This window comes from Clinocottus analis, unplaced genomic scaffold (assembly GCF_023055335.1).
Source record: "Clinocottus analis isolate CAN_PGR_092001 unplaced genomic scaffold, fCliAna1.0.p SCAF_6, whole genome shotgun sequence".
Taxonomy (NCBI): domain Eukaryota; kingdom Metazoa; phylum Chordata; class Actinopteri; order Perciformes; family Cottidae; genus Clinocottus; species Clinocottus analis.
Genome location: NW_027176218.1, coordinates 21,754,424 through 21,898,602, shown reverse-complemented (window position 1 = coordinate 21,898,602; position 144,179 = coordinate 21,754,424). Strand labels below are relative to the sequence as shown.

At 44.0% G+C, this 144,179-nt stretch overlaps 1 protein-coding gene across 1 annotated transcript; it reads right to left on the bottom strand.

Moving 5' to 3' along the window:
• Positions 1–37,986: 37,986 nt before the first annotated feature.
• Positions 37,987–138,366, bottom strand: LOC137803772 (cytosolic carboxypeptidase 4). Its single transcript, XM_068602493.1, has 27 exons — positions 138,285–138,366; positions 127,284–127,357; positions 120,409–120,472; positions 119,097–119,243; positions 117,830–117,961; positions 115,243–115,336; positions 110,429–110,466; positions 103,523–103,731; positions 102,545–102,710; positions 102,174–102,232; positions 98,582–98,698; positions 92,070–92,223; positions 90,189–90,279; positions 87,382–87,657; positions 80,863–80,946; positions 80,651–80,731; positions 80,320–80,468; positions 75,520–75,607; positions 75,032–75,164; positions 73,079–73,232; positions 66,690–66,870; positions 55,957–56,086; positions 49,336–49,467; positions 49,159–49,221; positions 48,906–49,019; positions 45,995–46,149; positions 37,987–38,401 (listed from the first exon to the last, which is right to left on the bottom strand). Exons 1-27 carry the CDS (start codon positions 138,364–138,366, stop codon positions 37,987–37,989), a joined length of 3,582 nt encoding a protein of 1,193 aa, XP_068458594.1.
• Between the last annotated feature and the right edge of the window lie 5,813 nt (positions 138,367–144,179).

Here is a 144,179-nt window from a genome sequence, read left to right as displayed (position 1 = left end):
TCAGCCTTTTTTGGGCTGTTGGGGGGGTCTGGTTGTCAATTTATGGAAGTATGTGTATTCCTGTTCTGTCTGTTCAGTTATATTTGTTTTATTCATCTTCAGGGCTGAACTGAGGAGATAACAGTGTTTAGTTGTGTCTCCCTGTAAAGGAGAAATAAACCGACTTTAAAAACCAAATCTCTCCTCTCTTCTCCTCTCCACCTTCCTGTTTCTCTCTCTCTCTCTCACCAAGAGAACGAACGGGCTTTAGTTGTTTAGACAAGTGCAAGAGAGGATTGAGCCTCAGAAAATGAGAATCGCAGGACAGTGCCAGCTTTTTATGTGTGTGCATGCTGAAAGCTAGACAACAGAGAGGAGAGTTGACCTCTGGGAAATGAGTCTCTGTCGGGGCAGGTTGGCCAATTTGCTCAGGAAAGAACTGTGTGTGTGTGTGTGTGTGTGTGTGTGTGTGTGTGTGTTTGAGTGTGTGTGTGTGTGTGTGTGTGTGTGTGTGTGTGTGTGTATGAGAGAGAGAAAGAAATGAACAATGAAGGAAAGCGGAAGAAGAGGCGAGAAGAGAGAATGAGGAAGTTGAAATGAAAAGGGAGGAGAGAAAGAAAAGGTGAAGGTGTTGTCGGTCTGGAGAGGAGAGAGGACAGAGGACAGAGGACACAGGAGAGAGGAGGCATCCGAGTGTCACATGGCGGGTCTGAGGCGAAGAGAGTGACGATGATGACGACGGGGAGATATGGAATATAATAACAAACGTGGCGAGTGCAGTTGAGGTCACAGTTAGGGAGGAAAGCATCAAGTGGAATAACTTCCCTGTGTTGCATCGTATCTTTTTGTGTAGCGTTTATTAGAGTGTGTGTTGCTGAAGCTAAACTACTCCAATGAAGAGTGTCGAGACCCCGACGCTGTGTGTGCTTGTGCTCTTGGCCAGATGTCAGAGAGAGAGGTGACTTCTGGGAAATGAGCAGGCGGGCCAATTTGCAATGTGTGTGTGTGTGTGTGTGTGTGTGTGTACACACACCACTGTCATCAAGTGATTTTATAAAATAAAAAGGGAGTTGATCAAGTTTCTAATCCTTTAGCAAAGTGTTCATTTGTTATTCAAACTGTACATTTACCTCAGTCTATCCATCGGATTGTCTCCATCATAATTTAATGTATTTTTGTCATTATTATTTTGTATATACTTTGCATTTGAGCCCCACACATTGCTGCCCTCTCACTTTCTTTCCTTCCGTTTTTCTCTCCTCCCATCGTCTCTTATTACTCTGTCTTCTTGACATCTGAGGATTACACAATCAGAGTCGCACCTGCACATTGTTACCACACACACTGCACATTCAGATCAATGCATTTACACACATACCCGACGAGGTGCGAGGATGCAGTTTTTCAAACACAAGTGCATAGAGACACACACACACACACACTCGACTGCACACGGCAGCAGTGCAATGGATCCCACTAATCAGAATTCAGATCTCTCCTCTATCAGTAATTAAAAGAAAGCGTCGCTCCAGAGGGAGGCGCTTTCATCCTGATATCCTCCTGAGAGGGGAGAGGACCGACGAGAGCTCGTCAGACTGTGACCCAGAAATATGGATGCATTGTGCTGCATTGTGGCTGCATTGTACTGCATTGTGTTGCATTGTGCTGCATTGTGTTGCATTGTACTGCATTGTGTTGCATTGTGCTGCATTGTGTTGCATTGTACTGCATTGTGTTGCATTGTGCTGCATTGTGTTGCATTGTACTGCATTGTGTTGCATTGTGCTGCATTGTGTTGCATTGTACTGCATTGTGTTGCATTGTGCTGCATTGTGTTGCATTGTACTGCATTGTGTTGCATTGTGCTGCATTGTGTTGCATTGTACTGCATTGTGTTGCATTGTGCTGCATTGTGTTGCATTGTACTGCATTGTGTTGCATTGTGCTGCATTGTGTTGCATTGTACTGCATTGTGTTGCATTGTGCTGCATTGTGTTGCATTGTACTGCATTGTGTTGCATTGTAGCTGCATTGTGGCTGCATTGTGCATTGTGGCTGCATTGTGCTGCATTGTGGCTGCATTGTGCATTGTGGCTGCATTGTGCTGCATTGTGGCTGCATTGTGCATTGTGGCTGCATTGTGCTGCATTGTGGCTGCATTGTGCATTGTGGCTGCATTGTGCTGCATTGTGACTGTGACCCAGAAATATGGATGCATTGTGCTGCATTGTGGCTGCATTGTGTTGCATTGTACTGCATTGTGGCTGCATTGTGGCTGCATTGTGGCTGCATTGTGCATTGTGGCGGCATTTTGTTGCATTGTGGCTGCATTGTGCTGCATTGTAGCTGCATTGTGCATTGCAGCTGCATTGTGCATTGTGGTTCCATTGTGCTGCATTGTGACTGTGACCCAGAAATATGGATGCATTGTGCTGCATTGTGGCTGCATTGTGTTGCATTGTACTGCATTGTGGCTGCATTGTGGCTGCATTGTGGCTGCATTGTGCATTGTGGCGGCATTTTGTTGCATTGTGGCTGCATTGTGCTGCATTGTAGCTGCATTGTGGCTGCATTGTAGCTGCATTGTGGCTGCATTGTGCATTGTGGCGGCATTGTGCATTGTGGCGGCATTGTGTTGCATTGTGGCTGCATTGTGCATTGCAGCTGCATTGTGCATTGTGGTTCCATTGTGGCTGCATTGTGACTGCATTTTGGCTGCATTGTGGTTGCATTGTGGCTGCATTGTGTTGCATTGTGGTTGCATTGTGGCGGCAAGTTGTTCACCTTGCCTTGCTTTAGGCCCACACTGTCATTTTTATGTTTTATGTAAATAAACTAATTATTTTCACAGTATTTACTGTTGTGCTATTCCTTTATAAATGCATTGCTTCAAAGCAAGCATCCAGTCACACGGTGTTACTCGTCCTGCACAACATCCCAGAGCATGTGACAGCATCACGACGAGTCCTTCCTTCTTTAGCCAGCATGTGATGGAACCAGGCGCGATGTGTCATCTTTGTAGGCTTGAATCCTGAAGTTTTCCAATCAGCTGCTATTTCCTGTGTTAAGAGTAAACAGCTGATTGGACTGTCCTTCACTTCACTTGTTCAAGACAACACAGACTGGACTTTTCTCCCCGAGTAAGAAAAACTGACCTGGAAAACATCAAAAACACTTATTGCTGTTGTATAAAGTGAATCAACTGCTGGTCCTTAACATGCATATTTAACCTTTTGGAAATTGTGCGCGAAAATCCTTCCGCATCCATTTAAAGTCCCAGCATGCCCCATTCAGACAAAGCTTTGACATAAAATTCATAATTTTTCCATTTTTGAACCGAACGACACAGTTTCTTGACTGAAACTCCTTCCTAACAGGACAAGACTTTGTTTTATTGTCATTTTTGTTGTAGGTTCTGATTCTTTAGGTCCTAATCTTTCCAAAAAGGTGTCTTATTGACGCTCCAGGAGGCTTTTTTGGGGAATCTGGCTCATATCATGTTCACGTTCATAGTTACAATCATTTTTTTTTGCAGATGTACATTTTTTTCCCTAGACATTGCTGAACAGATACATCCAATAATACATTGACTCAAACACACGGAAAACGACTCAAATGCAGGGGAAAGGACGTCTGGAGCCAACATTGCTTCCACTGTTGTCAATGGGTTAAGGTAAGGTTTAAAGGTATCTTAAAAAAATGTAATTACATTTTCATAGCCTTATTGTAACATGTATTCTGACCAGTAGCAACTCAAAACCATATAATGTACAGGTCTTAATATAAAGTAATAACATTAATATTGAATTAATTGAAACAAATTGGTTTGGCGGTCCCATTGTCTCTCGTGGCCCCTGGGAAACCCTGTGTAGAGTTACCGAGCGCACACACTGCTCTCTGTGACCCGCTAGTTTAGAGTTGCACGGTAAATGCCTGACTATCGATGGAACATGTGGCTTTATCAGCAGCAGTGAGGGAGGAGTCCTCAGGTTCAGTTTCATTAATATTTAAAGGGAGACGGCAGACAATTGACTGACCACGAAGAGCAGAGGGCCGGCGAGTTCGTCATATCGTTTACTGTGCTCCCCAAATATATGGTTTTAAAACCACTGCTGGTGCTTCTGTAGTGACATGGAGCTCTTATGCTCCCTCAAAGGATGTGTGTGTGTGTGTGTGTGTGTGTGTGTGTGTGTGTGTGTGTGTTTCGCGGTGGAGACTTCAGCTCGTGTCTCTGCCTTGACTCGAGTCCAGCGGTCCACAACCTTTTTCGCGTCATGGACAGGTTTCCTGTCAGACAATATTTTCGCGGCCCGGCCTTCACGACGTGAGCGATTAAATGAGACGAAATAAAATTATACGACCGGAATAAAGACAATAATGAAGTGCTTGAAATACAATTTACCATTACGTCGAATACTGGAGCCCCGAGCTGGTCTCTCTGCTACGAGCCGGGTCAGGATGATGGGAGACACCCAACGAGTGTCCTCTATGTCCAGTCTACTCTTAAGTTAAACCTTTATGTCCAGTCTACTCTTAAGTTAAACCTTTAGTCCAGTCTACTCTTAAGTTAAACCTTTATGTCCAGTCTACTCTTAAGTTAAACCTTTATGTCCAGTCTACTCTTAAGTTAAACCTTTAGTCCAGTCTACTCTTAAGTTAAACCTTTATGTCCAGTCTACTCTTAAGTTAAACCTTTATGTCCAGTCTACTCTTAAGTTAAACCTTTATGTCCAGTCTACTCTTAAGTTAAACCTTTAGTCCAGTCTACTCTTAAGTTAAACCTTTATGTCCAGTCTACTCTTAAGTTAAACCTTTAGTCCAGTCTACTCTTAAGTTAAACCTTTAGTCCAGTCTACTCTTAAGTTAAACCTTTAGTCCAGTCTACTCTTAAGTTAAACCTTTATGTCCAGTCTACTCTTAAGTTAAACCTTTAGTCCAGTCTACTCTTAAGTTAAACCTTTATGTCCAGTCTACTCTTAAGTTAAACCTTTATGTCCAGTCTACTCTTAAGTTAAACCTTTAGTCCAGTCTACTCTTAAGTTAAACCTTTATGTCCAGTCTACTCTTAAGTTAAACCTTTATGTCCAGTCTACTCTTAAGTTAAACCTTTATGTCCAGTCTACTCTTAAGTTAAACCTTTAGTCCAGTCTACTCTTAAGTTAAACCTTTATGTCCAGTCTACTCTTAAGTTAAACCTTTATGTCCAGTCTAATCTTAAGTTAAACCTTTATGTCCAGTCTACTCTTAAGTTAAACCTTTATGTTTAGTCTACTCTTAAGTTGAACCTTTCGTCCAGTCTACTCTTAACTTAAACATTTAGTCCAGTCTACTCTTAACTTATACCTTTATGTCCAGTCTAATCTTAACTTAAACATTTAGTCCAGTCTTCTCTTAACTTAAACCTTTATGTCCAGTCTACTCTTAACTTAAACCTTTATGTCCAGTCTACTCTTAAGTTAAACCTTTAGTTCAGTCTACTCTTAAGTTAAACCTTTAAGTCCAGTCTGCTCTTAACTTAAACCTTTATGTCCAGTCTGCTCTTAACTTAAACCTTTATGTCCAGTCTAATCTTAACTTAAACCTTTAGTCCAGTCTACTCTTAACTTAAACCTTTATTCCAGTCTACTCTTAACTTAAACCTTTAGTCCAGTTTACTCTTAACTTAAACCTTTAGTCCAGTCTAATCTTAACTTAAACCTTTAGTCCAGTCTACTACTTTACTTATAATCCGCTTCACAAACAGACTTTTAAGTTTCAATTTTGGGGATACGTATCACGTGACCTCTTGCCATGTGGCAGGATGCTCAGAAGCAGATGGATGTATCCGGTCATTTTTCAAAATAAAACATCTTTTAAACTTTTTTTTGGTGTTAACCTTTGATTCGCTCTTTCCGCGGCCCCTGTGGTTGGGGACTACACTTCTAGTGATACAAGTAAATTCTTTAAAAAGCTTGTTGGTCATTTGTTAAAATGCTAATCTGTTAGAATGTCATCTTCAATTATCCACCAAAGATAAATTCTACAGCATATTTGAGAATAGATTGTCATGTAGAGCTTTGTTGAATACTTTTAAGAAGGAGCTGCTGTTCGAGGCTGTGATGTGTTGAAGTGGACGTCTGGTCAATTAAAATCGACAGCAGTTCGGACAACTATTATAATTGATATAAGGTATCAAACATACAATTAAAATGCTCTCCTCAAAGCTTCCAGACTTAAGTCAGACTGTTTTCTCATTTTGGGCATTTTTTTTCTCAATCAATTATTTCTTTGTCTCCCCGTGTCTCCATCTCTCTCTCCTCCCATCTTGTGGTAATTAACTCCATTTACCACATTTATCTTCTCATCTAGCACCATCCCCTCTCTTTCTACTCAACGTCTGTGAGCTGGTTCAGTGTGTGTGTGTGTGTGTGTGTGTGTGTGTGTGTGTGTGTGTGTGTGTGTGTGTGTGTGTGTGTATGTGTGTGGGTGTGTGTGTGTGTGTGTGCGCACACGCTTCTTGTCAGTGTTTTTAATCTCTACCTTTCTCTCTCTTTCATCACATCATCCCATGGGAGTCTCTTTGTATCAATGACACACAATCTGCCGTCAATATGGACCACTTATTCTGCGCACACACACACACACACACACACACACACACACACACACACACACTGGCCTCTTCTTTGCCATTGTGTAAATGTGATACAGATCAGACTAAATAAGACGCCACAGACATTTCCAGACAGCCATGATCCATGGTCCTATGAAAAGTCCTATATTTTTTTAAACCTATGTATTTATGCATTCATGCAATGTTATTCATTCAAAATATATGTATGTGGACAACACCAATGCATTTAGTTCTGCCTAATCCTAACTCTTGACACAACTTGAGGAAGTGCAATCTGCTGTTCAGAGGAATCTCTGCGTACTTCAGTCGAAGAAGAGAATCAACCTCGTGATGTGAATCAGGTTGTTACTTTGGATAATAAGGTTATTGAACTGTGGAATGAAATTCTGTTCAAGGCCATATGACACAAACTGCCTCCTCATCTTAGTTCTCTACTGACGCCGCGGCTGCAACCTTCAGTCGTGCGTACACAACAGGTAAACCTTTTTACCTGTTTGAACCTTCTGAACCGGCTTCTTCCAGTGAGCTACTGACACATTTTAAACCAGAAGTCATCAGCATGCAGAGTTTTAAAAAGATCATTTGATGACTGAATGTACTAAACACAATCACAAAGTTATAGCTATTTTGAAATAGAAATGTTTTTCACAAATGCACTAGATGTATTATAATGATCTGGATGGTCTGATCCTCAGCTCAGGCCAGCAGCTCGGCCTGGCAGCTGGTTAGGTGGAGCTCGTCCAATCAGACGTCAGCTTTTGTTCCTCGACGCTAGAGGAGTGCGTTAAACAACATGCTAACGGCCAGCTAGCTAGCATTACTATCCGTTAGCATTATGGATGTTGTGATTGGTCACAGGGCCCGTGTGACCAATCACATGCGCTGTGATTGGTCAATGAAGCTAAAACATAGAATCTAGAATCTCAGGACTTATTGATGACCCTTTTCCACAGAGGGTCATGTGCTTCAGGTGTAACTCACGGGACACTTTCAGAGCATTTCAGACCACATTCAAACATCGAAACTGGCCATACAGAAATGTTGTAAAACTGCACTAGATGGAGTTCATCACCCACTTTGGGCTGCGTTCCCAAACAACCCGGGATCAAGTTCTTCACGGAGGCGTCGGGTTAGATTCTACTTCGCCGTCCACAAAATGGCTGTCGTGTATCAGGAGGGGATTATTCACCACGATGCAGCTGTGACTCAACTTTATGTCAAATGCCTGTTAAGGATGTTGTGGTGCAAAGAAGAAAGTCACCCTCAGAGTGTTAAACCTCCCCAAAAGTTCTTGTTGGTGCAACCCGATTGATTCTGTTAAGCCAGTAAGAACAATGTGGTGTCGAGGCAAAGACACAGGACCTTCAGGTTGTGTGTTTGTTGTGTACTGTGTCCTTGGTCCCATCTTCCCCTCTGGATCATCAAAGTTTCATCTGGTCCCATTCATTTTATTGCAGTTGTGTGTGTGAACCTGCTCCAGCACTTCCAGCCTGAACCAAGGTGCATTGCACCGGTCATGGGAAGGGAAGTGGCGCTCTCAGACACACACACACACACACACACACACACACACACCGGCATACAAAGGAACACACACTTTGGCGCACAAACACTTAATGCGCTGCGGTACAGGAATGTATTCAGAGAGCCAGCTTGCCAGCCATAGACATCAATAACTCTGGACAAGCATTTTAATTATTAATGCTCTGAATTATAGATCACACTAGTGTGTGTGTGTGTGTGTGTGTGTGCAGTGGCGTACTTGAACATGTGCAGTGTCTGTGAGTTATGTGCATGCACATGAGTGATGGTACAGCAAAGCTCAATGAAGAACAATGAGCTTTTGTGTGTGTGTGTGTGTGTGTGTGTGTGTGTGTGTGTGTGTGTGTGTGTGTGTGTGTGTGTGTGCACGACAATGGCAAAACACTGTACCTCGCTGCAGAAAGCAGCACATTCAGCAAAAGCTCTCATCTTGTATTCACACTTGTTTCTCTTGTTCATTTTATTGAAGCTACTACGATAAACTTTAATCTCTATGTTGATTTGCATCCCTGCAGAGAAAGCGCTTTATAAAATGTGGAGTGCAAATAAAAGTGAGTCGGTAGAATAATTAGAGGTTTGCATAGCAGAAGAGCAGAAGTGAAACAAATTTTGAAATGCATTTCATTTCATGAGCTGGATCTTTTCCAAAGCGACTCACAGCACATTCATACACACAGGAACGATCTTTTCTGATCGAGGACAATATTTCCCGTGCTGTTTATGTCATTATGAACTCTGGGATTCAGTTCAGGGACTCTTTTTATTTATCAGCATGATGCTCATATGTGTTGTGCAGAGCCTTCTCGTCCTTAAAAACATTTCATCTTTTCAACATGGACATTACAACCAACTGAGCTTCATAAAATCTTTGTTTCTTGCTTCTAATACAGCCACCCTGGCTGTGTAAAGGGAGTCGTGTGCATGCTGCTGTCATTACATTGTGTTAAACATTGGGCCACAGGTGTTGCGCTGGGAAACCTGATTTGAAGTCCCATGTCCATATTTAAGTAATTGCTCATGAGCTGCAGAACTAAAATGGCATATCCCCAACCACTCCTAAACCCTGTAATTATACATCCACTATAAAGTGGATGCAGCACATAATCCCTGTGTAGTTCCTGGCACGGAGCTTCACGACGTGCCGCTTGAGAATCTTTAGCATATTTCAAGAGACATTTTAGAACTTGGTGATGCTTTGATGGATTGGCGCTGTAAACTCATGACTCTGCAAACCTCAACATTTAATTCAGTTTATGTTGTACAGCGCGAAATTAAAATTAAAATTTAGGGAAGAACCTTCACAGAGCAACGGAGGAGGATCTTCTCCAGAAGGACAGAAGCAGTGGATATCATGTCATGGAGAAAACTCTGCTGAGAAGTTTTGGGATGACACCACAACGGCGCCATGAGCCGGATCACAAACAGTGGAGATTTGTTCTGGAAGGAAATGAAGAATCTACTGCTCGACTTCAGCAAAGCCAATGAGACGATTGCAGATTTTTAGGGAAAAGGAGGCGTCAACTTTTACTGGGGAGCAAGAGAAGAAATCATGGCTGATTCCAAACGGACCTGGGACGTCCAGGACAGGACGGTTCTGAGCCTCAGTGGCGTTGGTGAAGGGATTCGCAGAGCCCAAAGGATATTAAAAGCTCTTAATATGCCAACAATATGTTCATCCCTGTGACCGTTGACTGTTCAAGCTGTGGCAGGAGATGCATACCGACCATTTATCCACCATTTTACTGCATTTGTCAAAAATATAAGACAAAGAAGTTGTCATCATAACTTTTTACCCGACCATCACCGGATTTCATATACATTTTCTTACTGCTCTGCAATGTAAAACACGTATGTATATATGTGATTAGTTATCTGCATCCTTTGTCAATATCATTATTGTTGGTGTTTGTGGTGCTGGGCATGTTGTCTGGCATGGGCTTGGTGTTTGAATCAGAGTCCTTGAAGTGATACTGATACCAGTAGAGCTTCTTTTTAAACGCATCATGTGAATGCAAAGTATGATTCAGTCCCACAATGCACGGTGCTCATACGGTGGTCCACACCAATAATAAGATGTCCAACCCCTCCGGTTTCCCTTAGTTGGGCATTCCTGGCTGTGTGGCTTGTAGCCGCTGCGGTTGTGGTCCAATCACACCTCACTGTCAGATGAAGACGGCCTGCTGTGGCTGCCAGTGTATAAATTACCAATCGCCATTTCTGTCTCGATATGGGCACCAAAAGATTGATTGTCTGGAAAAGATTCAATAGAACTTTGTTCGATACCTCAAAATATATCAAGTATGGGTATCATTTAATTAGTTGTGTTCATACAAATGTGATTTGAAATGAGATTTTGTTAACTTTTAATACAGAAGTTGAACATTTCACTCTACGTAGCTAAAGGACCGTGGCGGCCACTCTCCACTCCACACTGCAAACGCGTTTTGACAATGGATTCATTGGTTGAAGTGATTTTATGGGTAAGAAACATTCTGTGGTGTGCTTCAGAGTCCAAGGTAGTTTAGGGAATGAAGGATTTAACGAGTGTCAGGATAAATTGTGGTGGCACTACGTAAGTAAGTAAGATCAGCGGCTCACCAAAACCATTAGGGTTCCTCTTGGGACGCATCAAGTTTCATAGCAATCTGGCTCGGAGTCTGGTTCTGGAGCAAAGTGCTGAAGAAAGAGAAAGGCGGACCGGCGGCCAACATCCCATCACCACCTGGACTCTGCTGCCAGTCAGACAAAAAAAGGGCTGGAAAACAATTCAGTACATCCCCAATAAATCCCTGAGTGACCACAGTGATCCAGCATTGTTTCTGCAGAGAGCAGAAAACACAGCGGCGGAAAGAGCTGCAGTCCTGAACCCTATAATCATAAAACCAATAGAGAGGGGATGCTGAAGATTAGATGCTGCGTGTGTGTTGATGAAAGAGTAAAGCCTTTGAAACTCAGGTCATCCCAGTGTGGAGGGTGTAGGACTGGAAAAGACACGCTGAGAGAGACGGGCGAGAGCCCAGCACATTTCACACTGACATCGCCAAATACAGACAAAATAAATGACAGAGTGGGAAAAGCAGAGGCCAATAGAGAGAAAAACCTGAAAGACAGATTGTCAGACAGCAGAAAAACCCATCATCTGATACCGCCGCTGACCCGCCGACCCTGCCAATCTGTCCCCTGATTGGTTCAATCAATTCTAAGGAGACCAATCAGCTCCAATGCTGACCTTCATATATTTCGAGCTATGGCACAGATGGAGGGAGAGATGTAGGAAAATCATGATGGAAGCGATGGCTGATAGGACAGAAGGGGAATCCCAGCTCTCCGGTCGCCCCTTTCTCTTTTGTTACTGTCTCACTGGGGAACTGGTCCCATATAAGTAACATTTTTTTCCTCAAAGGTACTCTTAATAAGAGCTTTAAGCGTTGAGTATGACAGACTGTCCCAGAACACAAGTGTACCTGTGTACCTATTGATAATACATCATCTATGCACTGTTCCAATCAGGTTGGGCAGCCCTGGTATTGTGCATGCCGGCTCAATAGAATAAATAATGACTAATTTGATAAATAGCTGTTGGGAGAAGGGCCTATAGTCTGTGTTTGTAGTCCACTGGCGACGGCACGCTCTAAAAATCGTCTATGTCTGGTTTGGTTGGTGTCCATTGGATCCATTCTCGGCATCAAGCATTTCAACAGAAGGAAATTTGCCCCAACTGGCCCCTTTTCTTCATGCACAACATGGAGCTTTGCTGTGCATTGTTGAAGTTGTAGTGTTATTAATATCCTGCACTGCAGGCACTGTTGTAGATGAAAGTAGTATTCGTTGCAACAACGTTGTCCCAATTGTACAAAGTACAGCCGAAGCAGATGTAAAGTAGATTCAGGAAGATGTCACTGGGTGGGTCGATGGTTCAAGCCGGTTAATGTCTTTGCAGAAGCTTGTTGCTCGTGAACTGTGGGCCCAGATATCCAGAACTCTGCTGGTGTACTGAGAACCATGCAACCCTTGTATCCTCTCTCACAACACATCCCAGCTGTCCACTTAACTGCACAGTAAACATGCAGCTCTCCCGTTACAGTAGCAGTTAATTAGGTTGCTCAGGAGGGAGTTTTATTGATCTGCTCAGTTAATTGGTCGTTAAACTGTCCGATCCCACAGGCCCGCTCGCCGACACAGCTACTGTTTCAGGCTGTGTGAGTGTTTGCAAATGTGTGAGAGAGTAAGGGCATGCACGAAAACCGCAGCGCCCACAATGCACTGCAATGCCTGAGACTCACAAGCCTTAATAGTCTGTTTACTTCTGCGGGCAGTGGGATCATTAAAACCTGTTTTAGTCCTGAAGCCCTTCTCTTCTCAGACCCATGAACCCCCCACAGCGTGTTTTAGGAAAATTAATATTATGAGCATTCTTCTGTTATTTCACAACCTTATTAAACTCCATTCAATTTCTTCCAGTTTTTAAATTAATAATTAGATATAAAACTAAATATAATGCATACAGTAACATTATTGTGATAGCTGCCTTTACAAGTATGTTCTAAATACTTTTTCTGAATTCTCAGTTAAAAGTAAAAGACAACACAAAATAAAAAGTATGGGAACGACGTGTTAACAAAGAAACTTGCAAATGCAAAATGTTCAACGACCTATTTGTAGTTTGCAGACACGTTGGATGCCTGAAACTTTTTTTCCGCGACGAAAGACTTCCTGAATTCTGTTTAATTCTTGTGACAAAACCAGTTTCTCAAAAGTAATTTCACTGGTGACGTGATCGTTAGCAGGCCAGTCAGCCAAAGACTACTTGATGACAGTTTGATTAACTCGTTTATCAAGTAGAAATACCCAATCATCTTCTGGTGATGTGAGGATTTACTGCTTTCTGAGTCATTGTTTCTCTCGAAAGCGATTCATTTTGGCTCTCGATTTATTCCTTTTGAGCCCGTGCTATGAGCACAGTCAATAGATGCATCCATTTAAAATGTTGGCTGGTTGCAGCTCTAATCACGTTGCTCTGTCCAATCACACGCACATTGGTGTTTGACAGCTCATCGATGAAAATTGACCACAACACCAACATTTGACAATTCACTCAGAATTTGGACACGAGTCTCTTAATTGCAGCATCATTAAGAGAAAGTGTCCGGACATTTGACAGTGAGCGCTTATGCATTCGGCGGAAGTGTCCAAAAGGTCAGAGAAGTGTCGGGCGGCGCATGAGAAGATGTTTCAAGGGGGCGGGGGATCGTTTGGTGTGGGTGGTGGGTCGGGAGACGGACACACAATCTGCAAAACAACACGCCGTGCTACTCTGGCGTCACGTTACCGTGACCAACGGGTCTGCAGGGAAAGAGGAAAGGCAGAACAGGGAGAAAGATGGGCAGCATGGAGGGGCACAAAGAAGGTGAGACAGGGGGAGGCGGCCCCTCGGAGGCCCAATATCACCGATATCAGGTTTTTAACAAATCAAAATATGAAACTGGAGCATGCAATATGAAATCTGTACGATGATTTGTGACGAGTGAATTATTTAGTAGTCTGAAAGCCCTTCTGCCTACGGTAAGGCCTATTGCCAAGGGGCGTAGTGAGTCATGTAAATGTAATACGGCCTGACCCCAGGGACCGAGACACTGTTATGAAGTCATGCTCAGCGTCGTTATCAAGTCCAGTCTCGCTGCTTTGAAATCGAGAAGTTCTGGATTTTATTCTTTTCTCCGAAGCTCGTCAACTCTGTGTTCATCTCGGGGAACCAGACGAGTTTGAAAATTGTTCGATGAGATCCGTATGACTCCGTTGTGAGCACTCAGAATGCCTCCGAGACAAACCCTGTCCTGATTTAGAAGAACCTGAAAGCTACTTGAGGCAAAACATGAGTGAGCGGATGATTTGGCCGCGATATGAATGGGTTTAACCGTCGACTGCGTGGACAGGTGGACGTAGGCAGTTGGTGGACAAGCCTTGAATTTCGCATTTTGGCCGTCGCCAACTTTCATTTCTCAGAAACAGAAGTGACCATATCTGTACGAGGCTGGCGCTGGGAAGCAACAGGGTAGGTACCATTAAAAGCTAACGCTAGCTAGCTTTAGCAAGGTGTGTATTAATTGGGATGCTAATTTTGGCGAGGCAGAACATTTAAATTAGTTTTAATGAGTTGTGTAAAAAGTCACAGTTCAAGGAACTTATAGAGGCCAAACCATGTTTGGTACCAGGCTGTGAAGATGTTTATTCTACTGTAAATGTGGGAATTTAAACATGGAGGTCTGAGGGGAATCGAATTTTAGGAACTGCAGTTTTTGGCACTTTGGGTTGGATTAATCTTAACCACTTGGAGGTAGTCAGAGCCTCCAGTGGTGAATGAGTAAGTGTGCTATAGCGAGGCTAGCTGTTTCAAGTCTTTATGCTAAGCTAGGCTAATCATCTCCCAGCTTCATATACAACACACGCAATTAAACATTTTGTGAAAAAAAAGGATGAAAAAAGGCTACGGGGCAAATGATCAGACACTTACAACGGCCTGAAAGCTGCTGATGGAACAGAGGATTGACTTTGTAGAAGCTGTTGCCTGATTCAACACTTGGAACTGAGGTGGGTTTCCCATCATTGAAATACAGGAATATCTATGGGAACTTGTGGGGGAACTATTCTCTAAAGCACTTACACAAATAGAGCGGCAAATAACGTGCAGTTGACGAGCTCCAGCACTTTGTGTTTGAGGACAAAACTCACAATCCTCGATCCGTTTAGTCGTAGTTTATGTAACTCTCAGATGTGGCTCAAAAGAGTTAAACCAAGTAACACCTCCCAGATACAACCTTTTTGTATAAAAACAGGTGAATTCTGTACTAGAAAGACGGACTTTAAAGACACTGAAGCTGCCCTTTGCACAGCACCTTGATGGATGTCACTGAAGGTGCATCATCACGCAAAGGGAGAGAGACGAAGAGACTGAATGGTTCTCTCCCTCGTGGATGATACGTATGCTACAGAGTACCAGCACTGTTCACCCTCAGATACCTGCAAACACACACACACACACACACACACACACACACACACACACACACACACACACACACACACACACACCATCTTTACAGCTGGTTTAACACCAACTGAGCAGCAATCCCAGAATAATGTGCTTTGGAAGGTGTGTGTGTGTGTGTGAGTGTGTGTGTGTGTGTGTGTGTGTGAGTGTGTGTGTGTGTGTGTGTGTGTGTGTGAGAATGAGAGAGAGAGAGAGAGAGAGAGAGAGAGAGAGAGAGAAAGAGGTGTGAGTGTGTGTGTGTGTGTGTGAGAGAGAGTGTGAGAGAGAGAGAAAGAGGTGTTAGTGTGTGTGTGTGTGTGTGTTTGTGAGTGTGTGCGTGTGTTAGAGTAAGTGTTAGAGTGTGTGTGTGTGTGTGTGAGAGAGAGAAAGAGAGTGTGTGCGTGCGAGAGTGTGCGAGAGAGTGTGTGTGTTTGTGTGTGCGAGAGAGTGCGTGTGTGTGTGTGTGCGAGCGGGTGTGAGTGTGTGTGTGTGTGTGTGTGTGAGAGAGAGAAAGAGAGTGTGTGCGTGCGAGAGTGTGCGAGAGAGTGTGTGTGTTTGTGTGTGCGAGAGAGTGTGTGTGTGTGTGTGTGTGTGTGTGTGTGTGTGAGAGAGAGAAAGAGAGTGTGTGCGTGCGAGAGTGTGCGAGAGAGTGTGTGTGTTTGTGTGTGCGAGAGAGTGTGTGTGTGTGTGTGTGTGTGTGCGAGCGGGTGTGAGTGTGTGTGTGTGTGTGCGTGTGTGAGTGTGCGTGTGTGTGTGAGTGTGTGTGTGTGTGAGAGAGAGAGCAGTATGGTGTGTGTCGATGGCGTGAAGCTTTTCTTTCCCATCACTGGTTGGAACGTGGATAAGATAATTAATTAATACCCTTCAACATTGCTTTCAAACTAATTTGTTGTAATGTGACTCAAGGAAATAATTCTGTCTCAGGGATCATTAATCACAAATTGTTGCATCGGGATAAAATCAGTACGCTCGACTGATCGAGATCATGTATTGATAATAATTAAGATTATGCTTTTTCATGATGTTTTAGTGATGCTATGGTAAAATGTGCTGTCACGTCTTCTGATGTTCTTTTGATATATTCGATGCCCTTTGCACAAAGCAAAGGCAATAAAATATCCATTCATTTATCCGCGTTCCATTACTGTTTGGCCTCCACACGGCTAACACGGCTAACACGGCTAACGCGGCTAACGGTCAGAGAGTTACATTGTGTTTACATACGTGTGATTTCAACCCCCTCAAACATGATGTCTCTCCAGAATCACACACACAGAGAAAGCGCTCCAGGCTGCTCTTGTTGCTCTTGTTGCTCTGGTTGCTCTGGTTGCTGCTGGGTCTTGGGGATGAGGGGAGTACTTGTTATGTCTTCTCTAAGCCTGGTCTCGTCTGGTTTGCCGCAGTGAGGCTTGTTTGCAATGCTCGTACACATTTGGCTGATTCCTTGAAGGCTTGTCCAACGGATTGAAGCAAAGAGTATGTGTCATGGCATGTGATAAAAGCCCAACAGGTCCGTAAGGGGGTGCAAATGTGAAGACTAAAAACATTGGCAAAGAGCCATCCATCAACCCTGGATACATGGGAGCATTAGGGATCTCTTCTCTTAGATCGCAATTGGCAAACTGTCCAAATGTCTGAAGGCAGACGAAGCAAAGTGCTCAGAAACACACGTCATGGGAGGATTTCTGAATGATTAACATCTCCACGCATGTTTCCGCGATGTTTCTTTGTCTGAAAAAGGACAGATTAAAAATCCTCCTTATGATCATTACATAGATTATAACTACGAACCCCTGTGAGTGGCAGAAAAGGGTTCCAGTGAAACGCATGTTGTGCCTTGACTCAAGATGGATGGCGGCATGGAAAGAGTAGCGTGTGCGACAAATTCAAAATAATGTGCATGTAGATTGGGTGATGTGCAGTAAAACCCTCAGAGACGATGTCGTGAGTGGAGTGACTCAGCTGGATCTGAGGATAATCTCATGGTCAGGCCCGAGTCGAGAGGATTTTCCACAAATACAGGGAATGATCATTGGAAAAGGATCCACACCCCCAGAGAAATCAGTGGCTGAATATGCTGAGAAAGCAGAAGCTACAAGCAAACTAACCTTCATCAATAATTCCCACAGTTTACCAAGATGAAAAATAAAATAAGTCATTTCTGCTGGAGATTGAAGAGTAGATACTGTACATGAGAAGCTTGCAGAATTAAACAAGAATCAGTAGGTTAAATGTACTTAGTTATCTCTTGAGCAAATGTCCTTTTAGATCAATAATAAACAGTTGACAGGACATAACGTTGGGGTTTTGTGGCCATCTGATGCGACTGCCTTGTAAAGCTTTTTCTGATATGTTCAGAATAATTTAACTCAATGGTTTTATCAAACCATTTTACATGCTATTCATGCAATATGTTAGATATTGCATGAATAGATGGATGATGGGGATTGCGAGATGAGACAGCGCGGAGCCGTCACCATCTGTAGGCGTATCCTTTAAGTCTGGAGGCAGGCCGATGCAAGCTTCCAATAGGAATACGTAATTATGAAGATTTTATTCACTGAATATCTTCTCGATTGATGGGAATCACAGGATTAGAGGTTAAGGCTGTGAGAAGAGTCACTGCACAATTGTAATTCGTAAAGAACTGCCGATAGAAGTTGGTGAAGCTCGCAAGGGACTGCAGCTCCTTTTGGGGAGGAAGGAGGCCCGTCCAAAACTGCCTTCACCTTGAGCTGGTCCATCTGGATGCTTCCCTCCTGGAAGACCAACGCAAGAAAACGACTCCTCTGAGACAGGGAATTCACACTTCTTGACCTTGACAAAGAGTTGGTTTTCCAGAAACCTCAAGAGAACACAATGCATGTGTTGCACGTGCCCCTGCAAGGTCAAATATTCATAATGTCCATGGTGAGTGTTAAAAAACAGTTTACACTAATCCCACTCTTTCATACCCACAGAGTGAATAATGGGTCACCAGGCGGATGTCCGCTCCTCTTTTTCGGAGAATTCTGATATGCCATATGGCCATGTGGCCTTCTTAGTACAGGTGTGTACAGAGATATTGCACCTTAGAAGTGTCAGTCATCAGCATTGCGTCCTGCTCAGTTCGGTGAAGAACCAGCGACAAGTAAGACAGCAGACCTTTGGTCTGGCTGATAGACCATGAATACAATTCATCCATTAGTGTGTTCATCTCGGGATAGTTTCCTGCCGTGGTTAATGTCACAATGAAACCAAACAAAAGAAAAGCCCTGCTTTCTCTTTCAGAGTCATCTAAGGACTTGCCAGAACTTTCATGAGGCTAACGAAAAGTCCTTTCACATGGGTTCCCTCAAACTCCGCCCAGATTTGGCGTCTGCTTTTTCCAGAGCTCCCTTGGCAAAGATTGTAAGGCAACGATTCTTCTGCTCCTTCATTATTTGCTGCCACAAAACAACCTTGAGCCCAAGTCCAGCCCCTATCCAAAGGTTTGGTTGAGCCCAACTATATCTAGTTGATAGCATTGCATCTTCTGCACCAGTTCTCTATTAGTTTCTGTGCCAGAGAGGTGACTTTCTACATCCACAGAGCCGATATGTCTTTACCTGCAGCCCAGCTCACAATGCACATGACCCCGAGGCCTATCCTTGCATTTGTCAGACAGGGATAAGCATTAAAGGGGGAACTCTTCCGAAATTGGAGCTCTGAAATTGATGGTGAACAATTCAGAGCTCCTTGGCTCTGGAAGAGGGCCCGGGTTTTGATTTTCGGGGTGAGCTGCAAAGATTGCTTTCAGGCCAAATCATGTCGGGTCGGTGAATCACCCTTGGTCCGCCCCCTCCTCTGGGACCTCTGAGCCTTGGCAGACCCTCCCAGGAGATATGGCTTCCAACAACACAGCTCCCAGGGTCACACAAATCACTTCAGCACATTAAGGTGGCGATTCAATGGCGGAGGCAAAGAACGTGTTCGTGACAGGCGAACTGTCGTTGCATGCAATGTGTTGTGTATCCGAGGCGTGAAGATAAAAGAGCATATGTAGGCCTGAAATGTGAATAATAATCCCTCATGGCACAGGAAAAAGCATTGCACCATGTACACAACGACAGTACATACAGTGCAGAAGAAGGAAGTTGTCCCTGTGGACTGTGATAATAAGTGTCTTACTGGGAGGTTTGTTTCCTGCCTGTTTGATTATTTGCTCTTCTTTTCCTGACTTATTGGATGGATGTTAGCAATGTTGCTGTGGCTAAACTACAAAAGTAAAACGCACGCTTTAAGGAAACATAGTTTTCCTTGAAGTGAAGAAGAAATTGATGTTTTTTGGAAATGTGTTCTTTGTTACGCAACCGAAACCAGTGGTTCTCAACTGGTCTGGCTCCTGACCCACATGGAGGAACATTCTCAACTTCTCATGTTTTTAACGGAAAGATGGTGCACTCAATTAGCAGAATTTTGATTAAAAACCAAAAAGCATCTTCAGGAAACAAGGTATTACAACATGCATAACAATTTAGAATATTCAGCCATTTTTAAACAGACTCTTTAGAGCTTTCATCACAAACTAAAAGTCCAACAAGTAAGAAGTTTCAAAAAGACTGAAATGAGCTAACTTTAACTAAGAATAAACACTCACTGAATCTATGACAAACACTTTACTAAAGTCTCTGTCTTCAGGAGCGGCTTCTCCACAAATTCAAGATAAATTAAACAAAAAGTGCAATTCAAAAGGATTAGAACTAAGCAGCACTCACTTCTCCTCACATCCCCGAAGTGTTTCCTGTCCTGCAGCAGCGCCATCAGTTGTGCATTTTATATTCAGTAGCTGTTTAATTGAATTATCCTAAACCCCCAGAGTCTCCCCCGTATCAGGATGGTGTAACCAGGTAGATAATTTGAGTTCCTAATATTTTATTTATTTTCATTTTTATGTTATAAATGTGTGTAATCAGACTGAAAGTGTAGGTATTTAATCTCAGTTTAGTCTAATGTAGTTCGGGTTGTCAGGCAAAGAGTGAATTGTAGCTTTTTGCCCGGATACGGTTCTTATTGGTTACTCCTGAAATGCAGACTTCTGATTGGCTAAAGGAAAAAAGGTCCCACCCTCCAACCGGAAGGAGCTTTTGACGTTGCCGAGCGAGAGATCGTCAGAGCGAGCGAGAGCTAAATTGTTTTAAGAAAATTGTTCAGTCGACATAACGGGTAAAATTGTTAGAGACGGCTGTGTAGATTGTGTGACGGCATTTCTACGAAGGGAACGACAACTCGGAGAACTTTTTGAGAGAAGTAACAAGTTTTGTCGGCTGAGTCTTGGCTAAGTTTTTGAGATTCCTTGATTCTCTCGGATTCGGATATGGAAAAGAACGCTTCCTGACGAGGGAGATGGCGAGCCACCATTGATGAAGATCGTCTCTGTCGGACACGGATAGTCTCTGTAGCTGAGAAGGAGGACAACCCATTCTTTAGTTTCCATCACCTGAGTGCACCAGTGTGGTCGAAGTAAGGAAGCAACAGAGGACACGAATGACTTATTCTTCTGATTTTTGAACTGAAAACTGACTATGAATGTACTGTGAACGAAAAGAAGGAACAACGAACTGAAAACACAAGGAACTGCATCTGAAAGGAACAATGAGAAATTAGGGATATGTTTAACAATTCGATGAAATTGTGTTCATACTGTTTAGATTAGGAGCTTAGTTTAGGTTGTGCGGGATCTAAAATGAAAGTATGTTGTATTTTTAGTTTCATGCAGTAATACATATTTTTAATCAAAACCTTCAGTGCCTCTATCCACTCCTAACGAACCGAGACCTTGGCCTAAAGATTGAATTTGAATGTCCCGCTGACGCTAAGCTGGTTACAATGGTTTGACCCAACCTGCTGAAAACATGGAGGAACAAAACAAGTTAAAAACCAGAGCCGCAAAAATACGACACTCCATTGCATAAAAAAGTCCCTTCAAAATAAAACCACAGGATGAAAAAAAAATGGGATTTAGGTTTTAAATATAAATCACTTTAAAGGTGGGAATCATTTAATGAGGGCATCTTGTTATGCCCCCTCAGCATTTTTAATGTGGATTAAAGAACATGAAGAGCACGATGCTAGTGTTTAGCTAATCTTAAGCTGCTGGAAATGAAGTTGAAATAAACATTTTTTTTTTGCTCCAGCAGATCTGGAGGTGCTATATTACACTGTGGTAATGTGACAGGTGTACAGGCAGAGTTCATGAATAGTTTAACATACAGGGGCCGTATCCAGGAGGGTGAATGCATTACAATATCCCTCACTGCGATTAAATCCAACTACACACACGATTCAGAGCGAGGAAAGATGGGGAAAGTGGGGAAAAAGCAACAACATGGAAACAGAGAAAGGACTCCATTAGCTTGTTCTCCATATTTGGCAGAAAGCACAACAAGGTGGAAAGAGCATGCTGGGAGAGGAAATTGAACGTGTGAGGAAAGAGATGCGTCAGTCCACACGTGAGCTACCGGAGGGGGAGGAATTCAAGCTCATGGGTTTCACGGCAGTGATAATAATGGCCGTGCTTTATGAAGGGGAAGAAGATAAGGGATACTATTATTCCCTTTGTAATCCATATCACAGCCAGTGTTATATCTTTACAAATGATACACAGCATTTTGCATAATTACGTGAAATCGGAATACTAAAAATGACATGATATGCAAATCATTGAATACTCTTCTATGAACAATGGATATAATCTCAAAGGTTGCTCGTAGTAATAATCCAAGGAGAAAGATCAGCTGTTACCCTGAGAACGCATAGTTTTTTGTACTATACGAACAGCTGTATGACGATAAGCTGACTTCTTTTTTGACTCATTTTTTGGGGGGTTTTACAGCACATTTACTGTTTTGGTTAAGTCTCGTAGTATCAGTAGTTTCCTGTAAAGAAGATCTTATAACTCTAGATGACAATACCTGCTCACAGCACACAGCTATCGACACAGTTAAGGCACTAGCTGGTGAACACTGAGGAGCATTTAGAGGCTAATGAGACAGATAGGTCTACCAGGAGTTGATAGAGAGCTACTTTAACTGACGTACTTTTTAATTATCCAAGCAGATAAGTACTTTCAACCTTGACTTGAGACAAGCTTGGCTTTCTGATCAGTAATTTAAAAAGTTGGAGCCACCTTTTGTGGTAGAAGACACATCCTTCAAGTATCCTATTTTTCATTTTCTCTATTCTTGCTTGAACCGGAAGTCGTTCTTTGAAGGTCGTCTTTAAGTTCTTATGTTTGCTCTGAGGAGGAGGAGGATCATTTACATTCAGAAAGAAGGAGAAGAAGCTACAGATATGGACTTGTTGGTGGATTAACTGACGACGCCTTTCGCATAGAGGCAGTATGTTAGATATTATTGCGAAATATTTAGTCAGAACTGTGAAGACAGCAGTGCAAAACATAAATATGACATATGGACTGCTGACTCACGGTAAACTCATCAGAACCTTGCTGAACGTCCAAGAGATCATCTCAGCTGTGGTTTTTCATAAACACTGTGACCCTTGAACCAAACTTTGCATATTTGAATAGGTGGCATTTTACATCAATTTATCAAAGTTGTACAGGGGGAAAAGGTAATCCAGAAACGGCAATTTTCAGCAACAGGAAAGTTCATGCAGCACAGACTGATAGTGAGGACCGCAGAACTTGAAGAAGAAGAAAATTGGAAGTTGAGCTGGAAAAAAGAGACTGACTGTGACAGACAGAGAGAGAGAGAGAGAGAGAGAGAGAGAGAGAGACTCCTGAGGCAGCTGGATGCCACAGCTTATTTTCAACTGTCTGTCGGCTGAGCCAATGGAACATGAAATTGAATTATCTTCTCTATAAGTTACAAAGTCAACGGAGCTTAGAGGGGCTTCAGGATGGGGTGGAGGGGAGGGGAAGGGATGGAGAGGGTGAAGAGGAAGGGATGGAGAGAGTGAAGGGGGGGTGGCAAGAGTGAAGAGGAGGGAAGAGGAACAGAAAATTATGGCTGCCGTTTTCCCTTAAACTCGGTTCTAAGTAATATGTGTCAAGTGTAATCGGGATCTTCAGAGCCATGTGTCATGTGGACACAAAATCAGGGCTAACAGACAGAGCTTGAAATTACATTATTACCAAGGAGGCAGATCAGATGGAGGGAGGGAAGCCACCATGGGGCTGTGAAGCAGAAAAAGTGAAAATCTTGAAACATGGAAAACTGTCTGAGTGTTCAATAGGTGCTGATAATCTGCTAAAATCATCAGCGTGCAAACAGCGCAGTTCAAGCATTTCTTTTCTGAATGTTGAACGTGTTTTTTCCTCTCCAGCTTTCCCTTCACCTTGTAGTTAACTTGTTGGATTGTGTTGATGCATTGATCACTCGTATTTGCCCTCAAACAAAACAAAAGCAGAAGTGCATTCCTTTGGTCCAATTCTTTTAAACAAAAATCAGGAGGAACGCAAACAAAAAGCAATATGGCACACCAGGGAAACGGAGCCCATCCTGATCTGGGATGTCGCGATGGAGCTCGGTCTGTAAAGCAGTGGTGACCCACCTCCTGTTGCTGGGTCTGACTGAATTGGCCGCTCCCAATGAATTAATCCCAATTCCCACACCTCCTTCCCTGATGTTGATGAGTGTACTCTGTAGTCTGCATGGGTAGCTGTGGTAAGTTGTTGGTACGTTGTCTTCATTTCTCTAGCTTTCAGAGAGGGTGGATCCCGTTGGGATGCTTCTAGTCAGTAGTCCTCACGATGTCATAAAAACGTGTCTGTGTGTGTGTGTTAGTTGGGTAAACTGTGTCGACGGGGATGCAAACGTTCAACACAATTACCATGCAGGCATAAAGACCTGTGCTCTGAGTCTTTTGCAAGTGCACTCCCAAAGACTTCAGAGTCCAGAAAGAAAAACATGGCGTCCGTGCCTTCCAGAGTCAATCCAGTTTATTTTGTATAGCCCAAAATCACAAATACAACATTTTTATGGACAGAAGCAACAGATGTCATGTGACCAGAATGATCAATAACAGAGTTACAACACATTACATGAATATGACAGAATCTATTCATATAATGAGTAGTATATGCATGGTACACCATCCAAATAACCACAGTCCATGAAACTGAAATCAGTTTGAATATAAAGCTTGTAAGTGGGGCCAACACCTTTTTTCTTGGCAATGTATCAGAAAGTTAAGACACCAATGTGTTGTCCGGTGTTCTGGCGGCTGGCCTCGGCACGGCGGTCACAGATGAAAGTATGAAGGTAGATTTGAGTCTTTTTTACCCAAGCAAATTTCTAGTTTGTAAGTAAATTATCACCAAATCTTTGCTCTCAATTAAAAAAATTGCTAAAAAAAAGCTCTCAAAACTAAAATTTTCTCTCAAAAAAGACATTTTCTCTCCTTTGAAAAAACCCTCTCAAAACTAAAATTTGCTCTCTAAAAAAAAAGCTTTCTCAAAAAAAAATATACGCTCTCAAAAAAAAAACTCTCAAAACTAAAATTTGCTCTAAAAAAAAAAAAGATTGCTCTTTTAAAAAAAAAATGCTCTTAATTTTGAGAGCATTTTTTTAGAGTGTTTTTTTTTTAATTGAAAGCAAAGATTTGAAGATAATTTACTTACGAACTAGAAATTTGCTTGGGTAAAAAAGACACTACCTTCCTAAAAGAGCTCCTCTTTGCATTCGCTGCTCTGCTGCAGAGGACTGGGAGCCCGATGGGCGTCTGAGGCCAGATGTTTGTGATCTTCAGCACGGTGTCTGATCCTCAGTCATCCACCTGGGGCCCGAGATTAACTCAGTTTGCAGTGGCGCTGCCGGTCCATCGTCTCATGCCAGTGAATCCGCAGCCAAGGCCCTGTCGTGACAAAGATGTCATCAGATGGTAGAGGAGCTGAAGAAACTGGATCTGACCCAAGAGACGGCTCCTTGAAAGGAACTCGGGCAGTGTGTCTGCCATGTCAAAGGGCTGAGGAAATACATTAAAATGACTAAACTTCACCCAGTTTCTCCAAGAGTAGGATGATGGGCTTCTAATGGTTGCATTAAAAAAAGTCTGGAGACGGATCTGTCTATTGTTTCTTTCTGCAACCATTATGGTTCAGTCCGTTTCGGTGCTGAAGCCTCAAGGGCTCTCCTGGATCTGATGAAGACCAGGAAATCGAGTTTTGAGAGCAGAAAATGAATTACCTGATGAGACAAACATGAGGGGAATCATCTATATGTAGCATACTGTGTGTGTGTGTGTATATGTGTGTGTTTATACATGTAGGCAGAACATTGAACACTTTAATATCGTTTTCCAAGTGAAACAACGTTATTGCATGTACCGTGCAGCCCAAGTGAACAGTTATTATGCAGCTCGACGCACTTTAACAAGACTCATTTGTTCACTTTTGAAAACCCATAAAGCTTTAAAAACAACTTAAAAACAATTTAAAACAATAATAACCATGTGTGCAATATTACCATTTTCAACTACGTGCAATAATACATTTCAATTTCGTGTGCAAAATCTTTTTAAAGTTTTGTTTTCATGCTTTGGAAATATTATCTCTGATAAACAGGTGTGCCAGTGAAGTGAGTGAAGATAACAGAAAGGGACAGACAATCCCACAGAGGAGCAACAGACACACAGCAGACATAACAGACACACAACAGACATAACAGACACACAACAGACATGAGTCCGAACCAGAGAAAAGAAGACAAAGACAGACGCTTTCAGATTAAAAGTCAATTCACTGAAAAACAAGTCGTTCTTGTTGTTCCCCCTCCCCCCGAGCATCCTGCTCTCCTGATAAAGCTCAAGCCGGGCTGCTGTCATTAAAACACTGAGGCCCAGCCTCGTAATTATATGGCTTAATGATTAGGCTGCAACATTTTCATCTTGCTTATTTAGCTGATAAAGGAATTGGAATGAACACTTCACCTCCCATATCTATACCACACACACAAACACACACACACACACACACAAGCAACGCGGACGCACACTTAATAATATTACATGTGCACGTAAATGTGATATCAAAGTATCAAAGTGCAGTTGCCACATTATAAAGCTCTTCTTGTGAGTCCTTTAGACTGCTGGACTACCTGGATCCTACCTGAGTACATTCTTTAAAGAGGTTTCTCCGCTATATTACTATTGTATCTGCTGTATTAGGTCTACTAGATTGTTACTCTGTGCTGTCTTTGTTATCTGAACTTTGGAGCTGGGACTCTGCGTTCCCTCAAGTGACTGAAACGCCAGGAAATCAGCTACTGGTTAAGTACCTGTTCTGTAATCCAGTTCTACTCGGGACTAAGCTCTATTCCACTTTCTACCTTTGTGGTCAACAGACCTTTGTCCAGAATCAGTTTTGGCAAGAATTCCCCTTTTCTTGTATATTTCAAACTTCTCTGATGAGAGGGAAGATCTGTTATTGTCTTCAGCTAGAGTAGTTTTGATTGGTGGCCATTCCACTAATTCCCATCCATACCTGTGGAACCAGCTCCTCAATGGTGGAACGAGCTCTTCGATGGTGGAACGAGCTCCTCAATGGTGAAACGAGCTCCTCGATGGTGAAACGAGTTCCTCGATGGTGAAACGAGCTCCTTAATGCTCCTCAATGGTGGAACGAGCTCCTCGATGGTGGAACAAGCTCCTCGATGGTGAAACGAGTTCCTCGATGGTGGAACGAGCTCCTCGATGGTGAAACGAGCTCCTCGATGGTGGAACGAGCTCCTCGATGGTGGAACGAGCTCCTCGATGGTGAAACGAGCTCCTCGATGGTGGAACGAGTTCCTCGATGGTGGAACGAGCTCCTCGATGGTGGAACGAGCTCTTCTATGGTCGAACGAGGTCCTCGATGGTGGAACGAGTTCCTCGATGGTGGAACGGGCTCCTCGATGGTGGAACGGGTTCCCCGATGGTGAAATGAGCTCCCCGATGGTGGAACGAACTCCTCGTTGGTGGAACGAGCTCCTTGATGGTGGAACGAACTCCTCATTGGTGGAACGGGCTCCTCGACGGTAGAACGAGCTCCTCATTGGTGGAACGGGCCCCTCGATGGTGGAACGGGTTCCCCGATGGTGAAACGAGCTCCCCGATGGTGGAACGAGCTCCTCGATGGTGGAACGGGCCCCTCGATGGTGGAACGGGTTCCCCGATGGTGGAACGAGCTCCTCATTGACATCAGGACAGCAGGAAGTCTCTAGATCTTTCATCGCAAACTAAAGACACATCTTTTCTGACCACATAAGGAAGCTAGCGCAGTAGTAGCACTTCAGCATCACTTAAACTGATAACACTTTGTAGTTTGACTTCTTTAAAGAAATTGTACTTTTCTGATTCTTGTTGTTCTGAGTTAGTTATCATGGCTGAATGCACTTATTCCCTTTGGATAGAAGCGTCAGCTAAATGAAATGTAAAAAGTAATACAAATAAAAACTGGCACTTCTGGTATAATTATCTGAAGCCCTTATTTATGCCGACACAACAGATGATTATTGACAGTAGACAGTGTTGTTTGTCAACACTGTCATAGCGTTACACCACTCAATAATCAATCTCCTGCACCCAGAATGCACCAGTGAAAACAACTGCGACCAATTAGATGACTCAGAGCTTGAACACTAAAAATAGGATCCAGCTTTGATCTTTTGTGTGCACAACAATGGAGGCAATCTTGAAGCGAACGTTAGAGACTGTAATTGTAATTTACTGTAGTCCGTCCGTACCTACGTCAACGTCATCTCCACAAACAGTGATTGTGTATTGAGAGTAATCACATTGCATTTGTTTTCATAGTCTATATTTACAGTATGCTACACATGAAAATGAATCATTGTTGTGTAGTTGACATGTGAAAGGGGCAAAAACCCATTTTAGATGTATAATTTTGCAAGAAATGTTAGATATACCGTTTTTTGTTTGTAGGTTTCAACAAAGAAAGCTCTAGTTTCAGAAATTGTGTTTTTATTGATTGCCAAAAACTACAAGTCTCAGCCCTTTCATGTTGTTAATCGCCTCATGACACACTGCTGCATGAACACAGAGAAAATGCAGTGCATGTATTTCAGTTTTTTACAATTTAGGAATTTTTAAAATGGGGCTAAGTTTCTTTAACACTTGTCACGGTGTTCGTTCACAGGAAGGACCTGCATCAGGACGCCAGGCCGGTGGGTTTCAACAAAAAGAATCCTGAATAACAAAAAAGCTGCCGATTAAAAGGCAAAACCAACAAGAAGCCGAGGGATGCAAGAGGAAAATAAACACACACTGAAAATGTGTCGAAAGAACAAACCAGTATGCTGGAGGAAGGAAGTAAGGATGAAAACGAGGGACAGGTGGAACTAATCAGAGCTGGGAACCGAAACAGCGGGAAAACACACAAAGGCAGGAAGCAGACGCACAACATGACTTTCACATGAATCATACAAAATAACTTCAAGATCATGACATTAAGACATTTAGAAAATGCTCAGGTACAACAGATAGATTTAGAGCTGGAGCTTGAAAGTGACGGGAAGCTCAAGACGTCTTCTTTAGCCGATGCTAACGTGGTCAGATGCTAAGCGTACACTCTTGCTGCAGTGTGTGCTCACCGGCAAACCCCAGGAGGCTTTTTCAGCCCTGAGTGTTGCTGATAGTTGTAGCTACCAGTTGGTTAAGGCTGCTGTACTTTGGATGTATGAGTTGGCACGAGAAGCTAATCGGCAGCGGTTCAGGTCACTCAAAAAAGAGAAGCTGTCGCACGTAGAGTTTCCTCGTGGTTTAGCAACTCATTTTAAGAGCATTAATCAAGAATGAAACATTTCTAACTATTTATGAATTGCGTCCTAATGAGAGTTCATGTTGGAACAATGGATGATGAATTTAGTGTTTGTTCATACTTTACTAATGCTGGATAGTGAGTAGTTATTATAAAGTGCAGAGACCTTTTACGAGGTTCTGTACTTCCTGCCAGACCTTTAACTGCCTGAATATTAACGATGCATCTCCTGTACTGTTAATATATTCCTTTACGGTTTCAGACCTTCTAAAGGACACTGCTGACTGTGCGTCACTCTTCTCGATGGTTTCAGTCTCCAAAGATCCTGAAATGCAGCGTAACAGGTCGCCATAATATATCAGGGCTGAAGACACACGGCCGCCGCATCCAAATCACTGAGGTCAAGCGTCTCGAAATAATGGCGTCTTCAGCAAGATGTCCAGCTCATTACTGCAGGACTGAATGGCAATGCACACACACACACACACGCCTCGTCTGTGTACATTGGTATATTGCTATGCTGAGCCCTTAATAGGGTTAGAGAGGCACCTGGTATTGGTGGGATTAAAGTGCTCTTACGCTAATAAATCACCGTAATGAGAACACGGGGTCGGCCCAGTCGTTGGGGATTGTGATCGTCTCTGGACGATACTCAGTTGGCTTCATCAGCAGCGATTCCTCGATGCCGGCGGGTTGAGGCGGTGTCACCGTGAGCTGGAGGCCAGAAAGGTCCAGCCGGTCCACGTTAAGACCGGCGATGTGAGCTTTACTGGTTCTGCTGGGAGGACTGGGATCAAGCGAGATAAGCTCGGGTAACATTGGAGGAACCAGAAGGAGTTAACACTCCACGTTCTCTAAAATGCAATTGACATTGAGAAAAGTTTATCGGAGGTGAAAGTTAAACATTCAAATCTTTTCTGTTGTTCCATCCTTCATTTCCTCTTCGTTGTGATATTCATTTCCTGCTTCTACATCAATCTCTCAGACCCGAGGTCACCATATCTGATCGATGTTCGTCCGTCCCAGTTGACAGAACACGGAGCTGCTTCATCATCTGCTGTTTCTATTGATCACCAGAGTCTTCCTCTTTTACTGACCTCCACACTGATTGTCTTTGGACTTCCAGCCGATCTCTCTTCATATAACATCTCTGTTGGTCTGTCAACAGCGTCGCAGTCTCCGTCACAGCTTCATCACAGCTTCATCACAGCTTCATCACAGCTTCATCACAGCTTCATCACAGCTTCCTCCATCACAGCTTCATCACAGCTTCATCACAGCTTCATCACAGCTTCATCACAGCTTCATCACAGCTTCCTCCATCACAGCTTCATCACAGCTTCATTACAGCTTCATCACAGCTTCATTACAGCTTCATCACAGCTTCATCACAGCTTCCTTCATCACAGCTTCATCACAGCTTCATCGCAGCTTCATCACAGCTTCATCACAGCTTCATCACAGCTTCATCCATCACAGCTTCATCACAGCTTCATCACAGCTTCATCACAGCTTCCTCCATCACAGCTTCATCACAGCTTCATCACAGCTTCATTACAGCTTCATCGCAGCTTCATCACAGCTTCATCATAGCTTCATCACAGCTTCATTACAGCTTCATCACAGCTTCATCACAGCTTCCTTCATCACAGCTTCATCACAGCTTCATCGCAGCTTCATCACAGCTTCATCACAGCTTCATCACAGCTTCCTCCATCACAGCTTCATCACAGCTTCATCACAGCTTCATCACAGCTTCATCACAGCTTCATCACAGCTTCCTCCATCACAGCTTCATCACAGCTTCATCACAGCTTCATCACAGCTTCATCACAGCTTCCTCCATCACAGCTTCATTACAGCTTCATCACAGCTTCATCGCAGCTTCATCACAGCTTCATCACAGCTTCATCACAGCTTCCTCCATCACAGCTTCATCACAGCTTCATCACAGCTTCATCACAGCTTCCTCCATCACAGCTTCATCACAGCTTCATCACAGCTTCATTACAGCTTCATCGCAGCTTCATCACAGCTTCATCATAGCTTCATCACAGCTTCATTACAGCTTCATCACAGCTTCATTACAGCTTCATCACAGCTTCATCACAGCTTCATCACAGCTTCATCACAGCTTCATTACAGCTTCTTCACAGCTTCATCACAGCTTCATCACAGCTTAATCACAGCTTCATCACAGCTTCATCACAGCTTCATTACAGCTTCTTCACAGCTTCATCACAGCTTCATCACAGCTTAATCACAGCTTCATCACAGCTTCATCACAGCTTCATCACAGCTTCCTTCATCACAGCTTCATCACAGCTTCATCACAGCTTCATCACAGCTTCATCACAGCTTCATCACAGCTTCATTACAGCTTCATCACAGCTTCATTACAGCTTCATCACAGCTTCCTTCATCACAGCTTCATCACAGCTTCATCACAGCTTCATTACAGCTTCATCACAGCTTCATCACAGCTTCCTTCATCACAGCTTCATCACAGCTTCATCACAGCTTCATCACAGCTTCCTTCATCACAGCTTCATCACAGCTTCATCACAGCTTCCTCCATCACAGCTTCATTACAGCTTCATCACAGCTTCATCACAGCTTCATCACAGCTTCATCACAGCTTCATCACAGCTTCATTACAGCTTCATCACAGCTTCATCACAGCTTCATCGCAGCTTCTTCACAGCTTCATCACAGCTTCATCACAGCTTCCTCCATCACAGCTTCATCACAGCTTCATCACAGCTTCATCACAGCTTCATCACAGCTTCATTACAGCTTCATCGCAGCTTCATCACAGCTTCATCATAGCTTCATCACAGCTTCATTACAGCTTCATCACAGCTTCATTACAGCTTCATCACAGCTTCATCACAGCTTCCTTCATCACAGCTTCATCACAGCTTCATCACAGCTTCCTTCATCACAGCTTCATCACAGCTTCATCACAGCTTCATCACAGCTTCATCACAGCTTCATTACAGCTTCATCACAGCTTCATCACAGCTTCCTTCATCACAGCTTCATCACAGCTTCATCACAGCTTCATCACAGCTTCATCACAGCTTCATCACAGCTTCATCACAGCTTCATTACAGCTTCATCACAGCTTCATCACAGCTTCATCACAGCTTCATCACAGCTTCCTTCATCACAGCTTCATTACAGCTTCATCACAGCTTCATCACAGCTTCATCACAGCTTCATCACAGCTTCATTACAGCTTCATCACAGCTTCATCACAGCTTCCTTCATCACAGCTTCATCACAGCTTCCTTCATCACAGCTTCATTACAGCTTCATCACAGCTTCATCACAGCTTCCTTCATCACAGCTTCATCACAGCTTCATCACAGCTTCATCACAGCTTCATCACAGCTTCATCACAGCTTCATTACAGCTTCATCACAGCTTCATCACAGCTTCCTTCATCACAGCTTCATTACAGCTTCATCACAGCTTCATCACAGCTTCATCACAGCTTCATTACAGCTTCATTACAGCTTCATCACAGCTTCATTACAGCTTCATCACAGCTTCTTCACAGCTTCATCACAGCTTCATCACAGCTTCCTCCATCACAGCTTCATCACAGCTTCATCACAGCTTCCTCCATCACAGCTTCTTCACAGCTTCATCACAGCTTCATCACAGCTTCATCACAGCTTCCTCCATCACAGCTTCATCACAGCTTCATCACAGCTCCACCCTAACCCTCGTGCATGAATCACCTGTGCGCATTGTCCTCTGATTTGAAGTTGCAGTTCATCTCCGAGTTTATTTTTTGTTTGAGTCTCCCCTTAAAGGAGCCGTGTCCTGCACTTCCTGCAGCTCCTTAACAAAGAGAAACGGGCAGAACAGTATTCAACATTGGCCACGTGAAGCCACGCTAACATTGATCTTTACTTAACAACCAATCAGCCCCCAAGAGCACCGAGCTTACGAGGTTCACACAAACGTCAGGGAGGATGAGGAGGCGTTTCCTCTTCAGTCAGTTTGTCACTTCAGGACTTCAGTCATTTCACTCGCCGTGGACAAAGACTGTGTGGAGGTGAATGATCTGATTTGCAAAGAGAGGTGAAGAAAAGACATGAAGGAGTTACAAAGCACGGGAGGCAGCGGCTGTGTTTCCTCCCAACTGCAGAACTTAAAAAAACATCTTTTTATTTAAGCTATGAGAAGAAAAAGACGTTTCATATCATCATGAAGAGGCCTCTGAACACAGAACATGCATTAGTTGTGTGTTGTATTCTCCATGAGTCTGGCAATTAAGTAGGATTAGTTCAAATGTATCAGGATCATGACAAATGTGTCCAAATGTCCGTTTAATATTCATCTCTCGCAAGCAAATTCATTGAATATTCTTTCAATGCAGATGAAAAATGACACGTTTGAAAATGGCTTCTGGCTTCTCTCCAGATGCATCATGAAATCTAAAGACATAAAATGTATAAACAGTGTCGTCGTGGTCCAAGTTGTGTTTCTGTCCATCCCGAAAGGAACAGAGCTGAGGGACGGGAACGCCGAGATGAAGAGAGCGGCGTGATGAAGAGCGTGAGGCGTCCAGCGCGTTGCCCGAGGCTCACGGGGAGAACGATCCTTACAGAGGTTTTTATTTCAGGTTTAGAAACCTGGCGTAATTTGTCAATATTAATATGAATGAACCATAATTAAAAAGCCGATGCTTAGATCAATTTATGAAATCTTGCAAGTCGCTGCTTTTTCCACAAGACTGCACCACAATTATTTCAAAATAAAAGCCTGGTTGATAAATGAAGGCATTCGGTCTGCAAAGAACTTATTTTAATATATTAAAAAATTGATGTTCTTCCGTCTCAGAAAACTCACAGTTTACCTAAACCTGCTGCTCCATCACAGGTCTTCCTCACCCCTCAAGGACCTGCTACTCCATCACAGGTCTTCCTCACCCCAGAAGGACCTGCTGCTCCATCACAGGTCTTCCTCACCCCTCAAGGACCTGCTGCTCCATCACAGGTCTTCCTCACCCCTCAAGGACCTGCTGCTCCATCACAGGTCTTCCTCACCCCTCAAGGACCTGCTACTCCATCACAGGTCTTCCTCACCCCTCAAGGACCTGCTGCTCCATCACAGGTCTTCCTCACCCCTGAAGGACCTGCTACTCCATCACAGGTCTTCCTCACCCCTCAAGGACCTGTTACTCCATCACAGGTCTTCCTCACCCCTGAAGGACCTGCTGCTCCATCACAGGTCTTCCTCACTGCTACTCCATCACAGGTCTTCCTCACCCCTGAAGGACCTGCTACTCCATCACAGGTCTTCCTCACCCCTGAAGGACCTACTGCTCCATCACAGGTCTTCCTCACCCCTGAAGGACCTGCTGCTCCATCACAGGTCTTCCTCACCCCTCAAGGACCTGCTGCTCCATCACAGGTCTTCCTCACCCCTGAAGGACCTGTTACTCCATCACAGGTCTTCCTCACCCCTCAAGGACCTGCTACTCCATCACAGGTCTTCCTCACCCCTGAAGGACCTGCTACTCCATCACAGGTCTTCCTCACCCCTGAAGGACCTGTTACTCCATCACAGGTCTTCCTCACCCCTCAAGGACCTGCTGCTCCATCACAGGTCTTCCTCACCCCTGAAGGACCTGCTACTCCATCACAGGTCTTCCTCACCCCTCAAGGACCTGCTGCTCCATCACAAGTCTTCCTCACTGCTACTCCATCACAGGTCTTCCTCACCCCTGAAGGACCTGCTGCTCCATCACAGGTTTTCCTCACCCCTGAAGGACCTGCTGCTCCATCACAGGTCTTCCTCAGCCCTGAAGGACCTGCTGCTCCATCACAGGTCTTCCTCAGCCCTGAAGGACCTGCTACTTCCCCGAGATGTTCCCAGGAACCTAGAACGATGGGAACCGTCCCTCCGAACCCTCTCCTGAAGTCAAAGAGGACTTTTGTGTCGTTTGAGCCTCGCCTCCTGACAGATTGTCGGGTCGGTGGAGCGACGCCGTCTTCGGATACGAACCATTTACAGCTTTTGATCAACAATTTATCGAAAACATGAAATCCATTGGAAACATTAAACGAATAGGGAAACACTGTTTGAAGAGAGAAGAGTGATTTAGTCTTTTATTACATCTGTTTGGGAAATAATTTGGTTCTTAATCCGGTAAAAAATGAGATTAAACTATTTTCTGGGGTAAAATGTGTTTTTGTCCGTTAGTGCTTCATCTATTATTCATTATCTTAATAAAAGTAGAGAAACAGTTTCAATCAACTCACTTTTTCATCAGCAATTTGTCTTATTTTTCAAATCTAGTATTCTCCATGAAACAAGGAGAAAATAAAATATATTTCTTGACTGTTTCGTCAACAAAAACCCAACAAATGCTGGAAACTGTTTCCGAGTCGTGGCGACAAAATGAACAAAACAAGTTTTTACTGTTTTGAAATCAGACTCACAAACAAACACATTTATTTTAAGTGTTTCACATCTTACTCGTGCGTCACTGCAAATTACAAATATCTTATAAAATCTAGACCCAACCTAGTAAAACACTGACGGTGCAACCGGAACCAGCTGACAGCGCCCCTAACAATGTATAATACGTGTTGCATGCACAAATACAGCTGACGTGTGTGTGGAAGCAGCCATTAGTGCAGTTAGAAACACTGTAAGGACCAATGTGATGCACCTCATCGCCACCGGTAGTCAGAGAGGAAGCCTTCAACCCAAAGCTGTGGAACCATCGTTGTCTCCAGACCTCTTTTCCCCTGTTTGAGTCATCATAAGAACCCCAAATTCATTCCAATACTTGTGTTTATTGTATGTATTTGTTCAGCAAAGTCTTGTGAAAAAATGTATATCTGCAAAAAAAATCACTTTTAAAAGATATTTTGATGGTAACTATGAACATCCAGCATGATGTGAGCCAGATTCCCCCAAAAACGCCTCCTGGAGCGTCAATAAGACACCTTTATGGAAAGATTAGGACCTAAAGAATCAGAATCTGCAACAAAAATCACAATAAAACAAAGTATTGTCCTGTTAGGAAGGAGTTTCAGTCAAGAAACTGTGTTGTTTGGTTCGAAAATGGAAAAAACTATGTATGTTACGCCAAAAGATTGTCTGAATGGGGCATGCTGGGACTTAAAATGGACGTGGGAGGATTTTGTGTCTGTTTGTGAGGGAAGAGCTGGAGCCTGGTTTGCGTTTGCTTTTTAAGGCTGTCAAAGAAAACAGAAGTAAAGTGGGCCTAATAACGTGCCTTACCATGAATATACTTCCAAAACAATACAACGTGTTATGCTGGGAATGAAACAGTGGAGTTGTGTGTAGAGCGCTTAGTCTTCAGCATATCTAAAGTTTACAAAATCACTGATTTACTAAATAACAGAGCGAGTTCTGAAGCCAGAAATAACACAAAGTGTATCCCTTAGGGAACATGGTTGTGCTACAATCTGCCTGACGCTGTATACACTTTAAGGCGGCGTGGACATTCGGCACAAACAGGAAGCTGCTTTGGTGTCCTCATTGGAAAGGGTTCAGCCTCTGGAGAGCAAGTGTGTGCTCATTGCATTTCAGGAAAGTCGGGCCATGATTAGTGAATCTTTCCTGCGTTAACGTGGACGTTTTGGCCCGTTAGAGGCATGAGGGTCGACAAATATATAAAGATTCTTCTGCTGGGGACCGAAGGGACATTTCTGTCCTGATGGTGGCGGTAGAGGGAAGGTCTGGGGGTCAACATAACAAGAGCATCTCCTGGGGATCATGAATATTTACCACACAGACTGTGCAACCCCATAGGTCTTAGGACTCAGGAGGTAGGACACGAGGGATCTTCTGGTCAATGAGCTCACATTGCACTGATCTAAATATGTCAAACAAATTCAATTCACTGTTGAATTTTAAATAGGAGATGAACAGATTCTGCATTCATATTTCGAACGGGACAAGGTTTTAAATCTGAAGCAGTTTTCTATGGAATATGTCATAACTAGTATTGACCAATCACGTTGAATCCCACATTTGAACCTTCATCTATGGTAGGATGGCGATTTAACTTAAATGTCTACTTCTAAACAGTTGTACGCCTTAACTCAAACTTTAAGAACGCCCCTCCGGCTGGTTTCAGCTTCCTGGTTTCAGCTTCCTAGTTTCAGCTTCCTAGTTTCAGCTTCCTGGTTTCAGCTTCCTAGTTTCCACTCAATGACTAAAACAAAACACAGACCACGGTCATGACACGTTTTGCAATTTCTTTTTAAAAGACAAAATACATTAAATCTGCCATTAGCTGGCCAAAATGTGAATTTAATGTGATCTTTTTTTACCACAACAAAAGGTAGTTAGCATGCAGTGTTCATTCTCCTCGTGTTCATTCAGTGGTTGCATCCACACCTTTAAGACTATCCTGACCCACCACGAAATACTAAAACATTTACAAACCGATCTCCATCCTGGAGCTTTTGAAACATTGCTGGCTTTCCTCTATGAGCGCATGTCTGACCGCTAGTTGGAAAAGATTTGTACTATTCCACAGTGCAGACCTTTAGACTTCATGTTTCATACGTCTGAGTCAAATCAAGAAGAGGCTTGAGACCCAGCTTACTGTATGAGGAGGAAATAAAATGGATCATCGTTATTAACTTTGGTTAATATCAAAGTCTGTTCCAACACATCAATCCATTGGCATAAAGCCAGGAAATCAACGATAAAGTAGTAACGCCTCTTGCTTGATTGGCTTGGTCGAAGAGCAAAACCTCCGATCTGAAATATGCACTTTTTTTGTGAATTAAAAAAAAAACAGTGCGATTTGATGAGGATTCCCAAAACACCACAGAACAAAAGGAGTGGATGTTTTCCCCACTTTTCCTACATCCTTTTGCAGATTGGAGGCTTTGCACTAAAAAGCATGAAAACCTAAAGTGTTGTGTCTCTGTGAGATCGGCCACTAAAAATACTTGAGCTCTTTTGTTTGTGTGTGTATAATTCACCACGGCGTTCCTTTTCATTCGAGCAAACCTTCCGACAAGGAAAGCTTACGATGCTGAGCAAAGCCGGAGAACAATGGCAACGTAAACAACGTGTTCAACTCTTCATCTGTCCGTTGACGCTCACGCCGCCGAGCGGCGTCCTCCTCTCGCTGAGCGGCGTCCTCCTCTCGCTGAGCGGCGTCCTCCTCTCGCTGAGCGGCGTCCTCCTCTCGCTGAGCGGCGTCCTCCTCTCGCTGAGCGGCGTCCTCCTCTCGCCCAGCGGCTCGGCGGACGCCGGTCGCGTCGGGTGAGGGATCAGACGGCCCCTCGGCGGCTGCGATTGGCCGACGCTGCCCCGCCGATGTTTGGCGCCCCTGCGTCCTCCGTCTCCGTCTCCGTCTTCGTCCTCCTCGTCGGCGCTGGCCGTGTTGCCGTTGACGTCCGAGTCCAGATCGGCGCCTTCGGGTGCGGGACAGTCGGCGGAGTACTCGATCTCCTCCACGCAGGGGGGCTCGTCGTCTTCGAAGCAGCTGCAGGAAAGAAAAGGAGAAACTATGACTTTCACTCAGGAGACCACACCTCCTGTCTGCGAAAAGTCAACAAAGACTGATGCCCCTCCTCCTCTTTACCTCTTCCAATGACATGCACTGTGGCTATCTGGATGGTGTACCATGTGTATACTACTCATATGTACCGTGTGTATACTACTCATTATATGAATAGTTTTATGTAATGAGCTGTAACTCTGTTATTGATCGTTCTGGTCACATGACATCTGTTGCTTCTGTCCATCCTGGAGAGGATCCTCCTGTAATCTATGAAGGTTACTTCCTGTTTCCTGTTAAAGGGTTTTATTATCTTTCTTTACAAAATAAACTGAATTTAATCATTTTAAATTTCAGTATTGTAGCCTTTATGTACAAAACTACGGCGTCCTACTTCTGTAAGCAGCTTTATTCTTGCTGCACACACACAACAAGCTAACAACTCATTTTGCGTTTGAATTGTATGTTTAAAATGTTTCTGTTTAAAACATTTATCACAACTCTAACACTTTAACGACGAGCCGTCAAACACGGAGAGGCAACAGGTCTGTGAACGAGTGATGGAGGGTTTGGCATGAAAAACACCTGGCAAGGTGTGTCTGGGAGGCAGGAGGCTACGCAGGGCCTGATGGTGATCAGAGACAGGTGAGGGAACAGGTGAGGGAACAGGTGAGGGAACAGGAGAGTGAACAGGTGAGGGAACAGGTGAGGGAACAAGTGAGGGAACAGGTGAGGGAACAAGTGAGGGAACAGGTGAGGGAACAAGTGAGGGAACAGGTGAGGGAACAGGTGAGTGAACAGAAGAGGGAACAGGAGAGGGAACAGGAGAGTGAAGAGGTGAGGGAACAAGTGAGGGAACAGGAGAGGAAACAGGAGAGGACACAGGAGAGGACACAGGAGAGTGAACAGGTGAGGGAACAGGTGAGGACACAGGAGAGGGAACAGGTGAGGGAACAGGTGAGTGAACAGGTGAGGGAACAGGTGAGGGAATAGGAGAGGGAAGAGGTGAGGGAACAGGAGAGTGAACAGGTGAGGAACAGGTGAGGAACAGGAGAGGGAATAGGAGAGGGAACAAGTGAGGGAACAGGAGAGGGAACAGGTGAGGGAACAGGAGAGTGAACAGGTGAGGGAACAGGTGAGGAAACAGGTGAGGGAACAGGTGAGGGAACAGGAGAGTGAACAGGTGAGGGAACAAGTGAGGGAACAGGTGAGGGAACAGGTGAGGAAACAGGTGAGGGAACAGGTGAGGGAACAGGAGAGTGAACAGGTGAGGAAACAGGTGAGGGAACAGGAGAGTGAACAGGTGAGTGAACAGGTGAGGGAACAGGTGAGGACACAGGAGAGTGAACAGGTGAGGGAACAGGAGAGGACACAGGAGAGTGAACAGGTGAGGGAACAGGTGAGGACACAGGAGAGTGAACAGGTGAGGGAACAGGTGAGTGAACAGGTGAGAGAACAGGAGAGTGAACATGTGAGGAAACAGGTGAGGGAATAGGAGAGGGAACAGGTGAGGGAACAGGAGAGTGAACAAGTGAGGGAACAGGAGAGGGAACAGGTGAGGAAACAGGTGAGGGAATAGGAGAGGGAAGAGGTGAGGGAACAGGAGAGTGAACAGGTGAGGAACAGGTGAGGAACAGGAGAGTGACCAGGTGAGGGAACAGGTGAGGGAATAGGAGAGGGAATAGGAGAGGGAACAAGTGAGGGAACAGGAGAGTGAACAGGTGAGGAACAGGAGAGTGACCAGGTGAGGGACCAGGTGAGGGAACAGGAGGAGTTACACTGACAGAGAGCTTTTATACCTGAAGTTGCAGCTGGTTAGAATATTTTAACATACATGAAGCACAAAACATAAACCAACCTGACAAATAATCCAGTGGAGAATGATGTCAAAGAGACTTTTAAATAAATGTTCAACGGCTTATTTAACAAAAAGGGGAGAATAAAAGAACTTTTGTTCCTGTCGGATCCGAAAGGGGCTGGTCGGAGGATGATTGACAGCTGAGCTGACAGGCTGGAAACCAAAAGGCATCAAATATTCCCTTTGGGAAACAGTTTTTTTCTTTCTCTCAAGACGAGGACTCTGATTTACAGAACCCATCAGCGAGGCGCGGCAGAAGAAAAGCAGGATTGCAGTTGGACGCTGGCGAATGAAAAACATCCCAGAGGCCCGTAATCTGGTCCAGAATATCATGCGGTGTTTAAACCTGGTGGCGTGTTGACAAGTGAAATGCTGTGTTTACACTCCATCAAACAGAAACGCTCTTCCTCGTCTGTTGCATTATTCAACACACATTTCAGCATTTTACTTTAGGATCTCGAAATGAGCAGTGTGTGTGCGTGTGTGTGTGTGTGTGTGTGTGTGTAGACCACAAAGGTTGTGATACTTCCAACAACATGTCGTAGTTTTATTTTTTACATATTCCATTCGCCCCCCTCACACGGCATGACCTTGAGCTCGGCTACAGTCGCTGGGATTGACAGCTGACACAAAGTCCTGGTAATCTGAATCTAAACACGTGTGTGTGCGTGTGTGTGTGTGTGTGTGTAGAAACACACTGGGACTGTGTTGGGACAGAGAGGATGTGACACGCACACTGATCTCCATCTCATGTGGCTGAGAGGGTGAGAGAAAAAGGAAGGGAGGAGAGAGACAGACGGGAAAGAGAGTGTACGTCTAGCATACTGATGACAGCAACTCGTGTGTGTGTGTGTGTGTGTGTGTTTGTGGTTGTCTGTGTGCTGTGAATGGCAATGAAGCAGGACAGCTTGTCTACAGTGTGTACAGCACCGCTGCTGCAACACCAGCGGCTTTGTTTACACTCTGATTTATAGGATTGAATTGTTTTTTCTTTCTGTTTTTTCTCCATTCTGAAATCCATCCTGTGCGTTGTGATATCAGACCCAACAGCGTGTGAGAGATGCGCTCCAGCCGGATAATAAGTCGCCCCGGAGAACAGAGCGTTTCAAATGAGACGTTTTCATCCGTGTCAATAAGGCCGGCGACAAATGTATTTAACCCTTCAGGGTCTGAGGCCTTTCCTCCTTTTCACATCAATTATTAAACTCACCTTTTAAAGCAGTGGTTCTCAAACTGTGGGGCGCGACCCTCTAGTGGGGCGCGGAGGTATTGCAGGTGGGGCGCGGGGGAGGGGCAGATTATTTCTTTTATTAATCCCACAGTGGGGGATTATTCTCTGCATGTCATCATCCTCAGTGATGAAGGAGCTTTGTGCTGCTGTGAAGCTCTGGGGCTTCAGTGCCTTGCTCAAGGACACTTCAACATGAAACTATGGAGAGAAAACAGGGATCCAACCGGCTTCCTTGGTCATCTTTTTGCCAAATATGAGTTATTTTTTGCACATCTATAACTTTATTTGCATTCTTTTAACAAAGTGATTGCACATGTTATTAGTTTTTGTCAGATGGAGCAATCTGGTTCACTTGAAAGGGATTTACATTTTCTTTAATCTATTAATTAAAAAAACACAGATGGAGGAGTCTCAACAAGTTGGACCATTTTGTTCCCGTGTTGTTGAACATTTTGCTTCCTCCAAAGTGGTGACAGAAGAAGTTTGAGAACCGCTGTTTTAAAGGAACTTGCATATGAGATACACACCCATGTGTTGCATCTAAAAGGTGCAGAACAAACTCTCTGTATGAAGAGGCAGCAGTGTCATAAGGCACAAGTCTATATGAGAATATGAACCTAAAGCTGAACAATTGACGTGAAGCTTGATTTTTCTTCATATCTGTCATGAAAACATAACTTTACTCATGTGCATGAACTGTTTTGGTGATGGAAATTGGATCACCAAAGGTCTTAGCTTCACAGAAGCAGTGAAATATATGAATAAAATGACAGATACATGTCAATGAATGTCTGATACCAAATGTTGTATGATGTTTTTTGAGTAGAAGTGTTGTCTGTCTCTATGAAATAAGACTGAGGAATGACTTCATACTTCAGTGATGACGCTGCACCATCAAGCCTCCATGTTCCTTCATGTGTATTCACTGCTCTGTGCTCTTTCAGGCTGTTTGTGTGTTTCTTTACGTTTCTTTACGATTACGGCAAATGAACCCTGTTAATCTGAAGACACTGATCCTTCCTCTAGCGCCTCCAGAAACAAATGTTGGCCAATAAACACTGCATTGCTTCAGAGATTCAGTCTTGTTGCAATGACACATTTTATACATTGCATCAAACCAAATTTGGAAATATCGACACATTGTGCTCCCCGGGTGTCGGTCGTCCAATGAATTGCCAATTCCAAGAGGGTGATGAATGATGGGAATTATTTCTGGGATAAGAAAATCTAATAAACATAATGCATGCGTATGCACAACGCATACACACTAAAGACCTGCAATCTATCCTCCATGCATAATTCAGGTTTCAACCGGTATCATCCTACGTGAGCATCGGACCGTCATGTCTGAGGGTGACGAGAGAAAACCGGACAGCAGAGTGTAAACATGGTGGACGGCGACAGCAACACGTCGGGAACGCTGGTTTCAAGAGTGCTTCGGCAGTTGAAAGAGAATATCAGGGCAGAGCTAAATGTGCCCCGCTGAGCACAGCAGGTCGCTGGGCCCTGGCAGGCCGCCATGCTAGTTGCTAATCGTAGCACTGAGCTAGAGTACTGACAGTGCTGAGTGCATTGAGGGAGAGAGATAGGGAAAGCTAGAGAACAGCGGCGGCGGGGGAGAAGGACAAGAACAAAGAGATAAGAAGGCACAGAGTGTGGTGGAGAGACAGACCGACACTGAGAGAGAGAGAGGCAGTGTCTTATGTGCGAGCGAGCGAGAGCGCAGGAGGGGAAGGCACTGGAGGCTCGGCCTTAACTCCACACTCAGTCTCGGCTCAGGCTTACTAAATATCTCTTCCCTCCACAAAGATCTCTTTTATAGCCTTGGGTCCGCTTCTGCCGGAGGGGGAGAGAAGAAAAAAATGAAAAAAGAAAGTTTCCCAGAGCTCAACTCTCAAGAGTTCCTCTGCTACAAACAGAGAGAGAAAGTTGCTGCAGAGGAAGATGTCTGTGATTTGAGGCCAGAGGTATCTGAGACGACTGAAGGCGAAGAGGAAGAGGAAGAGGAAAAACAGCAGACGATGAGCAGAGATTAGGACGTGGCCTCGCTTAGTTTCTCGCATTTGCAAATGAGCTATTAAAGGAATTGTTCTTGATTTAACATGTAAAGAGTGATTTGAGGAGATCAATATGAATCGTGTGTGTGTGTGTGTGTGTGTGTGTGTGTGTGCGGACAGAAGTGAAGTCAACGCATGGGTTAGCCTAGCGTCATGTATACATGATATCGTCCTCACCAAAACTCAATCTGCCGGCCTCCTTAGTGCGCACACACGTACGCGCACACACACACACACACACACACACACACACACACACACACACACACACACACACACACACACCACCGCACCGGTGTTTACATCTCAGATCCTATTAGCTTGGTTGTCAGGTGGAAACAGATCGACTGTGACCACATCAGATTCCCACATCACCACCACTCAGCTGTGATGACATCATCACCTCTCAGCTGTGATGACATCATCACCTCTCAGCTGTGATGACATCATCACCTCGCGAGCAGAGGGAGCGACACATGGAGCTAAACCGCCGCGCAGCAGCGCATGAAGCGGCCGCAGCGCTCTGTCCTCGAGCACGCGTTCAACGTCTGTGTGAACGCATCGGATCATCACAGGAATGTCTTTATTTAAAAGTACTATTTGTTGTCTTTTGTCTCACGACTAACTCCAAGTTAAAGCATTTCATTTTGTCGGCTGTGCAGACGATCATAACGATGCAATCAAACTATGACACAGAAGCTTTTTAATAAACTGTACACTCTGCGTTTTATTGTCTATTCACAATAATTCAATAAGATCCAGTTAAGTGACACACACACACACACACACACACACACACACACACACCCATGTGAGTGTCAGCCCCGCCCACCGGAGAATGTGTGTAAGCCCCGCCCATGGGAGAATGTGAGTGTTAGCCCCGAGAAGAGAAGAAGAAGAAAGAAGAAGAAAGAAATGAATAAAAATGACATCAGGACAAAGAGAACAATGGAAAGAAAAGCAAAAAAGAAGTGAATTAGATCAAATTTAACAATACTAGTGTGTATTCAGGTGAGCACACATCTCAGCTCCGCCCCCCAGCCCCTAGCCCCGCCCCCCAGCCCTTAGCCCCGCCCCCCAGCCCTTAGCCCCGCCCTCACACTGTCACACCTCACTGGGGAGACAGAGCGGCTGTCAGGAGATCAATGGGAGCATTCAGCTCCACTTCAGATCCACACATCAATCACCACGGTGAGGGATCACAGCCAAGAGGGCTGTGTGTGTGTGTGTGTGTGTGTGTGTGTGTGTGTGTGTGTGTGTGTGTGTGTGTGTGTGTGTGTGTGTGTGCATCATAAAAGTGTGAAAATGATTCTTTTAGAACATAAACAGCGGACCTCGTCTGTCGTCTCGTCTTCTTCTAATTCTCCTCAAACAAATAGTTTAAACAATTATAAGAAATCCCATCAAATATATTTGTTTTGATGTTTGTTTTGTCTTTATTTACTTTTATTCTTCACTTCATTTTGAAAGATGATCATTATTTATTATTTAATATGCATTATTTATCTTCATGCTCATACTTGATTGAAGATGTTAAAGCATCCCGGAGGTGTTCATTTATTTTGTTTTACTTTTATTTATTATTTTAACACAATAGAAACGTCCCTGACATGAGACAAAGCACATGATAAAAACATACAATAATAATAATAATAATAATAATAATAATAATAATACAATATAATTTTGTCAACCACACAAGATATGATTTTAGAATAAATATGAGACTAATAGTTAACAATGGAGCGTTAAGTAATACAACTACACATAAAATATGATTTTTTTTTACAACAAGTAGCGTTTGCTGTCAGATCTAAGAGCCAATCAGCTCTCTGATGTGGCGTTTCCCATCATGCACTGGGCCAGGCAGTTGATGGAGAGCTGCTGCAGCGCCTGGCTCTCATGAGAATCTGGTTGACGTCAGAGCAAAATCGGACACAAGTTTAACCAGCATGCATTGCACACTGATCTGCACAGAACTGGCTCATCTTGATCGAGACCCTGTGTCACCCTAAAGAGCTCTGTGTCACCCTAAAGAGCCCTGTGTCACCCTAAAGAGCCCTGGGTCACCCTAAGGAGTCCCGTGTCCCCCTAAAGAGGCCCTGTGTCACCCCTAAAGAGCCCCGTGTCACCCTAAAGAGCCCTGTGTCACCCTAAAGAGGCCCTGTGTCACCCTAAAGAGGCCCTGTGTCACCCCTAAGAAGCTCTGTGTCACCCTAAAGAGGCCCTGTGTCACCCCTAAAGAGCCCTGTGTCACCCTATAGAGCCCTGTGTCCCCCTAAAGAGCCCCATGTCATCCCTAAAGAGGCGCTGTGTCAGCCTAAAGAGCCCTGTGTCACCCTAAAGAGCCCCATGTCACCCCTAAAGAGGCCCTGTGTCACCCCTAAAGACCTCTGTGTCACCCTAAGGAGCCCCGTGTCTCCAGCTCTTACGTGTGAGACTTGTGGTCCAGGCCGCTGTGGTCCAGGTCCACGTGGCTGATGAGCCTCTGGCTGTGGAGCGTCTTCACGTCTTTGGTCACCGACAGCAGACTGTGGCAGAACTTCACACCCATCTCCTGCAGCTCCCTGGTTCCTGTCTGCAGGCCCTACACACACACACACACACACACACACACACACACACATTAACATACAGTTGCAGGGCATTGTGTCTAATCCAAGCTTACATTCATGTTTCTGCATTTCTGCTTGATTTATTGATTAACTTGATATTCATTAATTTGTGTATTAATATAAATAAAATGATATGAAAGGATTCATTATTAATCGGCATTATGACCTTGATATTAATACCAGACCCTGTTGTCCTTGATCTCTAATGAATCTGTAACTCCTTGCCTTTAAAAAAATTTAAATAATTATGTTTGAACATTACAGATATGATCAAGAGTCTGAGCAAGATTCCCCAAAAATGACTCCTCGAGAGCTTCTTCGGTGCCTTCCCATCATGCAACAGACTAATACTGCACAACTTTACAAAGATTACAACCTAAAGCATCTAAATCTGCAACAATAATCACGATCCAGTAAAGCTTTGACATGTTAGGAAGCATATTCAGTCCAAAAACGTGTTTTTCGCTTCAGACCTGACCAGAAAATCTGACTTTTGGCTATCTGACTTTTTCAGAAGAGTCTGAGGACCAATGAGATCTCAGAACCCCCAAAAACACAAAAAAGAAACTCTGGTCTTGCTTCATGACATCAGAACGTGATCTAGACTGAGTTATTAGACTCGTATGGTGACCGGGATCTCTGACTGAAAGGAGGACTTATGCAGCTTTTAGTAAAACGTTATAATCGCTCAGTCATGTTAAGGAGCTCCTCTCACAAGCGTTACGGTACTTTAGCATTTGAAGGGAATTAAATTGACCCAGTGGATGAGGAGATGACACAGTTTAGGTTTAGAAAAAACACACCAAAGAGAAAAAGGGGCGTCGGTTAAAGATCCCCCCAAACGTTGTCTCCAGACCTCTTTTCCCTGTTTGAGTCGTCGTAGGATCCCCAAATTACTTCCAATACTTGTGTTTATTGTATGCATTTGTTTAGCAAAGTCTTGGGAAAAAATGTATATCTGCCAAAAAAAAAAATCACTTTTAAAATATATTTTGATCCTAAATATAAACATCCAGCATGATATGAGCCAGAGTCCCCAAAAAAGCCTCCTGGAGCGTCAATAAGACACCTTTTAGGAAAGATTAGGACCTAAAGAATCAGAATCTGGTACAAAAATCACAATAAAACAAAGTCTTGGTCTGTTAGGAAGGAGTTTCAGTCAAGAAACTGTGTTCAAAAATGGAAAAATACGTATTTTATGCCAAAAGATTGTCTGAATGGGGCATGCTGGGACTTAAAATGGGAGCGGGAGGATTTTCGCACGGTTTCCAAAAGATTAAGTAGTGCATGTATGTCATAAACTAACTGCAGTTATGTAACAATCATACATAACTTCATTTAGAGAAGACAGTGCATCCATAAGGAGTGAATGGACCGCGTGTTGACGAGTTCAGACCTGAGCTTCTGTTTTCCTCGTTGTCCTCATCCATGTCGCTCATTTCTTCTCCACTCATAACTGCGATTGTGCTTTTATCAGCAGCCTGCCGGTAATTATTCGGTGCTTTCACACTTACACTATAAAGTGCTGGAGGCTCTTTATAGCTCTGCTTTCATGAGCTCTATAAATAAAGGTTAGAGCTGCTGATCAGCCGGGACGCCATCACACTCTGAAGGAGACTTCAACCAGCACGCTGTCGCTGTGTGACCCACTGAAGCGTCTGTAGCCGAGTGTCTGTAGCTGGGTGTCTGTAGCCGAGTGTCTGTAGCTGGGTGTCTGTAGCCGAGTGTCTGTAGCTGGGTGTCTGTAGCCGGGTGTCTGTAGCCGAGTGTCTTTAGCTGGATGTCTGTGGCCGAGTGTCTGTAGCCGGGTGTCTGTAGTCGGGTGTCTGTAGCCGAGTGTCTGTAGCTGGGTGTCTGTAGTCGGATGTCTGTGGCCGAGTGTCTTTAGCCGGGTGTCTGTAGCCGGGTGTCAGGAGCAGAGTGTCTGTAACCGAGTGTCTGTAGCCGAGTGTCTGTAGTCGAGTGTCTGTAGTCGAGTGTCTGTAGCCGGATGTTAGGAGCTGGATGTTAGGAGCTGGATGTCTGTAGCCGGGTGTCTGCAGCCGGGTCTCTGTAGCCGAGTGTCTGTAGCTGGATGTTAGGAGCTGATGTCTGTAGCCAAGTGTCTGTCGCAGAGTGTCTGTAGCTGGATGTTAGGAGCTGATGTCTGTGGCTAAGTGTCTGTCGCCGGGTGTTTGTCGCAGAGTGTCTGTAGCTGGATGTTAGGAGCTGAGGTCTGTAGCCAAGTGTCTGTCGCAGAGTGTCTGTAGCTGGATGTTAGGAGCTGATGTCTGTAGCCGAGTGTCTGTAGCCGAGTGTCTGTAGCGGACGTCTGAAACTAAAATTCTGAAGCTGAGTGTCTGTAGCTAGATGTTAGTAGCTGGATGTCTGTAGCTTCATGTCTGTAGCTTCATGTCTGTAGCTTCATGTCTGTAGCTGATTGTCTGTAGCTTGATGGAAGGTTAGATGGTCCTGACGTGGCACCTTGGTGGCAGCTCCTCATCGCTGTGTTAATGATTCCTCTGGAAAGCGTCTTTGAATATTTAGAAAAGCGCTTTATAAAGTCAAAGTATCATTATTATGGAGACAAAGAGAGACTTACTGAGCACGTGCAGCCATTTTATGGTTATTAAACCACTTGTAGAACCTCAGGGTTCTCTGCTCTGACCTCAGGGACCTCAACTCTGATCTGGACTGGAGGACAGACGACTAGACCCTCCTCCTGGGAGCTCAGAAAGACCTTCCACACCTTGTAGATTCCCTGGTCGCAGCCGTTGTGGGTGCTCTCCATGGTGTAGCTTCTCAGCACGCCCATTTCCCTCCAGACCACCACCCGCGCCGTGGCGGAGCGCGACTTCTCCACCTGCCAAGGGACCATTGGGTTTATCCGTCACGTCAATGTCTGACGCAGGTGAATTAATGAAGCCCTTATCATGTCAATGTTGTGTATTACATACATACATATACATATACACACACACTTTTTGGGTCATTTGTATTACCAGATAGTTGCAGCTGTTGAAAGAAAAGGCCGGTGCGAGACGATCCAGGGTCTTTGGAATGGTCTGAGAAAGAACAAGAACGACATTGAGAACCACCTGCAGATGTTTGGCTCTGGTTTATGAGTTGTACCTACAATCCACTACTGGCGTGTGTGTGTGTGTGTGTGTGTGTGTTACCCTATATCCTGGATCCTCCTTCAATCCCACGGTGTTCACAGCAGAGCCGGACTGCCAGAGAGTCTCCTTCACACTGCAGCCGTACAGGAAGACGTTCTTCTTCCTGGAGTGGCCGTGGTAGTCGCAGAACACCTGGAGGAGGAACAGGGCTCAGCTTCAGCGTCACGCAGCTCTGAAGCTTCTCAAACATGAACCGTGTCGGAGGTTTGATGACATTTGGTTGGTCGGGTTGACGTCATTTGAACTTAAATGGTTGTGATTTGCACCATTCATTAAAAAGGTGCAATGCTTAAGACCTGGCCACATGTTGCAGACACGCAACAGGATAACATGTTTAAACCTTTTAGCCCAACTAACAATCAGACTGGACAAGAAAACGAGATGGAAGCTCTACTTCCTGGACACACAAGTGAAACACGTCCATGTGACGAAGCAGCGGTCAAGTGGCATCGATTTAGAAATAAAAAACACTTCTGATGGTGGGTTGGGTGAACAAACAGAACCTTCAGCCTTGAGACCGGCGTTTGACATGGTGTGTTGTTGCGTAAACACAACTGGATGTTCTTACTTTAAGCACAATCGTGAGATTTTTTTTTTTGCCCAAAAATTAAATAAATACAATAAAAAGTCATAATTATGTGATAAAAAGTCATAATTAAGAGATAAAAAACAACTTAGTTTTTTTTACATTACAAGTGAGGTGGTATGGAAGCCCATTTCCGCCACAAAGAAATAATTATGAGATGATAAGGTCTAAATTATGAGATTAAAACAAATCATAATTATCAGATAATGAAGTCAAAATTATAAGATAAAAAAATCTAAATTGTGAGATAAAAAGTCATAATCATCAGATAATAGTTGAAATTATGAGATAAAACAAATCAAAAATTAAATTATAAATTAATTTTGACTTCATTATCTCATAATTATGACTCAGAGTTTTTACTATAATTTCATAATTTCTACTTTTTTCTATTAATTTTGACTTTTTATCTCATTATGACTTTATTTTAGTGGCGTGAATGGACTTCCATACGACCTCACTTGTGTAAAAAAAAAAAAAAGCAAGTTGTTCCACGCAGCTCAAAACAGCAAAGTTCTGCAGTAAATGTTCAGGAAAGCAGAAGATTGCTTTTTTGTTGTGAACGTGTTCACAGCGGCCTCCTGGGCCTCCTCTCCGCCAGACTGCTCCCTGAAAGGATTTCTGGCTTTTTAAACAACGTCCCAGTACGTCCTAATGTGTTTCTGAGTGACAGCAGCCATCGTTCACGTCTTCACCACAGAGTCTGTCAGGAACATGTGGGCAGAGGTTCAGGGGGTGATGGGACGCCCCGGGACTGCTGTGGTTGCTGTGAGATCTACCTGGCTGTGAAAAGGCCACCAAGTCCTCTCTGAACCTGCTTTTTACTTTACACACAGCAAGCAGTGTCGTGGGTTGAGTTTTTGTTCCTGTTTTATTTTGTAGTCCTGTGTCCCCCGCGTCTCTGCACTTCCTGTCTGGTGATTGTCTGGGATTGTCTGTCTACCTGGTTCCTGATTGTGGATTCCCTGCACCTGTGCTGCCCTCATTGTGTCCACCTGTTGCTCGTTACCTCTTGTATTTATACCCCATCTGTCTCCTTGTCGGTTCGTACTGTGTCTACCCGTCCTTGAGTCAGGGTTTTAGTGCCCTTTTGGTTTTTTTGTTGCTCTTGCCGGTCCTTGTTTTCGTTATTAAAGATTCCTGGAACGGTACTTTGGCGTTTGGGTCCTGTTTTGCACTCATCCCATAACAAGCAGAGCCTCACCACCCCTCATCCTTACCCCCTAACTCTACATGCACATTTTAAACATGCGTATATAAAGAGTGGGGGCCTGCAGAGGAACAGATTGGAGCATCGCGCAGCAAAAAGACACTACTCAGGACGAAAGACCCAACGGTCTTACCCCATTGAAAACTGTGGAACCAATTTTGTCTCCAGACCTCTTTTTCCCTGTGTTTGAGTCGTCCCAGGAACCCCAAGTGGACCAGCTCTTTCACCCTCAAAGACTACTGGAGGGGTCCTTGGAGTTTGCCGAACCAGTCTACGTGTGCTTTGTGGACTTGGAGAAGGCTTTCGACCGGGTCCCTCAGGAGGTTTTGTGAAGGGTGCTGCAGGAGTGCCGGACCCGTTGGCATGGGCTACCCGGTCTCTGTACACCTGTAGGAGGAGTCGCATTCGTATCCTTGGTATTAAGTCAGACACGTTCCCGGTGGGTTGCCCTTCATCACCGGTCCTGTTCGTGACTTTCATGGACAGGATTTCTAGGCGCAGCCGGGGGGGCGGAGGAAATCCGGTTCGGGGGCCTCGGGATCGCCTCTCTGCTGTTTGCAGATGATGTGGTCCTGTTTGCCTCCTTAGACCGTAAACTCCAGCATCACTGGGGCTTTTTGCAGCCGAGTGTGAAGCGGCAGGGATTAGAGTTAGCGCCTCTAAATCTGAGGCCATGGTTCTCTGCTGGAAACCGGTGGATTGCTCCCTCCAGGTGGGGACAACATGCCTCCCACAAGCGAAGGAGTTCAAGTATCTCAGGGTCTTGTTCACGAGTGAGGGTCTACGTTCCAACCCTCACCTATGGTCACCAACTCTGGGTTGCGACCAAGAGAACGATGTCGCGGATACAAGCGGCTGAAATGAGCTTCCTCCTTAGGGTGGCTTGGCTCAGCCTTACAGAGAGTAAGGAGCTGAGTTTCCTCTGTAGGGCTCAGCCTTAAAGATAGGGGAAGAAGCTCGGACATCAGGAGGAAACTTGGAGTCGAGCCGCTACTCCTTCGTATCAAAAGGAGTCAGCTGAGGTGGTCCAGCATCTCATCAGGATGCCTCCTGGACGCCTCCCATTAGAGGTTCTCCAGGCAAGTCCAACTGGTAGGAGACCTTGAGGAAGACCCAGGACACGCTGGAGGGATTATCTGGCTAATCTGGGAACACCTCCAGATTCCCTAGAACGAGCAGGAACATGTTGCGGATGAGAGGGAAGTCTGGGTCTGTCTGCAGCTGAGCATGGATGGATGGATGGATAAATATAATAAAACACATCTTTGTGGCACTTTTACCAACCTTTGTTTTGATGTTTTATTTCACTAAATAATCTTTAGATGGGAGTAATTATTTATTTATTCCAACAAAGCACCTCATTTAATTATTTCTGACATTTTTAAATCACCAGTGTGTTAATGTGCCGTGACATTGTTTTATCTTTCACTACAATCTCCTTTTCAATTCATCCATCACAAAGTCTGCCTCAATGAAACCAAAACAAAGCTAAAAAGGAATTAAATCATAATGTCTTTTCAACATATAAAACCTCCACCAGGAGATCAAGGAGATCTGGAGAGTCATTTGATTAACAAGAGTCTCTCCTGCTGCAACACTTCTTTACCTTTCATTCATGCATGTGCAATATTGGTATCAATGCATGTGAAATATAAATACTCAATGCATTATAAACATTTATATATTTTCCTTCCTCCAATGTGCAATAATGTGCATCCCACTCTTTATATTGTATGTTTTAGCTATTGTTGTTTTGTGATTAACTGCTGTCTCTTGTTGCACATCTCCACTTTGCTGCTGTAATCCTGCAAATGTCCCCTCTGTGAGACTAATAAAGGATTATGTTATCTAATCTCACATCAAGAGGCCACAAAAAATATATTCTGAGATAAGCTCAGCTCAGGCAGCCAAGCGTCTTGTCAGGTTTGTTAAAGTGTGTACCATCAGCCTTTTGTACGAGCAACATTGTAATGTGTGTTGCAGTTATTTCATAAGTGCGATTTGCAGGTTGATATAATATATCTAACTTTTTATGCCAAGTATATGCATCTGTTTGATTCAAATGACAGGAAGGAGCCAGCCGAGCTGCATTCTTCCAATCAGAGCACCACCATGTCACCAGTTCACACATCAGAGCACCATTATGTCACCAGTTCACACGTCAGAGCACCACCATGTCACCAGTTCACACGTCAGAGCACCATTATGTCACCAGTTCACATGTCAGAACACCATTATGTCACCAGTTCACACGTCAGAGCAACACCATGTCATCAGTTCACATGTCAGAGCACCATTATGTCACCAGTTCACATGTCAGAACACCATTATGTCACCAGTTCACACGTCAGAGCACCATTATGTCACCAGTTAACACGTCAGAGCACCATTATGTCACCAGTTCACACGTCAGAGCACCACCATGTCATCAGTTCACATGTCAGAGCACCATTATGTCACCAGTTCACACGTCAGAGCACCATTATGTCACCAGTTCACACGTCAGAGCACCATTATGTCACCAGTTCACGTCAGAGCACCACTATGTCACCAGTTCACATGTCAGAGCACCATTATGTCACCAGTTCACACGTCAGAGCACCATTATGTCACCAGTTCACACGTCAGAGCACCATTATGTCACCAGTTCACGTCAGAGCACCACCATGTCACCAGTTCACACGTCAGAGCACCATTATGTCACCAGTTCACATGTAAGAGCACCATTATGTCATCAGTTCACATGTCAGAGCACCATTATGTCACCAGTTAACATGTCAGAGCACCACCATGTCATCAGTTCACATGTCAGAGCACCATTATGTCATCAGTTCACATGTCAGAGCACCATTATGTCACCAGTTCACACGTCAGAGCACCATTATGTCATCAGTTCACATGTCAGAGCACCACTATGTCACCAGTTCACGTCAGAGCACCATTATGTCACCAGTTCACGTCAGAGCACCATTATGTCACCAGTTCACACGTCAGAGCACCATTATGTCACTAGTTCACATGTCAGAGCAACACCATGTCACCGGTTCACACGTCAGAGCACCATTATGTCACCAGTTCACACGTCAGAGCACCATTATGTCACCAGTTAACACGTCAGAGCACCACCATGTCACCAGTTCACATGTCAGAGCACCATTATGTCACCTGAGACATATTTACTCCTTACAGTGTAAATATGGCAGTAACACTGTGGTGAGAAGTTTCATTTGAACTCCAACACAGTGGACAGTTCACTCATTTGGTGTGAAGGTCCTCTCTCCCCATGAAGAGTTAGATTAACCCTCGGCGGTGTGGACGCCTCTAGACTCTCTGACGGTGTTGATGTGGCTGTGCTGCGTTTGCTGTGCACCAACAGTCGGCAGTTAATTGCGTGAATTAGCTTGAAAAACAACCTCCTTGCTCTAATTTGCAGCAATTAAATGAGCCAATCAAGGTCAATACATTAAAGCTCTTCCTTCATTACGTCTTATTACGTTTCAGTTTCAGCAGAAACACACATGCTCACACCTTTCGTCTCGTGTTTGGCTGAATAATGGGCTGCAGATATCGCGAGAGGGAAATGGAAACAATCGAGCATTAATTTAGCTGTTAATTAGTTTCTCATTGATTTGAAAATGTACTCCAGTGTTACCATGACGCAGCTGTGATCCATCCCTGCTGAGTGACAGTAAATGAAACGTTCAGAGAGTCACTGCTGATGTGAGATGCCACCACACACACACACACACACACACACACACACACACACACACACACACACACACACACACACACACACACACACACACACACACAGTCTTTTTTTTTACACACAAACACACACGCACAAATATGCACACAACACTACAGTGTGTCATTTTACACACAAACACACACACGCAAGCACAAACACGCACACAAACGCTACAATGTGTAATTTTTTTTACACACACACACACACAGAGTCATTTTTTACACACACACACGCACAAATACGCACACAACACTACAGTGTGTCATTTTTTTACAAACAAACACACACGCACAAATATGCACACAATACAGTGTGTCATTTTTTTACACACACACACAACACTACAGTGTGTCATTTTTTACACACACACACACACACTACAGTGTGTCATTTTTTTTATACACAAACACATACACACACACACACACAACTACAATGTGTCTTTTACACACAAACACACACGCAAGCACAAACACATGCACACACACAAACACTACAATGTGTAATTTTTTACACACACACACACACACTAGAGTGTGTCTTTTTTTATACACAAAAACACATGCACAAACACAACTACAATGTCTTTTTTACACACAAACACATACGCAAGCACAAACACTACAATATGTAATTTTTTACACACGCACACACAACTACAATGTGTCATTTTTACACACACACACATGCGCGCACACACACACAGAACTACAATGTGTCATTTTTTACATTTCTCACATTAAACTGGAGGCCATCTTGGAATCGCACCATGACGCCAAATGTGTCCAAAAGGATACGAAGTACTTTCCCTGGTCCCCACCCTGCTGCTTGCAGCCCCTCAGCCAGACCACACCCACCTTCAAGCCTCCATTTTGAAAGACAAACATCTGTCCACAGACAGAACGTAAGACCTGGTAAAGCACTCAACACCTCTCCCCTCAACCACAGGTAACAACACCTTCCCCTTTGTAGTTTGCAGAGCCTCAAAGGGGGCGGGGCTCCTCGACGCTAACCCGAGGGGGAGCTGGACGTCCAGAGACATGGAGCCCACGGGTTCACAGTGCCGCTCACCAGGGGGGTCCGTCCTATGCTGTTGAGGTAGTAGAGCAGGCCCTTGGTGTGGTAGATGGTTGGACTGAGCACGGGGTCGGGTTTACTCCACTGACGGTTCAGGTCCTCGCCGTTCAGGTCGCAGCGATTCCTGAAGGGAAACACAGCCGCAGGGCGTTTAGACAGCTGCACAGTGTCACGTGTCCTGCTGTGTTAGCGTAGCATGCGCGACTTGTCTGGCTAGAGCGGTAGCGACCTTCAAAATACATGGAAGACATTAATGACCTCATGAACTTGTGCTCAATCCTTTAATCGTACTCAAACAGCTCATGCTAGGAGCTAGTGTGGGACGCGTCAGTGGGCTGTTGGTTTGCCAGAACAAAACATCTCGCTGTGTGGAACGGCTGCAATGCCGCCAGCTGTACAGAGAACATTTGTTTCATACGTCTACTGGAAGCTTCCAATAACAGAGCTTCAGTAAACAGTCACTATGAAAGTGACTTCCAACACTATCGCGTTATGCATAAGACTGATTCACAGTGTTATTACAGCTGCGGGCCTTCGTAAAGCACCACGCAGAACCAGAGGGAACAAGAACGTGCGTTTGCAATTGGTGGACAGCTGATGTCAGCGTTCCCTCACGTCCATGCATTCATATAAACACTGTCAGCATCATGGTCTGTGAGACCAGTCAGTCTCACGAGGAGTCTTTGCTCTACTTATTGAAGCCTTTTGAAAAAGTAGCCATCAGGTATGAGATGTTTATTTAATAGTAATCATAATAATAATAAAGGTTCCTCCATTTCTTGTAGAGCAGATCCACCTGAACATGTGTGCCAAATGTCAAGTCAATCGGTGATAGTTGGCAAAAATGGATTTTACACCCAAAGGGGGCGCTATTGAACTACTTCTTTCCGACTTTGGCCCAACACTCTAATCAAATTCGTATTTTCGGCGAGTCAGAGAGGTGTGGAAAGTTTGGATAATATAGGTTGAACCCAAGCACCTCTTTTCGCAATGCAAAAGGTGGCAAATAAGGATAATATTAATAAGAAATGATTGAATTTCAATCGGTCCTCTGCCTGGTGCAGACCAAGCAACTGTTCATCCTCAAAGGGTCTCAGAAGCTGTCTAAGTCTGTTTATCGCAAAAGCTGACAATAGCAGGATGCGGACCATTTAAATGTCTTTTTTCTTTGGTTAAAAACAAGGTTTGCTTTTCCGTTTTCTTCTTGTATCTGGAAAAATGTAGTAGCCGAGTTGAGATTGCTGCATTTAGCGCACCACGAAGGCCAGTCGCCCACCGCGAGGAGACGAGTCCTGTCACGGGACGGACCGAGTGAGGACGCGAACGCCGACAATCGAATAAAGAATATTTAATGTCAACAAAAACCAGAAAGGATTCTAAAAACCAAACAAAGCAGGAACACACAGTACAACTCGACAAGGGGACAGGAGACAAGCAGGGTTTAAACACAAGAAGGTAAGGAGACACAGGTGGGAACAATGAGGGACGCACAGGTGAAGACAATCACACAATCAGGAGACAAGGAAGGAAGTGCGGAGACACAGAGGACAAACTTCAAAATAAAACAAGAAGCCACCCAACACCATGACCCACCGTGAGGCCAACATGGCGTCCCTCTCAGTATGGGTGAAAGACGGGCTGTTGGCAAAGTAATGGAAGTCTTCGCCAATGCAGGACTGGCCTCAGGCCACATTTACACACGGCCGGGTATTTACAGGAACAAGTATTTCTGTTTTCAAAAACAACGTTGTATACACAAGATCGTTTTCCAAAAAGTGTCTGTTCACATGAACCCGCGTGAATACGACCTCGTGCACACGCAAACACGCAAACTGAGTTTTCACTTTGGCCCGAGATTTTAGAAATGATGGTTTTCCGTGATAAAACCTCCGTTTTCGTGCAAATGAAAGGCCAAACCGCATGAATATAAATGTGTTCAACGCAACTCCAGTCACAGAAAATGACTCCAAGCAAAGTTGTCAATTATCTGGCAAAAGCCGAATGTGCTATTTATTTGCTTAACTAACATAAAAGTCAGGGCAGAAAGAGGGAAGGCAAAATGTCTTGTTTATCTAAATTGATCCGTATATGAGGTCTTCGGGGTTGCATATATTTTGCCTTATTTTCACTGATGTTTCAACGATATGTTTGAATTCAACGTGCTTTGCCATCTTTGTTCAGGGCGTGTAAAGCTTAAGATGTGTGCATGTGGTAGCTCCTCCTGTGAATGGCTCTGTGGCTCTGCTACATGGTGAGCCATGCAGCAGCAGCATGCTCCACTTCCCCCGTTCTGCTCAGCAGCTCCGACGCGCCTCAGTTGACATTTTATCCGCCACTAATTGAAATTGGCTCGTGGGGATGGATACCACTCAGGTGGGAGACGGGTGATGGCTGTCCGTTGAGGGCTGTTGGGCCTTTGATTATCTGATAGTGATATATTTGGAGGGTTCAACTTTCTTTTTTTTCTTTCTTCAAACTACTCACCCAGAGTCTATCATCCTAAAAAACTTCAAAGCACAATCATTCAAAGTGTAAAGGGGTTTAGAGAGTTCTCTCGTGTCTGACGCTGTGAACGATAAGGACTTTTGCACAGTTGTGATGTCAACGTGATACTTCTTAATGTGCCCCATCTTGTTTCCGGTTCGACTAGATAACGTTAGCTCACAAGAAATAAACATGGACCCAACATGTTGCAGAGCAATTCTGTTGAAAGCACTAAGACAAAATAAATCAAGTTTTTTTTAGCATTAAAACATGTAAAAACTTCTTTATTAAAGTATGAATCTGGAAATTAGATTTAAAGGCACACCATCTTGCATAATGTATCTGTGGGGGCGTGGTTGAGTTTAGCTGCAGAGGGGAAACTCACCGGGGGAACGGGAGCTCGTTACAGTTTAATTTTGTTAATTGGTTTCATTCAATCATCTACTTATGATTTATGTCAATACATACGAGTGCACAGCAGCAGAAGGGTGAGCATGAGCAGTGTTTCTCCATGGCACAACCGTTTGGTATCAGTTGAATATTCCTTTGGTTCAATTTAAATTCCAACCTTGTTGATGAAGTTAAACTTCTTGTCGTCTCTGATCTTGTAGTTTCACCAGCTGGTGATTTACAGTGTTGCTGAATTTCAAGCGTTGCCTCAAAAGATCTTCACTAAAAGAATTATTAAAAATACTTAACTTCACTTATATATTTAAAAAAAAAGAATTTTGGGAAGAAAAAAAAAAATATATATATATATATATATAATATATATATATATACATATATATATACATATATATATATATATAAAATATTTTATTTTTAATATATATATAGAGAGAAATATATTTTATTTAAAATATAATATATATAAATATATTTTATTTAAAATATATATATATAAATATATTTTATTTAATATATATATATATATCCCCCAAAAAATATTTTAATTTTTTTTTGCTCTGACACTGAGGCACTGGCTGTGAAGATGTTTTTATATATATATATATATATATATATATATATATATATATATATATATATATATATATATATATATATTCATATTTTTTTTCTGTGTACTATCATAAGCCATTATTCAGATATATGAACTTCTCATCTAGGGTTTTCTGTCCCTGATACCTTGTGGTGGAGGAAATAATCAGTATTTTGTAAAGGATGGTAGAAAAGGTTGTTCCACTCCAGTGCCAGACAGACCCACTTAAATCCCTCATTTATGTAGAATTATGAGTGACGTAATAATATAAACACTAGGTTATTAATTATTGGATGTGTTTCTTTTCAATGTTTTAATTCATTTGATACATTAATAAAGACGTTTTAATGACAAAAGCTTTTCTGTTTGTTTGTTTTATGGATTCATAGGATGCTTTGTTGTTCTGGATGAAGATCAGCGGCTCAATCAAGTGAAGTGCAAACAGGTTTGCCTCTTCATCTCCTTTTACACGCAGCGGCTGGAAGATAAGTACTTTCCTCAAATGAGATTATAATATTTCCTCTCTGGATGTTTGCCCATGGAGAGACTGAGTCAGCAGTAACTTAGAGATCTTGTATTAATAGTGTGTTCATGTTTTGGACGCTAGCTTGATTTAGCATGTAATAGGAATGCCGGTGGCTTTGAACTGTGTTTGTAAAAACAATGGAATAAAAAACAAATCCCATCATTCATGGATGTGCATGTTTAAGTCTATTCGACCAACAGAAGGAACATAACACATCCCATGTTGTTGAGCCCTGAGAAGCAACATCACAACTCACGATGTGAACAACACACAGGAAATTAAGATGTTTTAGAACTTATGTTGATTTATATGATATTGGACTGAACATAAAAACATCATCCGACTGAGTACTGACTGGTAGTTTAATTTACAGAGAGGATTCAACACCACCATCTCCACCAACACCACCATCTCCACCAGTACAGCCATCTCCACCAGTACAGCCATCTCCACCAGTACCACCATCCCCTCCAGTAACCCCATCTCCACTAGTACCACCATCTCCGCCAGTACCACCATCTCCGCCAGTACCACCATCCCCACCAGTACCACCATCCCCACCAGTACCACCATCTCCGCCAGTACCACCATCCCCACCAGTACCACCATCTCCGCCAGTACCACCATCCCCACCAGTACCACCATCTCCGCCAGTACCACCATCCCCTCCAGTACCACTATCTCCACCAGTAACCCCATCTCCACCAGTACCACCATCTCCACTATCTCCACCAGTACCACCATCTCCACCAGTACCACCATCTTCACCAGTACCACCATCCCCACCAGTACCACCATCTTCACCAGTACCACCATCCCCACCAGTACCACCATCTCCACCAGTACCACCATCTCCACCAGTACCACCATCTCCACCATCCCCACCAGTACCACCATCTTCACCAGTACCACCATCCCCACCAGTACCACCATCTCCACCAGTGCCACCATCTCCACCAGTACCACCATCTCCACCAGTACCACCATCTCCACCATCTTCACCAGTACCACCATCCCCACCAGTACCACCATCTCCACCAGTACCACCATCTTCACCAGTACCACCATCCCCACCAGTACCACCATCCCCACCAGTACCACCATCTTCACCAGTACCACCATCCCCACCAGTACCACCATCTCCACCAGTACCACCATCCCCACCAGCCCAGCAAAGAGGTCGCGTCCAGAGTCAAACAGACCACAAAGGAGGGGACTCTTTAGGGCGGGGCTAGTGTGATTGACAGGTTGCGATCACCACGTTGTCCAGTCTGGGAGTTGTCCATGTGTTTGTGGAACCTCTAAGCTCCGCCCTCTTGTGTCACTTCTGGTTGTTGCAAAAATCGGGACGGCAAATCTGCCGCTCCAGGCTTTGATAGCCGTAGCCCACAAACCAACGGGTCGTATTTCTTCCATTTCCTGAAGTGGACTCAGGCTAAACCAGCACGACTGACTTCATGGATACACTGATGGGAAAGAAAATCCCCAAAAGGTTCAAGACTCTCTGGATCTCTCCTGGTGCCACGTTCAGTAGTTCACTAGTTTCTTTAGTTCGTCTCCTCTGTTTCTGTCTCTGAGTGTCTCCCGTCCACACTTCTCTCTCTCTCTCTCTCTCTCTCTCTCTCTCTCTCTCTCTCTCTCTCTCTCTCTCTCTCTCTCTCTCTCGTCCTGGCCGTGGACTCACAGCTCTGTCTCTGGGCAGCAGACGCACAGGAGCAGTTAAAAGTCTTTGTAAACTGTTATTTTCCACAACATTTGCTCCTCTCTGCCCGACACTGCAGCTGCCTGCCCTCGGGCGTGTGTGTGTGTGTGTGTGTGCGTGTGTGTGTGTGTGTGTGTGTGTGTGTGTGTGTGTGTGTGTGTGTGTGTGTGTGTGTGTGTGTGTGAGATAGAGAGAGAGAGAGAGAAATGAATGCCATTGGGAATGTGCTGCTAGATGACGTTTTATTCTGTAAGCTTTTAAAACAAAACCTACAACTCGCATTAAATTATCATTTAACTAAAACCAACTCAGTCACTGTGTGTGTGTGTGTGTGTGTGTGTGTGTGTGTGTGTGTGTGTGTGTGTGTGTGTGTGTCCAGCCCTCACTGTGTGTGTCTTAACGTTAAGTTTATTTTTTTCTGTCGCGATAGAACAGGTTAAATAGGTTAGTGATCTTAATTTGCCACAAAAAAAAAATTGTAAAAAACTTTTTACTAACATCTTTTAGTAAGCTCTTTTTTTAATTACGAGAAGACTGCTCGTGGTGTTTTGTTTGTTTATCCGCTGATTATTTATTAATATTAATACAGCTTTCTAACGCAGAGTGCATTTCTTAGTTTTAAATCTGCAGGTGCTTGGTTCAGGACTCACGTCTGACCTTTTGATTCATGTTCTTACAACACCAAGAACTAATAGTTTACACACTGACAAAAGTCTGGAGAACGAGGGAATCGACACATTTATGTGTCGCTCAAGATATTTATTGTATTTGTGAGGAGTTTTTCATAATTAGCATATCAATTCTTTTCAGTTGTGTGTGTTCATGGTGAGCTACAAAGACATGAAAGCTAACTGGATGAAGCAGCGTGGACGGACACGACAACTGGGATGGATTGTGTGTGTTTTCTGTGTTTTTAAAGGACTCAGAAGTTCATCCAGTGAGATTCAGGATGCCAAAGTGTTCGACTGAGCGACTCAGAAGCTCTTTAGTCCCGATTTTTTAATGAACACCTCGAGTTGTGGTTTTTAAATTTAAATTCATCATCTTTCTATGTCGGTCATGTGTCTTGTTGTCTTGTTTCATACGACACGTTCTGGTGTTTGTTCTTGTATTGTGTTTTTTGTCTGTTGTGCACTGTGAACCTCATCTGTTGAAGTCCATGGTGACAAATGAGTTCCCCCACTGGGGATTAATAAAGTCTTCTTACTATCTATCTTTGCTCTCACTGCTATCAAACTGACTGTAGGGTTCACTTGGAAACAATCTCTCGCTGTCACTCGACGACAATTACTGTTTTCTCAACTGCCCAATTGCACCACACCACGTTCTGAATAACCGCAGCAGAGTTTGATTACAACTGACTGCATGTGGGCGCGTGGAAGTGCCTTCAGCGTCTTGCAGGCAGATGTTTGCTGCAGAGCAGCGTGCAGGCGCTTGCAGCTGCAACACAGGCCTCCAGCAGCGAAAGACACAGATCTTCCCTTCAGGAGAACAACAGAAAACAGAGATCACACCACTCCAGAAGAATGATTGTTATGCTGTGTTTGTGTGAAGTGTATCAATGAGCAACTGTTTGCTAACAGGTTAGCCCGTTAAACAACTGTGGCACCAATTTTGTCTCCAGACCTCTTCTCCCTGTTTGAGTCGTTGTAGGAACCCCAAATTTATTCCAATACTTGTGTTTATTGTATGTATTTGTTCAGCAAAGCCTTGGGAATAAAATGTATATCTGCAAAAAAAAAACACTTTTAAAAGATATTTTGATGGTAACTATGAACATCCAGCATGATGTGAGCCAGATTCCCCAAAATGCCTCCTGGAGCGTCAATAAGACACCTTTATGGAAAGATTAGGACCTAAAGAATCAGAACCTGCAACAAAAATCACAATAAAACAAAGACTTGTCCTGTTAGGAAGGAGTTTTAGTCAAAAAACTGTGTTGTTTGATTTCAAAATAGAAAGAAATACGTATTTTATGCCAAAAGATTGTCTGAATGGGGCATGCTGGGACTTAAAATTGGCGTGGTTTCCAAAACGTTAACCACGTCAGCTTTATTTAGTTTTTTTCCAGGTTTGTTCTTCCAGCTTTGAGCAAGATGGAAGGGGTTCATGATGGCAGATTAAATTCTTTTAGTCCTAATTTCACAAAGCAGGACGAGCAGGAGACACTTAAGTACCTTAAAAAGACACAAAATAAAACACAAATGGGAGCCATTCTCCCCCGCTCAGTGTCTTTAGAAAATGAGTGAGAAAATTAATCAAAGGAAACGCATGGTGCTCTGATATTGATGAGAGAAGCTCCTGTCCCTGCTTTCCAAATGACTTCTAGGGGTCTTTGAGGACCCAAGCAGCCACAAACCCAAAGGGAACGGGATTTGAAGTTTAAAAAAATGAATTTCAAAAAGATGCTTTGGCAATATTGTTTTAGTTTCGCACCAATTTCATGCTTGGAGAATTGACCCGAGAAAGACAGAAAGTAATAAAGTCGAAGAAGAAAAGAGACGGAGAGAAAGCTGACGGCACGAAGAGTAAATCACTGCAGTGTCCAACTTAATTCCTGTGAAATGTCAGAGCTGTGTTGCAAGACTTACATCACACACACACACACACACACACACACACACACACACACACACACACACACACACACACACAGCAAACTAAAGGACTGATCTGGGATAGAAACGGGCTGAGGTAAATCAGGACCTGCAGGTCATGAGGTCAGGCTTTTGGATGGTCTTATTGTTCATGTCTTGCTGTTTTTTCTCTCCAGCTGAGACAAGCTGTCAAGTGGAGACGCCTCACGGGGGAGGACTGCGCTAAAGAAGCTAAACACAAATAACAAAATATCCTTCATCACAGTAATGTCTCTTGCGCCGTGCACATAGTTTGTGTTTTGTAGGTTTTTCAGAAACCCACAACAATAAACAAACGTAATGAAATCTGTTGACAGTTTATCCAGAGATGTTTAGCCTCAACTATGTGTACACTCACCCTGAACTATATGTACACTAAAACCTGAACTATGTGCACATTAAACCTGAACTATGTGCACATTAAACCTGAACTATGTGTACACTAAAACCTGAACTATGTGTACACTAAAACCTGAACTATGTGTACACTAAAACCTGAACTATGTGTACACTAAACCTGAACTATGTGTACACCAAAACCTGAACTATGTGTACACTAACTCTAAACTATGTGTACACTAAACCTGAACTATGTGTACACTAAACCTGAACTATGTGTACACTAACTCTAAACTATGTGTACACTAAACCTGAACTATGTGTACACTAACTCTAAACTATGTGTACACTAAACCTGAACTGTGTGTACACTAAAACCTGAACTATGTGCACATTAAACCTGAACTATGTGCACATTAAACCTGAACTATGTGTACACTAAAACCTGAACTATGTGTACACTAAAACCTGAACTATGTGTACACTAAAACCTGAACTATGTGCACACTAAACCTGAACTATGTGTACACTAAACCTGAACTATGTGTACACCAAAACCTGAACTATGTGTACACTAACTCTAAACTATGTGTACACTAAACCTGAACTATGTGTACACTAAACCTGAACTATGTGTACACTAACTCTAAACTATGTGTACACTAAACCTGAACTATGTGTACACTAACTCTAAACTATGTGTACACTAAACCTGAACTGTGTGTACACTAAAACCTGAACTATGTGTACACTTACCCCGAACTATGTGTACACTAAAACCTGAACTATGTGTACACTCACCCTGAACTATGTGTACACTCACCCTGAACTATGTGTACACTAAAACCTGAATTATGTGTTCACCAGTGGCAGGCCGTGTTTTCAGACCTAGGCCTTCAATGAGTGCCATATAGTCCACATCACGGGCGGACTGGGGGGAAAAGGTTTCCCTGGAGTTACTGTCACAGACCGACACACGTCATACTCGACACAATCATACAGTCAAACATGCGTGGACCCACTCCACAGCAGACACCCAACCTGCAGAGGTTTATGGGCGTCTGGTGAGTGAAATGCTGATTGTGTTACTGTTTCATACATTTGCAGTCGTATTTAATCATAAACAAGGCACAGTGCTGTAGTTGCTGCTGCACCTGGGGGTGCTGGTGCTTCTCCCCGCGGCCTCTCCCTGCGCTGTGCACTGTGCAGGGTGTCAGCGCGGCGGTTTTGTTGGATATATTTGGACAGCATGCATTGTTGTTGACCTGACGGGGTTGCGCTCTGCCCTTGCTGTGCTGGCCCTCGTCGGGCGCATTTCCTCCACTGTGGTGCGCCGCGACCGGCTCTGGGTCGGCTTAGAAAGGCTCGGGCCGAAGCCGGCATGCCAGGTGGGGATCAGCCCACGTAAAGGGCGTCAGGGGTCTGCGGCAATGTCGGCAACCGACCCGACCCGTCCTGAAACACGGACCAAGGAGTCTAACGCACGCACGAGTCAGGGGGATCTAAACCCGGTGGTCCTGTGGTGTTGGATTAAAATAAGTCTTCTGTTATGTTTCTTAATACTAATACATCAATGATGTATGTCTTTTTCAATGAATATGCCCTCCTGTCCCGCCACGCACCTTTAAATGATGCATCCACCTCATATTAACAGTTTAAAATGCACTGCCACGTTTTGTTATTCATGTCTGAAGACTCAAAACAACAAAATAAAATAACCAACGCTGACATTCACACGATATTACTTCTGAGTGTTTCACATAAAACAGAGAGAGTAACGATTGCAATGCGTGATCTGTGGCATCTATGTTCTTGCCCTCCTCACGGCAACATAATCCAACACACCCTTCTTTAATCATGGCGGAGTACATGAACATGCTTCTTCGTGAGGAGTCAGGAGTTCTGCTGTATTCTACATCCACATGAGGATCTGTTCTGCACGTTCGCTGACTGAACCGTTACTTATTTGGGGTCCAGGGCTCAGAGGAGGTGCTTGTTGAACCGAGTTAAGTCCTGCTCATGCCTCCTCCCACTCACGTGCCATTGACGACTCCGTCCGGGTTGAGCATGGGGACGAGCTTGAAGACGAAGGCCTCCCTCAGACTCTGGGCCACCGGGTCGCTGCTGCACAGGAACTCCAGGGTGCCCTTCATCACCCAGCTGGCGTTGGACTCACCGGGATGCACGCGGCCCGTTAGCACGATGCAGGGACGGTTACCTGCACGGAGACAGAGGAGTAAGACTCTTGTTCAGTGACCTTCTCCCGCCACAATTTTAAACCTGCTTCAAATAGAAGGCAACTGCATGCTGCGATGGACCGTGGCTGTCTGGAGCTGGTTTTGGGGTATGTGAAGTAAACTGAATTGAACTGTCAGTGTCGCGAATGGCCGGAAAACGGGGTTAGAAAACAGACATAGATCAATCTCATTAACAGTCGAAAATATGAAGAGTTTTGATGCGTTTTCATCCAGTCAAGTTTGAAAGAAATGTGTTTTACAACGTCAGCGAGGTCTGCTGGCTTTGAGGAGCGGCTGTTTCCTTCACGTCTAACTCCATGAATTAAGGCTTTTTGGTCCAAACAACTGTGGGAAAAACTCACCAAGACAGGTTTGATACAGTTTCTTTAGTTTCTAACGAGTTTGAATGAAGTGCATTTTACAACGTTTAGCAAAGAAAAAATGAACGTTTCTGTGAATGGAGTTTGGTAAAGTGTCTTTGGTGTCTCAGGGATCCTACCTGAGACATTAAACTGCACTGAGTGCTACCCGGTCGGCCCTATATTGTTATCTGGTCAACATTTCCTGTGTTCTCTGATCGTCCGGCATCATTCAATTAGCCAGATCAGCTTTTTAATTAAAGCTGTGCTGACGGCGTGTCCTCTACGCCCATCACAACAATCTATTAAGCTGCGTCAGCGGAGGTGACAGATGGGCAATTATGTCGGTTACCAGAGGCCACCAGTGATAATTGTAATGTTGCGCAAGGGTCGTACGTAACATGTCTGAGCGCCGGAGATTGCAATGCAAACGCTGTGCAGAGAGCATGCCAAGAGATGGGAGAGCGTGTGAGCCGTCAGGGTCGTTTGAGCTCTAAGACAGGCCAACGGGGGAGATGTTTAAGGAAATGGTGTCTGAAGGAACAAGTGGATGGAGAATGGCCTGTCCTGTTTCATTTATCAGAGTTTAAATGGAGGATTGAGGTTCGCCTCAGACTTATTTCTTTCCTACACAAATAACAATAAAAAATGAATTTAAAAAAGATGCTTTGACAATATTGTTTTAGTTTCGCACCAATTTCATGCTTGGAGAATTGACCCGAGAAAGACAGAAAGTAATAAAGTCGAAGAAGTGCTCTAACACTAAACAGTGTTAGAGGATTATATCCTCAACTTTACATCTTACTTTGTATGAACAGTTTGCATACGACTTTAAACACAAAAAAGCAAGATGGCAACAATCACAATGCACAAACCATTGCGTTGCAGTCACTACGTCCACTTTTTCCACACAGTCTATGACGTGTGTGGCGTAAAACCACTGCTATGTTCCCGGTGCCATGTGTTCTTCTGCAGAGGTTCCAGTTGACTGGACCAGCTTCCCATATCACTACTGGCCTGCAGCCAGTGGAGGCCCATTACCATTGGCTTATAGAGGGTCCAATCTAAATTGGTTGTAAAGCCAATTAGTTGCAGATAGTGAGATGGGTGACATTTATTTACTCATCATCAACTGTCGTCAGTGTTAAGAGCTTCAACACTGCGTGAATATGAATGTTACTCTTTTTGGGCTCTTTAGTTTTCATCTTTTGCTTTCATGGACAACCCAAAATGTTTTTTGAAATTTGAATGATTTCATTTGTATTCAGCCATGGTGGCCTTGTCCTGAGGCTATTGTGAGAGCAGCTGCAGCTCATACAGGACATGTTTTAAATGCAGGTGATGTTACACAGAGCTGTGTGTGTGTGTGTGTGTGTGTGTGTGTGTGTGTGTGTGTGTGTGTGTGTGTGTGTGTGTGCGTGTGCGTGTGCACAATTACCTTCCTATCCAACAGTGGAATTGAGAAAAGGCCGCAACATTATTATATTTAAATGACCAGAAACAAAAGTCCGGACTTAGCGCTACAGTCCCCTGTTGGGACTGTAGGTAGGTATGTGTGTGTGTGTGTGTATGTGTGTGTGTGTGTGTGTGTGTGTGTGTGTGTGTGTGTGTGTGTGTGTGTGTGTGTGTGTGTGTGTGTGTGCGCGCGCTCTCCTGTGTTTGGGTAAACCCCCACAGGCCACAGAAAGGTGTCTTTGCCTTAATTTCACACCACAAGAGAAAGTAACACAATGTGTGTCTTGCAATGTGATAGAGGGTTTCGCTCACAACGCACACTGATAAAGGACTCAAACAAATATGTTAGAGGGTACCAGAGTGTTCCTGTCTCTGTTTTTAGTCATGTGGAAATGAGCCTGTGAACAAAACCTCGCTCTGCCGTTAACTATACGTTTTTTTATTTTATAAAATGGTCTTTCTGTGAAACAAAAAGTAGAAAAAAACTCTGGAAGTTCTTGAAAGTTAGGCCATGTCTGTATTGCATTAATTAAAGAGTTTAAAATCCTACTATGTTCACATTCCACACTCCATGAACGCGTCTTTATAGTGAAATGATTTTGCAGTTTAATCCACGGACTTAGTAGGAGTAGCGCTACAGTCCCCTGTTGGTACTGTAAGTGGGTATGTGTGTGTATCATGACATGTGTAGTGGACTAAAAGGACATAATTCACCCTTTAAGAGAAGGGACGTAACGAAGTGTATTTATACGTAACACAATAATAATAAAGAAAAATGCAATTCGCATGAATAGATATAAATGAATTACAAATAATAAAAACACAGTGATATTGAAAATTCCAAATAAAATACGGAAAAAATACTCAAACATATGCACTATGCAATATATGAAATGAAATTAAAGCGTTGTGCAGCGTTTAATTAAAATATAATTTGGAGAGTGCATCAAAAGATATATATATATATATATATATATATATATATATATATATATATATATATATATATATATATATATATATATATATATATGCACGTATGTATGCATTCTCTTGCAAAAACCTTTGTGTTGAGTCTTCTGGAGGCTTTTGTCTTCAAATGTTACCACTTCATTCTTATTATCTTTTTTCAATAAATAACTTTATAATCTTGAATTATTTTGACTATTCTCATAAAAGGGAATATTGAATCTTAGTATCCTGTCTTTTTTTCTCTTGAAAATATGAGTTCATTTGAATTAAATTGCTACTATATACTTTTTCCTAAAAAATATTATGACTTAAATTACGACTTTTCAGAATACTGCTTTTCTCTTAAAATATTACAACTTCTCTGGGAACTTAGTTTTGAAACAAACCTTTAATTTAATAGTCACATTAATCCCTCGATGGGTTCACCAATGACGTGAACAAGTACGTGCACATCTAAAGCTCTCCATGTGTGGTGACTGAGCAGAGAGAGACAGAACCGTTAATATCCAGGATGTAAAGCAACACCATACATCACTGCACGGTGTTCCATTATTGGGAATCGTCACCTGGTGCCTTGTTTTTAGTTTGAACCTTTCCTTAAACAACGACAGGAATGAAGAGTTTGACCCTGAACATTCCTCCAGACCTCCTGCTGTATATCTTGATCGAAGAACTAATTTGCGACTAATGTTGACTTTGTCACTACGTACAGTTTCTGCTCATTACCTGCAGAGCGTCCTTTCAAAATAAATTACGTGTGCATCAACACGTCCTTTCACAAGAAATCTACGTCTGCATAGGAAATGTACGGGGAAAAAAATCAATGCTGGAAAAACGTTTTACTTTGAAAAATGAGTGGATACATCCGTCTGAGTCTCTTACTCTTGACACATGTCAGAGACTATGTGAGAACGTTGCCCCAAAAATGAAACATAAATGTACGTTTCAAGTCTGCCAGAGTGCCGATGTTCTGGATTAAAATCAAGGCAAAATGTCCTAAAATCGTCAAAAAGCTTTGAAAACCTGCGAGAAACATTCAAACCATGAAAGTGAATACACTAGTAGAAGTATAAAATACAGTCAGTGAGGAGTGATTATTGACTTTAAGTAGTAGTATTAGTAATTTAAAGTAGTTCTGTGAAGCATAGTATGTAGTCGGGCCGGCCATGGCCCAACGCTGTCGGTCCCCTATGGCCAGTCCGCCAATGCCTGGAGGCCACGCCCGTCCTGCTGATCCAGATTATGTTTGATCATTAACGGCTTTCAGAGATGAGCTGTCATTTAAATTAGAGACAAGAGTAGGGAGGCAGGAAGCTGCTCCCTCTAATCCGGCCCTCTCTGAAGAAAGACATCAACACTAAAGAGCAGAACCTGGTTTGGGAGTCAATGTGATGATTTAATTCCTTTAAAACCGAGGAGAACTAAACGGGTCTAAATGAGTTCATGACCTCAAATCAACTTCAAAACTCCAAATATGGCTTTGACTGAAATGAGAGGAGTTGTGAGCGTTTCATCCAGGAAGTGGCCTCGTGGCGCCGCTCTGTACCCGCTGACACGCTGCTTGTAATTAGACCACATTACCATACTCATTAGCATACTCATCTGCATACACAGGAAGAAGACAAGTACTGATTGTGGGTTGCCCCGGCTTTGTTTGCACTCAAGTTTGGGTTGTTTGTCCAACATAGACACCCACACAACCCCCAACAGTTACTCTGGCGGTTTCTCAGACACCATTAGAAGCAACAAGTAATGCACTCTAATGTGTATAAAACCCAACGCAATTAAGTTGTTTGGGAACCAAGTAATCATGAGCCAGGACAGAGGACGTAGGATGATCAGGGACTCAAACTTATTTGCAGAAAACTTACTGTGAGGAGCTTTTAACTGGTTGAAACCATCCTGATGCCTCTGAACTGCATCAGGAAACGAGACGGCCAGAGAGAAGACGGGCTCTTTGTATTTACTTGATGATCGTCGTCGGTGCTTCCCGGTCGTATTCTGCGCAAAATTAAATGAAATCCTGCAGCAGAAACTAGAACCCGGATTCAGATCCGGCTTCCAGTTGTGCAGTGAAACAAGACAAAAGATTTTTTTCAAATAAGTCTATTCTGAAGCACTTCTTTTCTTTTGATGTATTATTTAAATACACACTTCCTCATCCTGCACTGCATCTGCACTGAAGTCATGAGTTTCATGAATGCATTTCAAAATAATGCAGGTTTGCACTCTGTGTGTAGTTAGCCTACTACTAGCTAACTAACGATGACCACTGTGTGGGTAGTTAGCCTAATACTAGCTAACTAACGACGACCACCGTGTGGGAAGGTCACCAACTACCAGCTAACTAACGACGACCACTGTGTGTGTAGTTAGCCTACTACCAGCTAACTAACGACGACCACTGTGTGTGTAGTTAGCCTAATACTAGCTAACTAACGACGACCACTGTGTGGGTAGGTCGCCTGCTACTAGCTAACTAACGACGACCACCGTGTGGGTAGTTAGCCTAATACTAGCTAACTAATGACGACCACCGTGTGGGTAGGTCGCCTGCTACTAGCTAACTAATGACGACCACCGTGTGGGAAGGTCGCCTGCTACTAGCTAACTAATGACGACCACCGTGTGGGAAGGTTGCCTGCTACTAGCTAACTAATGACGACCACCGTGTGGGAAGGTCGCCTGCTACTAGCTAACTAATGACGACCACCGTGTGGGTAGGTTGCCTGCTACTAGCTAACTAATGACGACCACCGTGTGGGAAGGTTGCCTGCTACTAGCTAACTAATGACGACCACCGTGTGGGAAGGTTGCCTGCTACTAGCTAACTGACGACGACCACCGTGTGGGTATATCAGAATGTCGTGGTTCACTGGAGGAGTTTATAGTAAAGAATTCCAACTGGGATTATATTAAAATGCATCAATCAGTTCATTTCAGCTCCTGAAACGCTGACTGTGCCGGAGCGTCTGAGAGACAATGACAAGAGGAAATGGCAGAATCGCTATGCACACTACAGTAGTTGGGTATAATATTATGCTAATGTGGATATGCTGTGATGAATCTTATATAGTTTTCTCCTAAACAAATTATTTCTTCATATTTCTGACTGCCAAGGATCACTGGCTTTCAATTAAGCTCTGAGAGACAAACAAAGCATGAGATATCTGTCTCTGTCAGGAGGATGTGTCCTTTTGTTTGTCACACACACACACACACACACACAAACACTGCAATAATAGCCTTCCCACACACACACACACACAGACTCCATCGACTGGCTATCAAACGGATTCCTCGCTGTTTATACGACCTCTGACCCTTAATCCCAGCTCATCACACACACTTGCACACCTACACACACACACACCTACACACACACACACACACACACACTCACGGAGTTGGTGCATGTCTCTCCAGCCCCTGCTGGCAGGGCAGGCGGTGACGGTGACCACAGGACACGGGTTTCCAGTCAAAGTGCCGCAAAGAACCTGTTGCTGGAAGAAGACGGTGGCGGGGTCCAGCGCTTCCTGCAGCAGCTTCAGGTGAGCCTGACGGACACAAGTGGGCGGAGTTAGTCAGCAGGTAGGTCCTGATGTGGACATGCATGGAAAGTAATGTCTCCTTGTGTTTTACATTACATGTGATGCACCTACCTTCTATGTGAAAACACAGAAGGCAATACAAGCTTCTGATTCTGATACCAAAACTAACGAAAATTACTTTTATCAACAGTTACTATATTAAGATATTTAATTGTCCTTAAACTTGAGGATTAATGCTTTTATTGTTCCCTTTTTCATATATATATATATATATATATATATATATATATATATATATATATATATATATATATATATATATATATATATATTATTAAGGACTTTTGCTTCAACACAAACCATGAAGCTCTATAGCGTTGCCTCCATCGCTCTCGTTAGCATTGTTTCTGGTGACCGGGTTGTTGTGGCATGTCTTTGTAAACATGGTCCATGCATCGCACAGTCAAAGGAAGAGCCACTTGCTGTGCACAGCTTTCAATATAAAACACCAGATGAAATGCATGGACTCATGACAAAGTTCTATAAACACTGTTTTGATTGATGTGGATTATTTCTGTTGTGACCCCGTGAAGGAGGACTTGTTATCACATCATGACGTCTACGTCATATTGGCAATGTACGGCTGGAGAGAAATCCCAATAGTCAGAATTAGCATATTGGTCGCAGGAAATGAGCATTATAATCAATGTCCATGACCGCTACGCTGATTTTCTGATTACATTTGCATACCAGCATGAATGCGTGGAACTCAGCTGGCAGAGATAAATACATGTAAAAAAAATGATTATACTCTTTGAAAGACGTTTATTTTATATGTGCGTCTGGCTCCCAAAACAACCAGAGTGAGTATCTTTACCAGACTTATGCCGTGTTCCCACCAAAACACTTGCGAATATTCGCAACACTTTTTTGCCTGATTTTACTCGCTCGACTTGATGTAGTTAATTTGCTTTTTTGCAACTAGTTGCGGCAGAAAGGGGGCGTGGCTACATTAGCCCAATTTACCAGCACATAGCCTCACTAGCTAACCTAAACTGACCCGGTCACGTTCCTGTAGTTAGCAGCACATAGCCTCACTAGCTAACCTAAACTGACCCAGTCACGTTCCTGCAGTTAGCAGCACATAGCCTCACTAGCTAACCTAAACTGACCCAGTCGCGTTCCTGTAGTTAGCAGCACATAGCTTCACTAGCTAACCTAAACTGACCCAGTCACGTTCCTGCAGTTAGCAGCACATAGCCTCACTAGCTAACCTAAACTGACCCGGTCACGTTTCCGCTATCGACCATGGAAAAATTAATAACTTTCTGTGTTATACTTGTTGTGGAAATATTACAAATGTGGAAAAAATCAAACGCCTCGTGTCTGGGTTCATAATATCTTTAGTCGCACACAGCTCCGACTCCTCCAGGATGAGTGTCTGAATGAAGCCGCTTGGTGTGCTACCTCAGGCGGACCGGCAGCCATGTTGAATTCAGCCATGGCAGGACGGCGGTGAAGACGGACGCAGCTTCTCAACACTGATTGGCTTTTGCAAATCAGGGTCGGGCGAAAAGGCGAAAAAGCGAATATCCGCAATGCTTTTTCTCGTCATTCGCGCAGCCCGGCGAAAAATTAGCTTTTCAGCAACCATTCTCGTCTCTGCATTGACTTCACATGTAATCTTCTCGTGCAAACATTTCACAAAGACCTCGCTGCTGTTGTCCTTCAGCGGGTTTTCATGTTTTGTTTTTCTTCTCCTGACGTATAGAGGCCAGAAACGTCCAAAGGAGACCGATCAATACCTTCAGAGCAGAGTATGTGTAGGGGTAGTGGTAGGCCAGGTAGCAGACGTCCTCATTGTGTTTGAAAGAGATGCTGAAGGTCAGAGTATAAAAGGTCGTTTTCCTTCTGCCTCCAGCTGGACAGAAGTGGTTTCTGGAAGAGAAAATGACAAACAATAAGTGAAGTGAAGATGAAAAGATATCCATCGTGTCTGTGAGGTCTCTATCTTCAGCACTGAGCTCTTTGTCGCTGAGCTTTCTTTGGCTGAAGTGCTAGTCGTGAAGCAACATCCTGCTGTGTCATCTGTTAAAACGCTGAGTTATGTCCTGAAGAAGAGTTCAGGAACACACTGGCAGGGGTCGAGCTATTATTCTGAAGGTTTGACTTGTTATAAACTCATGTGTGTCTATGGGATGGGATTCCCAGCATCTTCTAGAATGCAATGCTGTTTTGCTTTTCCCTGCTGAAGGAAAGAAACACATTGACTTTGTGAATTTTCGTTTCGTACCTGAAATAACAAATTTCAGTCCCGGTCCTGACCCAGTGGGGTCTACCTTCCAGAGCCTCCCTTACCGAGTACAGCACGGGCTGCATTCCTGCAGTGCACACACACACACACACACACACACAGACACACATATACACACAAACACGTGCACACATAAACAGACAGTTATCTACAAGGAACAGACTCGGGGTAACAGCAGGAAAACGAGTGGAAATGACCAATAAACTGCAATGTCACTGTCTCTATTGGTATGATTATATTTTATTTAATGTAGAAAAAAGTTATTTTTTGATGTAAGATTGGAGATGAATTGATTAATTAACAACCACACAGTGGGAGCGCTCCCTCCAGGACGTCCTGAGACGACCTCAGACCTGTTTGTTTGTGGATTCAGTGATTTCTGTCAGGATGTGAAGAGAATTTTCAACAACTATAACAGTTACCATGTTTCTAAAACACATAGCCTGTAGCTTTAATGTTAAACAATTCAACAGTTTGCAGCATGTGTGTTGCTCAACATTTTAGGTTACAATCTCCAAGATCCGTGTCCTTCTGGCTGGCGCTAAACGGTACTGCAGTGTCACTTCTCTGATACTGCAAGAGCTTTCATCAGCGGGCCTCATGCTCAGCCTCACTGTGTTACTTCACTCAGCAATAGTGACCTAACAGGCACGTATCTAAAGATTATTAGTTAACCTTCAAAACCAAAGATGAGTTAACGAATCAATTCATGAATTAACGCAATTATAGACAATGTGTCTCTCATATAGTTACTGCCTCGTTGCCTTATTGCTTATTGCCTGCACTCTTCTACCTCACTGGGTATAATTATTACTAAATAATGTTGTTTACAGATGGACTTCAGTTGTTCCTTGTGCCTGGTGTTGCCTGAGACACAAAGTGACCACAAAGAGACCCACAAAGCAACACAAAAGGACAAGAAAAAGACACAAAACAACTAAAGAAACGCGAAACCACAGGATGCGTAGTGAAGAGACACGTAGCAACAACAAAGCGAGCTTGTAGCTAGGACCATGTAGCTTGGACCTTGTAGCTAGGACCTTATAGCTAGAACCTTGTAGCTAGGAGTTTGTAGCTAGGACCATGTAGCTCGGACCTTATAGCCACGACCTTGTAGCGAGGAGCTTGAAGCTAGGAAAGTGTAGCTAGGACCTTGTAGCTAGAACATTGCAGGTAGGAGCTTGTAGCAAGGACCATGTAGCTAGGACCTTGTAGCTTGGACCATGTAGCTATGACCTTATAGCTAGGACCATGTAGCTAGGAGCTTGTAGCTTGGACCATGTAGCTAGGAGCTTGTAGCTAGAACCTTGTAGCTAGGAGCTTGTAGGTAGGACCATGTAGCTAGGACCTTGTAGCTAGAAACTTGTAGCTAGGAGCATGTAGCTAGGACCTTGTAGCTTGAACATTGTAGCTAGGAGCGTGTAGCTAGGACCTTGTAGCTAGAACATTGTAGCTAGGAGCTTGTAGGTAGGACCATGTCGCTAGTACCTTGTAGCTAGGAGCGTGTAGCTAGAACATTGTAGCTAGGAGCTTGTCGGTAGGACCATGTCGCTAGTACCTTGTAGCTTAGACCATGTAGCTATGACCTTGTAGCTAGGACAGTGTATCTAGGATTGTGTAGCTAGGACCTTGTACCTAGGAGCTTGTAGCTAGAACCTTGTAGCTAGGAGCTTGTAGCTAGAACCGTGTAGCTAGGACAGTGTAGCTAGGACCTTGTACCTAGGAGCTTGTATCTAGGAGCTTGTAGCTAAAACCTTTTAGCTAGAACAGTGTAGCTAGGACCCTAAAACTCTGTACCTCAATAACCACAGTTGTTTTCTACGATGGATATTTTTGCCCCGGGCTGGAAAAGTTGAAGAGACACCATTTTTTGTTGAACCAAAAAAAAAAAAAGCCCAAAATCTCTAGGGGTTAAACAATAGACAGCTTGATGAATTTGGACCCTGTCAGCACATTGCAATCTTTCAGAAGAAAAGCCATTTTCTGTACAATGCGATATAGACCATTCTTTCTACTCATTGGCTCCTTCCTGAGATAAAAGCGATTTCCCCAGTGGACGTTAAAAAGAGCTATTTTCCGGTACAAAGGGCATTGTACGAATCGGTGTGTAGTAAGTGTGCGTGGAAGAAATTAGATTGCTGCTGGAGGTACTGAGTGTGCTTTGCAATGCCTTTTTTTGTTGTTGTATGTGTGTATTCAGCTCGAGTGGATGGCCTATTATGGCGGGACCCACTGCTGAGCCTGTAGAGCTGTCAGGACAGGAGAGTATAACAGAAAACACGGCGAGGGGTCCGCTCCATTAGCCCCCGCACTGTGTGTGTGTGTGTTTGTGTGTGTGTGTGTGTGTGTTGCACAGGGACTCAGCTCTGATGGGGGGTCAGAGTGCAAAAGGCCATATAAATAAGAAAATCCCAGTGATAGAGAGTCGAAGGGGGGTAATACAGCAACATGGCTCGACTGAATGAGGTCTGTTTTCATGTCGGCTCAAGGACGATATATAACATAAAGTCACCCATAACACGATATATAACATATAGTCACCCTACTGTGAGAGATTGCGTATGTATTGGACATGAAGGGATGAAGAATGATGTTGCGCCTGCACATTGAGTTAAAAGGCCTTTACACACCAGGGGCAAATACCGTGAAATACTTGCATGAGAATATTTCACATCAAAAGTGTTCATACACAGTGATGTGCAATTGCTGCAGCGGCAACACCTTTTTGGATAAAAGGTTCGAAGGTAAAAACAGAAGGAATCGATCTGGTCTGCCTTTGTCCAGGTTTAAAGGAGTAATACAGTTTGTGTGAAAGTATTCATGACAGAAACATCAGTAAAAATAAAAACATTGGCGTGCAAATGAATTGCATTAAAAAAATTATAAAAAGCCATAAAACCGCTTCATCAAATATACACTGAGCAGTCTGCTTTAAGCTATGTACTTATTGTCATTCCTGCCTTTTTTTTAAATCAGCTCGGAGTTAAACCCAAATGTTTTTGCTAATCCAATAGATCAAAAATGACTAAATACAAACAAATATATACGTTGGAGATTACAATAGCACTGAACTTTAAAACAATCTCTGTTTTAAGGTATGGCTTATTAGCCATTAGCAGCCCGCGAATAACTTGTTGGAATGGACAGAGCGGATGGTGTTTTACGTCAATGAAGAAGAGAAGGAAGAAGACTTCTGACTATAACTCCCACCACGCAATATCCCTTCAATTCCCCCCTTTGGCTAGGCTTTTTTATTATTATTTGGAAGGAGGCTCGACATACATGAGGAGCACGGTGAGTATTCCACTCCCCCACCTCCTCCCGTAACGCTAATCCACGCTGGTTTTAATCAACATAGGTCCTGTCCCTGCAGAGAAACACGGGCGCTCTGAAGCGAGGTCCGGGTGTGCAGCGTGCATGTGAGCGTTATTGCTCGGGACGCCCCCCCGCACGGCTGTAAGGACCCGAGTGTACGCCGTAACACGCACAGACGTGGACAGCTTGTGTACACGTTTCTGTGCATGCGACACTGGCCGTGGGCGTTTGTCGACACATTCCACTAATGCAGGGGTGTCAAACTCATTTCAACGAAGGGGCCACATGCTGCACATTTTGATCTCAAGTGGGCCGGACCAGTAAAATCACAGCATAATAACGCATAGATAACGGCAATGTTTCTCCATGTTTAAATCATTGGTGAAGGTTTTTAGATGATAAACCTTATAAGGTCTTTCAACAATTAATTAAGACATCAGCCCTCTGTTTATCTGCCTGGGCTATCTCTCCTCTGCAGATTCCCTCGCTTTGTGACGCCAATTTCATGCGTGATCCATGTTTAACGACTTCCAACACAATAATTTAATAGAGATGAACACAACAGTTGTGCTTCTACTAGATGCGCAGGTTTTTGGTCATGGACGCACACAAAAAATTCCAACTCGCCCTACCTCCCAACTTGTAAAAATACCGGCGCTTGGTCAGTGCCCTTTGCCGCCTGCTTTAGCATCTGGATGAGACTCAAGAGGCTCTTGGAGCAGGAAGTGCAAGATATGTCCATGGCGGGTTGAGAGTGGAAAGGTAAATGGCGGTTTGCGGTGGCAAATGCTAAATTATGTGTATATTACCTGTTATATTTGGAAGTACATGTGTACTAAATACCAGAAGTAAACCAGTCGCAACACAGCAGTTGTGTCTCCTTATAATACGGGCACATTTTATAAAAACACACTTCTTTGACCTATTACTTTCTATGTAACGTTACTTGACAACAATATCAAGGAGTTTGCGAAGAACGTGTAGTTCTCAGCTTCCTAGATGAATGTGGTGAACCAAGTAACATGAGCTCCAGTGCTAAGCTAACATTAGCCAACGATGTTAGAGGGCAAAGGCGATGGTCCCACAGAACATTAACGCAGACTTACTGCGGCATTATTGTGGAATAAAACGCTGGTTGCTCAACCTAGGACAAGCTAACAACCTCAAAGTAAACATCAATGGCCGACATCACAAACAGAACACGTATCAAGCTAGCTGGTGGCTCCCAGTCCAATGTGCTGTGGCTGTATTTAGCAGCTGCGTTCTCATAAAAGCTTTCTATTTTACTGCAATCAATTGTTAACTGCATACTCGTCTGTGTTTATTATCTACGGCAACCATTTACGCAACCGTACACTGAAAGTCAGTTCCTGCAAACATCATTAAATCCTGGATGATGCATCAAAGTGTAAACTTGAAAATATTTGCAAAGGATGTCATGACAAAACACAAGAACCTTCTCACCGTAGTTGAACTGGCTGTTGCTCTTCTCACAGTTGATGACATTAAAACGGTAGGGAACGTCTGCCACCATGTTACTGACTTCAAAGTAGAACCACTGGGTGTGTTGGCTACTGTTTGCGTCCGCATTCAATATGAGGTCATATTCATGTCTATGGAAGAGAAGCAGAATAAAGACACACGCTAAATAAATATAATAAAGTGGCTGCATCGGTGTTGAATGTGGGCCGACGGTGTTAGGACTGCAAAGAAGTAATATCATCACTCTGATTCTCATTAATATGTGTGTGTGTGTGTGTGTGTGTGTGTGTGTGTGTGTGTGTTCCGTCCATACCTCCGGACCTGAACAGCCTTCCTCAGGTTCCCACATTCAAACTTGGAGAAAAACCTCAAGGAATCAGACGGACACTGAAGACTGACCGACATCAAGACAAAGACAAGGATTTATGTAAAGAAAATGGAAATGATCTAAATCCAAATATGCATCTTGTACAGCTTCATTAATGAGTTATTGTTTGTGCATGAACATTTGTGTTGTTCACCTACCTGCTGTCTTCCAGGTCAAACACGACCTGGTTGATGATCCCATCAGTAGTCAGGAAGCGTTGGGCATCCTCAAACACTTTCTGCCTGATAAAGGAAAGCACAGGCAGGCATACAGATGTCAACCTTGAGAATGTCCCTTCAGTTTCTCTTGGCTACTGGTGGGAACTTTTAATTTGGTCTTGCTTTTGGCGCTCCCTGTGGAAAAATGTTTACGAGCACCAGATTCCCTTTAAGAAAAGCTCATTTTATTGCAGCGGGGTGTGACCGTCTGCCCTGCCAACTCCTGGTTCTCCCGTGCTCCCCTCCATTGGGCCAACCAATCTGGCCTTTGCCCCTAAAAAGGACTGTGGGATCAGTGGGGCTACCGCATTGTAGCTCAAACAGCACAGTAATAACTATACAGTAAAGTTATGTAACACTTCAGTCAACACACATTTAATCATTTGCAAAAACATGTCTGACAATAGAAACGTGGAATGCGATAGAATATCCATCCGTTATCCGACTGCATATCCTGTTTAGGGGCGCTGGAGCTGATCCCAGCTGTCAATGGGCAAAGGTAGGGTTCACCGGGTCAAGTCTCCAGTCCATCACAGGGCAGACAACCATTCACACCTACGGGCAATTTAAAATCCAATTAACCTTTGCTGCATGTCTTTGGACTGTGGGAGGAAGCCGGAGAACCCGGAGAGAACCCACGCTGCCACGGGGAGAACATGCAGACTGCACACAGAAGGACCTGCCAGACCGGGATCCGAACCCTTGCCCCCTTTGCTGTGAGACGACAATGCTAGCCACCACACCACCATGCAGTGGTAGAACATGCAATAAAGATATTCGACATGGTTTCTAGTCTGATTTGGTCAAAAAACTAGCATGAAAGCGACTGAGCGCAGTGTTCTTGCTTTCTGGTTTGTGCTTAAAGAAATAGTTAAAGGCAAAGCAAATTAATTTATCTAGCATGTTTTTATCTAGCGCTGTACAGATTAGACAGCTGAAAGCACAGGAAACTGATGATCAATGATAAAATATCAATGAAAGCAAACACAAGGGGTGAAACAATAAAAGCTACTGAACAAATTACGAAAAGCACACAGAATAAAAACAACTAGCAAATTAATTATTTCTTTCAAAATCAAACCGGTAGTCTTTCTCTTGGATTTGCTGACTCAGGGTCTGCAAGGTTTTTTCTGGGTCAGGATATTTGATAAGTGTCGGTTCAGTGATTTGCGGACCAGCAGAGCGTGAACTTCTGTCATTCTAGACAAACGACGGACTTTGGAGAACTTGTAGTCAATATCTGACAAGGGACGCAAAGATGGACTCCAAGGTCTAGACATCGATAGGTCCAGACATCGATAGGTCTAGACATCGATAGGTCTAGACATCGATAGGTCTAAACATAGATAGGTCTAGACATAGATAGGTCTAGACATCGATAGGTCTAGACATCGATAGGTCTAGTCATCGATAGGTCTAAACATAGATAGGTCTAGACATCGATAGGTCTAGACATCGATAGGTCCAGACATCGATAGGTCCAGACATCGATAGGTCTAGACACCGATAGGTCTAGACACCGATACGTCTAGACATCGATAGGTCCAGACATCGATAGGTCCAGACATCGATAGGTCCAGTCACCGATAGGTCCAGACACCGATAGGTCTAGACACCGATAGGTCCAGACATCGATAGGTCCAGACATCGATAGGTCCAAACATAGATAGGTCTAGTCATCGATAGGTCTAGACATAGATAGGTCTAGACATCGATAGGTCCAGACATCGATAGGTCCAGACATCGATAGGTCTACACATCGATAGGTCCAGACATCGATAGGTCCAGACATCGATAGGTCTAAACATAGATAGGTCTAGACATCGATAGGTCTAGACATCGATAGGTCCAGACATCGATAGGTCTAGACATCGATACGTCTAGACATCGATACGTCTAGACATCGATAGGTCCAGACATCGATAGGTCCAGACACCGATAGGTCTAGACATCGATAGGTCTAGACATCAATAGGTCTAGACATCGATAGGTACTCATGGTGGAGCCAGTGGACAGAGCCCAGATGTGTACTGACATGAAATTGATTCTGTGGGAAATGGTAATGTCTCGTGCCTTTTTTTGGTCATTGGTACAACCCTGGTAGCATCTTTCTGGATCAGCTAATGCTGTTAGCCAGGCCACCTAAAACAATACAAATTGGATAAAGGAGTCAAATCTCGTAGGCTCTCTCTGTTCTGAGAAAAAGCTTTTGATCCAATTGCACAAAGAATGGAGTGCCTAAAAATGAAATTACATCAGCGCAAACAGACTTGGATTGATGCTAAAGGAAAAAGATTCCTGTGCATTATTATCCAGGTGAAATAAATTCATGTGACAATTCTCCCTATTGATTTAAGGTTGGACACAAATGAGAAAAAAAAATGACAAATGCTGTCATTTTTCTTGTGCGTCTCTATGTTGATTTACCATTTTAATTTCCACATTTCTACATCACACAGCATTAATGCCAAGCTAACCACTCTGAATGTTATATTCTGTGTAAACCCAGCTCCCATTCGCCCTCATCTCATTCTACGTCTGAGACAACAACAACACAACAAGAAGCCAGAACAAAAACACATTAACATTATTTCTGTTAAGGGATTGCAAAAGTCCAAAAATGTTTTTTTTCCTCTAACATAATTAGATTGAGTTCAGAGTGAAATTGCATCTTTAACATTTTTAAATGTCAGCGTCTGCTGGCCTCCTGCAAGTGCTGACAAAACGTCTTCAATGTCTTCATTAAAAAGTACTCAGACACACTCCTCTACACACACACACACACACACACACAACAAAAACCGTGTGTGAAAATATAAATTACACTCATGTAACGGAGTTTAAAATACACTTTGTCGTTTCTTATTTTCAATGTTTCATATCTTATTTTTGTTTATTATCAACGATCCTGTTGAGTGTGTGAGAGTTTTATTTCAATCAGTTATTTTTATTTTGCGTTATTGCAAATAAGTGCTGGAAAAAACGTCATCTGAGATGACTTCCATGCCCTATTCACATCTGTTACACTCGCATAGCCATTCAGCTCAGCAACGATAGACACAAATAAAGACTCCATACATACATAGACACATAAATAAACTAGATTTGCCGCCTCTGTGTTGTATCCCTCCACCAATCATGTCTGTCAGGGAGTCATCACTTTATCTTTTCATCCTATGAGACATTTGTGTGAAATTAGCATATCAATTAATGAGTTATATACACAAATATTGCGAGCTAACGGTGACATTTGTCCAATAAAAAAATCTAATCAGTTCCTACTTGAATCCAAGTGGCCGTTTGAAAGTTGAAGAATCCCTCAGAGGCCGCTCTGAAGTGTTGCTTTCACAAGAATAGGACAGACGTGAGGTCACTGTGAGGTTTAACACACACAATCTCATTAGTTCATCCTTGATGAGCTGGATGTTTGTGCAAAGTTTGAATGCATTTCCTCCGAGCGTTCCTGAGATTGAATGGACTTTTTTGTACGGACGGATTGACCATCAAGAAACAAACTAGATGTTTTTATCTTAATCAATTGCTGGTCTTTAACAAACATCTTAAGCAACACACTGAACATGGACAAAAGAAGGAGTGATTTGTCCCTCACAGGGACCCTTACTACTGAACATGGACCAAAGAAGGAGTGGTTTGTCCCTCACAGGGACCCTTACTACTGAACATGGACAAAAGAAGGAGTGGTTTGTCCCTCACAGGGACCCTTACTACTGAACATGGACCAAAGAAGGAGTGGTTTGTCCCTCACAGGGACCCTTACTACTGAACATGGACCAAAGAAGGAGTGGTTTGTCCCTCACAGGGACCCTTACTACTGAACATGGACCAAAGAAGGAGTGGTTTGTCCCTCACAGGGACCCTTACTACTGAACATGGACCAAAGAAGGAGTGGTTTGTCCCTCACAGGGACCCTTACTACTGAACATGGACAAAAGAAGGAGTGGTTTGTCCCTCACAGGGACCCTTACTACTGAACACACTGTTTATGTTGTTCCTGATAAAATACAAACATTTCTTCTGGTACCTGTTTAGAAAAAAAGAAAACAGATGTATAAACTATATATATGTGTGTATGTTAACTTGTTGTTGCTCCAGAGTGTTGTTATATTGTTCTGATAACATTACTTTAAAATAAAAGCTGCAATACACTAGTTTTTACTTCATTATTGAATTTTGGCACAAAATGCAGTTAATCAGTTACATTTTTTAACTTTGCCCAGCCCTGATATATTTATACAAAAATAACTTTAACCATCTTTAGCATTGGGACATTTGAGACAAACGACAGACTTTAGAGAACTTGTAGCGGCGTCAGACGTCAATATCTGACGAAGGGACGGACGACAAGGTCTAGACATCACTTAGTATTTCTAGTGGAGCCAGTGGACAGGACCCAGATGGGCCAACAGTATCTACTCTGTAAGAAATCTGTTGTAAAAACCCTCTGGAACGACATTTAAACCTCATGACATCAGGTGAAGTGTTGTCCTAGAGCGCTGAGCTATGTTCATGAACAACCTTTTCGTGTTTACAAGAACCAACTGGTACTTGGAAACTGAAATATAAAACCTGAAATTGACTCTGATGCTAAACTAAAGTAAACGGTGGCACTCGCTATCAGCAGCAATCAGCACAGAAATGAAGACGCCGCATTGAAATGCACGGCACAGTGCGCAGAGCGACACACAAACGCTTCCCTCTCTCCTCTCTGTCGTCGGCCCGTTCACTCTGTGCTCGACATCTGCACAAATTACTCCATCCCTCTGTGCGTGCATCATGTATAATTACTGCGTGATGCACAGATGATATGTGGAGGCTCACAGTCCGAACCCCAAACTCATATCGGAGCAATCTAGTATTAATAGATCCATTTCACCTCGACTATTCCATTACTGTCAGAGAGCCGTGCGGCTCTCTGTGCTGCCATAGTTACATGAAGACGGATCGCACACCGAAGAGAGACAGAAAGGGAATATGAACGAGAAGGGAGGATACAAAGAAGGAAGGAGGGAAGACAATCACAGGGACCATTATGAAGGAGAAGCCGCTCCGGCAGTGTCACATCTGCCGAGATGAGGGAGATGGCTTCATAAAGGAACGGATGGGGGAATAATGGAACGTGACGGGGAAACCGGGAGAGACAGGAGGGGTGCAGGAAGACAGTAATGAGTGAGGAGGGGAGGAGGTGTGGAGCAGCGCTGATGCTCATAGAGCCACCTGAACCTGTGGAAGTTAGCGTGTGTTGGCCTGTTGCTGGTTTGTGGAAAGGCTATCAAAACAATTTCCCTCAGTTGTCGTTTCCCACATGGCCTCTTGTCTGTGAACGCTCTTTTTATGTTTTATGTTCCATGTTTTATATCACCGTTACAAAGTAATGTACCAGGAACGTGCGCGTGCCTGTCAAACCAATACAAGCGCCTCACTGGAGGATGTCACCTTGTGGCAAAAGTTGAGCCGGGATCAGCGTCGCGCGGTAGCACACCACGGCGCCTTATCACGCGGTAGCGTGCCGCATCGTCCTATCGCGCGGTAGCATATCGTGCCGTCCCATCGCGCGGTAGCATATCGTGCCGTCCCATCGCGCGGTAGCATATCGTGCCGTCCCATCGCGCGGTAGCATATCGTGCCGTCCTATCGCGCGGTAGCATATCGTGCCGTCCTATCGCGCGGTAGCGTATCGTGCCGTCCTATCGCGCGGTAGCATATCGTGCCGTCCTATCGCGCGGTAGCATATCGTGCCGTTCCATCGCGCGGTAGCTTACCATGCTGTCCCATCGCATGGTAGCGTACCACGCCATCCCATCGCGCTGTAGCGTACTATGCCGTCCCATTGCGCGGTAGCGTACCACGTCGTCCCATCACGCGGCAGCGTACCATGCCGTCCCATCACGCCGTAGCGTTTTTTTTCCACTACTTGTATTATGGCATTTTGTAACTAAAAAGCCAGCACTTCTTTGTACGTTAGGGTCACACACACACATGAAAAAGTACAGTTTAAGTAGAACAGCGGCATCTATTCCCCTCAACCTGGGTAACTCCGCATGTGTTTGGACGCAGTCGGCCTCGGCTAGCGGTCGTTGGAGTCGTTGTCTGTCGACTTTAAGAACAATGGTTCATCGGTGTGAAGGTAGCATGTGTTGGTTTGTAAAGCAGTATCTCGGTCCATTTGTGCTCCACCGTTGTGTTGGTTTCCATTTGGTTCTATTGTCATGTTCCTACGGGGTGACATCAGTGTGATGGTGAGAACTCTGGACTCTGAAGTTACTTGTGCCCTTTTAAAAAATGTTCTCCTTTAGTTTGTCACACACTTTACAGTGAACTCTGAGCTTATACCCTCTAGGAAGGAGTAGCTTACTAAGGTTAGCCTCGTTAGCAGGGACGAGTCAGTGACAATGCACCTTTCTCAAACCCATCTGTATGTTCATGTCACATGATGCGTACCTCTGTATGTTGGGTTTGCGCGGGGCCATGGGTTCGTGTCCTGGCGGTGGGAGATGCCCCCAGAAATCCGGGAAAGCCAGGATGCTGAACCCTGGGATGGAATTGGTTTTTGCAGCCGCAGCGCGGTACAGCTTGGGCTCATGGTGGGGGATACAAGCTCCATGCCTCTCCAATAACCTGTCTATCGTGGTACGATGGTGGGATTCGTCTGCAATCTCCTCCTCCTTCTCATCGTTATCCTGAGCTTCTTCTCTTTGACATGCGGGGGCTTCATCCCTACAGGTAAAGAAAACAATAGGAGCTTCATACTATGATAATGATCAATCAGAGACAAAATACTTTCATGATTTGGGAGTATTTATATATATTTGTCTTTTCTGTGAGACTGTGAAATATGTTAACAACATGACACAATTATATGGGTAGAATAATGACTAGAAAGACAGATAACAGAAAAAGAGGAAGAGCAATTTAACTACAAAGACACACACTTTGACCACAGAGAGACAAAAACTGTCTCCAGAGTGTTGCATCTCTTTCAGTTTGTCCTCTATGTAGGAAGTTGTCCGTGACTTCCTGTCAGTGGAAATTAGACAATATGCAGGACTTTCCCAAATAAATCCTTGTAATACAACTCCTCAAACTATATTTGCACCATCAGAAACGGACGTCTCTCGGTTGGAACGCTACTGGTTCAGCGCAGCGAGCGAGCTCGTAGTACTGGATGAACTGAAGAGGTCAAATAACGGTCAGCTATCGATGTCCATCATAGTCCGTCAACCGTGTTAAGGCTCGACACTCGAGGTTTTCGTTCGACTTCAGTTCCTTCAAAGAGGGCAGACATTGTGAGTGACTCAGGAAAACACAAACTGAAGGCAGCACAGATCATAAAGACGTGGCTAACATTCAGTCTGAAGGTATTTAGAGGTGGTCTGACTAAGACATTGTACTTGTACTTAGTTAGGCTTGGAAAAAACTGTGGTACGACAAGTTTTTCGCCTGATTTTACTTGCTCTACTTTCTGTGGTTAATTTGCTTTTTCGTAACCATTTGCGGCAGAAAGGGGGCGCGGCTACATCACCCCAAGTTAGCAGCACATAGCCTCACTAGCTAACCTAAACTGACCCGGTCACGTTCCAGTAGTTAGCAGCACATAGCCTCACTAGCTAACCTAAACTGACCCGGTTACGTTCCTGTAGTTAGCAGCACATAGCCTCACTAGCTAACCTAAACTGACCCGGTCACGTTCCTGTAGTTAGCAGCACATAGCCTCACTAGCTAACCTAAACTGACCCGGTCACGTTCCTGTAGTTAGCAGCACATAGCCTCACTAGCTAACCTAAACTGACCCGGTCACGTTCCTGTAGTTAGCAGCACATAGCCTCACTAGCTAAGCTAAACTGACCCGGTCGTGTTCCTGTAGTTAGCAGCACATAGCCTCACTAGCTAACCTAAACTGACCCGGTTACGTTCCTGTAGTTAGCAGCACATAGCCTCACTAGCTAACCTAAACTGACCCGGTCACGTTCCTGTAGTTAGCAGCACATAGCCTCACTAGCTAACCTAAACTGACCCGGTCACGTTCCTGTAGTTAGCAGCACATAGCCTCACTAGCTAACCTAAACTGACCCGGTTACGTTCCTGTAGTTAGCAGCACATAGCCTCACTAGCTAACCTAAACTGACCCGGTCACGTTCCTGTAGTTAGCAGCACATAGCCTCACTAGCTAACCTAAACTGACCGGTCATGTTCCTGTAGTTAGCAGCACATAGCCTCACTAGCTAACCTAAACTGACCCGGTCACGTTCCTGTAGTTAGCAGCACATAGCCTCACTAGCTAACCTAAACTGACCCGGTCACGTTCCTGTAGTTAGCAGCACATAGCCTCACTAGCTAACCTAAACTGACCCGGTCACGTTCCTGTAGTTAGCAGCACATAGCCTCACTAGCTAACCTAAACTGACCCGGTCACGTTCCTGTAGTTAGCAGCACATAGCCTCACTAGCTAACCTAAACTGACCGGTCATGTTCCTGTAGTTAGCAGCACATAGCCTCACTAGCTAACCTAAACTGACCCGGTCATGTTCCTGTAGTTAGCAGCACATAGCCTCACTAGCTAACCTAAACTGGCCCGGTCACGTTCCTCAGTCCTGGGCTGCGGTTGAATAGTCCTTTTTGTTTAGGAACCTTCCTAACTGAGGGAAACGACCCGAAAGTACCAAAGTGGCCGCCGTGATAAGTGCCGGTCGAACATACATACGACACACATTGTGGGATAGCGTATTTAATTCAGCAGGTTTGAAACTGAACAGTTTAGTAGCTTTGTTGCTTGGTTTCACTATCATATTCCTTTGTTAATTCCTATTCCACCCTCGTTAACAAAGTAATATATGAACCGGGTTGTTTAAATCATCTGTAAGAAGACAGATGAAGTATTTAAGATGCTTTATTGTGGTCCGAGATGGACTACGACGTTGTCGTTTAGCATGTAGCTCATGCATTCTTCCTCCCATCTTTCCTTGACCCCGCGACGTCTCCACAGAGGTCACAGAAAAGTGCTTAGGGTTAGACGTTAGGAGGTGATTATTTGACTATTCGACCGCGGCCTTCGTCCTGGTTTCTCCCGCGCCTCCCTTCCCTCCAGCGAGCTCAGCGGTACATCTGGAAGAAGGGTTTCTGAGGAACTGACTGAATTCTTTCAGCCTCATTTCCTTTGTGCTTTCAGATTACATGTCCTTCCGTTACCCTCACAGCTGGACCGACGCCTGTGTCCAGACATGCAGAGCACAGATTGAGTGTGAGCGTACCTCGCCTCTCTAACCTTGGTCCTGAAGCTGGGCCCGGTGCTGAGGATGCTGCTGTGACTGTGGAAGTCACGGGGCTCTAACTGGGCAGCAGCTGGAGGGAGAGAGGAGAGAAAATTGTGCATTTGGATTGCCACTTTTCAAGAATAAGAGGGAAGAAAAATAAGGCTTCGCTTTTTCAAACAAGGACGGCTTGTCATGCTTCAACGAGTCGAGATGCAGAAAGGGCTGTGTATTTGTTTTTGTTATGCGCACAAGGTTTCCCATTTACTTCGTATTAGTAAAAATAAAAAACTTGAAACAGATGAAACAGGCTGTATGTGCTGAATGATTTATACATTACTGGATCAATATATAGAATGTATTGTGTGAATAAAACATGTATTAATAACATGTTGCTGTGTTTATTTAGAATAGCAGCATTCATTTACAAATGTAATACTTAATCTGTTGAAAACTGTGGAAACAGTTTTGTCTCCAGACCTCCTTTCTCATGTGTTTGAGTCGTCGTATGAACCCCAAATTAATTCCAATACTTGTGTTTATTGTATGTATTTGTTCAGAAAAGTCTTGTGAAAAAAATGTATATTTACAAAAATAAAATCACTTTAAAAAGATATTTTGATGGTAACTATGAACATCCAGCATGATATGAGCCAGATTCCCCAAAAAGGCCTCCTGGAGCGTCAATAAGACACCTTTATGGAAAGATTTGGACCTAAAGAATCAGAATCTTCTACAAAAATCACAATAAAACAAAGATTTGGCTTGTTAGGAAGAAGTTTCAGTCAAAAAACTGTGTCATTCAGTTCAAAAATGGAAAAACTATGTATTTTATGCCAAAATTGTCTGAATGGGGCATGCTGGGACTTAAAATGGGAGCGGGAGGATTTTTGCACTGTTTCCAAAAGGTTAAGATTGTAAAAAGTTCATTAAATCTTTCTGAATAAAAGTGTCCTCATTAAACAGACATTGTTGATTCACCAGTCTGAAGGCGGTTCTGCGGCCCGCCTTGCAGAACCGGGTGAAGCTGCACTAATCTCTACTTTTACAACAACAATGACTCATAAAACTATAAATGTGAAACGAGTTGCTTGCTGTGAAAAATGCAAAAAAAAAATATTTTCACTAGTTTGCTCATTCTTTTGAACCCGGAAGCTGAGATGAACTCACTGCACGCTAGCGGCTAAGCTAACAGCAGCAGCACCGTCACACAGTGGAACATTGAGCTGCTAAAGACACAAATAGTTCGGCAGCAGTTGGTGGAGACCAAAAACAGAGCAAAAACTAGAATTACAGCATTGCTGTTGGCTGCCACCTTTACATCCATGCCTTTCCAAAATGTCATGGCTTCATTATTTTGATTCTTTTAATAGCATATACATTTCTGTGCTATGTGTTGTGAGGTCTCGGTGGCCTTTAACACAATGTTTTTGAAAGATTTAAGGAAATTCCCTCCGTACGTTTCTGAGATATCAGGAGAATGAAACGGTCGAGAGGTCGACAGTGAACTTGACCCCATGACCTTTTGACCACCAACATTTACTCTGTCCCTGCTTGAGTCCCGGTGGATCCTCCGGTGGACACAAGCGTAACTGCAGGGTCACTTTCACGTCAAAGGCCACGCTCTCATATTGTCGTATTGTTCGCTCTCATATTGTCCTGCAAAAACAATCCATGAATGCAACTTTCAATACGCAGCAAGAACATCTGGACGCCAGGATGAAGCGATCGAACGTGTTGGTATGACGGAGCACAGGACTTGTTTTGTGGAGAGAGATTCAACCTCCCGTTATTTCTGATGATTCTACTCTCAGCTGTCTGTGAGTAGATTATCTCGCTCCCTTCTCAATATTAATGTGCATGTTTTGACCCGTCTCTGACCTGCGTGGCCCTCGGGGTCGTGGCTGGCAGCGCTCCTCCCTCCGTCCCGGCTGGAGCGGCGACACCGTGAACCGCCGAGCGGCACATCTTCCTCGTCTGATGAAGACGACGAGGACGTTGAACTCTCCTCCGGCTCGGAACTCAAACCCAGCTCCTGTGAGACAACACGTTGGGTTAAAGTCTTGTGTTTAGGGTTGGGGGTCTGGGCCTTAAACCTTCTGTTTCGGGGTCTCTTCTGACTCTCCTGGCCGAAACAAAATGTAATCCAATCATAAAACTATAAAAGTGCACGGGCCCTGTACCTTCAAAATGATTGACAACACCCTCGGGGTCAGCTCTACTTCTACTGGACGCTACTGTGACTCACTATCGCCTCCATGAGCTACAAGTGGTATTACAAGACGGGGCTAGCAGGTAGCATGCTAATATCAGTAGATATCCCTGCAGAACAATACGTCGACACATTACAATACTGACGTTCTGTTTTGTCAATGTTAGTTTCACGTTTTTAACATTTTTTCATGAAACGGTGTCTGTGGGCGTGTCGTTTCTGTGACTAAGGTTATTCCAGCAAAGATTCATTAAAACCTGCTCCTTGTTCTGGGCTGAGCGAGCAGGAGCAGTGTTGAGTGGCAGGACGATGATCACACCCACAGATACAAGACGTGTGACTGAGACAGATGTGAAATGCTGATATTACGCGTCTGACACGTTGAAATAACTGCTGTGGCCTGCTGACTCGGGACACCTTATTAGTTTAATCTCTGCCTTTTGGCGAGCAACGCTTACCATTATCATTATAGCTCCATCTGATAGAATCTGCCATCGGAGGATTTCATCATTTTGAAGCGGTGGAAAATGAACATCAGCAGTCTGCTTTTGGATTTCTGCCCGTGATAACATGCTGGTCTGCACACGTTTCCTCCTGCCCATGAATTGATTCAAAGTCTATTAGTTATCAGGAAAATAAAAGGTTTACTTGTCTTGTGCTTTTAGTTTCATGGGAGGATGTCAAATGATCTCAAGTCAAAGGTTTACAGTCTGAACTGTGGAAAGCAGAGGGCAGCCTTGGCTCCACGTCAACAGTTTGCTATTCGGGTTATTGACATTGGGAATGTGGAGCATCAAACAAGATGGTGTAATGTAATCATCATCTTTAACTATCTGTTCAGTGCAATTCCCCAATGAGCACAAACACAGATGCTATGACTGAACTCAGAGCAGTGGAACTGACAGACTGTTGTACATGTGTAATGTGCTGGTGTCTCTGCTCACAGCATGGAGCTGCTTCTCACAGAGTCTTTGGTTTTCATCACGGCTTGTATTAAACTCTTTCATTTCACCATACATGTCAGAACTGGACTAAATCAAGTCAATGAGCTTTTGCTGTTGAGGATGTCAAGCGGCAAGTGAAGCCAATGTGGACATTGTCCCTCCTGACGACTCCTCTGGTTGTATAGAAGTCTATGCTTCACGTGTTAAAGCTGCATTCTCTCTCCTGACCACCACAGGGCGACTCCTCTGGTTGTATAGAAGTCTATGCTTCATGTGTTAAAGATGCATTCTCTCTCCTGACCACCAGGGGGCGAATCCTCTGGTTGTATAGAAGTCTATGCTTCTTGTGTTAAAGCTGCATTCTCTCTCCTGACCACCAGAGAGCGACTCCTCTGGTTGTATAGAAGTCTATGCTTCACGTGTTAAAGCTGCATTCTCTCTCCTGACCACCAGGGGGCGACTCCTCTGGTTGTATAGAAGTCTATGCTTCATGCGTTAAAGCTGCATTCTCTCTCCTGACCACCAGTGGGCGACTCCTCTGGCTGTATAGAAGTCTATGCTTCATGTGTTAAAGCTGCATTCTCTCTCCTGACCACCAGGGGCGACTCCTCTGGTTGTAAAGAAGTCTATGCTTCATGTGTTAAAGCTGCATTCTCTCTCCTGACCACCAGGGTGCGACTCCTCTGGTTGTATAGAAGTCTATGCTTCTTGTGTTAAAGCTGCATTCTCTCTCCTGACCACCAGGGGTCGACTCCTCTGGTTGTATAGAAGTCTATGCTTCATGTGTTAAAGCTGCATTCTCTCTACTGACCACCAGGGGGCAACTCCTCCGGTTGTATAGAAGTCTATGCTTCACGTGTTAAAGCTGCATTCTCTCTCCTGACCACCAGGGGGCGACTCCTCTGGTTGTATAGAAGTCTATGCTTCATGTGTTGAAGCTGCATTCTCTCTCCTGACCACCAGGGTGCGACTCCTCTGGTTGTATAGAAGTCTATGCTTCTTATGTTAAAGCTGCATTCTCTCTCCTGACCACCAGGGGGCGACTCCTCTGGTTGTATAGAAGTCTATATAAGTGACTCTACTTCTCTCTTGATGTATTCCCTCAGTAAACATTGTAAACATGAGTTTATGTCTCAATCTTTAGTTTCTAGTCTACTTCTATACAGCATGATGTTCATTTCGTACTTTATGGTCTGTTAGAGTCAAACAGACCATAAAGCAGGGGATGCTTTAGGGCGGGGCTATAACGTGATTGACAGGCGCTGCCGCTACCAAAATCGTATATGGCGTCTCTACGTCACGTAATTTACGTTCACCGGTTGCAAAATAAATGACAAGGCAACTCATGGCCGTCCACAAAACAATGACAGGATTTTAGATGTGAATGGATGCCAACAATGCAAATGTAAGCTAACCACTAACGCAGAATGCTAAAGTATAAGATAGATGGGGAGAAAATGTTGCTAACAGCTTAGCTTGACGATGACATTTTGTCTCTTCAGCCACCTCAACATTCAGTCAAGTTCAAAGCCTCCACGCTCTTTTCCTGAGCCTCTCTCAGGTCTCAGGTTCAGACGTGTAGATTTCTCTCTGACCACTTGAATGACATCATGCTTGATGGTTCATCGTGGTAGCGTCCGTCCACACTGAGTTATTCATTAACATGCGGGCAGCTGATTAGATCTATTGTTAGTTGCCTCTGCAATCACATGACCTGTTGGTCAGAGAGCAGACAATCAATTGTATTTTCTTTTGTGTTGCCGAGAGGCGAGTTGGATCATTGAGAGAGGCAGTCGCTCTCCGTGTAATCCTCCTGAGAGTTCACAAAACAAACATACTCATCTTTTCTAAAGTCCTGTGCTTTGCTGAGGCCACAAGAGAGGCAGAGATGTGACATCACATGGTAGGAAACCTCTCGCTGTACGAATCAGGCATTGTCATTTTGTTGGAATGCGGAGAACATCCGGGGATACGGATTTTTTACATTTTTATCCTCATAACGTATTCTGACAAATTAGCATAAATGTGCTTCCTATTAGTCAGATATTAACACATTCATCATGAGTCAAGTTAGATGGTATCCTGTGCTTTGTGACATGAAACATTATCGCGGACCGAGACACTCGTTCATTATCTCCCATCTGTCTCTGACACAATCTATTTCTGTCTTTCTTTTACACACACACACACACACACACACACTTTAACATTTTGGGGGATCAAGACAGGCCTACATTGTATTTATTATCCCCGCCAGGAGATTATGTGTGTGTGCACCTCTGTGTCTGTCTGGCTCACCGCTGGACGCGTCGGCCTGATGTGGCTTTGTGATCACGTTTGTTTCACTCGCACAACAAAGGGGCACGTGGGTAGGAAAGCGAGCTAGTTAGCTGGACGGGAGGCCCACACGGTGTGCTTTAGCTCACAAAGCTAACCGGCAACTGACAAGCAGATACACTTACGGTTAATCAGGGGGCAATTGTGGTTTGTGTTTGTTTAACCAGATGTTTACAGACAAAAATACAATACAGTATTCATTCAAACTCAACAGATACGGCTTTGTTACACGAGTTGCTGTTCCAACAATACAAGTCTGGACCTTCCACACACTACCGCCAGTTCCTAGAATACATCTCAAACTCGTCGACTTTGCAATATGTCGCCATCGTTAGCCAACAATACAAGTCAAGAGGTTCCCAAAAAAAGATGCAGAGTCCAGGACGATCCGTTTTGTTTGTTGCAACGTCCTCAAACTTGTTGCATAATCGCTGCTCACGCCACTTCACTTCCTGTCTGCTAACAACACGTCCGTCACAATCACATACCTTAAATACAGTCGTTCTTCAGCTTTCCATCATTGTGAATTTGTACAACCAGCACGAGCCGTCGTGATCCCAGCCGCGCTGTGAGAGATTGATGGGAGCAGATTCAGCCCTTCATCACCTCTTACACCTCGCTTCACAGGACCATGACACACCGCCGGGGCTATTTGCGGCCCCTGCATTGTCATTGATTCATCACATGTTGGCCATGACAGCTTTGATCAGAAGCAACAACATTCATCTTGACTACAGTCAAACAGCAGAAAGATTCGCTGCAGACGACCGGTCTGAAGTTTGCTGTGATGCTTCCTGCTTTGCGTTAAGCTCGGCTAAACATCTGCGTCTTTGTGTGGGAAACGATGGGACGGTGAAGCGAACTGAAATGAACCCATGAGGAGGAAATGTATACTCGACTCCTGTGGAACCGTTCTCAAAGTGACGGTTCTTCTAAAGGATCAACTCGTGCTGGAAGGAGCTGAGATTTTAAATCCTTTTTCCCAGCCTGCCAGGGAGTTACATAGCTGAGCAGGCGGCTGCCGCACAGCGCTGACCTACTGATGACAGCACAATCTGAGTGCCAAGTCAATTTTCAGAAAAAAGAAATCACTTCTGTCTCACACCGCAGCTCTTCTTCTTCATCCATTTCTCTCACTTTCAGGCAATTTGCTCTGAAGGGACGAGGATCCACTCCGACCTCAAGCGTTTTGCGAACGCATGGCGGTGGACGAAAAGATCCCATCGTCCCCAATTCCAGGAGCGTCCGTCAAAAGCCCCGCGAAACATCGGAGAAGAAACTAAGTTCTGCTGTTGTTCGATTGGCCAGATTCTGGAGGTCCCGCCCCTTCCTGTGTGTGCTTAACAGGAAATCACGGCCGGTGGAGTTTGTCGAGCTCCGCCCTTCGCTGTGATTGGTCAATTCAGGTGTCCGTCAACTAGCCAATGAACACATGAAAGAGTGCACATGCTCCTATTCTGAAAACCGTTTTTGAACAAACTAAACTCAAACATGCACATTGTGGAAACATAGTCGATAGTTTGTTTTTTTATAGAACATATTTTGACTTGAATATAAAGTAAATATGTAGTTTTAAAACTAAAACTGTAATTTTTCATGTGCACACCCCATAAAGCTTGATCTGAAGTATGAAGTTATTCTTTAATCAAATTTATCTTAATTGTGACAGGAAAGCCTTCTACTCAGAAAAAGCTAATAGAAAATGTGTTAGACATTTATTTACATGTATCTACCATTTTAATTTATATATTTCACTGCTTTTGTGAACCCGAGACCTTTTGTGAACCGATTTCCACCACGAAAACAGTTCATCCACATGATTAAAATATGTTTTCACGAGAAATATGAAGAATTTAAAAAAAACTAGCTTACATTGTCCAGCGTTCGGTTCCTATTATCACTTTACACGTGTCGATTATGACGATGGTGCCGCATTATAGAGAGAGCTGAGATTGTTCTGCAATCTTTCTTGTAACACACGTGTGTGTGTGTGTGTGTGTGTGTGTGTGTGTGTGTGTGTTGTATGTCGAGCAGAAGCCTCTTGTCCATCCACAGGTCAGATTTAATACATTTAACAAGCTAAAGTACTGTAAACCCTTCGTGAGAAGAAACCTGACCGAGTACATATTTTTAAAGATCCTTATATTGTAATAATTCCCTACGCTCCTCAACATGACGAAGCCATTATAACGTTTCACTAAATCACTTTAGTAGCACTAACAACGAGGGATTTCACTCAAAGTGCTACGGTTGTGTCCTCGGTCATTTACATCTATCTCATGGTGTGACTAAGAGTCAGGTCAAAGTCGGTCATTTTCTATTTATGAACTCAAAAACACGATTTTTGGACAGAAAATGCTTGAAAAGGGGTCAATGCTTGTGTTTGTTGTGATTATTATTGCAGATTTGGAGGCTGGAGGTCTTAATCTTTCTTAAGAAGTGCACCGAACATACAATTAAAAACACTCAAAGCGATCAAGGACTAATTTTTGGTTTAGACTCTTGACTTTTGATCATATTTATGCATAAAATAAGTAAAATCCCTTTTTTTTAATGGCAAGAAGTTGCAGATTCTTCAGCGATGAAGGACATTAGGGTCATGTGAGCTGAAGAAGTCATAAGGCTCCCTAATGAGGGGACAACAGATGCTCTACTAATTAGAGATTTATCAGGTTAAGGAATTATATAAAATCAAGAAAATGACCTCATTAGAAACATCCGTAAAGATAATATTCTGGGTCTGCTTCGGATGTTTATTCTGACCTGAACCTTTTAAAGCCGAGTCTGTTCCAAGTGAGACTTGGTCAAAATGTCCTCACTGTGAAGGTCAGAAAACTCAGATCCTCACAAGGATAGATGCACGAAAACACACACACACACACACACACACACGTTTGTACCTGGAAGTCATGTGAGAGTTCAGGGCAGAGGCGGCTGTACTGCGGCAGCAGGTCTTTGGGTCGGTCCGGGTCAGGCCGAGTACGAAGTTTGTTGAGGTCCGTCTCCAAATCGTCGTCCTGGACAGAAAGACACGCGGACGTCAGGACAGATGGAGGGAAAACCCGTTCACACGCTCGAAGAACCAGCTGCAGAAAGGAGGAGCAGACGTCTGAAATACTAGCAAAGTCTATGAAAGTCAGGAGACTGAAACAGAACCAGGCAAGGTCAGAGATTATGGGATTAACAGGCTGTCTATACATTTGGGTGAAGCAAGAGTCAATCCCCCTTTTGAACGTCTCATGCTGAGAAACACCACCAGGCAGTGCCGCTCATGTGCACCGATGGAGGCCGAAATGGTCTCCAAGCAGACCCAAATGCAACTGCTGCATTGTGAGAAGAGAAAGTAAAACTTCACGTTACGAACTGAAAGGGACCCACTAACGGTTTAGGAAACTAAAGTCTTGATAAAAAGACCAGTGAAGACGCGGTTTGGGTTCGACTGAGCCAAATTGCAATGTTACGTACGTACAAGAATAACACAACAAAAGTGCGGCAAAATTTGCTCTCACACTGAACACAGACGGAGGCCTCCTGGGTGAAAGTCTTGTCTTTGTTGGACCCACTGTGTCATCCACTCCCAGCTTGTTTCGCTCTTCATCGCCTGACTTCCTGTTTCCCCGTCATGATCACATCAACAAGCAGAGATGGGCAGTATTTCTGTTGCTGTGAGTGGAGTAATTTTGTGTTTAAAATACTCAAAATACTTTCTCCATGAATCATAAAACAGTTCACTTATCAAGCTCCTTATTGTTGGATTTAACACAACTTCTCAAATTCTGAATCCCCAAACTAAATACAGAATATCTCCTCAGCTAAAAGAGCTATTTGAATCATTTCAAAAGGTATAATATACAGAAAACAAGTGTGAGAGGTTCATACAGTAGTTTATGTGTTACTGCTTTATTGGTTGATGATAGAACATAGGAAAAAAAAGAAAAGTACACATTTTGTGTATACCGGAATGTTTAGTTCTCGTATTTTGTGATTTGTATTTGATAGGGCCGATAAAAAACTAGTAATTTTGTCTTTAAAATACTCCAAATATGTATGAGACACTTAACATGTTAAAGAAGAAACGTAAAGAAGAAATTAACCCCTGACATAATAACCTCTCAGAGGCCGAAGAGTCAAGCGAAACGTGTTAAGTTATTTTTTTTCGGGAAGCTGTGTTGATATAAGCTTTTTACAGAAAGACTGCATCCCATGTAGCTTCATGCTGCAACACGAGCTGCATCCCTGAGTCTCTCATTTGTAGCCGAGGGTTTATCTTGCAGCTATACCGTAACATACGAACACGAGGATCAGTCGTTCAGCCAAACCGGCCACTTCTTTATTCTCATCTTTTTCCTCTTTTACCACAAGACATTTCTCAAGAACTCTGCTTCCGTTTTCCCCTTCAAAATAAAACCCCCGAAAATACACTTGAACATAGCTTTTATACAAAAGCTTACAGCCACAAGGCTGTGATTGGTCCGCTAACCACGTCCTTTCTGAGTCTGGCACTTCCGGTTTCATAGCATAATATCTCTGTTTTTAAAAGCCACAGCAGAAACAGGAACAATGGATCCTGTTGAAGATCGTGTCGTCACTGTTCGTCACTCCAGAAGTCGGCCTACTTACGTGGTGACATTTTGATTATACATGAATCACGAAGCCGTCAAAAGCACTCGTAGTCCAAGAAAGGCGCAGAGACCATTACAATGTTCTTGTTGTTTTTTTACAATACACCGTATGAACCAATCACAAGAAAGAAACTGTTCTCCTTGAACAACCGGGTGGTGCAGGAACTTGTTTTTGTCATGCGGGTTGCCAGGTTTGGTCTCACAGTGTTTATGACCCGTCTTCACATCTGCTTCCTGTCACAGGTCAGAGGACAGCGCAATCAATGCCTGTCGTCGTAGTTTGGTTGTGCGGCGTTTTAAATGTGGATGCAGCTTCAACTTTTGCCACGTTGACGCCGAGCGCGTCCACGCTGCGCCGGCGTTGGGCAACCGCTCGAATGGAGACGTTTGGAAAACGCAGCTGAGACCTTTTGAAGCTTTAAAATCTCCAGGACGCTTTAAAAAATGATGATTGTGTCGCCCGCACTTGCTCCTTGATCGGGTCTCATCAGTCAGGACTCGTCCTTCCCTGATTGGCCACGCCCCTATCACATGACCAAGCATCCTTTGTGTAGTTAAAATCTACCGGTTGGAAACCAGGAAGAAAGCTGAAAGTTGACAGCACCTGCAGCCTGGAAGCATCGCAACCCGTCTATCTGTCTCCATTTGCCTTTAAAACCTTCATTACTCTGACTTTGTAAGGCAGTAGGTTTGCTGGATCTACACTGATCCACACTATAGTACTAATAGTACTTTCTGTAGTACTAATAGTACAGTGTATCAAAGGTTGCAGGCTTCTTCCCCGACATATAAGGTAGATATTTCCTGCTTAGACCTTCTTCTTCCCTTTTTCTTCCCCATTGTTACATCCATCTCTCTTGTGCCTCGCTCTGCTCCACTTCTCCCATCGGTTCCCGCTTCCACTTACAGTATTTCTCCACCTCGGCTTTTGTCATGTCTGTCGGCGTTCCCCCCCTCCTTTCTCCTAAGACACACTCCACACTGAGGCGACATACACCGATGTTTTCCCTTTCATTAGCCTCTTTTATCCTGTCATGTTCTCCATCTCCCTCTCCCATCTCTGGCACTCAGATTTGTTTTATCTCTTGTTTGTATCATCCTGGATTATCTGGTTTTGCATTTCCATCTCCCTCACGGTGGTTTAGTAGTAAAGCCCGCCTCCTCCTTGATTTTATTGGCTGGAAGCGGTACAAAATGTTGACTATTTCCATGTGCGTCTCTGACAATATTATAAAAGAGCTACCACTAGCTACATGAATCGGTTCTTATATATTTAATGACAAGCTAAATGTTAAAAAAAACACAATGAATTTGTACGTCTTGTCTAGTTTCTCCCCTGCGTCTTATATCAAACCTTTTGGCTAAGCGCTCCCCCTACAGGCCTGGAGAACTCCTGCAGTGTCGACCGGAAACGCAGCATTGTCTTTTTTAGCTGCTTCAGGCAAATAATGAAAGCTCCATGATGGAGCAGTGACAATGAGGATTTACATGTGCGCCTGCTTGAATAAGGTGCACTGTAGAAGACTCAGTCATGGTCTGGCCATGATCTGGGGCAGGTGGGCCGTAAGAGGTTTTCTAAAAGGCTCAGAAACTCCACAGGGACCGCCAATATCAACAGAGAATCAAAGTCCCTCGCAGTCGATTTAGGTTTGTACGTTTTGTGACAAACAAGTCAACATTGATTTTTGGGGTTTACACAGGACGGCATCCACAGTCCGTGTGTACAAAGACCCAGCTGTCCACCCGGACCGCCTTCCTTCAAAGAACTGTTTAGTTCCCCTCACTGTGGCCTCGCGATGGACTTTACTCACTGAAAGTGAAAGCACAAACTCCAACAAGACAAGGCCACACAGGAGCCACACACACTCACAAAGTCTGGCTCTTTGTTGTCTTCAGCCTCTTCATCATCACTCTCCTCAGTCTTCTCATCTGGAGGCAACAAGGAAAGCAGAGTCAGCGAGTTTATGAACTCTGTGAAACTTTGCAGGGAACTGGTCGCTGCTCTGATTGGAAGGAAACCAATAACACAATGTCATACTGTAAAATGTTCACATCTGTAAAGGAACATAATCCACATTTTAAACTTACTTAAAGACTATAAAGACAAATATAAATGTTGGACTGCACCTCATCAAAAATAAAAGGTATACAGTACATTTAAACATACAAATGCTTAACGAAGAAATCCACCGTTTAAAGTCAGGAACTGCTACCGGAGGTGCGTGAGCTGAGTGTCGATACCTGGTTCTGCCTCCACTTCAGGGACAGCATGCGGTCGTCCGGGCACGGGGAAGCTGTAAGCCGACCGGTCCGATGTCAGTGGCAGAGGCGTTTTAGGGAGACACTTTCTCATCAGCTGCACAGACGGCTCCACCAGAGACTCCAGGCCGTTACCCAGCAGGCACGTCTGCACAGGGACCGACTCAGTTAACGGGACGAAGAGAAGATCAATGGACTGACGGGAAAGACATCCATCAAATCCAGTTCTGTGCAGGCATGTGTGCCGTCAGATCCAACCGCCCATTATGCTTCGTTCATGCATTTGTCCAGCTCCATTTCCACGTTGTATTGCATTGTGGGAACAATGTTCATGACCGACACCGTGCCAAATCCAGTGCTAGTGGCACCTATAAGTGCTTTCTTTTGCTCCTCCCAACTTGTGATGTCACAGTCGGTCTTTGAACGCGGTCCTGATTGCATATTTTACTTCATATATTGGTGCTTAACCATCGTCAGTAAAACTGATGGTTTACCTGGAATTACGGTCTAGGCGATTGGTGCCTGAATTTGAGTTGTTCCATTCATTGTAAAAAGTCTAAACCTTGGGACACTTGTTCAGTTTGACTCCCAGAGCAATTTCAGAAAAATGGAGCCATCACAAAAGCAGACCGGTACCCAAACGGCCTGCAGACAAGTGAACCAGAGAAGACTCAGAGGAGCTGCTCACGGTATGACTTGCTGTCTCCGGATTGGAACTAACTTCCCTGAAGATGAGGGAAACCTCCAGGAATCGAGGAAAAACTAGACTAACACGTTGCACACACGGTGCAGCACGTTGTAAAAAATAAAGAAATGTATATTCAAGACAGAAAGAATAGGAAAAAGACTGGCCAATGTATCATTGGCCGAATAGGACATGGTCTATCCCGACAGCAGGAATGGGCAAACCAACAAAATTGGGAATTAAAATCACCAGGAAAAGGATGATTTCAACGTTACCTGTGTGGTTCCGTACAGCAGTCGGATGCCTCCCTGGGATACCAGCGCCTGTCTGCCCGCAGTACTGTGAGTGACCTTATGGAGGCAGCGCAGCAGCGAGTGGCAGATTCCCACGGCGGCGGGTTGAGTTCCTTTGCCGTGCCAGTCCTCGTAAAGCCGCAAGAGGCCGGAGACGTAACCTTTGGATACCACCGAGCAAACATTGGCCTCTGAGGGAGGGACACAGGAGAGGAAGGGGAGGGACGTCAGCGCTACTTCCTGTGGACGCCGACTTCAATAATGGCTGACTGGACCAGATGTGGGCCAATCCAAATGAAATGCAGCAATGTGTAGTCTCCGCGTCCACCAACAGGAATGCTTGTGTGTTTATGCTGCTGCTTTGCGTGGATCCAACAACCACAACAACAACGTTGCACAGCTGAGATAGAGTCGTAGCATTAGCTTCGTTGGGTCAGATATCTCCTTTCAACAAAAGTTTGGAGAATAAAACGTTTATTTAGACGCCGGTGGCCGTGATGTCACCTGTTGGCTGCCGTTCTGCAGCCTGGAGTTCATCATCTTGTCACTATCTTGGTTTGTAGCAACCAGAAGTGAAATGAGGGGGTGGAGCTAAGTACAACCCAATGCTGAATGCGACATAATTAACTTTCATGAACTGAAAACACGCTATGAAAGGGCTAAAGTTATGAGACGAAAATGTTAGCCCCGCCCTAAAACATACTTAGTTTAATGGTTTGTCCAACTATAAATAAACCATAATTTACTAAATGAACATCATGCTTAAAGAAGACTTGAGACTAGAAACTTGTGTTTACTGAGCTAATGAATCAAGTGAGAAGTCATTTTCTAGACTTCTATACAACCAGACTCCACTTAGCCACTCCTCTATGCATTTGCATATGTCCGTACAACACCCCATAACTGTTGGCGGTTCCGTTGCATTGTGGGTAATACAGGCACAAGGCTTTGACAACGTAGAAGGATAGAAAAAGAGGATCTCTCTGGTTCAACTGCATCGATTTTGATCCTTTTACTTTTCTCCATCGTTAGAGCTAAGTCTGTGGTGATGAGCATAGAATCAGCCTCAAGACATACAACATGTCATCCAGGTGAGCCTCTAGACATACAACATCCATGTGAGCCTCTAGACATACAACATCCATGTGAGCCTGAAGCACACGATCGGAGCATCAAGGATGTGAATGATGTGGGATGTGCTTCAGGCTACCGTTAATACATTCGTGTAATATGACAAAAGGAAACTGTTCTTGGAAACCTTCTGCAGAGCCCTAAGGTGACCAGAGAGAGCCAGGAGCAACAGAGGACCTCCACCTTTTTATGTGGTAACACATTCAGCCTTGTGACTCACACACAAACACAAGCGCACATAAACCATCATCATGTGTGTGAAGCGTTTCCAGCCAAGAGAAACAGATGAATATGATGAATAAGGAAGTGGCCATGCCATGTTATGACCTTAAAACCCAATGAAAGACATTTTCTCATGAACAAAACACAGTAATTAAAGATTCATTTACACCTTCAGCCAGACAAACTGTGGCTGGAAATGTCAATATCAATGACCGTGATCCACCGACCAACCACAGTTTACAGACAAACAGCAGGAAGTTTATACACCTGCCGTCGCAAACTAAAAACATCTATTTCGACTACACCTTGAATAAGGAAGGTAGCGCTGTAGCAGCACTCCAGTAGCTCTTAAATGTCTCTTACTGACAGCACTTTGTAGTTTGACTATATGGAAGAAATTCTACTTTTCTGATTCTTGTTGTTCTGAGTTTGTTCTTACGGTTGAATGCACTTATTTGAAGTCTCTTTGGATAAAAGCTTCAGCTAAATGAAATGTAACAGCCGCCCGTCAGCTCCAACACAAAAGGTCCAGCCGACCTCAACCGTTCATAACACATAACTAGATCTGCAATGCTTAATCACTGCGAGTCTTTTTTCAGTCCGGAGTGATGTGAGAAGAGCTTCCTCATGACTACTACTACTCCATGACAAAAAAAACTGATAAAGGTGCTCAGCTTTACCTCACAGGTGCACAGCACCTTAATGTTCTTCCTTCCAGGAGCATCCAAAAGGCAGAAGGTTAAATACCTCCAATCAAAGGGAGGAATCTACCTCGCACCAAGTGTTGGTGAAACCGTTCCTTTCTACATGCTACGGCCCAAAAGCTCTTCCTCCAGTGTGTAAATAGACATGGACGCCTCCTTCTCTGGCCTCTGAAACAGATGGTGGGTACGGTGAGTTCAAACACAAGTCTGATGGACCGGCTCACTGCCTCAGCACATGAACACGGGACAAGTGAGTGCGTCCTCGCCCACTCTGTCACGATACGTCTAAAGAAAGATCTTCATTTGCGCTTAAAAAGCAGAGGCGAACACTGCAGCGGGTGAGATGCCCACAGACTTCGCGTAGTTGGACTAAACGAGCTCCCAGAAGAGTCCGGATCAGGGAAAGAAAGACATTCAGAATGCATCGGTCGCCAGGAACGCAAAAATACTTCAAATCTACAAATAGGACGTGATATTAGCGTAATTGTTGCCTTTATGTTCACTCCAAACATTGCATTATAGATCAAAGTGAAACACTGAGAGCGGGCTCATTTCGATGTTCTAGTTCATGAGCGAACGCGTTGCCCTTGATGTTCTGTGCAAATTGGCACTTTGACATGAGGCGCAGCACAATATTGCATAAATCATGAAAGACGCTCGGAGCCCTCCGGATCCCTGCCTCTGGAGGCGTGGCTCTCTAAACCGCCACGCGTGTCCGTGAGCGTCTGAGGCGTGGACGAGACGCACAAACTGTGCACAACAAGAAAGAAAAGGAAAAGATTCAGAGGGACGAGTAGAGCGTCGCTTCTTTTTTTTGCTGACTTTTAAAAAAAGGCTCATTTTCACTCGCTTCCATTAATTGCTGCAAAAACTTGCAGGTGCATTAAGTACGTGAGCGTCACACACTGACGGGATGGAATCGATTAAGGACGGTGCTTTATGCCGAAAATCAGACCATCCCATATTTTACTTTTGGTATTTTCACAGCTTTAAACTGTGAAACACGTTTGGATTACCAGCTTCCTGTCCCAGTCAGCTGACAGTGTGATGGACCGTCAATTAGCTGCTGGATGGTTTGGTCCATCCAGGGGTGTGTGTGTGTGTGTGTGTGTGTGTGTGTGTGTGTGTGTGTGTGTGTGTGTGTGTGTGTGTGTGTGTGTGTGTGTGTGTGTGTGTGTGTGTGTGTGTGTGTGTGTGTGTGTACTTATGTGTCTAAATAGGAAACTGAGTGTGTCCCGTTCACAGTGGCGTAGAGAGCCAGAGTCCTGCGTCTGTCCCGTCAGATCAGCGACTCGTTAAGTTCGTTACTGAACTTACTGATGAGCTGAAGCTCCGTCACAAACACATCAGTTTGAACCCAAACGATGATCTTTTACTAAAACCAAACCCGATACGAGTTGGGATGAGACCCCAAAGAGCTTCTTCGTACAGTGATTGTTGTTCAAGCCCCCGAACGCCTCGGTGGGTCTGTAGAAGAAGTTAATGCCCTGAACGCTTCTCGGTATTTTAATGGGAGTTCAAACAATTAATGCCAATAAATATCACAATCTAATGCTCCCAGAAGAAGAACAGCTCAAACCTTCAGCTCCTCTACTGGTGGTCAGGGTGGAACAACACTTCCATGCAGCGTCCTGCCATGAACATCGCATCCTTTAGGGGGCGACGTCTGGCAGTCTTTTGAACCTTTATTACATGTTTTAGCTTTTAAAATGTTTTAAAGAGTCTTTAATGTTTAAATGATTGTTCTTCATTGTTTTCTTTAGCATAGTGTTCTAATGGTTCCATGTGAAGCACTTTGCATTGCGTTGTGTTGCCAATGTTTCTCCTGAAAGGGGGCGTGGCTTATCTCCGTAAAACTAGTTACCGTTTCCGCCATCCACCATGGAAATAACCACTAGCTGTGCTTTATACTTGTTGTGTGAGTTCCACAAAGGTGTGAACATCAAACGCCACGGTGTCCGGGTTCATAACATTATCTGTCGTCCAGCAGCAGGGCGGTGACGAGGGGCGGAGCTTCTCAACGCTGATTGGCTGACGCAACTCAGGGGTAGCAACTCAGGGGTAGCAGCAGCCGCTGTCACCTCAGAAGATGACAAGAACACACACACACACACACACACTGTAATCTGTAAAAGCCACTAGGACTGCAAACACAGCACAACATTGCCCCCTGCAGGAACACCTGCAGCATTACAACAGGGTTCCTGCACGTTTATTCAACAGTTACCACGAGGAGAGGGAGGAGGGGAGGAGGCGAGGAGCGCAGAGGTTTTTGGATTCCCCTTTCTTAAACATTGTCACGTCATCACAAAAACAGCAAAACCTGTCGTCTGAACACTGACGGGTGTTTCTCCGATCAGAGGTCGACAATCCGCTCTCTGAAGAGCTCAACGTAGCAGAACATACACTTTGTATTACACACTACGCATGTGTGAGCCTCCACTGGAGCTCTGCTGTCTGAGAGGAGAGAGGGAGTGAGGAAAGGAGAGAAGAACAGAGGACAGGGAGTAGAGGAGAGAAGGAAAAGATGGGAGGAGAGAAACAGGCAGGAAAAATAAAACAAAAGAAATGGAGGGGAAAAAGAGGAGCGGGAGAGAGGGAACGAAGAGAGGAAGAGAGGACCAGGGAGAGCAAAGGATAGAGGGAAAGTGCATACACACACACACACACACACACACACACACATACACTCACACCCAGCATGCAACACACTGACACCTTTGATGTTCACACCTCTTCGTATGTTCTGTTCTCCAACATAGTTCGTACTAATTCTCCCCTCTGATCCAGTTTCTTCATCGCGTGGTCTTCCTCTGCTGACAGCAGTTGTTCTATAACCATGTGATACGCGCTGAGCTCCCATTGGACAGACAGAGCACGGCGTCCTGCAGCTGCCCTCAGGTGCAGCGGCGGGGCGGCACACCTGCTTCACCATCCTGTCAGTCAGCCCGACCGTCCGCCCGAAGGCGACCGCGGCCGACGCCGTTGATGACATCTTCTGTTTCTTGCAAAAAAGGATGTCCAACCTTTTTGGATTGGCGACTTCCATCATTGAGGCTCTTTAAGCCTGAACCTCCCACCACTCATGTTTACAGGCCCTTCACTGAAGCTCTGCATTGAAAGGTCAGAACTCTTTACTTTAACCTTTTGACCTCTCTTCACCTTCCTCAGGGTTGTGTCTCTTTAGACGGAAACGCTTTGGTTCAGCTGAAAGATCAAAGCCCTCTTCTCTCTTCAGCAGACAGCTGGCTGCTGGTGTCGGCCCCTGCACCCTCCTCTTCCTCTTCCTCTTCCTCTGAGGCTCTGGTGTCTCCACCTGCAGCAGCTGCAGCGCCTCTTCACAGCCTGACTGTGGTGCTGCTGTAGTGATGGAGTGAGCTTCTGCACCACAGACGCCTCCTGCTGCAGGACCTGATGCTCCTTATCGACGGCTGTCATCTGGAGAGAACGTGCAGCTGCCGGCACCCCCCACAGCCACGCCCATGGGACAAGCCACGCCCACAGCCACGCCCACGGGACCAGCCACGCCCACAGCCACGCCCACGGGACCAGCCACGCCCACAGCCACGCCCACGGGACCAGCCACGCCCACAGCCACACCCACGGGACCAGCCACGCCCACAGCCACGCCCACGGGACCAGCCACGCCCACAGCCACGCCCACAGCCACGCCCACGGGACCAGCCATGCCCACCAGCCACGCCCACGGGACCAGCCACACCCATAAGACCAGCCACGCCCACAGCCACGCCCACCAGCCACGCCCACGGGACCAGCCACGCCCACCAGCCACGCCCACCAGCAATGTCCACGGGACCAGCAACTTCCGTGTGTGTGTGTGTGTGTGTGTGTGTGTGTGTATTATAATACATGTATTATACTACACTAAATGTAGTATAATACATGTACTACATGTAGTGTATTATACTACATGTAGTGTAATATAATACATGTATTGTATTATACTACATGTAGTCCAGTATAATACAAGTAGTGTATTATACTACATGTAGTGCAATATAGTACATGTAGTGTATTATAATACATGTAGTGTATTATACTACATGTAGTGTATTATACTACATGTATTATACTTCATGTAGTATAATACACTACATGTAGTGTATTATACTACATGTAGTGTAGTATAATACATGTAGTGTATTATACTACACTACATGTAGTATAATACACTACATGTATTATACTACATTTAGTGTATTATACTACATGTAGTGTATTATACTACATGTAGTGTAGTATAGTACATGTAGTGTAGTATACTACATGTAGTGTAGTATAGTACATATAGTGTAGTATAGTACATGTAGTGTAGTATACTACATATAGTGTAGTATAGTACATGTAGTGTAGTATACTACATATAGTGTAGTATACTACATATAGTGTAGTATAGTACATATAGTGTAGTATAGTACATGTAGTGTAGTATAGTACATATAGTGTAGTATAGTACATGTAGTGTAGTATACTACATATAGTGTAGTATAGTACATATAGTGTAGTATAGTACATGTAGTGTAGTATACTACATATAGTGTAGTATACTACATATAGTGTAGTATAGTACATATAGTGTAGTATAGTACATGTAGTGTAGTATAGTACATATAGTGTAGTATACTACATGTAGTGTCTCAGTGATGCTGCAGCATGAGCAGCTTCATGGAGGAAGAGGAAGACACCATCAAACAAGAAACACAGGCAGAGCCCCGGAGGAAGGGCTTGAGTCTACGATGATGATGAAGATGATGATGGTAACGTACACCCAGGATGATGAAGCTGGGTGATGATGAAGGTAAAGACTTACTTGTGCACAGCAGAGCAGCAAAGGCATCGATGGCGGCCCTGAAAGATAAAAGAGACGTTTAAATGAACTTAAAGTGTTGCTGATGAGACGAGCAGCAACATGTCATGTACAGCAGTGTGTGTGTGTAGTGATGTGTGTCGTGATGTGTGTAGTCGTGGGAGTTGTCATCTGCAGCATCACAGTACATTCTTTGACTGGATGTTAACCGACACATTATGAAAACTCCAGAAAAGTCAATATTGTGCATGTGTCAGAGTAGTACACTCGATTACTGATGTTTCTCTCCGTGAGGATATTTTGTACTTTGTACGTTTGGCTGATTGTTTAGTTCCTCAACACATCCTGAAGTTTCCAGAGTCATTCTCCCCCGTGACAACGTGGCGTTAGAAACATGAGAAGTTATATAAACTGCTCATACTGTTAGCGTTTTATGAAATGGAATATTAAACACTAGTTTAATAGGAAATATATGTCAGCAATTATAATATCGAGTGAAGAAGAGCGTTGTCGGCCTCATTCAGGCCCGCCTGTTCACGGCCATCTTCATCATCAATACAAATGAATAGTCCTGGAAATATTCTAATCAATTTCATTGACAAAAGGGCACCAAACTAGATTTAAAGCCACATTGCAGGTTACACTAGTTTAAAGACTCACTAAGTTTCTTAAATGAAATCTCTTTGGTGAGTTGATCCTTTGACTTCATGCAAAAACAGACAATCATAAAACTGATTAAAATGCAGCTGCTGAGATTTAAATGCGTGAAATAAAGATGGTGATTATAAACCTGCATAACCACGCAGAAGAACAACACAGCTCATGAAATAGGAAACGCAATCTATTGGTTTCTTGATGGGAAAAAATGGAAAGAACAATCCCGTTATTCTTGCTTTGTTCTAATCCTGCTCCTGAGGGTTTTCTATTGTGTTAATCGCCTCTCCTTTCCTTTCAAATCTCTTCACTTCCTGCCTTTGTGTGTTTTCCCGCCTGATTAGTTTCACCAGTCCTTTATTCATGCTCACGGGTTCACAATCAGACATTCATCAGCTCACGTCTTGGTGAGATAACAACACAAAGCTACTGTTTGGAAATGAAAGAATACGTTTAGTATTCAGAGCACTCGCGTTTGAGTTATTGAACAATCCTCTCAAAGAAGCCAATACAAGAAAAACACGATTCCTCTGGTTGTATAGAAGTCCATGCTTCATGTGTTAAAGCTGCATTCTCTCTCCTGACCACCAGGGGGCGACTCCTCTGGTTGTATAGAAGTCTATGCTTCATGTGTTAAAGCTGCATTCTCTCTCCTGACCACCAGGGGGCGACTCCTCTGGTTGTATAGAAGTCTGTGCTTCATGTGTTAAAGCTGCATTCTCTCTCCTGACCACCAGGGGGCGACTCCTCTGGTTGTATAGAAGTCAAGGCTTCATGTGTTAAAGCTGCATTCTCTCTCCTGACCACCAGGGGGCGACTCCTCTGGTTGTATAGAAGTCAAGGCTTCATGTGTTAAAGCTGCATTCTCTCTCCTGACCACCAGGGGGCGACTCCTCTGGTTGTATAGAAGTCTATGCTTCATGTGTTAAAGCTGCATTCTCTCTCATGACCACAAGGGGGCGACTCCTCTGGTTGTATAGAAGTTTATGCTTCATGTGTTAAAGCTGCATTCTCTCTGCTGACCACCAGGTCTCTGATACATTCGGGTCGTATATGATAAGTAGCATGAAGAATTTGAGCATCCCGGCATTAAAAACTACTTGTGAACGAAACCTGTCAAAGTCAAATACTTCCTCGGTCGTCAGCTGGAGCTCAAACCTGCGACAATTTAAAAGAGGATAGTAAGGAGCGCTGCGGTGCCTCGCAGTCTAACAGAGGAGACCGGGGGATTAAATGCTGTTGACAGTTGAGAATAGATGGACAGATTTAGTTGTACAGCTGACTGACTGACTTTTACTGCTTTAAAAAGTCTGCACCGCAGCCAACCGGCATATCTAACGGCCGTCATATCGTAGCTATAATTGGATAAATCACTGTGACAGACATGTCTAACTGCCTCTCACTCTTGGGGGAGGGGGAAACAGCATATCTTCTGCCTCGTTGCTCCACTTACATCGCAGAAGTTCACAGCTGCCAATTCTAACAAATTACCCAAAGTATCGGGCGGCTTTGAAAATCTGGAATCCCAGAGTCTTCTAATTGTGTTACGACAATAAACAGCTGGCTTCTGCATGGAAATGATACGGGAGACTCGCCCTGGGGGTCATACATTTGTGTCAGAGCATCCGATTCCCTCACACCACCGGGGAGTTTCATGTTCAGCAGTGGCTGATCAGGGGCTGGAATGCTGGGAGGGAGCCAGCCACAGAGAGGTCGGTACTCCCGGTGCTCTTGGCATGCCCACTGGGTATACTGGAGGATGCGAGCTATTTGAGCCAAATGCCATCAGTTCTGACAGAGACAGATGGGAGCGAGACATACGAGCGCAGAGGAGAAGGACGGCGGCTTAAGCAAGAGCTTACGCACAAGTTCAGGGGGGAAAATGGAAGTGTTGAGACCAAGAATATGTGGATATAATGATGTTTCCCCGTAAACTATGACACTGCCATGCAGGTGTGCATGTCACAAGTTTGGCTCAGCTACGATACGGTCAACAAACATGTTGCGTTTTCAAGGTTTCATCATGTTTTTGTGTTCTTTTCTTGGAGGAATTCCTTCAAATGTGCACAAACCTCCACCTACAACTTTCGTTTTAGTCACTGTGAACTGTCCTCTGTCCCGCCTTGTGTGAATTTCTTAAAATTGGCTCGGACAATTTGGCTTTAGGATGAGCTGATTCAAATTCGGTGGTCAAAGATCACTGTGACCTCACGTCCGTACGGTCCTTGTGAAAGTCATAAATCAGGATCGCCTTGAAGAAACTTCTATACATCTGGCACAGAAGTCCACTGTTTACACTTTTAGTAAAATGCTTTAAAAAATCCTCAAATTGTGGACTTAAGGGAAATATCTTACTTAGTTTGCTCTTGTTAGCTAGTCGTTAGACAACGACTTAGAAATGAACGTCTCTTTGAAACAAGTCAGTGGACCGTCTATGTGGTGTGGCTGTGTGTTGTGGCAGAAGGATTTTATTTCCTGTTGTGGGTCAGCCAGCGGCCATAACCCCCGTCGACTCATTTACGCATTAGCTGACACGTGCGAGCTAAATGTGGGAGGCTATGGGAGGTGATGACTAAGTGACCATTTTTTACTGTACCGACACCCAAGCTTTTTTTTGCTATTTTTAACTTCCCCTAGCTATTTTTATTTGACTGTAGAATACAATAATGTCACTAGTGTGTAACAAAGTATAACATTGTTCATTGCAATGCCTGAACATTGCTGTGGAAACACAACATTGCACCAATGTGTGACTCTAAATTTGCGTCTATGAATTTCTCGTGCACCATACTCCAAACTTGCAATGTACTCTTTTGTCTGTTACACCTTTTGAGGTGTTTTAAATGTGAATAAACGAGAACTTCTTAATTAGCATGTACTATTGTTAACAAATTGTCAAATTTGTATGTCATACTACAAACATTAGTGACCAGAAATAGACAACCTTGTCCACTAAAGTCCCGGGATCAGCTGTGGAATGATTTGGTTGAGAAGCCCACCATCTTGTTTTTACACTGCTAAGTCTGTTGTGCTTTTGCTACTTATAGAGAGCACAAAGAGAAACACAAAATGTAATGTCCACAAGAGGTATCTTTCAGTCTGTAGTGGCTTGAGACCATTTGGGACCATTTGGGACTGTTTGGGACCTTTTGGGACCAATTGGGACAGTTTGGGACTGTTTGGGGCCGGTTGGGACCAATTAAGACCGTTTGGGATGAATTGGGACCATTTGGGACTGTTTGGGACCATTTGGGACCGTTTGGGACCTTTTGGGACCAATTGGGACTGTTTGGGGCCGGTTGGGACCGTTTGAGAGTGTTTGAGACCGTTTGGGAATGTTTGGGACCCTTTGGGACTGTTACAGTTTAAGACCGTTTGAGACCGTTTGGGACCGTTTGAGACCAATTGGGACTGTTTGTGACCATTTGGGACCGCTTGGGACCGTTTGAGACCAATTGGGACTGTTTGGGACCAATTGGGACCATTTGGGACCGTTTGAGACCAATTGGGACTGTTTGGGGCCGGTTGGGACCGTTTGAGAGTGTTTGAGACCGTTTGAGAGTATTTGAGACCGTTTGGGAATGTTTGGGACCCTTTGGGACTGTTACAGTTTAAGACCGTTTGAGACCGTTTGGGACCGTTTGAGACCAATTGGGACTGTTTGTGACCAGTTGGGACCGCTTGGGACCGTTTGAGACCAATTGGGACCAATTGGGACCAATTGGGACCATTTGGGACCGTTTGAGACCAATTGGGACTGTTTGGGGCCGGTTGGGACCGTTTGAGAGTGTTTGAGACCGTTTGGGAGTATTTGAGACCGTTTGGGAATGTTTGGGACCCTTTGGGACCCTTTGGGACTGTTACAGTTTAAGACCGTTTGAGACCGTTTGGGACCGTTTGAGACCAATTGGGACCATTTGGGACCGTTTGAGACCAATTGGGACTGTTTGTGACCATTTGGGACCGCTTGGGACCGTTTGAGACCAATTGGGACCATTTGGGACCGTTTGAGACCAATTGGGACTGTTTGGGACCAATTGGGACCGCTTGGGACCGTTTGAGACCAATTGGGACTGTTTGGGACCACTTCTCCTATCCTGGCATGAGTCACCAGAGGCCCAGGATGTGTGGGTGTGGACGCAGAAGGCTCTGGGAACACGTACTTGATGGCGTGCAGGTGTTTGGTGGTGTACTGGGGGATGAGGCGGTAGATGTCCTCCAGTCCGTGGTTGGCTCCGATCAGGTTTGCTGTAGAAACTGTGGGGAAAACATGTGACACATGAAAACATGAACGCAGAAAGTCAAGAGTTGCAGTGTAACGCTCATTGTTTCAGTCTAAGGACTTTTGAATCAGCAGCTCATGGTCAAGAAGTTTCCTGACATGAAGCTCATGTGTTCTGGATGGAGAGGAGTCCTCTATAATGAAATGTTGGTGTAAACATCAGCCGCTGTCACAAAATACTACACTATAACCGACTCATATTTGACTCATTCAAACTCATTTGTGGCATTAGTTTTATCCTCATGCACTTTAGAATGGTCTTAATGCCGGTCGTGTAATTGTATTACGTCCTATTTATTACGCCATGTTTATTACATCATATTTATTACGTCGTATTAATCACCCACACCGTAAACACCAGTCCGGAAAAATATTGTCTGACAGGAAAAAGGTTGGGGAGCGCTGCTTTAGCCGACGTCACTTGACTTATTCTTCTCTTTTCTTGTTCGATAATGGGCGCCGCGGGGCTTAAAGTCTTTCCTCTAACAATGTACCATATTACAAGTCCAACGCTGGAGGTATGAATATCATATGCAGGTGGTTGTTGTTGCTATCCGAGTGCTAGTATGCAACCCCGTCTCAGGGAAGGTGAACAGAGACTCCCACCAACCAACTGTTGCAGGTATGTTTAGTCTACTACTACACACAGATCTTGGGCCACAAAACCATATAGTTAGGTTTAGAAAATAAAAACATAATGATTGTGATTGAGATAAATATGTAAATGCAAAAATAAGGCATGAATGCAAAATGACTTCCAAATTGACGTGTCATTCATATCAATATTAAAGTAAAAAAGTAAAGTAATAATAATAATAGTAAAGTAATCAAATGAAAAATGTCTGAAAAAAAACAATAAAACAGATGATTCAATAAAACATTTTTATTTTAACCCTGTTTCTTCCTTTCCTTGTTGCTTTTAGAGTAATGCTGATGTCAAAGGAGACTCCAGTGCTGAAGATGATGAACGCTGCTGCATTGCTGGTAAAACATCCAGTTTGTGTGTTTGGGTTGTTGCTGACATCTAGTGGAGGAACACTGCATGGACTCACTGATGAAGGATCAGATGCCAGTGCAGGCTTGTGGACACATCTCTGCATGCATCATATCGGCAACGAGGACAAAAGGAAACGTTGTGACGGGAAATAAACAGCTGATACGAACAAGTGCGACGCTTGAAGTTCTGAGACAGAAAGATAAACGGAGAGAAACACGTGCAGAGGAAAAGTGAACCATAAATCACCTCAGCGAGAGCCCTGCCTGTGTGTGTGTGTGTGTGCCTGTGTGTGTGTGTGTGTGTGTGTGTGTGTGCCTGTGTGTGTGTGTGTGTGTGTGTGTGTGTGTGTGTGTGTGCCTGTGTGTGTGTGTGTGCCTGTGTGTGTGTGCCTGTGTGTGTGTGTGTGTGTGTGTGTGTGTGTGTGTGTGTGTGTGTGCCTGTGTGTGTGTGTGTGTGTGTGTGTGCCTGTGTGTGTGCCTGTGTGTGTGCCTGTGTGTGTGTGTGCCTGTGTGTGTGTGAGTGAGTGCGCCTGTGTGAGTGTGTGCCTGTGTGTGTGCCTGCGTGTGTGCGCGCGCGTGAGTGCCTGTGAGTTTGTGTGTGTGTATTTGCCTGTGTGCCTGTGTGTTTGTGTGTGTGTGTGTGTGTGCCTGTGTGTGTGTGCGCGTGTGTGTGTGCGTGTGTGTATGTGTAGGTGTATGCATGCGTGTGCATGTGTGTGCCTGTGTGTGTGTGTTCGAGTGCGTGCCTATGTGTGTGTGTGCCTATGTGTGTGCCTGTGTGTGTGTGTGTGTATTTGCCTGTGTGTGCCTGTGTGTTTGTGTGTGTCATGTGTCTGTGTGTGTGTGTGCCTGTGTGTGTGCCTGCGTGTGTGCCTGCGTGTGTGCGCGCACATGTGTGTGCCTGTGTGTGTGTGTGTATTTGCCTGTGTGTGCCTGTGTGTTTGTGTGTGTGTGCCTGTGTGTGTGTGCGCGTGTGTGTGTGTGTGCGCGTGTGCACGTGTGTGTATGTGTAGGTGAGTGCATGCGTGTGCATGTGTGTGCCTGTGTGTGTGCCTGTGTGTGTGTGTGTGTGTATTTGCCCGTGTGTGCCTGTGTGTTTGTGTGTGTCATGTGTCTGTGTGTGTGTGTGTGTGTGCCTGTGTGTGTGCGTGAGTGTAGGTGTGTGCATGCGTGTGCCTGTGTGTGTGTGTGTGCATGTGTGTGCCTGTGTGCATGTGTGTGCATGCGTGTGCCTGTGTGTGTGTGTGTGTGCGCGTGCGTGTGCCTGTGTGTGAGTGTGTGCCTGTGTGTGTGCCTGCGTGTGTGCGCGCACATGTGTGTGCCTGTGAGTGTGTGTGTGTGTGTGTGTGCGTGTGTGTATTTGCCTGTGTGTACAGAAATGAGTGTGTGGGTGTGTTTCAGTTCCTAACCTTGGCTACCTTTTGGTGACACATTTCAGATTTAAAGACCAGTTGTGGCAAAGCTGTGTCTACCTGATGAAGAGAAGACTTGGATCACCCAGAGACAGGCGGCCGCCCTCCTGGCATGTTGGACGTTGTGTCTGAGCAGATTCAGGGTCAGCAGCGCAGCGCCAGCGTCCTCCGCCTTCACACCGATACGACGGTCTGTAGAAGAGACGCACACATTGAATGTATTTGCGAATGTGTAGACAGTAACGTCAAGACGAACAGACTCGGCTGAGCATGTGATGTAGTTTTGGAGCTCAATATTCATCATTCTTTGACTCATTAATCCAGCCCAGCTGATAATTAAACTGTGAGAATTATTACTATTATTATTATTACATTCTCTTACATTTGGATTAACAGAACAGGAAGCACATGATATCATATCTTAAAATGAATTTAAAAAAATCTTAACATGAGTTAAAAAGAACACAAGTTTAATATATAAGGATTTAAAAGATTAGCCCTATAATTAAGCAAAATAAAGTTTAGTGTAATAAAATCAAAAGAAAAGTGTTCTCTGATTGTTTTTTTATTGTACAAAAAAGTTTTCATTAACAATAACTACTATTGGTAATGAAAAAACTTTTTTTAAATATGTGAATATACATTTATATTGAGTCAATTAATAAAAAAGTACTTAAATACATTTAATGCATTTTAAGTAAATTGAGTTTATTGTGTAAACCTGATTATTATGAATATCAAACAAATAGATTTTATGTAAAAAAAAATAATACATAGACTTTGTTTAGGGTAAATGCATTAATACAATGTGTGTTATGTGTTCCAAACACATTGGGTTTATTGCTATTTTTTAACATATATTTCATTTGTTTAATTCATGTTCGACTAACAAATATACATAAGTTTATTTGTATGTTCACGTTAAAACTGTGTATTCCAAATGGATGGAAATTGGATGTGTAATTAAAATCTATGTCCCCTCAGATCAGTAACTCCACCGACGCCATTGTTCCAAAACCCGTAAAGTCCAAACAATGTCCCATTGAACAAATGTTCAGTCGACCCATTGCTCCAAAAATACAACAAACAGCAGCACATGGCTAATTATTATGCAGAATGACTTCAACAGAACTTCAATAAGTTTTTCCAACTATGGCGACCAGATATTTTTATCCTAACCCAAACCGATATAGTTCCTCGTGCCTGAGCCTAACCAACCCAACCAACAGAGGCATCGGGCACTCGCCGGACTGATTGTTATCGGATATTGTTTGGATAATATCTCAAAAGGTTAAAGATACATGTTGAGCTTTTCATCCAGCCTCACCTCTGTGTCCAACTTTAGCCAGCAGGTGCAGCAGCGGCAGCAGGAGGGTGTAGTTTGGGCTGAAACTGCGGCCGGTATTGACCAGCGCGGTGAGCAAGGCCTCGCTGCCACCTTTACTGATCATGTATTGGATCCGACGATCTGTACCTGCGAGAGGGAAAGAGAGAGAGATGTATATGTGTGTGTGTGTTCTTCTGGAAAGAATTCATCACAACCAAAACAACTGCAAAGAAAACTAATGCTTTGATGGCCAGACAGAACCAGTTTGCTTTCAAAGGAAGGATGGAGGGGCGGACTTGTCTTTTCAGTGGTATTAAGGCACATTTAGTTGCTGTTGTTGGCTCCATAAGCACATTGGATTGGAAATTAAACACAGACGTAGAGATTGAAGTGTTGACTTTGATGTCGTTTCCATTCACAGCAGAGTGGAGTGTACACTGTAAAATGTAATAGTGGTCCAGACTGACATTAAATGAGTTTACTATACTCGGCTATCAAAAATATCCCTTCTTACTCCTTTTTTACCAAGTGACAGTTACTTGCAGGTCAAAAATAACGATAATTATAATTATTTTGAGTAAAGCTAACTTGATACACTCAAGTAACAAATATTGGCTGGTGTCTGAGCATGTGAGCATGCACATTCAAGACATGAAGTTGGTGAAGTTCACGGAGCTGTGTGCGCCTACGGATAATATAAAGAACCCAAACACAAGAATGTTTAATGTTCCACAACAAGTATAAAACAGAAATAGTGTTTTTTGTCATGGTGGATGGCGGAAATGATAACTGTTTGAATGGCGACAAGCCCCGCCCCCTTTCTGGCACATCCAGCTCGAATGAAGCGACTATGTGGACTGTAATACAGTTTGACCCATTTTGCTACAATAAAAATGATTTGAAGTGAGATGAACAGACTGAAAACGTTATAAGATAAAATATGTTGACAAAGTTTTCAGTATTGCAGTATTGTGATAACATTGCAGTAACATGACAATATCACGATAACATGATAATATCGCAGTATTGCAATAAAACTAGCATGACAAGTGTGATAATATCGGAATGTCGCGATAGTATCATAATTATATCACGGTATTGTGATATCATTGTATCGTGACTTAAGTATTGTGATAATATCATATCGCAGGACTTGTGGAGATTCCCACCCCGAGCATCTAACCACTCCCCTGTTATTTGTCTCATTACCGGCTTTTACGTTGTCTCCATGTTAAAAGCTGCAGAAAACAGTGAGTCCCCGTTACGACGTTGCCACATCAAATGCACTTTGGTGGTCAGAAGCTGAGCTTACCAGCAGACAGAAGTTCATCCAGGACATTGAGGATATTTAAGGTGCTCTCCACATCTCCTGCATTCTGCAGAGACGAAAAAGAGACAAGTCAGAAAATATACGATGAATGAAAAAAACATTATTATTTCCAAAAACTAATGCCTGCCTTCAATCTGCACTTAAATACACTCTTTATACAAGTTATTTTTAATTTATAGAGTCAGCACATAATTAAATGTGGCCCCAAGGGGCGAGTACTTAATTGAGGCTGGGCTAGGAAGCTTAATAAAGGGCCGAGCGGAGAAGGTGAACCAACACCTACGTGAAAAGACGACGAAGGAACCTGAACTTATCAGCTTTGAGTTTTGGTTGAATAACCAATTTCTCCTCCAAGACGCCTTATGTTTGTTAACTGGACTTTTTGGATATTTTGATTTATGGAAATGACCTTGCCGGTGGAACGGGAAATAAACTTTTGTTAATACTGTCTGAAGCGCCTGTTTCAGCTCTCTTTTGCACTACAGGTTTCATGGATCTGATTTACTCTACCCTGAGGAGTTTCCCTTCCAAATGATCAAATTGGTCTCAGTGAGACTGTGATATGTGGCTGATTAAATTGTGCTGCTCAACAGAAATCTGTTGGGTTAGCTAAACATCACCCTCATTAGAATGTGGCTTGAATGAATTGGCCCTCGCCGGTGGCCAACAATCTGCCCGTTTAAATAAGGACAACAGTGCAAAGTTGTGTTAAGTTACTGTAATGAGAGACAGTTGCTAAACACAGAGGTAACTGCATCTGTGATTATGGAGCAAGTTATGTCAAATGTGCCTATTGACCATCTGTAGCATCCTGCCACCTACTTCTGCAGGCAAATACAACTCCAATCCCTGTGGGTTTGGCTGGCATGAGGCTGCTATTACTGCAGACATGTTGGCGCACATCCTGGTTCACAAAGTCAAACGATATACATTCATATCCAAAAAATAATCTGTCTTTCAGAGCACATGCCAAACAATGGAGTCAATGTTTGTGACACCAAAGAACACAAATATGCACATCAGAAGCATCAAAGTGCTGGAATTTGATTTCCCCAAAGTGGATCCTGGTGATGCAGATTGACAATCTGTCCAATCATCGGGTTACCTGTCAAACTTCATGTTTTCTTTTCTTGGTTCATTAGTAAAAAGACAGTTTGAGCAGGAAGTGGAGCAGAACTAAAATGTAAACATGTACTATTGTTTCTCATACACCAGATGAACTAAGCTACAGGTGTGAAAGCATCCTAAGTGTTGGATGGACGGACCAACTGGACAACAAACCATTTGTCGTTCCAATGTAAATACATTTCCATCAGTATTAGATGGTGTGAGCACCTGAAGGGTGGGTCAGGAGCTTTGATGGGTCAAACAAACACAGGACTTAACTTACTTAACATCAGTAATGTGACAAACAAACGTATTTTACATGATTTAATCCAAATCATGATTTTTCTTAAAACTAACAAAGTGCTGTTTTCAGTTCATCTTAAAACTAAACCTCCGTGGGGAGTTTATTTTGAGAAGAGACACTGTGTTTAACAAGTGGAAACGGACATAAGAGGCGTACCTGGAGCGTCAAAGTTTGAAGCTGAGTGCCACTGACCAAGAGTCACTATTTGAAGACTTTAGATTGATAATACATTACAATACATTGCGTATGGAGAGCAGCTTCAGTATATCTGGCACTCACTCCTAAACTGGCATTGAAATCCTATAAACTGTACTTTAGACATGCCTCTTTGTTTCCTTTGTAAGTTCTGACCACTCAGGCTCACAAGTTTGTCAACTGCGCAGAAAACGCTGCTTTCCTCTTCAGTGTAAAACTTAAAATCTGCACTGTTGGTCACCAGATTAAAACAAATGCCTCCATCCAATATGTAATGGTATAATATGTGACAGTGTAAGCCCAGCTTCAACGAAGATCCTGCTGATAGACGTTGGATTCACTCCCAGTCAGGTGGTTTTCCATAAGCCACTCCAAAACCAAGCTTCTGTCTTCGCACAGAGCGCATAAAGCCAGGGAGCGCTTCACAACGCAACCACACAGCAGGTGGAGCAGGATTAAGGAGCCTACCGCAATACAATCGGACTGGATGGTGCCAATTCCAATTAGTCTGCTTGGAATGAGACCATAAAGTAATAAATGCCATATCACTATGCACTTTATTTGAAATCAGTGTCTGCTGCATTTCCATTTGCCTTAATTTCATGTGTAGACCACTGTGCACACTGCATGAAACAGAATCCTCTTTTTTCTTGAGCTGTTGATCTCTCCGGCCTTTAAACTGTCAGCTTATCAGCATGGTGACTTTAAGACACCTGCTGCAGGGAAGCTTCAGCAGAGTGAATGACAGCTGTCATCGCTTGGTGACTTACGGCCGAGGCCACATTAGGTGTATGTGTGTGTGTGTGTGTGTGTGTGTGCGGTTGTTGCGATGGAGAAAGGAGGACACGAAGAGTGTTTGGCGATTACAACCGGGGACAGCTGGTAGACCAGACATTTGTTTAGATTGGAGTTGGACAGATTATAGTTGCCAATTTCTGCTCGCTGTAAGAGGTACGTATCCTAGCAGTCTTAGCTGTGTGGTGGTACTCGCAGTTACAGTTACACGCTTATCACTGTAATACAATATCACGGCATACAGCAAAACACTCTCAGGCACGCCGAGTTTCTGTCCGTGAGCTGTCTGTCTATAGATAGAGCAAATGGACCCTTCCAGTGGAGAAAACCAGGCTGTTGTCAAACAGAGTTTGTAGATACACCGACAAAAATGAATGCACTGAAGATGTCGCGCAAAGCCTATTTGTATGTACTAAATGTGATCACAAAGCAGGAAGTATGAAGAGCACAAACCCTCACAGGTCGAGCAGAGACCAGTCTTTCACCTTGTTTCAAATGAGGAGTTAACAATCATGCAGGTCACATGACTTCCGTACTTAAGTAGCATCACTTCCATAGTCAATTTAACCCAAACCACCATCTTTTCCAAAAGTAGCTTGTTTTCTCTGCCTAAACCTAGCAAAGTATTTTTATGAGTTTATTTTGAAAAAACTATATGCATGTAATGAAAGCAAATTCACATTTGTTGCTGGATCCATGAAAAAAGAGGAATAACCTTTTTTTAAGATATGTAAAGAGTTGTGTGAGGACAGTGATCACATATAGTGTCCTCTTAGATGCCTCAATAGCAGGTACAACACAACGAAGTGCTTCTGGGGTGCAATTCCAGTGGAGAAAACACCTTCTTGGATGCTTTTCCAGTGCCTTTTATCTACCACAATGGTAGATAAAACATGATAAAATGCCTTCTAGGCTACCTTGAGAAAAACTCGACACAAGGACAACAGTGATACTTCATAATGAACTCAATTAACGGCAATGCATCTGACAAATTAAACTGACACGAGGCTTTCGCAGCGGTTTGACTTCTGAAAACAGCAAAAGCTAAAACGACTTGTCCGTCAGCTGAAGATGTGTCGACTCTTTGAAAGCGAGGGATTGACATGTGTGTGACCCAACAGCAATAAACACCAGTCCAGTTTCCCAACAGACCTCCTAAGTGCAGCGTTAACGTGACCCACAGAGTCCGAATGGCCCCATTTATTAGAACCGACAGAATTTCCTTAAAGGTTTGGGGACTCTTCAATGTCATCGTCATAATATAATCACTTGGTTGAATGACAGGGGTCGTTGACTGCCAGTAAGAAGCTTAACCCTATTTGTTAAATATTGAATATGCATATCTTTTCAGCCTCACTTTGAATCCTTGTTTTATTGTATGTGGTCTGTTTAATTCTAACAGACCATAATGTACTAAATGAACATCATGCTGTATAGAAGAAGACTTGAAATTAGAGATTGAGACATAAACTCAAGTTTACAATGTTTACTGAGGGAATACATCAAGAGAGAAGTAGAGTCACTTATATAGACTTCTATACAACCAGAGGAGTCGCCCCCTGGTGGTCAGGAGAGAGAATGCAGCTTTAACATATGAAGCAGAGACTTCTATACAACCATAGGAGTTGCCCTCTGGTGGTCAGGAGAGAGAATGCAGCTTTAACACATGAAGCATAGACTTCTATACAACCAGAGGAGTCGCCCCCTGGTGGTCAGGAGAGAGAATGCAGCTTTAACACATGAAGCATAGACTTCTATACAACCAGAGGAGTCGCCCCCTGGTGGTCAGGAGAGAGAATGCAGCTTTAACACATGAAGCATAAACTTCTATACAACCAGAGGAGTCGCCCCCTGGTGGTCAGGAGAGAGAATGCAGCTTTAACACATGAAGCATAGACTTCTATACAACCAGAGGAGTCGCCCCCTGGTGGTCAGGAGAGAGAATGCAGCTTTAACACATGAAGCATAGACTTCTATACAACCAGAGGAGTCGCCCCCTGGTGGTCAGGAGAGAGAATGCAGCTTTAACGCATGAAGCATAAACTTCTATACAACCAGAGGAGTCGCCCCCTGGTGGTCAGGAGAGAGAATGCAGCTTTAACACATGAAGCATAGACTTCTATACAACCAGAGGAGTCGCCCCCTGGTGGTCAGGAGAGAGAATGCAGCTTTAACACATGAAGCAGAGACTTCTATACAACCTGAGGAGTCGCCCCCTGGTGGTCAGGAGAGAGAATGCAGCTTTAACACATGAAGCATAAACTTCTATACAACCAGAGGAGTCGCCCCCTGGTGGTCAGGAGAGAGAATGCAAGTAAAGGAACTTCCAGGTTGCTGCCTGTTTGTTCAGAGGGAATTTGGGAAATATATTTGTGTTACTCCATAAATCAGAAAGTTCAACAGCCATAAGAACTGCAACTTTTAGTACCTTTTGGAGAAATCTACGAATAGTATACAATATAAATGTGTATTTTGGACATTTTCCTTTCGCCTAGCCCCCCTTGGTCCCCCTAGAAGTCCTAGATTCCCTTTATCGGCCTCATGTTGATAAGAGATCAGAGGAGATGAGCCGCATTATTCGTACTCTTTTGCCCCTCACGTACCGAGGCTCCAGTGTCAACCACAAACCAAATTGTGCGAGAACTCGATACGCAGCGTACGCAAACTGACGCACATTTGATACGCGTTTCAAAACAGCAATAACCATAATCGGGCCTATACTCACACATGTCCAGTGTTTTTACACACATACATATTTGAAGCTATCCTTGAAGTGCATGTGAATGCGTTTATTTAATTTTCTCTGTTTCCTTCCTCCTCTAATGGAATACATGTGGTTTACTGGCACATTACGACAGCGCTGGCCTACATTCAGTACACTGAGAGCCGGTGTTGAAGTCGTTTACGTCTGCCAAAACCTTGGCAAAGATCAGTGCTGAGTTCAACTTTATTCACAGGAAGAGGGATTTGATATCGGCCTCCTGTCAGCTAGTTCATGTTTGATACACGGAAACACGTTTAAACATAGACTACTAGCAACGAGGCTATCCACCCACTCGGCATGTCGTAAAATGGATCGGGCTGCAGCTTGATACAGAACGCTTAGCAATATGATGCTAATATTGTTTATCAGCTCGAACCGGATCATCAAACTTTATGACTGATGTTGTTTCATGACGACATGTTACGTCATCCAGGTATCCAGACCCCCTTTTCCCTGTTTGAGTGTTTTTCCCTGTGTTTAAGTCGTTGTAGGAACCACAAATTAGTTCCAATACTTGTCTGTATTTGTTCAGCAAAGTCTTGGGAAAAAATGTACATCTGCAAGAAAATCACTTTTAAAAGATATTTTGATGGTAACTATGAACATCCAGCATGATATGAACCAGATTCCCCAAAAATGCCTCCTGGAGCGTCAATAAGACACCTTTTTGGAAAGATTAGCACCTAAAGAATCAGAATCTGGAACAAAAATCACAATAAATCAAAGTCTTGGTCTGTTAGGAAGGAGTTTCAGTCAAAAAACTGTGTCGTTTGGTTCAAAAATGGAAAAATTACGTATTTTATGCCAAAAGATTGTCTGAATGGGGCATGCTGGGACTTAAAATGAAAGCAGGAGGATTTTTGCGCACAATTTTCTAAAAGGTTAAGGTTCATCACTTGAAATTAGTAGATTCACAACAACAAAAACAGTCTTGGATCAAGTAATTTTTTCGGACCTTTTAGCCACGGCTTCTTTTTCATTGAATTTACTCTGGTGGTCAAAAAGGCTCTGAGGGGCTGTTAGCGCTTTGGCTATCAGCGTTTTTCTCTCCTCATTCGTCTGTGTGATGGTTCAGTCTGCATGTCCTCTCCTCTGAAGGGTTTTGAGGCTGTTGTCTCTCCATCAGAGCCGTGGAGCGGCCTCAGGAGGATTCTGGCCATTTTGGTCCGAGGCCTCTTATACTTATATTGTTTAGTTTGCTGTTTGTGTTCAATGTCACGCACATATCACCAAGCTAAATTATTTTCTGAATCTGATCAGGTTCCATTGGAAAAGGAATACAGTTTTCATTATTCATCACAACATTTACATGAGGTTTAATGCTTATTAAAATGTAATGAATGTTTAGACACCCACAGATGAACCATACGTCTCCAACTATGTCGACTCGTTTTGATAGTTAACCCAGAGTACGTGCACCTCTAGTGAAGAGAATAAAACGTAAAATGTGTCGAAAACCTGCACAGACGCATCTTCTGTCATAGATTTATCAGAGGAGCTGGAGTCAGTCCATCACGACCTGTTGGTTTTTATGAAAAATGAAAGATGGACGCCACATTGAATGTGAAAGAGAGTGCTGCTTTAGTACAAGTTGAAATATTTCAACTCAGGCGAAATGTTTGTGTGACGGCGAGTTGCGAAAGCCAATCAGCATGGAGTTGTGCAACATGGTGAAACAGCTCTGCGGTCTACCTGCAGGGTCGACAGGAGGACCTCTAAGCCGCTGGAGGAGCTCGGCGAGGCCGTCATTCTGGGTCGACCTCTTCCTGTAGCGAGCAGACGGACAGAGAGTTAAACCGTGAAACAGACAGATAAAGAAACAAGCTGACGGAAAGATAAACAAACTGTTAAGTGGACAGATAAATAAACAGTCAGGCAGAAATATAAGCAACGTTTCAAAAAAGACGGGTAATTAAACAAGCGAATAGGACGATAAACAAACTGTTAACATAGTCAGACAGAAATATAAAGAAACTATTAAAAAGACGGATAAACGGACAGGAAGGTAAACACACTTTGAAACAGAAAGATAAATAATCAGGCAACAAGCAGATAGTAAGATAAATAAACCGAGAAATATAAACAAACTCTGAAGCTAATAGACAGATTCATAAACAGACAGAAGGATGAACACACTGAGAAACAAAGAGATAAACAAACAGGCACACAGAAAGAATAACAAACCGTGTAACAGACGGACAGCAAAGGAACAGCCAGACGGACCGACCAATCCACGAAGAGAAAAGAAAAGACGGGACAGCAGCACTCAGACCAAGATCATCAATTGGGTGAAAATCCAGAGTGCGTCCTCACCACTGTGCACACAGCGTCTCGCACACAGCTTCTCGCACACAGCTTCTCGCACACAGCTTCTCGCACACAGCTTCTCACACAAAGCATCTGTCTCTCGTTGTCTCTCTCACACCGAGGCAGTCGGGCACATGCATCATCGCTGTGTCCGAGGAGAGAGAGAGCGACATGGAGACTCCCCCCTGGGTTAGGGTTGGCTGGGAATACCTCCCAGAGCCAGGGAGGGTGTGTGTGTGTGTAATGTGTGTGTGCGTCACTGTTGCATGCAAGTACATTCAGTCTGTGTACAGTGTGTGTTTGTACGCGTCTTCCAGAGAGTGTGTTTTTGTTAAATATTGCACAAAGTTTACTTCCTGTTGTGAAACACAAGCAAAGTAATCTCTGATTAGTGGTGCGTGGGGCTTGTTGGTGTTGCAGAACACTGATGAATGCATGGACATAAATAAATGTGTGGGTAGCCGTGTGTGTGTGTGTGTGTGTGTGTGTGTGTATGTGTGAAACAATATCCCTCTCAGGATAAAGCGCTCCAGAAAACATTTGTGTGAGAAGGCCGCCACTATAAAAAGGCCTTGACAGGGCCGGCTGGGCAGCTGCAGGACACACAGTCGACACATGGAAGACGTCAGCCAATTAAAATATTCACTTTCAAATTAGCCCATTTTGATGGAAATCACCAAAACTCTAACACCGTGAGATGACGACGCTGTGATTCAGTGTTAACCAAGTCTATGTTTCTGGGTAACCACCTGAAACATACGGCGTGTACAGTACCTGAAACATACGAGTAAAGTACCTGAAACATACGGCGTGTACGGTACCTGAAACATACGAGTAAAGTACCTGAAACATACGGCGTGTACGGTACCTGAAACACGTGTAAAGTACCTGAAACATATGCCGTGTACAGTACCTGAAACACACGTGTACAGTACCTGAAACACACGTATAAAGTACCTGAAACATACGTGTACAGTACTTGAAACATACGAGTAAAGTACCACGAACATACGACGTGTACAGTACCTGAAACACGTGTAAAGTACCTGAAACATACGACGTGTACAGTACCTGAAACACATGTGTACAGTACCTGAAACATACGCCGTGTACAGTACCTGAAACACGTGTAAAGTACCTGAAACATACGACGTGTACAGTACCTGAAACACACGTGTAAAGTACCACGAACATACGCCGTGTACAGTACCTGAAACACGTATAAAGTACCTGAAACACACGTGTACAGTACTTGAAACATACGAGTAAAGTACCACGAACATACGACGTGTACGGTACCTGAAACACGTGTAAAGTACCTGAAACATACGACGTGTACAGTACCTGAAACACATGTGTACAGTACCTGAAACATACGCCGTGTACAGTACCTGAAACACGTGTAAAGTACCTGAAACATACGACGTGTACAGTACCTGAAACACACGTATAAAGTACCTGAAACACACGTATAAAGTACCTGAAACATACGCCGTGTACGGTACAAGGACACCAAGAGGGGAACTCAATTACCAATTTTGACTTTCAATAGTGTAAAAAAAGGGAGAAAAATGTTCACATACATGCAAATATTGCACTCATTATGATAATCACACAATACTAATAGATGTCTGCACCTTTCAAGTGACCCGCTGCTTGTGGTGCCTTATTAAATAATATAAAGGAATTTGTTTAGTAAGTGGTATAGAAGAGGGAGCATAAATACTTTGTGGTAGAGTTGCAAAACCTCTGAGTGACAACACTGTTATCTCTTTGTCTGCTTCTTCTACACAGCTTTCACAAATCAGCTTCCAGTATTTGCGTTGTGTTGCGCATGAGGCGCTGCAGCAGAGGCTCCGGCTCTTCGGGTTGATGGCCAACGAGCCGCCGGACTTTAACAGGACACGTTGATTACTGACAGGCAGTGTGAGGATTCTTTTAATCACCGACCGACAATTCTAAATAAAGGATAGTTACAAACATGAATTAGTTGTGTTGGGTTTCTAATGCCGGCAGTTCTGGCCCGGCCCTCTCATTAGAGGTGATGACAGGGAGGTCTCTGTCACAGCACTTCATGAGCGCTTACCCCCACTCCCCAGGCCCTCATGGTCTATACGCAGTGGCATCAAGTTCATGTGAGCTCCTGACCCTCTTCTTCACCTCCGCTTGTCCCTTCACACCTCTCGGACACAGAGCAAAAAAAAATGCTTGTATGGCTCTTTCACTTGATGTGTAATTACACAGCCTGCTTACGAACGCTATCAGTTTCAGGAGAAAAGACGAGGTGTGTGTGTGTGAGAGTGTGTGAGAGTGTCTGTTAACTAGAACGTTTTTTCGCGAGTGCTAGGTTCACAAAAGGTCTGGCCCAGCGGGCGTCAACGCTCGGCCTTTTAGGAACAGTCAGCGGCTGAGACGCTTTAAAAACATCTTGTGTTGTGGGATGAGGAGGAAAAAGCCCCAGAACAGCTTTCTGGGTTCACGCTATTTATTTAAAAACATTTTAAAAGGAAAGAGTACGGCCAACACCAGCATCTATTCCACGAATCGTGTCTGGATGACGAGTGCTTTCAGTAGTAAGTTCGAGCGTCTTCTGAGCAGCAGAGTCGTGTTTCCATCTAGAATTATAAAGCTCTTTGTAATTAAATAACGCTAACATTAGCGCCTCGTCGGAGGGAAGCCATTTTCTTTTGAATTCCTCGTTGTTCACACCACGCAAACAGGAAGGAACAAAGCCCCGCCTCTCGCTTGATCTGATTGGCTGCCTGGGCCAAACCTGACGTTGATGAGCTGTGCGACTCTAAAAGTTGAGAATATTTTAACTGATTATTTCTAGTTTTCTATAATATTTTATACAGTTTTTAAAATAGATTATGATTCATGAAAATATGACTGTTGGGTGATTAATGAAATGTACTGTTGTGGTGATATGTAAGCAATACACACTCTAAATTAACCAGTAGTTGTTTTGTGCATTTGTTCTGACAGTTTGAGCGCAAATGCTGAAATTCTGCTACCAACGAGGCTCAACGTTCCAATACATTCCCTAAAAACTTACAAAAACCTTTTTTTTTTAAAGTAAATCCTTCATTATCTGCATCAGAAGACTCTTACAACAACATCTGACTTTAAAAAAAATCAAAAAATAGACATTATTTCTATGTTTGGGTCTTACAGGATTAAATGTGCCGAAAAAACGCTCGACCGTACCAGAGGAAAACAACGGCTTTGCTAGCGGCGCGTCTTTGAGAGTCGCGTCTGGTCAGATCGGCCGCTCACGGTGCCGCTGTGGTCGGTGAAAGTGGTAAAATGTGAACCTTCGGGTACGAGGCTTCGCTCGGCACTTCACACCACAGACAGGTCAGCTCATCGGTTTGTGAGCTGCCGGTTTGAAGCCTTGAGTCCAGCGATTTCACCGCCGCCATCTTGACTTTTTTTGCAACCGGTGAACGTAAGTTACCATATTTGGAATGTGAAGGACCTGTCAATCAAAGTATGCCCGCCCTAAAGCGGGCATACTGCTGAGAACCCCGCCCCTTGCTGGTCAGGAGAGAGTTGTAAAACACTTCCTGATTGGCTTCAAGCGGCAGGTTACTGCCTGCTTTGAACCCAGCCGCCCAATCATAATGCAGGAGGGGCGGGACAACCAGCACAAAGTAACAAAAAATCATATTGGTTCTTTAAAAAGTAATTTCATCTGAGTCCATACATGCTTTTAATTAAGTTTAAAAAATAAATATGTTTTAAGTTCAATACAAAGAATGGAGTTAGTACTAGTCATGTATTTACTTAAGTATACCGAACAAAAAATCTTGAGTTAGTAGTACTGTAATTCAGCATTTGTTTCCACTAAAAGAATTTAAGTTATTTAACTTCAATTATTTAAGGCGATCGGTTTCTTTAAATTATTTGAGTTGACTTTACTTATCATGTTTTATAGTGTACGCCGTCTCTGTTCTCTGGCGTCGGATGTGAATTTAACCACATTCCACCACCAGAGGGCGACATTATGTCACTTAATACTGTGGTCAGTTCTATTATTCATTTATACACATGTTTGTTCACATTTCTGATAAATGATAAAACACATTAATGATGTTCAGCTGCTGTGGACCTTGTGGTGCTCAGAGGAACCAGGAAACTATCTCTACCATCCCCTCATCAGCACCTCCCATTTCTCCCATGAGAGGGAACGCCTGTGTGTGTGTGTGTGTGTGCGTGTGTGTGTGTGTGTGTGAGTGTAATGGAGACACACTGGGTCAAGATGAAGGACACACTGATTATACCCATCCTTAATCCTAACTTTCAGGCCAGTGAGCTCATAGCCAGCTTTCCAGCCCACATGAACTTTACGGCGTGCTCTCTCCTCATAAGGTCACACACACACACACACACACACACACACACACACACACACACACACACAGGTAATCCCAAGATGGCATCAAACACACTCTCAAACACATGGAACCACTCAAATAGAACCTCGTCGATCCCTTCTGGGGATGGAGGGTTGATCCGCGGGTGAAATCATACAAACACTTCTGTCCCGGACAGGAATCCCCCGGCTCAACGCGTACCACACACACACACACACCACACACACACATGCGGTTCAGTTTCCTCCACAATGAGGGAAGACCCTGCTCGTTGCTTCAGCTGTCTGGTGAAGCTATTCCCCGATGCCTTCGGACAACAGCGACCTCAACGTGACTCTGCTGCTGTTTCACACCCAGACGAAGCCCCGCCCCCCAACGAGCCGCTTGCATTATGTTTACATCGTCGTAACCAACACTAACTTTGACATAACGCACACATGTCACAGATTTACTTTACTTTATCAGCACATGAATATCAAAGGGTGACGATGACGATGGAGGGTTTCTACCTGATTAACTCTTAATAATGTGTTTGTTACGACTATGACTCCGAAGTGGAGGCTGGTGATTGTAAGCGTAATGAATGAACAAACAGTAACACACGCTGAGATGAAATGAACATGTGGCTTTGAGGAGGAGTTATGATTGTAGAGAATAATAACTTTTTAAAATGTATGAATAAATGCTTACAACTAAAGTATAGGTATTAAGAGTTTATTCTTCTTCTTGTCCTTGTTCTTCTTATTCTTGTCCTTTTATTTGTATATATATATATATATATATATATATATATATATATATATATATATATATATATATATATACAAACACACACACACACATAGTATGCTTTAGGGCGGTGCTACCTTGTGATTGACAGCTTAAGTCTTGTTCAGTGTTCAGTTTTACTTAGCCCCGCCTTCTCAAGTCACTTCTGGTTGGAGTAAAAAGAAAATGTGGCGATGGCCAAGAGTCATTTATATAGACTTCTATACAACCAGAGGAGTCGCCCCCTGGTGGTCAGGAGAGAGAATGCAGCTCTAACACATGAAGCATAGACTTCTATACAACCAGAGGAGTCGCCCCCTGGTGGTCAGGAGAGAGAATGCAGCTTTAACACATGAAGCATAGACTTCTATACAACCAGAGGAGTCGCCCCCTAGTGGTCAGGAGAGAGAATGCAGCTTTAACACATGAAGCAGAGACTTCTATACAACCAGAGGAGTCGCCCCCTGGTGGTCAGGAGAGAGAATGCAGCTTTAACACATGAAGCCTAGACTTCTATACAACCAGAGGAGTCGCCCCCTGGTGGTCAGGAGAGAGAATGCAGCTCTAACACATGAAGCATAGACTTCTATACAACCAGAGGAGTCGCCCCCTGGTGGTCAGGAGAGAGAATGCAGCTTTAACACATGAAGCATAGACTTCTATACAACCAGAGGAGTCGCCCCCTAGTGGTCAGGAGAGAGAATGCAGCTTTAACACATGAAGCAGAGACTTCTATACAACCAGAGGAGTCGCCCCCTGGTGGTCAGGAGAGAGAATGCAGCTTTAACACATGAAGCCTAGACTTCTATACAACCAGAGGAGTCGCCCCCTGGTGGTCAGGAGAGAGGATGCAGCTTTAACACATGAAGCATAGACTTCTATACAACCAGAGGAGTCGCCCCCTGGTGGTCAGGAGAGAGAATGCAGCTTTAACACATGAAGCAGAGACTTCTATACAACCAGAGGAGTCGCCCCCTGGTGGTCAGGAGAGAGAATGCAGCTTTAACACATGAAGCCTAGACTTCTATACAACCAGAGGAGTCGCCCCCTGGTGGTCAGGAGAGAGGATGCAGCTTTAACACATGAAGCATAGACTTCTATACAACCAGAGGAGTCGCCCCCTGGTGGTCAGGAGAGAGGATGCACTTCCGAATCGGCTTCACTCGACAGAACTTCATTGGTCAAAGCATTTTGTGAACTATTAATACAATTTATATGAGTGCTCAATGTGTTGGAGGAGACACGAGCAGGTGAACATGCCAGTGAGGAGGGCAAGGTGACTGTGTGCGTGCAGAAGGTAATAGATCAGCTGAGTTACGATGTTCACCTGTGTCACACACACACACACACACACACACACACACACACGTGAGGGTGCTCGCACATTCTTGCCGTCAAACTCACGTTTTCCCTAAGTGTCTGGCTGTGTGTAACGTCTCCGTGATGCCACGGTTACATGGTCACATGGTTGCATGGTCACATGGTCACATGGTTACATGGTCGCATGGTTACATGGTCGCATGGTCACATGGTCACACAGTGACATGGTCGCACGGTTACATGGTCGCACGGTCGCATGGTGGCACGGTCGCATGGTGGCATGGTCACATGGTCACACGGTTACATGGTCACACGGTTACATGGTCACACGGTCGCATGGTCGCATGGTGGCATGGTCACATGGTCACATGGTTACATGGTTGCATGGTCACATGGTCACACGGTTACATGATCACACGGTTACATGGTTACACGGTCACATGGTTAGATGGTCACATGGTCACACGGTCACACGGTTGCATGGTCACACGGTCACATGGTCACATGGTCACACGGTCACACGGTCACACGGTTGCATGGTCACACGGTCACATGGTCACATGGTCACACGGTCACATGGTCACATGGTCACACGGTCACATGGTCACACGGTCACACGGTCACATGGTCACATGATCACATGGTCACATGGTCACACGGTCACATGGTCACACGGTTACACAGTTACATGGTTACATGGCGTGTGCATGATCGTGTCGCGGTAGTAACCGCTGATGTTGAGGTCAAACCGCTTTACATTCCAGTGCCGCCAAGGAATGCCTTCAGAGCAAGAGTCAGTGTAACACAAGTTTCCCCGTTTTACTATTCCTGTGATCATAAAGCGTTCGGTAACATAAACATGAACCCGACCTGGAAGCAAACTGTTGTTGGTTTGATCTTTAATACAATCAGACAACAACAAAGCCATGTATGGCCCTTAATGAAGCGGACACGCTCGAGGTAATTCAGCATGACATTAAGCAATGCAGGGCTGCAAACAATACGTTTAAACCTGCAGTAAATATTTTGTCCGCTTTTCAGCAGAAGCGACAAATCATCACCTCTTCCGTTGATTTGTTGAACAAACATTTTTCTACTTTCACAGAAACAACATTAATGTCGAGCTTTTTTTTGTCCAGCTGATATAATCCAAATTAGTTCAACACTTCCTCTCTTTTAGCTCTGCTTTTGGTCTCCACCACCTCCTGAGGGGAATGTGTGTCTCTTTAGCAGCTAAATGCTCCACCACATCCACCCAGCTCGTCTCTAACTGTGTGTGTCTGCTGTGTGTGTCTGCTGTGTGTGTCTGCTGTGTGGTGCTGGGCAGGTAGTGTCTCGTGGCTTCTTAAAGCTTCTTCTCTAAAAACAGCTGCTTGCCGCAGCATAAAAATGGCGATTCTAGTGCAATCAGATGAGCAGAGACATCAGCCACCGGCCAAATCATCCAAAGTCCTTTGAGTCAACTTGTTGAGCAGAAATGTACTTTCCCACCTGAGCGCTGGTTTGTATCTGTGCCGAGGTTTGAGACTAATGAGACAACATCGCTTCAAAATGAAGAAGTCAACGTGAGCTCGTTCGTTGCACAACGGCGTGTGAGAGTGAACCACAACGGTTAAACAACGACCTGAAACTAACGAAAGTGCTGACGGGGAGCCGTCGCACCAGCTCTGTAACTTCTGTGCATTGTTATTATAACAATGTTGTTCAAGCCGCAGCTTTAGACCTTTAGGCACACAGCGCACGATAATGCACTGTGTGCTAATGTAGCAACCTGCTACATTAGCACACAAATAAAAGATAAGCTAATAGGGAAAATTTATTATAACACATGTAGTGTATTTGTGAGAAAAAATAAAATAAAATATCTCCACCTTTTAATTATAAAATAAAATAAAAAGTTATAAAATAGCACAGAGGCCAGCAGAGAAGGCTCAGCAGGCCCGAGCCCCACCGCTAGTGTTTATATATGCTTTTAGTAAAGTATATGATATAAAGTTGGCATTCACAGAAAGTTTGACGAAGGTTCTCAAGGTTTGTTCAGACTAAGACTTATTAGTTTGTGCAAAAATGAAAATAACTTCATAAAAACAACTGGTGTCTCCAGAACAACTGTGCCTGCTCGTTAACATGCGTAAGTGGAAAATGAGCTAAAACAGGATCCGCTCTGTTACTACTCAGCGGTCTGCTTATAGCAACCTAACGTGATACAGCAGTTGAGCAATGGCCTCGAACCTCAACCGCTCCCAACACACACAGGCATCAAACCCATGAGGTGGAATAAAGAAAGTGCAATATTTCAGTGTCAGAAAATGGAAATCCTCGAATAAATACTTCAAGATTGTGCAGAAAAAAGTACAGAACTTCAGTAAATGTACTTGTTTAAATTCTATCGCTGCATGTTCAATAACCCAGATTAGGATTAGGGTACTCACAAGCTGGTGAAAGCCATAGACTGTATAAAATTAGACTCTATGTAAGAAGCTGACGTATAAATCATCCGTTGGTTTGTGGACTGTTGTAGTTTTTTGCAACCAATAAACGCCGTATAACTATCTGGTAGTGGCAGTGACCTGTCAATCACAGTAAGCCCGCCCTAGAGCATACCCGATTACTTAAGGTCTAATTGACTTTAAATGGACCATAGTTTACTGAAAGAACCTGCATTGAAGGAGACTTTAAACCAGCTTCACACCAATAACTACAGACAACAGTTACGTCCAAAGCCAAGGACGTTTTCTTTCATTCACCTGCTTTTTCATATTTGGCTCGTTATCATTTGTTAACTGTTTTTTAATTAAAGTCACAGCTGCCCTTATTTTCAGCCTAATAAAAACTCTTACTATGTCCCACTGGACATTTAATGCTCCTCTCTGCACATCTCCAGGACAGAGAAGAGCCACACAGAGCTAACCGCTAACTGAACATGTCAAGCTGATACACAGACGGTTAGCTGATCACACGCTTGACAAAAACGCCTGTGGAGCGAAGCCTGCGAGCGCAACCAGGCGATAAAACTAAATTTACAAAATGTTTTCAAGCAGACGTCGCGCTCTTGCCTTTGCTGTGTCGTAGGATGAGGAGGAGGAAAAGTTTCGATCTAGAATTGTAAAGCTCTTTGTGATTAAATAGCGCTAACATTAGCGCCTCGTCCGAGGAAAGCCATTTTCTTCTGAATTCCCCGCTGTTCACGCCACACAAAGACAGGAAGGAATAAAGCATGTTTCTGCTTGATCAGATGCCCGGGCCGAGCGTGACGAGAAAAACGCTTGAAAAACGCTAGAAAAACGTGAAAAAAAATGTTCGAAAAACGGCAAAAAAAACGCAAGAAAAACGCGGAAAAAAATGCAAGAAAAACAGAAAAAAACGCTAAAAAAAACATGAAAAAATGCTAGAAAAACGTGAAAAAAACGTGAAAAAAACGTGAAAAAAACGCAAGAAAAACGTGAAAAAATGCAAAAAAAACGCTAGAAAACCGCGAAAAAAAACGCAAGAAAAATGGAAAAAGAAAAAAAAAGAAAACGCAGAAAAAAATCAAGAAAAACGCTAGAAATACGCTAGAAAAACACGAAAAAAAAGCACTAGAAAAACGCGGTCAAAGGTGCACATGAAACGCCGTACCAGAGGGAATCAATGGTTTTGCTAGCGATGCGTTTTTGTGAGTCGCGTCTGGTGTGATCGGCCTCTTAGATTAGCATTTCCTTTATTATTCTTATTTCATCCAAAAGACAATAAACGCAACATTTTTCTACTTTACTATCTTTCAAATGCAACGGGTGCGCGCGCTGGAGCGTCCCCGCCCACCTCGGCTTGACGCCGACGCGTGGAAGTGATCGGTGACCGGTCGCTGACCTCACAGAGGCGTCTAATCCACCGCCGCTCTCTCTTTACCCGACAAGAATGCACGCCGCCAGCCTGAGCCTACCTGAGCTGCAGGACGGGCAGCTGCCCTCCAGCTCTCTCAGAGTCCCGTTCCAGGTGAAATGACTTCGGCCGTAACCAAACATTGAGAGCGTTTCCGCTGGTTTCCCTGCAGGTTATCGGTTCGTCTAAGTGAAGGAACTCCAGGCCCGACTCCAGAGCGGGTGTGCGAGTGGCACTTATAAGCACTTTTCAAAATGCCCTTGTGCCTTTTGCCTGCCCATTGGTTAGCAGCCAAAATGTCAAACTGTCCCTGCGAGTGAGCTTGTGTGTGTGTGTGTGTGTGCCAGAGTGTAGGTGGGGTGAACTTATAGCTCCTGTCAATGTGTGTGTATGAAGTGAACGCAGCGCTGTGTGTGCATGTAAATCACCCTGTCAACAGCGGGGGGGCAGAGGCTCTGCTGTTTCCTACTGACAACCTGCTGTGGAAGACATCAAACTCAAGTCAGTGTGTGTGTGAGAGCTAGTGTTTACATGTGTGTGTGTGTGTGTGTGTGTGTGTGTGTGCATTTGTCTGTGAAGGGATTCCAGCCGTCTTATGTTGCATCGCCCAAAACCTGCGACGCAACATAAATAGTATGAAATCCACAATTGTCGTGATGTGAGTTTGTCTGTTTCCTGTTTTATTTTGGAGTCCTTGTCTTGTGTGTCTTCTGTGTTTCCTGCACTTCCTGCCCGCGTGATCTCCTGTCGATTGTCCTCGATTACAGCCGGGTGCTCCAGCTTTGTATCCTCGTATGTGTGCGTCGCCTTCAAGCCTTTGTGGTGTTGACTCTGTGCACTGGCTATCCGGGTCGCTCGCGTATTATTTTTAGATTTACAGCAATAACAAAAGAGGAGGAGACAGTCAGGGTGGGCGTGGCCACAGCTGGTCAGGTCCAGCATGTGTTGGTCGCTGCTCTTTGTGCAGAGCACGCTAGTATTACAAACACATCAAACTCTCCGAGCTGTTTCTCTGCAGGAGCAGGGAGGTTGTGCCGTTGCTGCGACCGGTTGCAGGAAGACGGGTCCTTGTTGACTGGAGAAGACGTTTCATTGTCTCTGATTAAACCGCATGAACCAAAACCTCCCTGTGGGAACTGTTTGTGTCTGCTGCCCTTCTTACTAACTAGACCTTAGTATACACACTCTTGCTCTCTCTCTCACACACACACACACACAGACAACACACACACACATGTGGGCCAGTCGGTCTTGGCTGCCACACAACACAGTAACTATGCAGGGAACTCATCACACGTGACACTGATCCATTGCCTCACAATAACACAAACGGAGTGACTTGCTGCCAGAGATGGGCAAAAATACATTAAAAATGTATTTTAAGACAAAATAGCCCTCAAATTGATGTATTCAAATAAAATGCATAAATGCAACAAAAATCCCCAAGTTCATACCCTGAGCTTGATACCACACATGACTGGTGCACCTTTCTGGAAAGCTTACGACCTACATCATCCGCCAGTTGCCCCAGAAAAAGCCTCAGCAAGACATCAACCACATGTCAAAACACTGAAATATGACTTACTTATGAATAAACCCATATTATACACAGCCTTGCTTGCATGTGTTGGTGCATCTGTTTAAGCAGAGCCTCTCTGTTGTGGAACCAGAGGCGTTCAAGGTCCAGGAAGAAAGTTAGGGCGTTTTTGTTTTTAGAGACATAAACCTACGGTACACAAAATGTGCACTTTTCTTTTTTTCATGTGTTCTATCATCAACCAATAAAGCAGTAACACGTATACTGCTTTATGAACCTCTTAACTAGACTCACACCTGTTTTCTCTGTGTTGTACCTTTTGAAATTATTCAAGTAGCTCTTGTAGTTCAGGAGATATTCTGCATTTAGTTTGGGGATGAAAAACCATTCGGAATTTCAGAAAAATGGCTGGCGGTTACGGTAGTTGTGTTGCCTAAACCCAACTGTTGCCATCATCATAGTTTTGTTGCCTAAACCCAACTGTTGCTATCACGGTAGTTGTGTTGCCTAAACCCAGCTGTGGCCGTTGTCATAGTTGTGTTGCCTAAACCCAATTGTTGCCGTCATCATAGTTTTGTTGCCTAAAACCAACTGTTGCCGTCATCATAGTTTTGTTGCCTAAACCCAACTGTTGCTGTCATCATAGTTTTGTTGCCTAAACCCAACTGTTGCCGTCATCATAGTTGTGTTGCCTAAACCCAACTGTTGCCGTCATCATAGTTGTGTTGCCTAAAACCAACTGTGGCCGTCATCATAGTTGTGTTGCCTAAACCCAACTGTGGCCGTCATCATAGTTGTGTTGCTTAAACCCAATTGTTGCCGTCATCATAGTTGTGTTGCCTAAACCCAACTGTTGCCGTCATCATAGTTGTGTTGCCTAAACCCAATTGTTGCCATCATCATAGTTGTGTTGCCTAAACCCAACTGTGGCCGTCTTTGTAGTTTTGTTGCCTAAACCCAACTCTGGCCGTCACGGTAGTTGTGTTGCCTAAACCCAATTGTTGCCATCATCATAGTTGTGTTGCCTAAACCCAAGTGTTGCCGTCATCATAGTTTTGTTGCCTAAACCCAACTCTGGCCGTCACGGTAGTTGTGTTGCCTAAACCCAACTGTTGCCGTCATCATAGTTTTGTTGCCTAAACCCAACTGTTGCCGTCATCATAGTTGTGTTGCCTAAACCCAACTGTGGCCGTTGTCATAGTTGTGTTGCCTAAACCCAACTGTGGCCGTCACGGTAGTTTTGTTGCCTAAACCCAGCTGTGGCCGTTGTCATAGTTTTGTTGCCTAAACCCAACTGTTGCTGTCACCATAGTTTTGTTGCCTAAACCCAAGTGTGGCTATCACGGTAGTTTTGTTGCCTAAACCCAGCTGTGACCGTTGTCATAGTTGTGTTGCCTAAACCCAATTGTTGCCGTCATCATAGTTTTGTTGCCTAAACCCAACTGTGGCCGTCACGGTAGTTTTGTTGCCTAAACACAACTGGCCGTCATCATAGTTGTGTTGCTTAAACCCAATTGTTGCCATCATCATAGTTGTGTTGCCTAAACCCAACTGTGGCCGTCTTTGTAGTTTTGTTGCCTAAACCCAACTCTGGCCGTCACGGTAGTTGTGTTGCCTAAACCCAAGTGTTGCCGTCATCATAGTTGTGTTGCCTAAACCCAACTGTGGCCGTCACGGTAGTTTTGCTTTCCAAGCGGTACTAAGTCACGACAATGTGTGCCGTCAGCGCTTGTTCCAAATGTGTGTGTGTGTGCCGCACATATTCCACATGTAAGCAGAACCTCCATCTTTGTCATGGTGTCGGTGTCGGCGATAGATCTCCAGCTGGTGTTCTGGCAGCACATCGAGGCTTCAATCAATGTTCTGCTGAGTCTATTTACAGAACATCGGGTACGTCCACCTGCCGACACGACCACAGGCTGATCAATGAAAAGTAAGAGTAGAACTCGTGAATTATATGTTTTCCATCTTCCTGATTTGCTCTTATTGATTGGAAAATGTGAAATAATTATATTGTATTTGAGATAATTCAGGTGTTGGGTTAACAATCCACATGTTTATGTGGAGAGATTCCACCTGGTCCTTCACTGGGCAGGTCCATTAGAGCGGGTGAGGATAATATTCAGTCTAATTATATTCAGGGCCTGACATTGGAGTCATTGTTGGAGATATGTCCACTGTCCACACACTCACTGCCGATGCTTAAAGCCCAGATTTATCACAACAGTGTTCCGGCTTTGATCTCCGTTTCTGTCACTGCCGCATGACTTGCTGACTTGGAAGAGGTAGAGCCGGGTTTTCACTCAATGTATATACGAAGCTAGAATAAAACAGGTGTCGATGGCAGCAAGGGGACCGCGCAAGGCCGTCCAGATGGTCAAAGCTGAGAGCTTCTGCTCATCTCACTCGACAGGACCGATCTGTGTTGGAACAGGATTATTCTGTAGAACAATTTGATCAGTTGCAGTTCTGTTTTTTCTCCGACTTTTGGGACGTCATTAGTGCCTTTGCTTAAGCGGAGGCAAGATTGAGCTGAGTTTTTCACACAGGAACATCAATGAACATTCAAGCTTCCTCATATTGATTAATATGAGGAATTCTCCAATTTCATTTGGCAACCTGAATAAAGTCTTCTGCGACCCATCTGTGGGTCCAAACCTCGTCTTTGGGTATGTCCTGACCCAAAGAGGGCTCAACTCTTGCCTACCTGCATTACGAAGGACTGTGTTGCTGCTCATGACAAATTTGGTGGGTAGAATTGTTTTGACAGTATTTTCAATATAAGGGCTTTTTGATTTGTCCTGGTCTGCACCTGTCCTGATATTCCTGTCTTCCATTTATCTTTTTACCTTTTTCTGGACAGAAAGTACATAAAACACTGACAGGAAAGTGGGCCAGATCGTATTGACCCCTGCCTTTTAAAATCAGAAGCTTATTTTATCGCAATCGGTATCGTCGGCATAGAAAGGCAGCATGTGTTTGTCAGTTTGAAAATGACTCGGTCCACTGTATCACAAACTGTACCGCGTTCTCAAAGGCATCAGCTGCCGCTGGCCCACCGCTATCGTCCTGATATTGATACGTGCTTGTGCAACGCTTCCTTGGCTCCCGGGTGTCAGGGAGGAGAGAACATATCTCGAGGGTGGGGGGTGGGGGGTTCACCCCACAGTTCTGCAGTGTCCAAATGTCAGTGGAGGGCAAGAAATAAACTTGTGTGCTGCAGCTGGCTACACTGGTAGAGAGTACCTGGCATAACCTTTATTCTACAGATTATACTGCATGTCCAGAAGCAGAGGTGGAAGGAGTTTTGCGATCCTTCCCTTCTGCAAAGGTTTCAATTCCATTGCAAAAACACTCCACGTCAAGAACGCATTCCTACTTGTGATTGGTCACGGTGGAGCTAATGAAGTTGGCAAAATGCTTACCTTTTTTTAATGCCGTCCAATGTGCTGTCAGCAGCCAATCAGGAGAGAGGGTTTGTGACTTAATGAGGAGCAGGATGCACACTTTGTATGTGTTATGGATCTCACCTTTTAAACAAAGAGGTTCTCCCTCCAGACCGTGGGGATGCCGAACATTTTTCATCCTCCAAAGTGGAGCGTGACAGAAAAGGTCTGAGAACCACTGGTCGAGTACCATTTGTGTCTCAACCCTGTTATACGTACAATGCCCACCTTTCAACAAAGCAACTCTTTGCTTGGTTCAACATTGCCACTGCATCGATGCGACTTGGTGCACATCTGTCATTGGATCAACTCCACATTTAATGATCTCAATGTCTTATCAAAATGAAACGTCAGGCGACCCTTGATTTGCTCAAAAAAACACTATCAGCAGACACAAACATCTCCAATAACTACACGGAAAAACATGTACCGAAACAAACACACGATTGTAACACATGTAACCTCAGCCCCCTCCATATCCACCTACATGATTACGCTGCCACCCACACTCCACCGTGCACGTCGGGTTACAGATACGCACCCTTGTTTCATCCTGGTTTGCTGTTCCTGACTCAAAGTCGGCACGCAGACCGTTTTATCTGATCCACTTGAAAATGATCCAATTCAAGTGATGAAAGCAGGGGTATTTCCTCTGAGGGCTGAGTTACAGCGAAGGCTATTTCAAGCAGGATCAACCGTGTCCTCTTGGCATCGGACTGTGCAAATGAACGAGGGCAAGGGGAACTCTGAAGTTTAATGCGTGAGGAAGAACTTTGAATTAGTTTTGGCTTTGCAATCTTTGGCTTTCTATATGAGTCTTTCAAACGCCACATGGATTAACCTTTTATTTATCAATTCCTCCTGTATGCTGAGGACAAAAGAATACAGGAAAAGCTCACGTGATGTATACATTCATGTTCTTCTCACAAGGCATCCTATGTTTTGAAACGAAATGATAGTGCTAGAAAGGTTC

Bases quoted from the DNA above. Each gene is read 5' to 3' on its own strand.
- LOC137803772 (XM_068602493.1), bottom strand. From the start codon at position 138,366: ATGTTTGGTTACGGCCGAAGTCATTTCACCTGGAACGGGACTCTGAGA. The intron at 120,473-127,283 runs GTAGACCGCAGA...TCGTCTCTGCAG, and splicing joins TCCTCCTGTCGACCCTGCAG to AATGCAGGAGATGTGGAGAG. The intron at 49,222-49,335 runs GTAACACACACA...GTTCTTTCTCAG, and splicing joins AGGAGGATCCAGGATATAGG to ACCATTCCAAAGACCCTGGA.